General features: G+C 43.6%; 1 protein-coding gene across 9 annotated transcripts; it reads right to left on the bottom strand.

Moving 5' to 3' along the window:
- Positions 1-47310: 47310 nt before the first annotated feature.
- Positions 47311-134464, bottom strand: BIN1 (bridging integrator 1). Of its 9 annotated transcripts, XM_062498718.1 has the most exons (18): positions 134381-134464; positions 95498-95578; positions 89704-89758; positions 89139-89233; positions 87249-87344; positions 82584-82691; positions 80871-80963; positions 75680-75765; positions 74254-74329; positions 72579-72661; positions 65058-65208; positions 60887-61015; positions 57952-58059; positions 56337-56360; positions 52256-52348; positions 51362-51472; positions 50458-50559; positions 47311-47418 (listed from the first exon to the last, which is right to left on the bottom strand). In XM_062498718.1, exons 1-18 carry the CDS (start codon positions 134462-134464, stop codon positions 47311-47313), a joined length of 1683 nt encoding a protein of 560 aa, XP_062354702.1. The 9 variants fall into 9 exon arrangements, with proteins under 9 accessions (XP_062354702.1, XP_062354703.1, XP_062354704.1 ...); XM_062498719.1 differs by lacking the exons at positions 56337-56360; positions 57952-58059; XM_062498720.1 differs by lacking the exons at positions 56337-56360; positions 57952-58059; positions 80871-80963 and adding an exon at positions 69869-69913.
- Positions 134465-144179: the final 9715 nt, after the last annotated feature.

Below are 144179 nucleotides of genomic sequence, written 5' to 3'. Positions count from 1 at the left end.
ACTTTTTTTAGCAAGCAGAATATCCATGTGAGGACTGGGAACAGGCTTCCTGAGAGGGGTCCAGGAGGTAGGTAGGTCTCTGCTAATCATTGGACTAAAACCAAATACCTACACAATATTCTTTTTGCTCCAGTCTTTTCATGCATAGAGGTGCTGTGAGCCTGCACAAACCCATATCTGCCAGATATGAGGACTGGTTCAGACCCTACATTAAAATAATATGTTGAGAGAAGTCCTTCTACAACTCCTCCACTTCATACTTACAATTTCCTCTCGTTATGTGCTTATTCTCATTCTGCTTCTCATTTAAAGTCTTTGGAGGGCTGAACTCTACTGCTCACTTCTGCTGGTGCAGCACTGAAGGGATCAGCAGGATTTTAGCCATCTTTCTCCAAAATCTGGCAATCAACCTAAGTGCCCAATAGTACTCCCAGCTGGTCCACAGAATACAAGCAGTACCAGGTCCAACTGCACATCATCCCCTGTTATCCATCAGCAAGCCAGACCTGTCCCAGATAACCCTACATCTCTTGATTCACATTTCTTCCTCCTGATGACTCATTGCACCACCAGATTTTTGCATCCATCATGACTCAGATGTTTGAGTAGCTCCAAATTGGGAAGAAGGGAAGGATTCTTTCCAATGAATTTGACCTTCACTTAATAGTTACTCATAAGTATATATATGAATAAAAATTTTCACCTGAATTATCTGCATTTTTGCAAAAGAGAGATTCCCAGGCTTGTCTATGTGGTCATTAACTGATGCTTTCCCATCTGTGCTTTGCAGGGAATATGCAGGTTTGTTGATAATATTAGCTGCAGTAGTGAAGGGAGAAATCTCTGACTGTTGTGCATTAGCTCAGCTTTTCTCTGTTCTGGCAAGTTTGACTTATCATTAAACATCCCAGAAATGCCAGCTCTAAAAATCATTTCTACTTTGATGCTATTTTCCACCTCTGAGAAATTGCTGCTCTCTTTTGGGGATTTGATTTTTATTAGAAACTTTTTTAAAGGCCAAAAAGCTAGAAATGCATCAACAAAATTGAATGACTCTATCTCCAACTCAAGAAGAGAGCCAAAACCCTTCCACATTTCGTCCATTTTTTTTAATGCACATTTTACAATCCATCTTGCTCTCTCCCTTCTTTATTACACAAATGTATGAAAGGAAAATAGATTTTTTTTTCTAGTCAAAGTTATTATTCATTATATGAGAACTTAGGAACAGTCAGTCTAGGTTTAAAAAGGTGTCCAGCCCAGTATCTTTCCACAGCACAGGAGGTCCAGTGAACTTATACAAAACTTTCCCCCAGGCACTACTTTCCTCCATGAGTCATTAGCAGTCATTAGCATTTTCTTTGTGTTCAGTAACACTTGCATGTAATAACTAATTACATGTAGTTCATGAAGCTCAAATTCAGTGTTACTTTATGATAACCAGTTGATGCTAATCTATACAGGTGTTGAAAGAGCCAAGTGCCCTCTTCCCTGTTCCCATTTAACTTAATGCCAATCCATATGCACTTATACAGAGATCCTGAGTAGATAACATTTCTCACCATTTCCAACCTCCCCAGAGAAGTGTGTTCACTGCAAATGTTCCCAGCCTTGTGTAACACTGAGTTGTTCTTGTCCAGTCACGTCTCCAGAGTGAGCTGCTCACTATCAGCTGTGTACATCTGTAGGCCAGAATCACTCTCATGAATAAATAAGAAGGCATGATCAGTTATCAAGAGCATCAACATGATGGAGAAGAAAGCTCACTAGGGGAGGGAAAAAAAGCTTTTATTACTTTTAGATGCCCTTTGGTCTTACTAGAGTGGAAATAGTGGGACTAGAACAGGAAGGGAGATGAAGAAGGGCTGGCAGTGGTGGATTTTATACATGTATATATACATTGTCAAGTTTCTGTTCCCACTGGGAAATCCTGTGTGACCTTTAAGCCCTGCTCACAGAGTGCTGCGGCAGTGTAGCAGCACCAGTTCCAGGAGGAGCTGTTAGCACAGGAAGGCCCTCCCAGCTTGGTTTGTTGAGCACCTGGCGTACCACCAAGCCTGGGTTTGGGTCCCAGGACTGCAGCCAGTTTACCTCCTAATAGCCAGTCCATTACAGAGCTGCTTCTGTCCCTCCTGCCTAAGCAGTGACTGATTCCACTGCACTCAGCTGGACTCCAGACAGAGAACCTGCTAAATAAGAAGCTGCAAAGGATGTAGAGCCTGGCCTTGCATGTATTTGTTATTCCTACACATAGGCTAGAACAAGCCTTTAAATTTTCCTTTTGATTCAGGTATTTCAATGCAAGGACTCCAGGCTTGATTGTTCTCTGTAAGCCTTTCCTATAGACCTAAATACAGAATTAAACTATACAGCAATTTTGGTGTGGAAACTCTGCAGAGCGCTACCCTGGATCATTGCTAAGAGTGCTGTATGGTCCTTGAATTCATGAGGAAGAGAGAGGACCTCACTTCTCCCAAGAGTCTATTTTTGCCATTTGGATCAGGTCCAAAGAAAAAGATGGCAATTTTCTTTCAGGGAAATTCCTGCAGGTTTGATTCTGCAGAAAACACTGAGATGAAAGGTAGTTAAATGAGTTGTTTGTTTGGCTTTGTCTTTGGCTGAATTTTCTGATGTCTGATAGACTGTGAGTTCTGAAGCCTTTTCCCAGTTCTGGACAATAATAGAAGTGCACACTTAGGTGGGCTCTACTGTCTAGCAAAAGCTGTGATCATGCACTAACAGAAAAATTCTCCTTTATCTCTTTCCTGCATCTTCTTTTTACAAAATACATAGAAACTGGCTATATTTGAAATTTCTACCCTCTGCCAAATTTGGTGGCAATTCAACCCTCTAAAAAATTAATGTAGGTAGAAGATGAACACACATGCCTAAGTAGACACAGGAAGCATGGTCACACATAAGTCAAGGACAGCACAATAAAGAATTAGTTGATCCAAGATTTTCCTTTAATGCTGATCAATGCCAACAATTTGAGGAAACATATTAGGACATGATAAGCATTCAATGATATTTCAAGTATTTTTCCAGCCTCCAGGAAATCCAAGGGGATACCCATCAAAGGATTTTTTTTTCCCAATGGATTTGTCCACTTATGTTTTATGTGCATGGTAACTTCTAGCACCTACAGGAACTGCAGCAAGGAACTCCACTGCCTAAGGATACATTTTGTGAAGATGACTTCATTTTGTTCTCACTAAGACTACACCATGACAATTTCATGCCCCCATATTGAAAAAGGCATGGCGTTGTATTTCATTAGCTTAGGAAAAAAAAAAATCTAACAAATAGCCCCAGTCTGTACAAGAAAATATCTGGCTCACAGGCTGCTCCAGAAACCAACATCAGAATCTCACTAATTACATTAGATGTTCAAACACACAAAATTCTGAAGGCTACTAATACTTGGTTAACCCATCCCTTGTGGTTTTTCTGGAAAAAAACCTGAAATCTAGAAAATAAAAACTATAGGAATAAAAGTTCTCAGTCCGAACTCTCTTGCTACAAACTACCCATCATGCTGTGAAACATCAAAGATATTTGATTTTGGCTTTGGAGACTTTTGTAAGCTCTTTTCCTATATAAGTAGCTGGGCCATCTTCTCTATGTACGATATATTTAATATCATCCAATGACTACTGCAATCAATGAAAGCCCTTCAGTTCAGCTCAAAATAGTTAATCAGGCTCCAAAAGCTGATCTCTGTTAATCTGCTTTAAAAAGATAAAAAAATCAAGGTCTGTTTTCTCTTCTGAGGCCTTTCAATATCTTGAAAAGCTACCCAATCAGATCCTCAGACCACATTAGTTACTAATCTGCTCTGCAAACCTAAAATAGAGAAAAAAATAAGATTATCAATGTCTCAAAGAATGATGAATGTTATTTTTACTGATTCTCTGTGTAGGAAAACTTAGGGGTGCAAATACTGAATATAGGTCAATAAATCATCCTAGTAAGAGTGACCTAATTAACACTCAAGCACTGATTTGAATGCATGAAGCTCTTTATCTTCACTCGAGGTTCACTCTCATAGAAAAGAAAGAAAATTAACACTAAAGAAACTCATGGAAAACTTTGTGGAAGCAAAGTTTCTGGACAGTATTAAAGGCAAAAATTGCTTCTGGTTCCCAGTCTCAGATTCCTCCAGAACAAGAGGAGATGATAGGAAACACTTTCAATTAGTCTGGTGCAGAACCACAGATGATGACTCCGTTTGTAAAAGCATTCATTGCCTGTTTGAAAGGACCCCCAGAGCTCAAAGTATATAAAATCAGAGTCTGTTGCAGTACCCAAATAGCATCAGACACAAGTGAAGATAATCCAAGCACAGACACTCAGTTTTTTGGAAAGAACTGAATAATTCAGAATTAACTAAGTGCAATATAGTTTAGACACAGTTAATCTGGAAACTAGGAATTATTTCTAGTAAATGAAGGAAATGATTTCTAGATAGATGAACAAGACAAATAGACGTTTCTGGGTTTGAAGCTGAATTTTGGTGTATGACAGGGATTACACAGTGCAAAAACTTCAGTTTCTGCAGCGCACCAGAGGTTTTCTGTGGCCTACAGTCCTGCCTTCACAACGTACAGCTGTGTGTAAGCTCATGTACTCCTATTCAGTCTATGGGAAAGGTGCATGAAATGGGGAAATTGAATCCATTTATCTCATTAACTGAAAAAAAGCCCGAAGTGGAATCCTGTTCCATACAGCTCACTTGACTTAATTAACTAAAGTCTAAATCAGTGCTTGTTTGCAAATACTGTCATTCTAAATCGGGAGCCAGAACCAGCAATTGTTCCTTTTCTATTAGAGTAATTGAGGAGGGTGCCATTTGATTAGCCCATGGTATTATTGATTAATTTATCATTTCTTTGTTTGGTATAGATTTTGATTGATTTTCTGTGCTCTTTGCAAATGAGTAGGTTGTCATGAATACAAAAGCACTACATACACAAGCACCACCACAGCTCACCCAACTGCTGTTTTCCTGGTGCTCTAGTCACTGAAAATGCCTTTTTTTGCTGTCCACCAGTTCTCACTCACAACAGCTGCTGCATGAACTAATGACTGCAGCTGGGTTACACCTTCCAAAAAAGTATAGTGTCCTCACCACAGACACAACAGGACAGAAGAACAGGTAGTCACAGCGCCCCTTTAGCATGAAATTAAGGTCTATTCAGACATAAATTTCATTGTAGTATGACACCAGATTGCTACAGACCCATGACATTTTTAGAAATTGCTGCTTATAAGCAATAGTTAATATTTTAGTAAGAAAACGGAGATATTGAGGTATTATAGGGCAAGACCATAGCCATGTGGTCACACCAGCTTGTCCTGTTTGATTTTGGAATAGTAGAAACTCACACTGGCTCTGCAAAGGGAGCCTTGCCTCATGAGTGGATTGCCTGAGATTGTGTTACAGCCCCTCCATGCATTACTGTCCTTCCTCCCATCACCATCCATGGTCACGGACCCATTTGTAAGCTCCTTCCATGGGCACAGCTAAATGTGTTAATAACCAACCAGCAGGATGGCTTGGAACTGTACTGAGCTGGGGACCCACAGCCCTGGGCTGCAGATCAGCTGGGCAGTGACAACTTGTTGAGCAAGGTCTGGCAATGCTTTCACCTGCACCTGATCTTCTTGGGTTGACACCAAGCACACCTTCTTCATGCACTGCCACTTTCTTAGAAAGAAAGTGGGAGAAAACAAACATCTTTCCAGAAAACCAGTATCAGAAATCTCAGCATCTGTGAATGCTGGTAATTTCTAATATGAAAAGGAAAACAAGTGAAAAGGAAAGTGCTCCAGACCATCAGTTCACCACAGAGTCTGGGTTTGTTTGTTTTCTAGGAAGACAGTGATGAATTGCAGCTTAATGAGGGGCACGTAGACTTTAGGACCTGAAACCTGCACCCCTGAAAGCTTACAGTTTTCAGTGAATGGAATAGGTCCAAATTTGAAGCAGTATAAAAACACTATCCAAACATCCATGTTCTGTATTCTGCTTGGGTACTGAGGTTTGTAGGCAGAGCTGCTCACTTTTCCACTTTGTTTTTTAGATTTCTGGCAAATTGTTTCATGTCTTTGTGCCTTTTTCACATAAAATGGATTGTCTTATTGGCTCACTCTAGCTGGGACTTGGGAGGAAGAAGCATCCATATGTTCAGTGACTGGGCTTGAATGAGGGAAAGAGTGAGGAGAGAGTAAAACAGAGTAATAACAATCATACTGCATGACATTAGTCAGAGCTTAATTAACTCTTGTTATTTTGGTTAGGTTTGATTCTCCCAGTTCCTTGTAGAAAGTCCCTGTCCCAAACTGATCAGGACCATATTAATGGTCTTTATTTTTTAAAAAAATATATTTTTAAAAGTAATTATCTGATAAAACAAAAAGCTTGCAAGCAGCTTTTTAGTCTTTTCATATTCACAGATTTCTTAGACTAGCAGACAAGATGTTGTTATTAATCTAATACTAAAGAAAACCCCAAAGAACCTCTTCTTATACATGCCCATTTAGAACTTAGACCAAGTAGTTCCCATAAAGCACTAGTTCATTATATTTTTAGATATATATTAGGTTTCTTGATGCACTCATTAAAAATTAATCTACATCAACAGCATATAATTTTAGTATAATTAAGGTCACAATGTTTTTTAAAATGTTTTCCCAAACTTTTTATAGCTACTTGATCTATTCCTATCTTACAAAATCTTGACTGTCTAAACAACTACGCCCCAACTATCTCAGCAAGATTTTCTCATCCTACTGCCATCCTCTAGACATATTCCATTTGAGCAAATTAACAGAGTATGTAAGCCCAAGGCCTTGGACAAAAGATATAATTTGCATTTTGGGGGAAAAGCACTTGGCTTAAAGTAGCTGATTCCTATTTCTGTAATGCCAAACAACAAAATTCCTGAACATGTAGAACCTTTAGAAGGTGAGATTCCTCCTCTTTACTGTTATCAAAAGATGCTACTCCAAAATCATAGCCAGCAGTATCAGATGGACACACAAACAGAAAATAGAGGACTTGTTAAATTTGAATATGGAATACGTGAGCTATTGAAAGAAATTTGGTCTTATTGATAAAAGTCCAGCAGCTAAGGGACATGGGTTCAGTTTGTGACTCTTCCTCCTGTGTCCTTAGGAAGTCAGTTAATCATGTGGTGCATACATTCATCATCAGCAAAAACAGGTATTGCACTCTCACCTCCTGGAAGACATTGTCTTGAAGATAAATACCTTAATGCAGTTCAGACACTGCATGGACCCATTGTCCACCTCCTTTGTGTTTAGCTTTCTAAACCAGCAAGTGTTGTTTAATTGCTGTTCTGTCCACAACACTGCAAGAAATCAAAGCCCAACTGAGAATAGCTACTCCTTTGTTATCTCCTGCTACACTATTGGAAAAATTAGAGGGGCTGTACTAAAAAAAAAATGAAACAGACTGCTGACAAGAAACAATTTTGAAATACTAAGACCAATTAGGAAACAAGAACAAAAAAAAATAAAATTCAGGGATAAGGGTAAAACTGGAGAAATAACCACTGTGCTTTTAACTATGTGGCAGAAGCAGTGTTCATTAGAGCAGTACCTTTAGAAAATGGGAATTCTGACTTTGTATATATGTGCCTACATATAAGTATTCGTGTATTTATTCACATTTGTACATTAGTATCTCTTCAACTGACAGTCAGGAGTTCTTTATCTGTGTCTGAAACAATCTTCACTGAAACAGAATATACTGTAAGATAATTTCTTACTAGCAATGGTTTGAAAATATGGAACAACAGACAGCTTGAATAGGACCCAATTAATCTGTAATGAAAAGCAGAACAAAGACAATATTTCCAGGGTATAGAGAGAGAAGGTATAAATGTGGTGCAGATCAAGTGTCTGAACCTTTTTCCTTTTACCCCCATAAAAGTTCCATATTAAATAGAAAGGGTTACACTGAATTTTAACAGCGGGGCATAGCCCTGTTCTATTGTTACTTCACTCAAACCTAATAGTAAGCAAACCACAGAGAAACACAAAGGCACAGCTCAGGGTTTCATGCCTGATTAAAAGACATTGGAGTGTGATAGAAAGCACAAAATGTACTGGGTAGTTGGGTATCCAGGTACCATCTTTTAACATTTGTCGCCTGACAGATTTCTGATGAACCCAGGACAATCCTTAGGAGCCAGGTGAGTAACCCTTCTAGCCCTTTTCAATAAAAGACTACACAGCAATGAATGTAAGGTACTGGAGAAACAGAGCAAGTGGGATACTCTCCTTTTCACCACATGAAATAAACTATAATGACAACAATCCTGAAACATCAATTTGTGCTGCCTTGCATTATAGAAACTTCATCAAAAACTAATTAAGAGCCAAATACCGTGCTATCTACTTCAAGATATATTTCTAAAACCATTTCATGCCCCTCTTATGCTAATTCTGTGATGTCATGAAAATAAAGCACTCATCACTACTCCCAGACACACAAAGACACAGGTAGGTAGGTAGGTAGGTAGGTAGGTAGAACCTAAGCAGCCCTTTTTGCCTGACTATTAAAATAACACTTTGCTTCCAGGTTTAGATCTGATTCACCACAGAAAACGTCCGAAGGTCAACAAACACAATTATATTCAAAGCACAGACAAGCAGATCTTCACTTCAGGCCACATCTGCAAACAGCAGCCAGTTGGCAGAGAGGAGCTCAGCAGGTTAGCCTTGTCCTCTCTGCCCACTTGCCAGAACAAATGGTGCTATTTCAGTCTGCTGTGGCTGCAGGCAAACGATTAACACTCAGGCTGATGAATTGAGAGCAGGACTAAATGGAGCAACCCAATTTTTCCGTGGGGTTCTCTAATCACAATTCACCACCTAGTAGGAAGAAGTGTAATCTTAGACTTTTGCAGCCTTTCTGCTGGGTAACATGATTATATTGTAAAGCCATAATACAGTATAATGCTATATACCTTTATGGAGCCTGAGATGGCTGCAGCACTTTAGCAGCATTGTAATACAAAACCCAACCCACATTACACATAGAATATATTTAGCCCCTGTTGCAGAGAAGTTGAGAAGATAAGACTAAGCTGATCAATAAAGAGTCTACAAAACCTCACTGCAATGAAGCAATATATGAAAGATGAACTCAGGATGTGACAGAATCTAAAAGTGCAGGAGAGAAATCCTAAAATTAAAGAGAAATAAGGAGTCATCATCTGTGAGGTGAAAAAAAAACTATATAAGCAACTTAAGGTTGATCAGGACATGGCCAAAGTGAAAAAGGATTTCCAACAGACTGAACTGAAGCTAGAAAAGGGAAGTTGTGGGGATGAGAGCAGAAGGAAGGTATTCAAAGGGAAAGGGACAAGAATGATTGAAGTGTGGAGACGGTAGAGAAAGCCTGAGAAAGCCAATATGGGGCAAGAGAAGAAGAAGGATGGAGAAATCTAATCTAAAGAGAGAGAGGGGAAGTGAATTCCAGTAGAAAGATAGAGAAGAGCTGAAAGAAACAAAGAAATGGGCACAAAGAAAAGAAATTAATTACATCCCAGGAGATGTAATCCTTTAGGAAAGCCAAGGGAGCGTGCTGAAGCATTCACACTTTAGTTCATTTTTGGTTCTGCCTTTCAGCAAGAGGTTCTGCCTTTGCTTCATCCATAGCCATAGAGAAGAAGTTGAAACAGGCATAAGGATGTTAGACATTTTCCCAGCTTACATTTTCTGGGACAGAACTGGGACAGGAACTTTGCTCCTTGGGAGGAGCCTCTGACTGTCCAAGTCCTCTGACTCCGAGGTACCTCCTCCTTCCAAGAAGTCCAAACCCACAGCCCTGGCAGTTCCCTATGATGGATTGCACAGAGCTGGGTAAACCCACAACTCCTCAAATCTGCCTGGTTTGCTTCTGTGTGATTATATCACTCTGCCTGGCTCAGAGCAGCTGTCAGGAACAAGCCTGGTGAATATGTTCACACTGCTCACTTTTCACCTCACCCCAAACCAAGCTCCTCACACCCATACATCAACACCTGCTGGCCTGGAAAGAGGGCAGAGATTCTTCTGTCTTGCTGTTTGGCTGTTAATAGCAAACAGCACTGGATGGGAAGCCTGCAGACTCCCTGGTGTTCAAAGGAAAGAATTCTCTCTGGCCTGTCTGACCACCTTTCTGCAGGTTGGTTTTCAGGTGACTTTTTGGCTGCCCTGCTGCACAGCGCTCACAGAATGGATAAGCCTGTTCTTGCACATAGGCCTTTCATCTCTGTCTAGGCAAGCTGGAAATTAAAGACTGAGCTACAGCATTCAATAAGGGTTTCTAAAGCAATTGGCTCCCCATTCCCCATGGATAGACTGAGGTTATACACAGAAATAGTAATTGCCAAAAGTTTGTTATGATCAAGCCAAGGGACTACTGATACATAATCTCCAGCCTCTGCAGTATGTGCAGAATATGTCTAGAGGCAAACTGCTACCAAATTTAAACTAAGGTCCCCAGACCACACAGCTAAAAGCCTTGTGTGGTTTTATCATTTATATTTCATACAGAAGCTCCTGGGGGAACAGATCTGGTTTAATCCCTCCCACCAGCAGCACTCTCCTTGGAAGTACCTCTCTGTTTCACAGCTAAGAGAGGACAAACAGACAGGCAGATGTCTGGGTGGCTAAATGAACAAAGAAAACAAACAAACAAACCAAAACACCAGCAATTAAACCAATCAAATACCACAAACAAACAAAAAACCTGCACAGAACTCTTTAGAATTAACTCTTACTATCATTATAGTCCTGATTCCACTGGTCTTTACTGCAAGACTTTATCACAAGCCATTTTATAAAGAGGGGATTGGAGTAAGAGGATTATTTTTGCTTTAATTTCCTTACCCAGGTGGTCAGCTCTTTGAGGTAAATGTTGAAGGGAAGGAATGTATATACTCCGAAGGGAATCTTCCACCTTGAGAACTAATCAAACCTCTGTAGAAGTTCAGAAACTTTCCAAAAGCCTTTTCCAGTTTTTTGATCACTCCAGAGATCTTGTTTGCAGAAATACACTGCAAGTCTGATCTTTAGAGTGGATTGTTATACAAGCTTTTCACTGCCTCTAAACAAAGAAAGATACAATCCTGTAGCAGTCTGCAATGTACTCAGTGTGAAATATCTGAGCATTAGCAGAACTTGCTCTGCAAAGGCAGATCTCTTGGGAGCTCATGGGACCGTCAGTAATCTGGAGCAGCCTGGCAAAACACATATTCGCAATTGCTACTAAGATGGTTTATCACAGTTTTCTACTGAAAGTTTTATAAGCTCAACACAACCATTAGTATGAAAATTGGACTCACTCACATCTGCTCAAAAGCAGGCTGGGGCCAAGTTGAAAAGGCATCCTGTGCATTACATATCTGTTTAGAAACCAAGACTTATTGGTAAAGTCAATTTTGCAATACAAAAGAAATAAAGAGAAAAATTCCCTCCTCAAAGTCCCTACGGAGCCTCTGCCAGCTACACACACAGTAACCCCTTCAAAGAACAAAACAGTTCATACCTTCTCGTAAGTCAGTGCTCAAGAAATGTAGGCTTTAGGTCATATTTGTTTTTCTCTCCCACATCTTTTTTTACAGTTAACATATTAAAATCAGAACTGGAAATGCAACAAACATTTCTTCTCGAAGAGAGCAGAGATTTGAGAATATTGTCAAAGTCAGTTCGTAAATTCAAACAAGTCCCTTAAATTTTACTAGGATTATTTGTGTGCATCTATATCATCACACTTGAGACACACCCTCCCACTTGATTGTAACACTTTTAACATGATTTGTCATGTGTCCTGGCAGCAAAAAATTCTTAGTTGTGGTAATTTAAACACACTTTCATCTGCTCTTATTCCTGTAACAACTTTACTCCTTACTTCCTGCTAAACAGACAGCATAGCACAGAGATGTTATTCTTACACCAGGGCATGTGAGTTTCCAATGCCTCTGAAGTGGCCATGGCCATGGGATTTGGGAAAGGACTGAGAGAAAGAGGGCAGAGACTTATTCTTCTCTTTTAAAAGTGCAGTCTCAAGGCCTGGCACACAGCATGCTCAGATCCTCTGAGATGGGATGCAGTGCTACCAGGGCTTTAGAGGAAGGGGAGGGTTTTGAAATATATGGGAAAGAAGCCCCCCTGCATTACCAGCGTCAAGTAGAGCACTGTTCTCAGCAGGCAGGTAATGAGATCACACCACATTGAAAGTCAATGAAGACTTTGAAGTTCTGACTTTACAAAAACAAACTGATTCTTACATCTTCTGCCTTTCACAGGCTAGCAGTTCTGGCAGACACCTGAAAAGAAATGGTAACTACACGTAGAGTAAATATAAACAATTACTGTGTTTTACCCCTGTGTTATCCCAGTGGTACTTGGCATTTTAAGAGTTTAAAGTTTAATTACATTTTTGCTTTTGGTACATTGGATAGCCATTCACCTATGAAGAAAAGCATCTGAGAGGGTTTCAAGCTCATTTAAAACACTCAAAAGCAAAAACTGCTGAAGCGTGTGAGGCTGGCTCTGTGTTTTGATGTGCTATAGAATAATGTATGGAATTATTTATACATTCCCTAAGTGGTGCATTTTCATTGTGCTTTCAACTAACTTGCAAACTCCACTTGTCCCATCTGAGGAAAGCTCTCTCTCCATACTTGTTAATGCTTCAAGTAATACACTGAATTTTTCCTTGCCCCATAACACTATTGTGTGAAAGGAGATATTTGAAAATCTGCTCAGATTGCAGTGTTACAAGAATGGGGGAAAGAGATGATGGAGAACATTTCAGTCACTTCATTGCTCACAATTTGTTTTTTTATTAATTCAGATTACCCGCTCCCAGCTTCCTCTGATCACCTTTGTTTCTGATGCCTTTCCTGACATGACCTCACAAGACAGGGCCTGGGGACCCTTCATCTTGAACATCTTTTAATGCATTCATCAGCAAGGAACCCCTGCTATGACATTACGCTCCAAAGGTCATATCCACAAGGTCATAAGGTGCTCCCCACAAAAAACCTGTCAGGGCACACTGTTTTGAGGGACAGAAATGGCCACGTAGAAGGCAGCTTTTGATCTTCATCAGGTGGGCAAGGAGCTGGGGGAATGGCCATCACCAGAATCACTGCAGAGGTTTCCTACTTGCCTGGTTACATCCCGAGTTCCACCACCCTCATGTGTTTATCTCCTCCATCTCTCTCATGCTGTCCTGAGCATCAGCCTGATGCCAGGGGCATGGAGCCCCTGCTGTGCTCAGCTCCACCAGCCTGCACTCTGGACTGGGGGAATTGATTTTGCTAACACAGTCTGAAAACACAGCTTCTTCTGCTGTGGTAAATCAACACAGCGCCGCAGGATCGGAACAATAAAACACGTAGCAAGCTGGGGGTCTATTTCCTCTGCCTGAAGGGTGCTCCATCATGCCAAGCTATGATTACTACAGCCCCACACCAGCAATTTCCTCCATTTCTCAGGTCCAGTCTCAGTAGTTTGGTATAGGAGTGCATAGTTGTTTGTTTTAATCTAATCACTACTTATTTTCAGTTATCCAGGAAAATGAGAAAATCTTTCACAATACACAGAGCCTTATGTTTTTTTACCTCTGGCTCTGAGAGAGTTGGTTGCAGAAAGACAGGACCTGACCACACAGGCTCTGATTTGGGGAGAAGATGGAAAATGTGTTAGTGGGCAACAAAAACATAGAAAACAGTACAAAGAAGCACAGGGAAAGATATGATCATAAAGAAACTGCTAAATAGATGCTCTAAAATTTATTATACATGCATACGTACATATATATATGAATTTATATGCGTAGTCACTGCGTAGTTATGTATAAAAATATACATGTATGTGCAGAAAATGCCTCCCTCACCACATGTGGGCTTCACTAGATAACCCATTATTTTCATTCTAATCTGTGAGGGAAGTACATAGCCTGGTCTGATTTTCCAAAGAAGGGGGAGCATTTGATGATGCTGACTCATAGACTGCATCCTGCCACTTTCAGTGAGGCTTTTTTCCTCATTCAAAGTGGTCCAAAGGATTCACACATGCACACATACACATATGCTTCTGTCTTTGCTCAGATGCTTGAATGGTTTTTCTGGCCAGCAGTTACCCTCTCAGTCACAGGGAAAGCTTGTCTTTCACCAGCAAGCTTTGTGAGAAGCCTCTGGACTTCCTCACTGTTGTTTCAGGTTTTGTTACTTATTCTTATTTAGCAGCAGAAAATTGTTAAAGAGAAGAAGTCCAGCTCCCCACAGTGCCTTTCACAACCATTTCAAATGTACCTTACTGAGCTGAAACAGCTGTTTTTCTCTTAGAAAAATAAGAGAGAGAGAAAGACAGGGTCTTTTTGCTCCCTTTTTTTCCACCCTACAGACTCTCTTCTAAAAGGCACATGTGTTTCCACTTCTGACCAAGGTTTCACAGCAGGAAGACAACAACTGTCCTACCACCAGCAGCCTCCAAGCCTCACTCTGCAGCCTTTACTTTCCACGTGGAATGGCTACAGAGTTTAGGGTATTACCTCTGTTTCCCTCTGCAGTATCTGGGGACAAATCCCAGGGTGGCATCACACCATGTTGCTCCTTGTCACTGAACAGAGGTTACAGTGACATTTTCATTTCAAGATTTCCAAGTCCAGTGCACCATGCATCAGGACCAGTTGTTGCTGACTCTTTGAAAACCTCTCTGGGAAATCATGGTGCCTGGGCTCTTAATCCATACATCCTAAACCACACCACGACTCCACGTGCTCCTTCAGAACTGCTCCAGAGAAACACCCAGGGTTAGGGGATCACAGTGACCACCTGCACTCCTAAGGTAGACAGTCCGAACCAGGTCCTGGGTCACTAGGTATCAACACAAAGTTTCTCACAGGTTTGCAGAAGGAATCATGTTGTCTGCAGGACGGAGTTTTGTGTGCAGGCCAGCTGGACAGGGCTGGGTTAGACTGGCAGTGTTCAGGCTGCTGATCCTGAAAACATTTACAGAACCAGGAACCTATCAGCTCACACTGGGCTACCAGGTCGATGAGCAGGCTATCTCCCTGCTATCCAGCTTTCTTTTCTGAGGACTCACTTATCACTAGTGTGGGATGTCCCCAGCTCACACCCGGGAGAAGAAACTCAATAATTATGGTTTAGTCAATTAACCTTTTAGACTCCAGCTGTAGTGGGGCTACTGATGACATCAAGAAAAGGGATAAGGGGTGCTGTGGGACCAAAGCTTGCTTCACCAAGGGCCAGATGAGCAGAATTTTAAGGCATTGGAAAATTATATCAAATATTATTTATAATCATAGCTGTTACAGAGCAGATCCAATGGAAAAAAAAACCAAAAAAACAACTCCTTTGACAAAAATAAAGGCTGCTAGAAAATAACCTTTCTGAGGCACTAGCATTCCCATGTAAGAGTCTGAAATCAAATCCATACTGCAATGAAATGGTTTTCTGCAAAACCATGCTGCCGTCCATTGGCTAGGTCATGCACATGAGCTGAACTGTGACTCTGGGATCTGAAGGCATCAGTCACTTCTGTCAGAGCAGTGTTAGTAGCTGTGAAGCAGGAACCAGTATCTGATCTCTGCAAAGGGACATAGACAAGTTCAGTCAATATATTATCTGCTGTGCCTACACTGACAGCTGGATTGGATCCAAGGCCCCTGGCCACCCTCTGATTCACTGGAGCCTTTTAGTAAATGCATTTCTGCTTTAGCTCAGTGGTGAGCCACAATTAGCATGGGCTGCTGAGGTCCCCATAGAAGGGTTGTGGTAGGTCAGAGCAGCTGTAGCCATGGGGAGAAAAAGGCAAGTTTCTGTCAGTATCCAGTGTGTCCAGTCAGGGATTGTGGCAGCTCTTTAGGAACATTTTCCTAAATAAACTAGGTAAACCTAGGTAAAGGGTCATTAAGACTCTTTTCTCTTGGCCATTAGTGGATACTCTCTCATCTTCTCAGAGAAACTCCTATACTGCATTGCCATAGCACCAACATCGACTTCAGCCACGTCATTCCTGCTGAGACCTGTCTTGGCTCATCACATCAAAGTCAATGTGGCTGTCCTGCAGGCTCTCACATCCCAGTTTGGAAAAAGACAGCACAGAGCCAGGGCAGCAATAAAACAGATATGTCTTAGAAAATTCTTCCCAAGCTTAAGTAAAATACAGCGAGCTGTGAACCCACCCAGGGGACACTCAGACTGAATCACACTCAAAGCTCAGGCTCAAAATCAGGCTGGAGCAGAGCATCATGTTGATGATCAGTACATTATTACACAGCAGCTGGGCTAAAATAATTGTACTCCTCCTTCGCCTTGGTAACATCCCACATAATACAGCATGGCTTATCCCCAGGAAAAAGAAAGGTTACATCATGCTGCTCCAGTCTCAGATTAAAACCGTGTGAACAGAGGGGCAGTCAGCAGTGCCCAACTGCCTCCCAATGACAGACAGAGCCACTTTAATTTGGAAAATTGTCTAAGCCCCATATTTCATGGTATTTCTTTTAATATGCTGCTGGAGGCTGTTTGTCATGTTAGGCTGTGTAGCTTAGGGCTGTTTTGTGGTTTCTTACAGAGCACAGTTTGTTAAGGTTCCTGGGTGGTGGGGAAGACCACAAACATTACCCTTCATGACAGGGATACATGCACCACCCCTTTCAGCCCATCTCACCAGCCTCTCCAATTGTACAGGAGTGATCCCTGTGCTGTTTTATACATTTTAAAGTCCATTAAGGCTGACACTTATGCAAATGTAAGTGTCTCATCCTTATTAAATGGATGCTTAACTCTGAGCTCCTATAAGAATACATATGTGCTATAGCCATCCAGAAGCCTCTCACACCTTCTGCCTACTGAGACAAATGGGTCATTTCAAGCAGCTACCCATCTTCTTCCCTGGGAGACCATGAGCTCTTGGCACAAGGGACTGAGGAAAGCCAGAGCCATACTGACACCGACTGACTTGTTCTGTGCTCGCACCAAGGGAGGTCAGACAGACATTTCAGTCTTCGCTAGCACAAAGCCCTGCATCTGAAGAGGAAAAATCAAGCACGAGGAAGGGAAGAAGAAGCCTGAAAAATTAACATAGGGCCACCTTCCCACCCTTGTCTTTTCATATGAGGAAAGGATATTCTATCAGGACTGTAAATGGAGCCCCAAGTTGTGAGAGATGCTGAGATGTGTAGTTTTCCTTCACACGCTCTACCTCTCACAGTTGCTACTAAATGATAGCCATGGAAAGCTGAGCTGTCATCCCTTTCCTGGAGTGATTTCCACTTACTTTACCTACATGTGGCACATAGGGACATGGTTGGCAGTGTTAGGCTAATGACTGGACTTCCAACCTAAACTGTTCTATAGCTGTATTTGGTCACATTGCACTGTTTGTTAAGTGATCTCAAAACCTTTTTAAAAGGTGGCTCCTGGCACTGATATCCTTGCAGAGAGGGCAAATTGAAGTATATTGCAGTAAGGGACCTTGCCTGTGGTCCCAGGGATTAGGAGTAATTGGAGATGCTTTTGGAGCCTCAGATTAATTCAGGTTGCATAATCCAGGCTAGTACTAGGTAGCTTCTGGCACTGTCAGCCCTTCTTCCTCCAAGGAAATAATTATTTGATCATGAGATTTCTCACACACATATATCTGGCATGTACACATGGAATTAGATATAACTGCCTCAATTCTAAGCCGCAAGAACTCATTAAAAATCATTCAAATTAGTGGCAATGAGCCAAAAAACAAACCCAGCACCTGCAAGCCAGAGAAGAATCAGCAGTTACAATTCTTTACATATGTCACCCTACCTTGGAAATTTTGCTGGAGCTTTAATGTGCACGCTGTGAATTGAAAGTGAGAATTTCTCTGCTTAGGTGGATCTTTCCAGCTAAGGAGTTGAGAAGGTTAGGGAAGCCAGTGCACAATTACATACAGCTAGTCCAGAACTACCTGCTAGCACAGGTTTGGAAATCTTTCCCACATCACAGCCAGGGAAAGTGAAGCACAGAAGGAAAGGCACAGGGGCACTAGAATTGGTCTCTTTGAGCCCCACCTCTCAGAAGAACATGCACACAACAGGTTTTCACCTGATCAGGGTTGAAGAGGCAGAGTCTGCAGTTCCACTAGCCCATGCTGCTTCATCAAGGAGCTGGGAGACAGGAGTATCCTAAAAAGTTGTGTGCCAAGAGCAGCAATGTGCTGGTGGTGAGAATAACCTGACAAGCTGCTGAGGTCCAGCTGCAGCTGCCATCCTCTGCCCAAGACCTCCATTAATCAATTATAGCCCTCTGGGTAGGGAAGGGAGCTGGAAAGCACAAGAGTTTTCAGGTTATTTTAAACAGTCCAAAACATCACAGCCTCTCCCACCTCTGCCTCTGCACTAGAGGAGATAGAGCTGAGTCCCCTCCACAAAACCATTTCCCTTCCAAGGGTGCTCCACAGCTCCAGTTGTGGGGACTTGACCTAGTCTCACGCACAGGAATATACAAATTACAATGACAGTACCATTTCTTTGTGTCACACATGATCTGGGCTGATGGACCTTCTAGGGCAGGAGGTAAGAAAGAAAAGAAAATATAGAAGTTTCTGAAATTCATGTGAACTGTTTCCCATGCTTTTGTGATGCAGCAGCATTTCAGAGACAGAACGCACATGGCGTTTGCTCCCTCTCCTATCTGCAGTGTTGATATTTGCTTTAATGATTTTTTTTTTCCATTTCTTCTCAAGGTGTTCAGTGGGAATTGTCAGCATCTCATTTTCCCTACCAAGAGTGAATGAACCACAAGTACATTTTGTATTCAGCTTAACAGACTGATTGACTTTAGACTAAGTTTCACTATTTCCCATCTGACTTTCATTACCTAGAAGAAGATGGTAAGTCAACCTGAACTGAAAGTAATTAAGGGAGTTTTGGAAGGGGAGGGTAAAAAATAAAAGAAGAAAAAGAATCTTTCTCTCTTCAAACACATAATCGTACAAAAAAAGAAACACAAAATGCAAATTACTTATAGATGTGCCAATCTGGCTCATTTATTGTCACTTTGAAGATAGTAACTACAAAGGGCTAATATTTGTAATCTACTGGTACAGTAGTACTGCTAAAGTGTGCAAAAACACCTCCTAGGTTTGTCTAAAAATGTCTGAAGGAAGCTTAGAAGACATTTCTCATTCAGACATTCCCCAAAATACCAAATCAGACAGGATATGGGATAGACTCACGTGAGTTAACATTCCAGCTCTTGGATTTCACACAAAGTCAAGGACAACCCCTTTGTGTCATGCAGAATGACTGCCTGCAAGCTCAAGGGTATATGGTTTTAAGAGCTCTGTTCAAGGCCAAAATATTTCAAATGTATCTTGTCCAAACTTGGATCTGCACATGAAAAGTAGGATTTCTTGTGTAGCTATGGCCAGTATTAGGAGCTTTCAGCATTGAAAGATAAAAAAAGGTAAAATCCCAGAGAGGTATAAAGGACATCACAGAATCATGTTGGAAATTATCTAAATGTATTCCAATCTGCTTTGGAAAAAACCCAAACAGACTCATAGGGACAACCTGAATGTTGAGAATGACACTGTAGCTCTAACTACACTGTAGCTCTATTTCATCCAATAAAATTTCTCTTTTCAAGTAGTGCCATTAAGACTCTGGTATTTGATGGCTAACCAGAAATTATTTGGGATCAGGATCAGGGAGAGGGCAGACAGCAGGGCATGGTACACTTTGCCTCTAACCCAATATACATTACACTCCTTCAAAAAATCACTTAATGGCGATTTCAGCCTACATCTCATGCTGCTTAAACCACAGGAAGAGATAGCAGGTTCCATGTACAGCCCATCAGGTACATTAACAGTGAGAGGAAGCAGAAAAGACAAGTAGCAATGACAGCAAATCCCCAGGAACGAGGCAAGGACCAGCAGTGCAGCAGAAGGGACACATGGCACCAGCTCGCTCAAATCCTTACCCCTAACAGCTGATAAACACCTGCCATTGAATCACCTCTTGGTCACTCATCTAAATAATGCTTCCCACAGAGCAGGAGACTTCAGTGAAACAAGAACCCATCTCTGGCATGGAAGACTTTCTTCATCTCAGCAGCACAACAAATGAATTAAAGATAAAAATTGGGCCGGGGCTTTAATTCGTTTCAGGTCAAAAGCCCAAAGCACAGAGGTTTTCCTTTCCCCAAAACTTGTACAGTGAACAACATGAACAACAGCTGTGGCTGCTGTGAGATGTCCATGAAAGCAATAGATTTCTGGCCACTGTGTTTTACTCATGGTGCATGGACTGGAACCACATTGAATGTGTGTCCATAGCCTTTGGGGATTTTTGGATGAATGACCATGAAAAAATTATTTTCTCTCATTTCCAAATAACTGTGCACTGCAGGGGACTTATCCTCTAAACAAGAGATTTGTCCTCTGAATAAGCTCCTCTGTCACTTTAAGAATAGTGAAACCTCTTAAAACAAAGAAGAATGCAGGTTTGAGTAGTGTTTTTAAGCATCCAGCATCATGAAAGGGGATAATTTATGCACCAAATAAGGCACTGTCACTTTGTTCTGTGATGGTGAACAGTGTGAAATTCATCACTGATGCTACTTCCAGCAGGAACTGTAGGGAACATGGATGCGAGTAGAGTGCCCTGGGTAGCTGGAATCTGCAACTAGCATCCTCTACCAGTTTTCTGTCAGGCTGTGAGACTCCAGCATGTCCCTTGGACATTTACAAGCAAGAATCTCCACAGATGAGAAACAAGCAGGGGATACAGGTGTCGAGCTGTCTGTTCACCTGGCTTGTTTTTAGGCTCTGAGTCTGTGTTTGCTGCTGCTACCACATGCCTTCCTGTCAGGTGAAAAACAGTCTGAACCCCTCCCATGCTGGACCTTTGATCAGGGCTTAAGAAGGAAAAGTATCCAATGTCTTGCTTCATCAGGAATGTGTTTTCTTCTGAGTTTTAGCAGAAGGGCAAGATCTGGTTTATCAAAGCTGCTGCAATATCCTCATATTATTCTCATAGCATATGTGGCCTCCAGTGATATCAAAACCATTTATTAAAATTTAGTCTCTCACAATTACATGGGGGGCCCTTAGTCTTCCACTTTGAGAGAGCAAATATTAACAGTCTGTCCTAAACCCTACCCACACATACAAACATCTCTATTTCTCTACCATCCATCATTAAAAGTCCTTCTGTCTTCAGGCTCTTTCTAGGGCACAGCTTAAGTTCCAGCTCACATGACAGACAGCTTTTGGACAGCATGCTACAACACTGTGTGTCCTGTGTGCATTGACAGTGGCCAGACAACCCTTTCCCACTACCTGCTAATTTTTAGTGATGCCAGGTCCAGCTGAGCCAAATAGGCATCAGCTGTTCATAGCAGTAATTCTGGAAGCAGTGGTGGCATGGGTTGAAATTTTTAGCAAAGACTGTCCTTTCCTTCTACCTCTAGAGATGTCCTGTGACCTAAAGGGAAAAAAAAGCTTAATTCCTTTTTCATTAATTGTTTTTTAATTCACTCGTTCTCTGATCCTGTTCCAGCACCTTTGCACAGACAGTGCTGTCTGCGCAGCAAAGGTAAGATCAGGAGCAGCAAGAGGAAGGAAAGGTTTGAATTCCTGACTCAGTGTCATCATGGATGCTTGACTTGGGAAATCAAACCTAAATGTTCCCACCTGTTTCTGAGATTTTAGCATCCCTTTTCACTCTAATTGTTTCACTGATTGCTATAATTAAATCAAAGTACAACAATTGTCCCCAGTATTTATTTACCTGGAAGTTGCCTGCTTGTGCTTTAGGCCCAAAGAAAGGCTGTTGTGCCCACCAGTTCCTTCACTTTTAATTTTTTTTCTAGATACAGCTCTTGATCTAATAAGAAAATATATTATCTCTGTCTGCCGATTTTATCTCAAATATTTATGGTGATTATGTTACTAGGGGCTGTAGAGTTACCTAGCTGTCAATATATGCTCACTAATTTATATGTTCATAATTTTTTTGTTGTTGCTGTTTACCTGCAAGGCTGATTTTTCCTTCTTTTAAGATCTATTTAGCAATAGATCTTTTATGACAATGTTTCCAAGCACCAGAAACAAGAAAGAAGGCTCACACCATAAAAGCCTTAAGTTTTGGCTGCCTTCACGATGTAAGGCCAGAAGATGGGGGGAGACGTTTCTTTTGCTTTTTCTGGTACAGTAATTTTTGTGGGTCTGTGTCCCACTTTCCCTTGCATCCCTGTGGTGTTTACTGGCTGCTGCAACCACCCACATTTCTCACTGGGCACTCTCCTATGGAGAAATGTGATTTCTTTGGGATTTCAACTTACAACACTTACCAGAGGCTGGGTTAAACTTAATTAAATCTAGAGAATCCATGTTTGGTGCAGAAGCAGAGATCCCTCCTACTCACATTCCCTCTAAATTGTGTAAGTGTAAACACATAACAGCTGCAGAACCATGTTTATACAGCTGGTCCTGGACACCAGTTGGTGGCTCCTACCTTCAGAGAGCTGACCCCAAGTCCAGTGGTGGGGAGAAACCCACTGCAGATCAGATCCTGCACCTCTGAGCAGGACAGACACAGCTGGCAACCACAGTGGCCTCCTCACAGAGAGTTACCGTCATAAAGGACAGCTTCAAAGTTACATTCCAGACTAAATAATTAAAAATAAAAAAAAAATCAGGCTGAAAGCGCAGCTGGGGTTAAAGGCAAAGACATGGTACAAATTCTATGAGGACCTGGTAAGGACAAACACAAAGCCTTTGGGATAATAATGGAGGATCTCCTATCAGGTCTACCAGGAATCACCTATTTGACGTTATGTAAATACTATAGAGTAAAATCCTGAAAGATTAGGTTTATCAAGGTGCAGTCAAAAGGCCTTTCCCTCTTTTTACTCTTTAGTGCTTTCTCTGTCACACAGGCAACTCATGCAATCATAGACCCTGTACAGGCTTGAGCAGAACTTCTAGCAGATTAGGAAATGTGTAAGAGAGAGGGATATCACCCTTTAAGGTTGCCTGAATTGTGCTCGTGAAGGGAGACAGCTCTTGGCTGCTGGCAGCTTTATCCTTCATTCAGCTCCTTCATGCTCCTGGGGTGCTGGTCACCCTTTTCCCACTCATTCTGCTTCACAGTCTGTTGGCCAGTTTGGTCATTTGGGGGATGTTTCAGCACCCTTTCAGGTTTTTCCATCTGAGGTAAAGAGAGAGAGACTTCTAGGGGAAAAAAAACCAGCTCAACAAAAACACTGTCCTCTTTATTTTCGTAAACATAAAAGCTCCCCGAATCTTTGATTTGAATTTGCTTTTAGAGGATACTTGCATGTCTGCAGAGCTCTGCTGAAACACTAGAGCTGAGCAGAATGGACTCATGTGCTGGGCAATTACCCAACTGCTAATTCCCACAAACAGAGCAGCCTCTGATCTGGAATGTGCTGGAAGGACAGGAGCTGCCAACCACTTTGGGCACATTGGGAGCTTTGTTCCTTTAACTTCAGAGGAGTCATTTCATCTGGGCACCCCAGCAGCGAGCGAGTGGGGGAGCCCTGTCAAATGCAAAATAGAAATGAGCAATGCCTATAAAAGAGAGATATCATGAGAACCTGCCACTTGGGAATAATGAAAGGCTCAGGCAGGTTGCGCTGATTGTGCAACCTACCCGGGGCCTGTCAGCTGTGATAACAATGGCAGCCATCAATTCCTGCAAAAATGGCAACAGCGTGAATTGGAAATTGTGAAGAACCATTTAGGGTCGAAATGAGATTTTCTTCAGAATGTATTTGTCGGTGTGTTCCCGTTCAATTGAAAAGCTCTGGACAGATCAGAAGAAACGTGAAGTAGCCAGGGGTGGGAGCATTATTATTATTATTATTACTATTATTATTATTATTATTATTCCTCCTCATCCTTACAAAGCAGTTTTAAATGCCAAGAGCTTTCACAAAACAACAGTGGTTTCAAAGCTGCCAAAGGACAATTTGAAAGTGAAAGGTATTCTCTTCAAATTACCTCGGAAAATGATACATGTTATGAAAGGGGTTTACTTTTGGGAGTGTTAAAGAGATACCAAAAAATCCAATTTTATTGTCAGATTATGGAGGCAGGCAGTAGGAGACTGTGTAAAATTGCCAGAGCTCCTCTTTAGATTCCACAGATGTCTATTTGCCTTTCATGGACACCTACAATGAGGTATCAGACAGGACTGAAAAGGACAAAAGAGTTATAGTTGTTTGGAAAATCTGTTTTGCTAGAATATTAACAGAAAGAGTCAAGGCTTACACAATTGCTACCTATTAATAGTGAGGAAAGCACAGCTTGAGACAATGCTGGTCAAACTCCCTAGAGAGACAGGAGCTACAAGAAATTTTTGTATTGGTTAAAGGAAGGTTGAGCCTGAAGAAGAAAATAAATCTGTGACCCTCTTTGTCAGCTTTAGTATTTGGAATGTAGGATTTTAATAGGGTTTTCTCCCCACACCCTTTGGTGCATGGAAAGGGTTTTTTTTTCCTTTTCATTTTTCTAAACAGCATGACATCTATTATTCCCCAAGGGAAAGAGCAAATCAAGTCAGCCTCCAAAATGTACGTTTTCTAACTGTAAGAATGGATGGATGGAAAATAACAGCACAGGCCTTTGAAACAGGAAAATTGAGTCTGAAATCTGAATAGGATGAACATAATCACTGTGTTCAGTTCAGAGGAGAAGGTGAACCTCAGGATTGAATTTTGCCCCAAGATGAGCAGGGAAATGTAAACCTGAGGATGGGTTCAGTCCTGCTATACAATAGACTCCTTTTGCTTATAAGTCCTAGTTCTATTTTCCCTCTTTCTTGTTCTTGAATTGTTTTTTATTCTTTAGAGAAAGATGAATCAGTGAAAAAAGCTGCTTTTTGAAGGGCCTAGCACACTTAGTTTCCAGAAAGTAGATATTTCTATCTCTGAAATCACTGAAGATTTCTTTTCTCTTGTGGTCCTGGCTGACCAGTGACAGTTTTGTCCCTGTGGGCAGAGATGACGCTCATCGATCGAAACCCAAACACAACAGTAATGGATGATGCCCTCCCACAGTTTCTAGGAGACAAATTCTAACTCAACTAAGTCAGAGCAAACTAAGTCAAATCCAGCTCCCACTGGAGCAGGTGCTCCACATTGTGCTTTGAGCCCCTCAACAAGCATCTAGCAGTCAGGCAAAGAGGTGACACTGAGAGAATTGGGAAACCTTTTCCATCTCTGTGTTTCTTGAAAATAGAAGGTGACAAGTTGCTTCCTCTTCCCAGAGAGTCCCTTCTCAGCTGGAACAAAATCTGGTAGACTCTTCCCAGAGGACTGTCCCCCTAGCTCCTCCAGCTGTGACCTTTTGCCTGTGCTCAGTCACAAGCCCTTTCTAAAGCCGGAGTCTGTGACTGCACAGAGTTTAAGATGCACAGATATTTGCTTTGCATAACAGGCAAGGAGCCACAGCCTGGCTTAGTGCTCGCTATGAGACCAGTGGAAGCAGGGGCTGAAAGCATACTTACCTCTAATTTCTCCTCCATCTGTGACCCTTAAAGGCACACCTGCAATACAGGAGCAGAGCTGGATTTGTGATTTCTTAGAGCTCCAACACTCGCCTTTGAAGGAGAAAGATTACAGTGTCAGCCTGTGTGAAACACACTGTGTTCATACAATCCAGTATATTGCAAAGAATCGTCAGGAATAGAAACAAGCTTCCAGCAGCAACTCACTGCATTTATTTCTAATTTGTCCTTTCCTTGCCAACTAAGCTTCTACAAATTCAAGAGAATTCACTGGAGAATTTCTTTATGAATCAGAAAGGCCAAAAGAGAAAAAAGTGGAAAAATTGTTTCATATTTTTCCATTGTTGCTTGCTTTGCTATTGAGGCTTCAAAGCAGGCATCCAAGCAGGTGGCAGACCTGTGTTTTCTGAGACTGAAGTGTGCATGAGTGTGCACACACACTCACAAAATATCAGTCTCTCTGACAGCTGCAATGGGCTCTTTCCTCCTGTGTTTTCCAGAGAAGGCTGAAAACATATTCTTCAGCCCATGCTGAAGTGAACTGGTATGCAACTGAGATAACAGAGTCAGATTAAGGGGGCTTGAAAGCTTTTTGGGGGAATTTGCTACCTTAGAAAGACTTGTTAAGTTTACACAACCAAACACACCAAAATCAGGAGCTAAGTCCTTATGGAAAACAAGCCCTAATTAGTTTGTAAATAACATCTGTGCATATATGCATGCACACGGACATCCTTCCACCACCAGAAGCTCTGATTGTACCTGCCCTTTGAAAGCCAAAGTTTGATGCTTCATAACTGTTTCATGAAGTTTCTAAGGAGAAATACAGCTTGCTTTGGGAAAATGACATTCATGATTCATGTTGTTGGCCAAATTATTGTAGCTTTAGGGTCCTGGGGTATAGAGGAGCCATTTCCTTGGGTGGAATATTAAAAAGCAAGGCAGTTGACCATTCGTGGCAAGCTTGGTTTGCCAGGGACCTTACCCAGAGAGGGCCTGAGGGCTGGTGTTCCTCTGGCTGGCTCTCATCTCCCTGACTACATTCTGCTCCCCTCTGGCAGCTGCAATTGGAGCAATTTTTTCCCTTCCTGTTTATCCTCAGACACTGGGTTTTCAGTCTTACCATGTGTAGGCAACAGATGCTTTGCTTTACAGTGAATAACATGTTTTGCAGGTAGAGAAGACAGCCTGGAAGAAAGAGCAGCTGCTTTTCCAACCAGAGTCTTTGGGGAGCATTTCTTTGGAGCTGGGTACCCCCCTCACAGGAAATCCCAAAGACACTCCAAGAGGAGAGCTGGATCTTGGTGGCATTCACAAGTGAGTGGCACTGGGCTGCCAGTGCAGCAGTTGTGGCAGGAGCCAGGGTCCCCTGCTCATGCCTCTCTGGTGGTACTTGCACACAGCAGTTCCCTTCCAAGACAAGCCTGGGTGTCCTGTGCCATGTTCTGGTTGTCCCCTTCAGACCACGGAGTGATGCAAACTCTTCTTCCTTCCCCTGTCAGGGGATTTCTATTCATTTTCATCAATATCATAACCCATCTTTCAGTGATTCATTCCTGCTGGAACCAAAAGGTTTAACCCTTCCTCCTGCCCTTGCTTCCCCATCTGTCACCTGGGCTGGCACAGTGATAAGGAGTGCATTAGAGCCTGGGAGATGCTCACAAGCTAGCTGCATGCAGGAGAAGGCTGGCACATCTTATTTTGGCCAGCCGGGAAAGGAAAGCCTTAAAAACAGCTTGGGGCTTAGCATGTGCTTCCAGAACAGCAAGAGCATATGCTACACTATTCACCCATCTTTGATATTCCACTTCAATTATCATCACAAAGAAGTAATCGATTAAAAATTAATATCCCAGCTTTGAGATAGCAGTATTATTTCCTAATAAGTTTCTTGTCAGCCACTGCAAGGCAGTAAATCTGACATGGCATGGTCATAAGAGGAAACATAATATTTCACCCTCTTTTTAAATATCTACTCAAAATTCATCCCTGTGCCTGTAGAAGTTTCCAGGTATAGGGAACATTGTCCTTCTTTCTTAAGCAACATAAGGAGCAGTAGTTAAGGAGCTGTAGTTAACAACAGTTAATTGTAGTATTTGTCTTGATGAAACATTTGCAGTGTTTGGCAACATCATCATCATTACAGACCTCTTTTCCCCCTAAGGTGTTTAAGCAGCACCCTCTACTCACTGTCCAGCAATTATTTTTGTGTCAGCTCCAGGCAGTCTTAGAAGGCTAAAGAGTAAGAAAGGCCTCTTACCTGGAGTTACCAGTAGTAGGGCCTCCATTCAACCACTTTTCTTTAAAATTTCCCATCCAGAACATTCACAACCCATAATACAGAATTTCATCCCCTTATTTATCCTCTCTAAGGTCTTACCCTTCCCACAACAAATAGATGCTGGGAGCTGATATATTCCTGCCCCAAATCCACATTCTAAGAACTAGAGCAGGATATTATCTCTTATTAACCCAATATCCCCCAAATCTAGCCTCTGCAGTGCTCAGACTGAGTCATGTGCCCCACTGACTCAATGCTCAGTATTCTCAGGCCATTTGCTAAATACAAGCAGACTCTGTTCAAAGCAGGGTATTTCTAGGCAGAAAGGGGATTTAACAATCAAAGGAGGAAACAGCAGCAATCAAAAGAAAAAATATTGACTTGTCCATTGTGGTCTGAAAAGTCTAATAATAACCAATAAAGTTCCTCTACTCCCCAGCTTTAAAAAATGTCTGCTTTTCAGATTAACTCGTTGCTACTCAGACTCCCTGCCTTCATTCCTTTAATGTTTAACACAATATATTAAAGCAGAAAACAATGCCCTTAGCTCCATTTCAGGAAGCACTACGAAGTAAAGTATATCATAATCTCCTCTTTATCTTTTCTCCAAGGGAATCTTTGCTCTCCTTCCCTCATAAACCTTCCTGGTAAACTGGTACTGCTGATTATCTCCTGCTCTCTGTTGGACCGGCTCAGCCATTTGCTTCCATTTAATCTATTTTTTCCTTTGACCATTTTGCTCTGAGGTTGAGCCCCCAAAGTCCCAAAAAAACAATAAAAAAAACACCAGAGCACTTGGGGTTTGAGCTGGGCACACTGTGTGAAGTTTCTGAAGACAAACGCTGGAGATCTTCACTCACCTCCTAATTCTAGACAGAGAATGAGGTAGGAGAGGAGGAAGCACACATGGAAACAGACCTGTCCCTTGCACAAGTGTGTGCATACATCTGGTGAAATCCTTCATCCAGCAGCGTGGGTTCCTGCAGGTGCTCCTGGCCCCAGCTGGTGTCTGACAGCTCCATAAGAAACTGGATTCTGTTTGACACTGCAAAGTGGCAAAGCTGAAAGCAAAGATGGCCAAGGGCAGAGTGGGGATCCAGCCTCCCAAGCGACAGGCAGGCTGCAGCACAGCAGCACACAGAGCCCAGACCCCCTGTCTCTCAGCCCTCTGCCTAAACCACAGGGCTATTAAGCTAATAGGCATTAGTGTATGATTTTTCCCACAGGAGCATTTATTTCCTTGTGTGGTTAACTGCTTTGTCTTATGTTTCTCGCTGTCACTGCTGTGTTGGCATTCTGCAAACCTCCTTATTTGCTGTTCTTTTGTCCTTCTCTCTTGGGTTTCTGTCTGCACTTGGGCTGAGGTAGACTGAGGCGTATTTCATCTCACCTGCTAAAGTAATGATGTTTGCCATGAGAGAAAGAGTTTGATCTGTAAGAAGGAGGGGGAGGATTTAGAAGGAGAAGAAAAGGTGAAAGGAGCAGGAAGGAAAAGTAACTCAGGCAGAGAGAAGAGATTGAATATGTTGATTTGACATCTGATGCTTTGGAGAAATTCTTGGGTTTATCTACTAAGCAAGAGTCTTTGTGCTCCCTTTCTAGAAGCAGCAGCAGGGACACAGCAGCAGAGACCTGTGCTGCAGGCAGTCAACAGAATATCTCATCTCCAAAAAAAGCAACTGCTGTCCCTGTTCTTAGGGATAAAGTGCCCTGCCTGGATTTTGTGGGGTTTGCAAATCCTGGCAAACTTATTTGGCTCCATTTTACAGATTGCTACATATCTTTTTTTCCTTTCTTCTTTTTTTTTTTTTTGTGCTTTGCCTTTTCCTAGTTCCAGCCAAAGTGTCTCTATAGCCTCAGTAAAATACCCCTGCTGTTTATGCTTAGGGGAAGTGAACACAGGAGCAGAAAGCAAATCTTTCTGATGGAGCTGTTTCCCCTTAGGCAACTTGGGATTTGATTCCACACAGCCATAGAGATTTAGAAACCTGGAGATCTGGAAATAAGTGGAGATGTCATCCACCACCGTGCCCTGCTCTGCCCAAGCACTGCTGACACTGAGCCATGTGTGAGCTGATCATGCTGATCAAGCAGAGTTACTTCTTCACTGTACAAGGAGCAGATCCAAAGCACACCAAGGGAAAAGGAGCTGGTGAGGGAAGCCTCCAGCTGGATGAGGAGAAGAAATCATGATTCAAAATCCAGCTAGCTGCCCTGGGCAATACCAAAGCTCAGGGGAAGCCCTGGTGCTGTCTAGAACAAGTGGAGATGCTTTGCCTCCCAAATCACCAAAGCTTCAAGGACATTTCAGGCCTTAAATCTGCCAATTCCCCAGGATGGGATGTTACCTCTGAGGCTGGGATAACCCTGAGTGATGTATTACAGAGAAGAATCGTGGAGATATACACACATACTCACCTGTATGCTGTGCCACCCAGCAGGATGCCTGTGGCAGGACGCCTCCCTGCCGGGGTTCCTGAAATTCTCCCCTGCAAAGTTGACAGAAAGACACTGTGAATAGCAGTGGGTAGATTTACAATTCATGTGTAGACACATAAATGTATTTCTACATCTCTTTATACATCATGAGGGTTGCCTTATTTCTGTCTGGGAGACCCTGGACAGATCTACGTGCTTTTAAGCACATGGGCCACAGTTTTCACATAAAAAGCACAGAGCATCCATGCAGCAGATATGGTGTCAGGGAAAAGGTAACAGTACAGCTTAGGTACCTCATGTCAGACTACACTGGAAATCCAGGAAAAACAAGGAAAATTCTTAACATAAAACTGAACAATGATTTTTGTGAATAAAATGCCAGGAGAAAATATAATGTTCCATTGCCTTTATATTTATTTATACAACTGTGACCAATTAGGTAGGTACATAGGTTATATGACATAAATAGATTTGACAGATAACGAATTGCACAGGAAAACAAATGAAGCATATTTATTAGGCAGATTTGACATACATATATCAGCTGCTTGAAGTTTCTCAAACCCATGAAATTCTGTCAGTCATCCCCAGGAGATAAGTCAGTGCTGAGAGCACAAATGAAACAGCAACCAGCACACCACAAGTCTGTGTCTGTTCCAGATTCATGTACCACTGCTCCCTCTCAGCCAGATGATGTCGGGATGAAGAGCTGTCACTCAAAGGTGACACTTTCCTCTGGGACCAGACAGTGCTAAGGATCGATGGCATGGGGTGGTACAGAGCTCCTTCCCATGTTTCCTACACAGGTTACACACTTGGCCTTTCTACCACTCACAGCAGAAATGTGTGTTTGGTGCACATGGTCACTCGAAATGCAAAAAGAAAAAAAAAAAAAAAAATATATATACACATTAGAAATTACCTTCCCTTCCTACCCAATAGTTATTTAATATTGCCAGATGTGAGCCCAAACTCAATCTTGCCATAAAGCCACTTGAATTCTAACACAGTGTGACTGGAGAAAGAGAGATGTTACCAAAGAGGGACTTTTCCAGAGTGTCCTTAATTAAACCCAGCATGGCAAGACATAGATTTCTGCAGTTTGCATCTGTGGACTATTTTGTACAAAACCCCCAATTCTCCCTCTGGGGATACAACTCTCTGTGTGTCAGCAAGATGGAATGAGCACAGGGAACAGTGAAAATCACAAGGCAACACTGCCACCCTGAGCTGTTCCTGCAGAGATGCACAACAGCAAGGCAGCAAGAGGTTCAGCTGCATAAGGCAACAGGACCTTTGTGTTGCCTGGTTTAGGCAGGAGCTCCCATAGTCATGGAGAAAGCTCTCACACTGCTTTTGACTTCAGCCAGACTAGTTACCAAAGTGGAATATCTCATTCCTAAAGCCCAAGTAATATGTTAACCAGGCATGGCACTCGTGCTTGTGCTGTCTAGATAAGAGTCTGTCAGGTGTGAGCTGTGACACCAATCCATCAGTCCAGATTCCCTATGACCCAACCATTGCTGAGCCTCCCAGCCTTCCTCACTGGGAGAAATTCTGCAGTTAAAAGAAAAAATGCAACATGAAATGTTTAAAGGACAGAAGGACATAGACTTTGCTTGGCATCATGATATAAAGTGCCATACCTGGACATTTATCTGCAAACTGTGGCAGTGTTTCAACCCTGACTGCAGAATCTCCTCTCCCTCCCCTCAGTGTACCAATCCTCTTCTGCCAAGGCCACCCTTCAAGCATCCTTCCTTGCTCACAACCTGCTTCCTGAAACTTCCCAATGGCTGAGGGGTTGTGCTGCTCCCAGGGGACCTGGCCATCTCACAGGGACTCTTGATTCCTCATAGGAGCCGAGCCACCTTGAAGGAAGAAATGTGCCCTTACACAAGCATGTCAGCAACACACAGCAATCTCTGAAGAGTTCATGGACATACCCTGCCTGCAATGCTCTGTGCAACACTCAGCACACTGACTCCTCAATATCAGGCTGAATTTAGGAGCAAAAAAGTATGCTATTCTTTATAATGCACAGGTCAGTGCTATAAATCTGGCTTTTATAAGTGCCTGGTGTGATCAGTGCTTTCACAACCTTTCAGTGTGGGTATAACCAGTCCTGTGGCTTTCACTCACTGCAGGGTGCTGCAAATGGAGTACTTTGGTCCAGCAGCCCAGGCACTTGTACATCACCAAAATTTGCTTTGTCACAGAGTCCATTAAGGGGAAATGATGCTGTACTGCAAAGCAACTCTTCTGTACCCCTGTAAAATCGTATAAATCTACCAGTCTCTCTGCTGGGAGTGACTGCAAACAGGCTGAGGGAGTTCTGCAGAGAGCCAGGGCTATTAAGTGCTATTCACTGGACTTTAAAGAACACAGGGAGTCGCTGGTTCTTTTAAAGTCCATGTTAATAACCATAACACATACACCCCAGCTCCTCTTTAGAGAAGTTGGTCTTGTCTTATATTATCTGCTGGAAGATCTGTCCAGCTGCCATTATGCTCTGCCCTTCTCTGTCTGATGGCTGGATCATACTCCTGTGATCCATCCTTAGACAGCAGAACTTTTTTCCCCTGAAGAGTGGGTGATGCAACTTGCTCCCAGTAGTAAGAAAGCTGAAAAGAAAGAGCAACTTTGGCAGCTGTTGGGCCTTATCCTAATTACAAAACTCTTTTCCCCAGCTGAGATGGGGCCTGTTAGCTTTTTTCCATCCCATCCCACAGACCAGTGACACCTGCAAGACAATTTCCCAGCCACAGCATAAGACATGAAGCAAGGAACGTGCCTCTTGCTGGGGCTCCACTGTCTCCATCCCAGTCTGAGTTTTTCCCCCTAAACTCAGAGCCAGGCTGCAACACTGCAGGACTGAGGTCTTCGCGAGCTGTCTCTGCTGAAGAAGAGCAATGATTTCTTCAGCAGAAACAGCTGCATGTGGCAGGATCATAGCAAAAGCCCCAAATGCCACAGCAGCAAGTCCTACAAGAGCTGTTAAGGAATGGTTTGCAAGCAACGACTCACCCCTGTCAAAGCCAGCTCCTGAGCCAGCCAGGACCCTGCTTGTAGCAGGAAAGCAAGATCTGAATATCATAAGGAAGAACTAAGTCTGAAAGAAGCCACAAGAGGGGGGCATAACAGCTGGCGGCCTGCTGCCATGTAGTCTTGAATTTGAAGATGTAAAGTCATGTAGTGCTGTGCCTACTAACACTGAAAGATATTTTGTCCCTTCTGCAATGGCTGTTGTAAGAGAGAAATGCTCCTCCCAAGCTGTCCCAAAAGGAAAACCAGCTCCTAGGGGACATACCATGCTAGCCTGCCATGATACTGGACTCTTGTGGCAGGTTTCCTGCTGAGAAAACATAAATAAGATTACTTTTGGAGATGAGAAGGAGCCCATCTCATTCCACAGGAAGCCCAATGTGTTAGTGATTTCTGATAGAAACTAGTCACAGTGGCCATCAAAACCTGCTCAGGGACTAAACAGGACTTGGGGTATAAAACCCAGCTATATAAACTATAAACCAGTCCCAGCTGCTGTGCACATAAGAGTCTGGAACTCCATGACCTCCTGTGGTTATGCAGCAAGTATGGGGCAGGGTAAGGACCAAAGCCAGCCCTCATGAAGCCCATTGCAGCTGAGCTTCCTTTCCTGACCCACCTACCCTTATTTAGACATGATCTTCAATGCTCCAGAGGCAATCCTTTATCAATGGCAAGGACATCAAATTATACATTTATCTTGTTTACTCAGCCTTGGCATTAGGTGTTTCTGTAGCTGCCAGCTCTCCATGACACATGACCAACATTTCTTCTTGAAAATGGGATTTCTCAGAAGGGTCTTGGCACCTCTGTCAGCAAAACACCCATTATTTCAATAGGATGTAGTCATAGAGGCTTCAGTCAGTCCCCACAAGTATTTATCTGAATACTCCAACACCTAAACACCGTAGAAAATCCAGCCCAAACATCACACTGGAGCCTCCCAGTAGGATGTCTGAGTAGTTGCATAATTGACATGAAAACCCAGCAGCCTTCATACAATTTCCCAGCTGACAGCTGCTTCCACTACAGCAGTACCTACATTTGTGTGAGTATCAAAGGGGGACAGCTTTTGTACATAATCACATTTGGCCAGAAGATAACTAAGCAGCTATCAAAGCTGAGACACGTAACAACATAGATAACAGAAGATGGTTTCAAAAGTACAACACAAATTACCCTTTCCCCCCTCATTTTCTTTGCTTATTTTTCCTTTTTTTTCCACTCAAGCAACTGCTTAGTGACTACCTCACACATGAAGACAGGTGAAGCAGAGGTGCTTTAGGAGTGCTCTTGCTGTGAGACATTCCATGTGTCACAAAGGCTTGACCTGTCCTGCAGAGAAGGGCTGCTGAAACATTGTTCTGTTTGCTACTGTTGTGCCAATGTGTACCTTCACCTGCAGGTGTGGAAAGCCCAGTTTTGTTTTCTGCAGCTCAAGATCTTTCTGCTCAGCAAGTGTGATGGTTGGCACCATCCCCTAGCACAAAACCAACCCCTCAGTTTTAAAAAACAAGCAGGGTCCTGTCTTTCCTGGAAGGCTGACATGATTTGCTGAAGCATCCCTATCCCTAAGATGTGAAAACTGCTTGGATGAACATTGCTGTGCACAGACAGTGGAGATGCAGGAATTCCATCAGTGCTGTGCACACATGGTCTGTTGCACACACACACACACACATACACAAAGACTGTACCTCAGTTGCTACAGACTCCCCAGAGAGTGGTGCAGCCACAACAGCAAACACCTCAGGAGGTTAGGTCTTCTTCAAGCTACATTTAATCCCTTCAGTGACAGCATCACTTATAAGCCTACACATTAATAAATACGGGCTATTGGAAGAACCATTCATTTGCCAATGCAAGTGTTTCAACAGAACATAAATGAGCCCTTGCAGGAGTTAAAGAGCACCAGAACAGCAGAAAGTTCAAATGGAAACGAAAAAAAGTCATTACAGATTAAACTGGCTGTGTAAAACCCCCAAAGCTTAGAATTAAAAGCTTTTATAAAGCTTTGCATGGACTCACTGACTCATCAAAATTTAAAGGCAGAATTATTCCTAAGGAGATGCTAACAGACCTTTAACTCAATGATGGAGAAAGAAGTGCAGCAGGAAAGGATTTTTAAAAATAAAATTAAAAAATCCTTTAAAGCCCTGATAGACTTGAGCTGGTCAAGCTACTGATAGCAGCACTGCTGAGTGGCTATAAATCCCATCTTCACTGTGGGGCATGAGACAAATGCACAACTGGAAACTGCATGGGAAGTTGCTGCAAAAGGGTTGAGCACATTGGATCCCTCATGCTGCCTTCTTCCAAGCAGCTCACCTCTCCAGGGCTTGCAGCCACAATGCCTGAGGTAGAGGTCCTGGAAGGTCTTTAATCCAAAAGTACTCATGCTATATCCTGTGCCATATCCACAGCTGCATGCAGGAGTCACAGCAACAGGACTGCTGCTGGCTGTGACCCTGAACATTGGTTTTCATCCATTTCCCCTGTCCTTTCATGCTCTTTAGCCTAATAACTATCAGGAGTGTTGCATTTCAGGCCCGGGTATGTTATTTATTGAAGAATCAGAAACCGTTATTTATTGAAGAATCAGAAACAGAACTCAGAGGGAAAAAGAGGTACAACTCAACTTTAACACCTGAGAAACCTCCATAGGAAATTTTCTTTTGGGCACCTCAATACCTGTTGAAATCTTGGGATTTAGCTCTTTCTTTTTCTGGATATGTTAATAAGATCACAGCGGTTGCACTTTTTTCCCCCTTGAGTTTCTTAACACACACAAAAATCTACAGGATTCCCTCCTGCTGCTGGTGATAAAAATGGTACAAGCCAAGGGCTCTGCTTGGGAGTGCTCCACACATAAGCTGAACAAAGCTAGCTGGTCAACAACTGCACCACCTTACACCAAAAAAAAAAAAGAAAAAAGCTTAACTAACAAAATTGTAAAATTTGTAGAATATTTGAAGTAGAAATACTATGTTTGATTGTTTTGATTTTCTACTTTTCCCTTCCACAATAGCATTGTGTAATTAAAAACAGGAAATAGATGTTTATAATAAAAGTGGAAAAGTTGGAACAGGAAAATACAGAAAAATTGGAGTTCTGTGTTTGGCAGACTGGTATTGTACATCAGCTCACTGAAACTGAGTTTTAACTTTTAATCTCAATTTGCTTTTAAGGCAAATTTGGAAGTCTCAAGCTTGCCCAGAAATAGAAAATCAAACTTTTTTTTAATTCAATCTACATTTATTCCTGCACCATCTTCACCACCTTTCATCACAGAGAATTATTGTATCAGAACAACCCTATTCCCAGCTTTTACCCAAATTTCCAGCATTAATAGGCAGTTCTTGAGAAAGCTGCAATTTCTATAAAGGGACTTAGAAAATACACACAGAGCTCTCTGAGTCTGCTGCTATGGCACCTTCATGTGGGCAAGTCCTTTAAATTGTACTTAGCACTGTTGCAGATCCCACAAGGAGCTCACATAAGATAATACTGCTTACCAAGAGTATGAGTATCAAAATGAATCACAATCAAGCAAGAGGCCACAAGAATGACACCTGGAAGGAAGAAGTCAAAAACATAGTCTAATTTCAGGCAGAGAAGACTTTCCTGGCTGTCTCACACACTCATCAGGAAGCCATTTGTTTATTCACTATTATTATTTATGATAAATGAAGTGTGCTGTAAACCGAAGGCCGGAAGAAGCTGTGCAGCTGGAATAAGATGCTCCTCAGATGGCTGCTCTGGGGAGACTGAAATGTTTTTGCAGAGCTAATTGCCTCATAAATTGGTTTTATTCTCCTGGCTAAGGCTAATGTCTTCTTTTAAAGTTAATAAAAAGAACTCAATTTGCTGATTGTTCTGGACTGGTACTAGCAAAAAGAGCTGCTCAGGGACTCTGGAAGGGCCCAGACAATTCCTCAAAGCCATTGCAGCTTGGATGCTAAGTAGTGACAAGCAAGGTGTTCCCCATCTGCTATTTAATCTGCTTTCCAGTGATGCTGTCACATTTCGTGCCTTGGGTATTCCCAAAAAAACTCTGAGGGGGAGAGCTTATAATTGACAGCCTCCTGTAGCAGACTCCAGGGCTTGGGGATTGAGAGAATAGAGCACATGTTTATGCCAAAGGAGCGTGTTATCAGCAGGTATGATGTGAGCCCAGGTGCCAGCAGTGCTCCAACACAGCAGCCTCAGGCATCCTCGTGCAGCATCACAGCCTCCACACATCCCATGGGTCAGGGCCACCAGCCCATGAACACACCACTTACAACAGCACCCCTCTGCAGATCAAAGCCTGAGCAACTCTGCAAAGGTTTGTCAAATGGGATTACATCTAGAACAGGTGCACCCTGGCAAGCCCCACTCACAGGCAGGTCCTCTGTCCTGCCCCACCACCCCAGAACCCGGGGCATGTGGAAGAGCACCAGCGTGTACATTCTCACACATAGGTAAGAAACTACCTATTCCCAGCTGCTGGTCCTTACTTACCCCAGCATCCAGAGCGAAGCGTGAGCCCCTCACAGCACGAAGTCCCTGCCTTTCCAGTCGGGAAGCAAAGGAAATCCCCATGCATTGCCATGCCACACACGGTGCCTGGATGCTGCGTGCGCTCATTGCAGACACACCAGCTGCAGCCACCACACCTGCAGGATCTCTTCAATAATCTGAGATAACTGAGAAGGTCACAAATGTACAGCTTCTTATGCAGACACAGATTTCTGAGGAGTTAAGCATGGACTGACTCTGGGAAGAAAATTCAGCAGATATCTAAGGAGGCTGCTTAAAACTTGGTGCCACTCAGCTCCTCACGCATTGAAAGCATCAAATCCTCTGCTAGTGCTGAGCACAGGGAATTCATCTCTGATACTGAGCTTAATTTAATAGAAATATGAAGTAAGAAAGAACAGCTAATTAGATAGAAATGCAGAGTTAGAGGATATGAATGTTGATTAACCTAATAATAGACAATAATGCTGTTAAAGGGAGTTAAATGGATTGTTTAATGGATGGAATGATCTATAGTATATAATATATAAAGTACTTAACAGTAAACATTTAATTACCTCTTCAGTTGCATTTTTCTTTACTGTGTAGAGAAAAAGCGCTTCATAAAAGAGTTAGTGGATGGGAGTAATTTACAGTCCTGCAAAAACATCTGTATCGTACAGGAAAAAGCAACAATTTGTCAGAGCCACAGCAGAAAGTCTGAGACACAGTGAGCAATGCTGGGAGCTGCCAGATAGGGCAGAGCAAGGCAAATTAAATACCTGTCCTCCTGGTCTGGTACATCACTGCCTCTGTGGGGCAAGAGGCACAGCCTTCCCTGATGTGCCTCCCAGAGAAAGGAGGGCTTAGGAAGCAGAAGATGGATATGACACTTCATGAGAGGAAGTGAAACTTGCTGAGGATTTAGGAAGGTCACTTGTCACAGAGGAGCAGAGGCAGCTTCTGTTGTGTGTTATGGGGAAGTTCTAAGAGGGCTGGAAGCATCTCTGGTTAATGTGATCATCAAGTGCAATTCCATGGCCCAGTTCCCAGCACAGATGCTCTCAGTTAGAGCTTTGCTCAGATTTCCCCAGGGGAGCCAGCCAGAAATCTGGCACAGAGAAGGCATTTTACAGCCCCTCGGGATGTTTCCGACTGAGACAGGGAGCTCATGGATGTCGCGAGTGCCTCCGTGTGGCCAGCTCACTCCTAAAGCAGCACCTCCCTCAACAGCAAATACAGCACTCTGTGCAAAACCGACAGTCAGGTCTCTCCTGGACGCCTCTAACAGAGATGTACAGAGGCAATCCTGGACATTAGAGAGGGGAAGTCACTCCAGGAGGCTCTCAAGGGTCTCTGAATTGGAGATAGGAGAAATTACAGTCTGCAGCACAGGGGTCTCTGAACATACCTCACTCCTGCTGTAATAGCCATCATTGTGCCCGTCACAGAATGTGCCCTAAAGGGGCACATGATCATGTCCCTTTGGGACACAGAACAAGGCTTGCACTCCTTACTGACACAGCAGCACTCTCAGCCCCATCACATTCATTTCACACCTTGGGCTGCGTCACATTGCTCAAACGATGAAGATGTGTGCAATTTATTTTTTATACCTTGCACTCCTGCTAGAGCTTTTCTTTCTCCTATCTTATTGCTAAGCAGCTGAGATAAAGGTGATCACTTGCACTTGATGGAGATCAGCCCTCTCACTGGCAGGGTCACTAGTGGAGCGGATTGCTTCCTCATCACTTGGATTTCAAAAAGCAGCCTTGCTTTCATGTCCTCGTTACTGCGTGGCTCTGTCATCTCCAGTGCCTGATGCAGCACAGGTGGTACCTGAATTTCTGTATGTTAATTCATGAGGAAGTGCTGAAACAAGCAGAGTACCTGTGAAGAAGTCAGCCTCAGTAAGAGGGAGCACAAGCAAGATGTGAGATAACACCAGTGCTAGGAAAAGGAAAGCTGATATTAGATTGGGGCTGTGCCAGAGTTGCCTACCTGATTTTGATAACTAAAGTTGCCTTACAGATCTATTCCCCCAGCATTCTAAAAAAACAGACTCACCCAAAACCTCTCAGCAGAACATCTCACAGAGTCTGCCCATGGCTCCTGGCAGGGGGCTATGCCTCATCCAGTGAAAAGTGATGCCTATTCCATTACCTGCACCACAGGGCCAAGGAGAGAAGCCTGGCCATTAACTGCCTGTGACGAGCTAATTAATCACGGGCACTTGCTGAATTCCTGCTCCCACACTGTTATTAATGGCTCTGTGGATTGGGCCATGCAGCAGAGGTTACTCCACCTGCTGAAGCAGCAATTCTGCTCTACGAAAGGCACCAGCTTCACCCAGCCAACAAACAGGAAAAATTGCTGAGTGCTGCCCCAAGCTCCCATCTTATCCTCAGCACTGCAGACTGACTCCTAGCTCCACACTGGGGCTCAAGCTTCCAGTCACAGGATCTTCCCAGGTGGCATGGGCTCCTACTGAAAGACAGCCCTGGTACCAACTTGTCCCTTCAGGTGGGAATGTCAGGGGGTGACTGACACCACAGAATGCCCTGGCCTTCACCTTGCCCACTCCCAGGCACTCCAGCCTCACCTGGAGCCACATGTGTCTCCTCCATCTTGGAGGCTTCCTTCTCCAGGTGTGTTCCCAGAGGGAAGGCCAGTCTTCCCTCAGTGTGATGAGGTCCACTGAGGTTGGACCAGGGCCCCTTGCACCTGGTCCTGCTCCAGATGTGGCGCCAGGGCTTATGTGGCCACAGCCTGCACATGGCCAATGACACCAACTGCTGCTTGTTTGGAGCAACAGAACATCACTGGGAATGAATTATGCAGCTGAACAGAGACTCTGACAATGAATTATTGAGTGCTTCACTCATCCATCCTCTCCCCTCCCATTTCCTTTGTATTTTTAGGTGATGGGAATGAAACGGTGTGAGGCAGGACAAGCAGAAGGCATGCACAGGGTGCCTCTGGGTCTTGCTCCTGCCCTGTGAGCTTCCATCTGCTCCAGAACTGGCCCAGCTCAGCCTCACAGAAGCCACCACACCAAGGCAGAGCCTGAGTCACCAACTGCAGTGATAGTTCCTGGGGCACAGCCTGCCTCCTGCTCTCCCTCTGCCACAACATGTGACTTAGGTCCATCCCAATGCCATAGAGGTGAGAGGCTAAAAGGCACTAAACCCTCCAGGCTTTCTGGAAGCCAAGCAATGGTGCAAGCACAGCCTAGCCAGCTCCAAGCTGGCTCTGGGACTTGTGGAGCTGCATCCTAAAGCAGTGGACTCTGGCAGTCCATCCATCAAAGTGCTAACTGGCACCAATTTGCATCAGACCCTGGTCGGGCCAGCGCTCATTATTCACACACTGAGTCCCACATGCAGCTGTGCCAAGCCTGTCTGGAATCAGGCATCCGAGGGAGTGGCCCCAAAAACAGCCAGCTATGAACTGTTAATCCCTCTAATCCTGTCCCTCGACCCCTGCGGCTACAGGCACAAACACCCCCTTTCTACCTAGAGAGGAAAAGCCAAATTTAAAGAGTAGAACCCAAAGGCAGTCTGGGAAATGAGCTCACACAGGTGTGGCAGCAGGCCAGGAGCTGAGAAAAGTTTGGTCAGGTGGTGCAGAGTGTCCTTGTGGTGTCATAATCATATCAACAGACTTGCTTTAGAGGATGAAGGTCACATCACTTTGGGGTCAATAGCTAATAAAAAGGAAAGATCTCAAATCCTTCTTTACACTATATTCATTTGGCATCACAACCAACTGGAACAGAGATGGCTGCTGAAAGAGCTTACTCTGCTGTTTTAAGGACCAGCATCAGGCTCTCCATCCCATGTGTTTATAAGAACTCCCAATGTTAAAGGTGCCTGGACACCAAACATCTATGAAGCCACTCACCTCTGTGGGGAGAAGAATGTCCTGAACTGTTTCAGCTTCTTAATACAAAGGTAGGAAAAAATACAGAGAGAAACTGACACAGGATTTAGGATGACACATATTATATTTCTGAACATCACCAAGAAACAAGATGGGACAAATTCATCTAGTACTTGTGGAACTGGGCATCACAGCTCTAAATACAATGGGAATTGTTCAGCTTCATTTAAACAAAACAAAAATTAATTAAAAAAACCACTCAACCCCCAAACACATTTCAGGTCGTTGTGATTAAACTCAGAGACTGAATTAACAGAAGGAAAAGAGATTGCTAATATACTGCCAAAGTCATTCCCACTTAATTCACCTAAAAAGAAGCAATAAGCCCAGGACTGCATCTGGCAAGTTTCAAGTAGGGACCTTCTACATGAAATGCAGACTAGGGTCACTATTAGCAGAATAAGCTGCAAAAGCAGGTGAAGGAATTATAGCCATAGGACACATCAAAGTATAAGCTTATACAGACCAGTCTTCACAGCTGTAGTTTCTCCATTTAGTTTCATAAGCAAAATTTCCAAAAGACTCTTCTAATTCTCAGCCCCCATGTGTCAACTAGACCCAATGCTTTGTGAGGGCTGGTGACACAATCCAGCTCTGGGCACCACCCAGGGCTCCTTTCCATCAGGAGTTATGCGAAAAGGTGTGAACCAGAGCATGCAAGCCAAGAGGTGTCTGCACCAGTACCAGGTGTGACAGTACCTGTGTGGCAAGGAGTAGTTTCCCTTTGGTGGCCCAGAGAAGAAATGCCATTGCTTGTTTTCCTAGTATCAGCACTATCAAGCTGCTTTGTGTAGGATTTGCTGATGGACATGTTTGTGCATCTTCTGGCTTTGCTGGTGGGACGTGCCTGATGCTGCCAACATCCTCAAAGAGCATGGGAGAGGCTGGGAAGTGAGAGGAGCTGGAGAATGGGGCCAATGCTGAAAGACACACAGGCTACTGAAATCAGAGGTGACTGTTTTACATGCACACAGGCCTTGTCTGTGGGAGATCCATGGGTCTTCCTAGATAGGGCTGAGAGACACCTCTGCATCCTTCAGAAAAGGACACTCACTGTTTTGTGACACTGACTGCACAGCATCCAAAGTATCTGTGGCAGAGCATTGCACCTGTCAGGCACAGAGCAGGAAACAGGAGGCTCTGAACTCAAGTGTCACTGGCAGGCAAGAAACACCTGTCATCAGATTGAATATACACATCTTGGCCATTCATATCTTCTTCTTAGCCCTATAGTTTCTCCCTGGAACTAAGAGGCGAGGGAGTCAGTACATCAACCTAAAATGAAAAAGATAATGGATAATCCCTCCATTCTTCGCCATCTTGTTAGCCTTGGGCCTTTTCCCTCAAGGAGGCTACTGCAAAACCTAATTGAGCTGACATCCCAGTTCCAGGTAGAACAGAGAGCCCTCGCTCCTGCACCAGGTCCCCTCTGACTCAGGGATGTCTGCCTTGGCAAGTTTTTAGGACAGTGGGACAGGAAAGAGTTCTGTAACAATGAACAAGGCTTCAAGGATTGTGGCACAATTCACACAAAGCAGTACCAGCTTTGAGGAGCTGGAAATGAACGTGCACAACCCCATTTACTGTGTCACCTCAACAGCCAAGCAAAACAAAGGTGATAAAAGCAGACAGCTGAGGAATGCCCATGGAAAACAGCAGAGTATGTGGAAGTCTCACCTGGAACACCACACTCTTCTTCACCCTGGGACCTTTCCTTAACTCTATCAAATAGGTATTTTACTGACACAGCTAAGATAGTAAAAAGGGGAAAAGCAATGCCTTATTTCTTTCTTATCAGTTGGGTAAATATTAATTCCCACTTCATACTAGGATTAGGCTCAAACTGGAGTAGTTTCAGAAATCCGTAACCAAACTGAAGCCAACAGAGCAAGAATGTCTTCCTAAGCCCAGCTACAAAACCAGTCAATGGCATGGGATGAGAGATGCTTTTATTTTTCACCCAGTAGAACAATCAAGTGGAAGATTATTAAATGGGGAAAACAGCAGCTTTGATGGGCCAGATACTAAGTAATCCCTGAAATGTGTCCAGTGTTATCTGTCAGTGGAGCAGAACTGGGTTTCTTTGGGTTCTCTTCAGTGGTTAATGTATTTGCAAAAAAATACCTTTTAGAGTTAACTGAAACCAGTCATCAGATTAAGAAAAAAGGCAAAGGCAAAAAGACTATTAACATTAAAACATTTTCTTTCAGCATTTTCAAAACAGAAGGTTTCACATTTTTGCTTCAAAGCAACTTGTTACAGCCCAAGACATAACGTTTGTTAAAAAGTTAAAATGCAACCCTAGAAGTTAATGTTCCATTTTGGTATGAAAGGATTTGTTTGTTTCGATTTTTCACTTCTTCATTCCACTGAGAAAATGGAAAACAAAAGTCGTCTCAGGTCACCCTTACGTTTTTTCTCAAATTTTTCAGTTCAGCCTGCAAACTGAAAAACAAGGTGGGCACAGCCTACTTGGGAGTTTACTGTCCCTCTTTCTATTTGAATCAGATCTAAACCAAAGAAAAGAGAAAGTTCATTTCACCAGGTAATACCAAGAAGAACCAAGGTATTTAGGAGATGTAAAAACACTGAAAATGGGAGGAGCCATGGCTGTTTACAAGGGGCTGAAGGACCCAGGAGACAGATCTCCTGGCTCTAAAGAACACTGCCATCTATAAGTTTCCTGCTACGCCATCCTACTTTCACATAAGGCAATTTATAAACTGTGGGTCTGATCCCGCATTTTCAGAACCTGACTGAGATGTGCTGACACCACTTATCTGTGTGAGCAATGCAAGATCCAGGTAACTCACCCTGACCTGCTCTAAGCAACGGGGCCTGGGGCTTTTGGGGTTGGGGGAAGCAAATGGAGAGAGACACAACACTCTCCCCACCAGCAACACTGGAGCATCACTCACGTGACCTGAAAACAACATCCCTTTTTTGCAGAGTGCTACCACCTCTGCAGGGACAATACAGTACTGGATAGTTGCTCTGCAAGCTCAATAAAATTAAAAGGCCTTACAAGGATCTCTGTTGGGACAGTCATCTGGTTCAAGCACAGAAGAGGACAACAACAGCAAAAAATAACCCACAATAAATTAGGTATCAGCACAGCTTTCTAAATGGTCTAGAACAGTTACTACAAGACAAAAATCACAGCTCTGGCAACTTAGAATCTTGTCCTTTTTTAAAAAAACCAAAGCTATTATCCACAGGTTTTGCATAAAAATAAACATTTTAAGCTGACAGCATTATGTTAATTGGATCAACCCGCTTTTTAATATATATATATATTTCTATGTATATTTAAATGTATATTTTTATATGAATAATCTTTAAAGGAGTAATGGGAGTCACAAATGCATAAAAATAGATATTTTGAAAAACAAAAAAGAGTAATAATAAAGACAACCCTGATGAAAAAGGGAAAAAAAAAAGTCAAACAGGGCAGTATTCTAAAGCAACAGCTCACCATACTCTAATTTGTGGAGTCCAGTCCTTCTGTATTGTGAGCAGTTACTCCTAAATACTATTGGGGTTTCTAACAGTGATGCTAATTAAATTCCTGCACATTTTTTTCTTTTAAAAAGGAGAAGGGATTTGGGTATATAGGACAGATTTAATGCCTGTTACATTGCTGTAAATAACTAGCATGGATCATCTCCCAAGCTGAAAGCAGGAGGAACTCCAACAATGCTCACATCTATAAGAATGGATTTTCTAATCAAAACCAGATCTGACCCTCCAAACTGTTTTTTTTTTAATCAAAAAAAAAAAAAAAACCCACCATTTTTGCCCTACAGTGTTTTTCTGTTGTTTTACAAACAATCCAAACAGATTAGAAAAAGTGAGATTTTCAGTACTCGGTCAGCATTTTGTGCAGCTCTGACAAAAGCCAACTCCTACTAGTTTGGAAGATTATTTCAGAGTGATGCTGAGCACAGATTAACCTCACTGTTAAAAATCCCTTCAGGGCAAAACGATCATGGGGGAGGAGGGGAAGCTGTAAAAAATTTAAATAGCTTGACTTGCTTGCCAGCTACATCAGTATTCAAGTAAAGTTTATAAAGTACCTTTGTGGGACTTCAGAGTCTTGGAGAGTCAGACAGGCTTATATTAACAAGTGTAATATGCACTTAGGAACAGCCTTGTCATCTGCTTGTCTAAACTAAAAAAAAAAAAAAAAAAAAAATCCAAAACAAACAGAAGCAAAGGAAAGGTAAAGGAAAGGACTCAGCATCAGTATTAGACTGCAGTGTCTTCATGACACCGACACTTTGATAATCTTGACTTCCTTTGTAATGCATTACAACAGCATGAAGTCACACAGCCATTTTAAACAAGCATTTCAAGAGTCCACTTTTCATAGAGGTTAACTTCATCATCAGCATAGCACTGGAGAAAGCTGATCTAACAATATTTCACCTACAGAACTCTTCAAAGGAAAGTAAGAAATACAATTCCACAAAAAACAATGCCAATGAAAAGCACAGAAAGTAGGGTTTTTTTATCAGTGTTTTCTCTTTGATATGCTTACAGAAAAAAAATTTCTTCCCTTATCTCTGTTTTTAAAAGCAAATTTTCTAACCAGTAGATTTTAGAGCTATTTTCCATCTACATGAATCTAAGCTTTTCTGAAACCACCAATAGGTTTGGGGTTTTTTTGGGGGGGTAGGGGATGGGGATGTGTGTGGTAGAGGATATCCGCTCCTAAATTTCAGAGACATCCAAATGGAATCTATTTGTTTTGTCTTGTTTCTCCTCTTGAATTTGTCCATTCCCCTTAGGATTTCATAGGCCAACACTAATGTGAGAATTTAGGTGTCTGCATTTGAAAGAACTTTGGACTGAGCACAGTTTCACACATTTCACCTTCTTCATGCCCTTTTCATGTAGTTTCTTTCTTCTTCACATGTATAAAATCACAGTTTATGTAACACTGTTTTAAAGGAAGAAAATAAAATACACACACACAAACATTGTAGTGGTGAACACTATACACTAAATCTTTTTTTCAACAGCATAACAGAAAGTTTGGCCTATTGTAGGTTGAAGATGTAGGGAAGGCTGAACTTTTGTGGTTGCCATGCAAGCCACCTTCAAGACAAAACAGATTAACCTGCCCAAGAGCAAATACAGCTTCTACTCTCAAGCTGTTCAACAAATACTGCCTTTCCAGGAATCAGACTGACATCTGACAATTCAGTCAATACAGTACTTGGGGAACTTCACTGAGATGCTTCTGCATCAGTCCTTTGAATCCAAATGCTGTTTAAACCATAAGGGAAGAGGGTATCTGAATTGCCTTATTATTATTATTATTATGTATATATTTCAATAACACTTTGAATTTCAATCAACTTCTGAAACCTTGCCCTTTGAGAAGAACACACCCTTTAAGTAGACTTTTTTTCAGGCTTCTATTCCTTCAAAATTCTCTTTTCTTTTTCTTTCGATGTTCTTTTTCAATTATCTACCAGAAAACTTGCTTTCTTCCAGCAGAAATGCAGCTGGTGGGCTTGGACTTTCACTGCACCCGTTCTGTGAAATTCTCAGGGAAAACCCCTCGGCACTGGTCAAGTTCCTTATGCTGGATCCAGTCAGACTCCTTCACACCCATCAGCCATCCTTCGTCCTGGGGGAGAAGACAGAGATCAGAGGCTAAGGGACAGATGTGAGCAGGGATTCTCCTTAAAGAATGCAGGCCAAGGAGGAGTCAAGGCATTACCAAAGCCATGCTCTTATTTGGCTTGGAGACAATCCAGGAGGAGTAGAGGGGAGAAGGAAAAAAAATGCTTTTGTTTGCTTTTAGAAAAGGCTAACATCCCACCAGAGTTCATAGCAAAGCTCCCATCTGATCCAGACTGTACAGACATAGTAAAAAATAAGCAAGTGTAACAGAAAAATGTCATAAATTACCTCACCAAAGCAGGAAAAATGCTGCCAAAAGAGACTCTAGAGCTACAGGATGGGAATCACCTGTCTCACCCTTCACAATGCAAACATGAGAGGTCTAGCATTCTCCATAGCCATAAAAGAGACAGGCACCTCCAGCATGTAATTCACCCCATTCATCTCAGACACAAGTCTTTGGAAATGATGAATCTGCCCCAGGAGGTGTTCATCCCTACTCCAGACAGAGCCCCCAGATGACTGGAATTTTAGAGGTGGTACAAGCAAAATTAGTCTTATTTGCTACACTGAAATCCTGATCTATGGGAATTCGGAGCTGAGGAACTCAACCCATCTTCCCAAAACACAGCAGTTTGTTTGGTTTGATGCAAGGTGAGGCTGGCAAAACTCCCAAATTTTGGCTACATGTGATTTGGGTCTCTCAAAAAGGTCTTCCCTAGCCTCCAAACTATTAACATAGCCTCCATCTATTAACACAGATGAATTTTCACTCAGGCAAAAGGAACCCCACTTGGTAGAACCTGCTCATGAGCAGAACCAGACTTCCCACCCTCTGCCTGCAGGCTGTCTGGCATTGAGATTTCTGCTCCATCCTAGGCACATGAGGGAGATACTCAAGATATTCAAGGTGGAAGGGCTGCACTGAACTTGCAGCTCAGGCATACAACCACTCCATTCTCTGCATGCCCTGGAGCTGCCACCATGGAAGTTCCCTTCAGCATGCACATACCCCACTCATTTGCAGTGGGGCAGCCTATGGGTTTAGAGTGCAGCATGAGGCATGAGAGCTGCACAGCTCCCAGAGCCTGCAGGCTCACTTAGCCCTGACTGCTGCCTCAGATTGGAACATTCAGGAGACATGATGGGAATGGGATGAGATGGGAGATGAGATGGGAGCCCAACTGCAGCAGCCAGCTGCAGGGGCTGTGGAAGGACTGACATGCCATAAATCAGGAAGACAAACAATGAGGCAGAAGACACTGGGCCCAAGTGTCTAGAAGGCAGCTTCCAGTTCACAACATGTCAGACACAAAAGCTCATCCATTTGCACATAGTGCTGTGCCATACAGCATGCATGCATCACTCCCACCACATCCTGCTCTAAAGGGTCTCCTTGGCTGCAGGGATTAGACATGAGGACTCAGATGGGGCCTTGACAATTTCAAACCATATCACTTGAAGTGCCAGCTTAGAAGTGTTGCTGCCCTCAACCCTTTCTTCTATCAAGAGAGATGAACCCAGGCCTGGACGTGCCCACAAACTGACACCTAGCTGCAAGGTAGGGACATGAGTCAGTCTAGTATCCTAAGCTCCCTCCACTCACGTGCACTGTTCATGCACATGTTAACAGCCAGCAATTCCTGGCTGGGTATGGTTGAGGTTAGGGAAATGAGCTGTAGCACAGGATACACTGGAGAAGGGTTAGAGGGCTTCAGTGCAGCTACAGTCATGTTAGCAACACTCAGAGCTCACCCTCTGCAGCTTGGAGAGTCTCGAGTTCATGGCTGTTGCACCCAAATCCAGCTAAAGTGCAAACACAGGGCATTGAAAAACTGATCCAAAAACGCCATCTGCTCCACAAACACCATCTCCTACCAAAGAAACTGAGGGAGCTGACACTCATTTCCCATCCAGAAAGCTTTCTGAGAAAGAAATGCTCACAAATCCTTGTGCAGGGCAGTCCCACCCAGCAGGGAGTCCTGGATCCAGAAGGAATCAGTGCCAGTTCCCCAAAAACCTGTTCTTCCCTAGCTGCGTGGGAACTCTTGGCATTTTAGAGCTTCATTTCACAAGCATCATCAAGATCCATGACCTGCCTCCATAATTCACAAAGCAAACAGCTGGCCCACAAAGAGGATCCACATTTTCTGAGTTAGAGAACTATGTTACCTTCTCTTTACCCGCTGTGGAATCCAGATCTTATCTGAAGTTCGCCAAACCCAAAAAAACTGATGACTGCTTAATCGATTTGGTGAATTTTTTTTCTTTTCCAAACAGAAACCTAGAGATGTGAGCACTGATTTTATAAACTCACCATCTCTCTCAGACAAAGTAGCAAAACTAATGCAGATTGCCAGCTGGGTGCCCTCAAACACAGAAAGTGAGGAGGACTTACTCAAGGCTTCTAGAAATAGTTCAAATTAAAGAAAAACATGACCAAGGAAATTCAAGTTAAAGATAGGCAGCAAGAGTTTTCTCTGGAGCTGAGACCTGTTCTAGCCTTTGATTCTGCTGCCATCTCCTGACCAAACACAGTCATTTGGAAACAGCCACTGCTGTGCTGAAGTGCAAGACATCATCCACCACCAACTGCTTTCTCAGAGCTCTAACATTTCTCAAAAGAGAAGAAAACATCATAAGGTGCTAGTCACTTCTTTCAATGCCACCATCTGTGCAGTACTGATCATAGGGAATGTGCATCAAGTTAAGGGGCAGTGAGGAAGCAAAGTATATGATCTGTTGGGCTCCCTGATCAAGAGAGCCACTGTATTGGTTCAAACGTTCTGATAGGGACAAGAACCCATGGCTACTCCACATGCTTTATGCAGCATAGTATCTCCACTTTCCAATAACAGTAGAGTCCCCGCTCTGTTGCAGGAAGCCAATCTCAAGCTCAAGGACAACTGGCTCTCTTGCCAGCTCCCAGCCACAAACTAATGGCTCAGCATCCAGCCAGATAACTGTTAGTGAAGAAAGAAGCAGCTCAGGAAACCCCCTGGCTCCACCTGGCCCAGGCTCACACCTGGCCTCCCCCACTCACCTGCTCCTCAGGGTTTTCAAATGGAATCACAAGCACCACGTCCCCAGCCTTCAGCTGCAGCTCGTCAGTGTCAGTGGCCGTGTAATCATGCATGGCCTGGACCTGTAGGGACAGGAGAGCAGCACTTTGAGCACTACAGCCTAGAATGCCACCTGAAACCAGACTTAATGTTATGAGCCTCCTGTAATTCTTCAGGGCTTTGCCATTCTTCCGCTTTCAGCAGAACTCAGAGAAAAAAATCGGAATGACTACAGCAGAGAAGTGTTCCAATAGTAAGATGCTGTAAATTCTCATTTTAAGGGCATGATATATCTGTGCTTTCTTGCCACCACACTTCCTTAAGCACATTAAATTTGTGGCTCATCCTCACCCAACGTCACTCCTTCCTCCACACCTTTGCTGCAAGTGATCTTTTGCACATTCAGAATAAGCACCCAAATTCCCTGTCTAGTCCTATACCTTTCTCTGTTAATCCTGGCTTTCTAACTTCCCCAAACACAGAATCCTTCATTCCTGATGGTGTTCCCAACTTGTCTCAATTTGCCACTTGTGCCAAAGTTTAACTTTTCCTGTGAGGAGCACAAGATTTTATCCACTATCCAGAGCCTGTGACTGACATCACCACACCACCAAGACAGAAACCACTGCAGCAGAGAGAACAGGTTTTGCTGCACAGTACAGCAAAGACACAACACCTTTAGGTGCTGATGCTCTTACATAATCCTTTGAAACATCTGGAACTGCATGAAGTTGCACTGATGGAAAGTTTTTCTCTCCTTCAACTTCCATTCTGTCTTTCAATGTGGCCTAGCCCACGGCCATGCAGAGTGAAAAGCAGTTAATGCCTTACAGGGCAGAAAAAAACCCTCAGCAGGAACTCAATGCTACACAACCACACACTCACCTTGAACAGAAATCCTGGGGGCATGTCAGCTCTCTCAGATGAAGCACCTCCTTCCACAGTGCCATTGACAGCTGCAGGGAAAGTTTCCACAACAACAGCAGGCAGAGAGCTCTGGTAGGCAGTGGCAGCCAAGGAAGCGGAAAAAAAGCCATTGAGAAAAGAGAATCCAAAACTGAAGCTCCAAGTCCACCCTGGAGGATCCAGACCCTCCAACCATCCCATGGCTTCAGTGGGCTTTCCCAGCACACCAACCAGCAACAAAAACACTCCAAGGGACAGCAGAGGCAGCAGCAAGTAGGCAGAATTACTGACTGCTGTCTCTCTCTGCCTAGGGCTGCAGAAAGGCAGGGATGAGTTATAGGTCTCCCAAGACCATAATTCCCAGCATTTCCCAGTTAACTGTGGTCACAATTCAATCTCAGAGTCCTCCTGGAAGAGACAACAAAAATGTGACCACCTCTAGGAACCAAGCTGCCATGAGATGGGACCTACCTCTGTCCCCTAAAGGGCAGCAGTGTCACCAAAAAGAGAGGAAGCCTGGATATTCAGGAAACACAGCCAGAACCCAGAGGACAGAGCAGGTAAAATAAATGGCATGCAAGGGGGAATCCAGCTGACAACACAACTTAGGACAGCATAGGCTGTGAGCTGACTTCAGAACATGGGTGAAAGGACAATTCTTTAACTGAATTGTCCAGCAGAACTTTCTCCCTAAGCAATATAAAGACAAAATACAACAAAGTCTGGTCCCTGAATAAGAACATTGTAACTCCTTTGGTGGCAGGGACATGTTTTTCCAAGCAGCTGCACAGCTCTTTTCCCTGTCCAGCCTCCCACATGTGCTGTATAACAAAGGGATGGAGAAAAGGGATTGCTGTCCCTTGAGGTGTTTACCGATCCTGAGTCAGCTTCAGTTTTAGATGCTTCAGCTCCAGCTGCTGCTTCTGATCCAGCTGCTTCAGCTCCTGCACGAGCTGCTTCTGCAGGCTGCAATACAAAAGTCATCCCAGTGGGAAGTTACTGTCATTCCAGCTGCACGTGTGTGCAGCAAGTGCAGCCCAGCCTGGCCAAGTGCTCTGTGCCACTGCCTGAGCCTCTGCTGACTAACAGGTGAGACACTGTAGGGTCTGGCTACATTTCTGACTCCCCCTTTCTCTGCAACTCATGGAAATCCCAACAAAGCCAGAATCCCTCAACTCCAGCCATGCAGCAGGCAGCAATTCAAAGGCAACCAATGAAGTGCCAAAACTTTGTGTGCCTCTTTCTCTTCACGATCCAAACTGCAGACCTACTTTACACACACACAGTATTTATTACTAGATCTAGACTACCCACTTGTAAGAGAATACAAGCTCTCTCGCACGCCAAAGAATAAGGATCTCATCATAGTCTACTTCCAAGGATCAACAACCACAGAATATTTAAGTACTTGCCTATTCCCAGAAACAAAAAAAGCATGGTTAATAATGTACCCAGATATGGACTTTAGTCCAGACCCAGCATCAACAGGACGTCAGCAGTGGATCAAACAGGACACTGCGCTAACTTTCACTCCCTTTGATTTCAGACAGACCCAGAGTTGTGAATTTGGATTCTGTTGTGAATGTTCTATTACTAAAAAGCTCATATGAACATTCCAGATGGGGTGTGTAACACATTTGTATTGATGCAAAGTTTCTACTGAACAAAAGCTGCCACCACCAAGGAGATTCAGTATCACCCACAAATCACTGCCTGGTAAAGGCTGTTCTAAAAAGCCTGGGGACAGGGGTTTCTGTGCACAACAAAAGACCAACCAAACACCTAAGACAGACTTCCAGTTGTTCAAGTTTTTATTCTCCTCTGTCTGGAGTCAGGTTCACTCTTTTTAACACAAAATAAAGATATTAATTTGCCCCTCTCAGAAATTGCAATGATGCAGGAAGTATGTTGGATCTGTTGCACCAAGGCTGCAAATCAGCCCCTCGGGAGACTGGCCAGGCAGCATCTGGGAAGACTACCAAAATTTGCCACTTTTAATACATGGAAATACCCAGCTTTAGCATGCCTCATATATTTGATAAACTGATAAACACATATTGTCCTGCTTCAGCTGGGATAGTTGGTTTTCTTCCTAATAGCTAGTACAGGGCTGTGTTTTGGATTTAGGATGAGAATAATGTTGCCAACACTGATGATGTAGTTGTTGTTGAGCAGTGCTTACACCAAGTTAAGGACTTTTCAGCTTCTCATGCTACCCTGCCAGCAAGGAGGCTGAGGGGTACAAGGAGCTGGGAGGGGACAAGAGCCAGGACAGCTGACCCCAACTGACCACAGGGATATCCCAAATGTCATCGTGCTCAGTGTATAAACTAAGGGAAAATCTGATCAGGCACCACTGCTTAGGAATGAGCTGGGCATCAGTCAGCTGTCAGCTGGTGTTGAGCAATTGTTTTTCATTTGCCTCACTTGAGTTTCTTGGGTTTCATTTATCTCTGTTATTTTCCTTTTCATTACAATTATTATTTTTTTTTAATTAAGTTGGTCTCATCTCAATCCACAAGTCTTCTTACTTTTACCCTTCCAACTTTCCCCTCCATCCCACCAATGGGAGGGAAAAGAGCGAGTGGTTGTGTGGTACTCAGATGCCAGTTGGAGTTAAACAAAGACACATGTACCCCTGAATACAACCACATTCAAAAAAAAGCCACTGTCCAGATTTCTTAATGTTGCAGCTCTCATAGTCCCAGCCTTACTTTTGTAAGGCCCGAGGTAAAGCAATTACCATGGTAAACCTTAAATGTATCCCCATCTGACTATTAGCCATGCATTAGCATAATGCTCCAAGCAGCATTCTAATTACAAAGCAGCAATAACAAAGAAATAAATCCTTGATTTAATAAAAATCCATTACTTTACCTTCAGCTGTTCCAGTGGTGTCATCTAACACATGCTTTCCTCCCCTATCACATCCTTCCTCATGTCTCCCCAACCCATGTCCACAAGCCTATACTGCCAGAAGATACTAAGAAGAGCAGAGCTGTTCCCATCCTACAGGATTCCCTCAGCAGCTTAGTAGAGCCAAGGTAAATATATGCATATGAAATGCTACAAAGGATTCTCCTCTTTAACTGGATTCACTCACAGGTTTTCATTTGGGTTCAGTGAAACTGGAACTGGGAGAGATGTCAGGCCAGTTCTATCTGACCAAGCATGGGTTTTATATGGACAAGTGAAAAGGAGCTCTATGTGAGGGTTTGGGTTTATTTAAGCAGCTAATTTTCAAAAATAGTATTTAGTAATCAGAGAAACTGAAGCATAATTAATCTCCTGCATTCCAAAAAGGGCATTTTTATGTCAGCTACTAATTTTTCTGTTTTATGTACCTTTCAGGCATCCTGAGCCCTATAAAAGCATTTACAGTCATGGAAAGATAGTACAGGGAGGAGAAGAATTGCTCACTGCTGTTACCAAGTTTGAAAGCTTTGCTTATTCTCACAGCAACATCATGCACATCAAATGCACATTTCCCAGTCTGCAGAACTAAGCCAGCTCTGCTGCACTCAAGTTTCTATGTAGTTGTTGTAGTTGTAACCTCATGGCCTATGGACTAAGGAACCACAAAAAAGTCTCTTCTCATCAACAGCTAAAAACATTCATAACAAAAGCACTGGCAAAGACCTGAAGAGGAGGATACCCCAGCTTTAGGAAACTCTTCTCTTTGTGTATGGTATGCCAAGGTGAGAATTGGTACAGTGAGAGCACCCTGACTAGTAGCATTTCCTGGTTAAACAAATTCTCCCTTGGGTAAAATCAGTTGGCAGGATGAGAGAAGTGGTCCAAAAAACTTTTCACAGCCAAGACTGTAAGCATAGCTCAATCAGATACCTCACCCCTGCCCATTCACCTGAAACAGGGATTTTTCCTAGCTAAACCAGTCTCTTCTTCCCTACAAAGACAGACTGACAATGCAGATACAGGGGGATGACAGATGTTAGACACTGATGGCTGATAAAAGACATAGGGGAAACCTTCTTCCTTGACATCACCCAAGCTCATGTGAAGGACAGCAGGGGCCACAGTGAGTCCTTAGGCCAGGGCTAAGTCATGTCCTACCAAATATTCAGTCTAAGGGGTGATCTGGCCCTTGGGAATGGAAAGGTTGGCAGGACTCAATTTCTCCACACGAGCTTACAGTGAATACAACCAGCTCCAGCAGCAGGCATTTGCTGTCCACACTGCTGGCTGTCAGTCCAGAGGGACTCAAAAGTAGTTGTGTTTGAAATATCTCTCACAGGGCTAATCTGCAGCAACCTGAGACCTGTCCAGGCCAGGTATATAGAGAGGGCATAAACGAGGGTCAGGTCTTTGTTCAGATGCAGGACATGTGCAGGGTCTCCTTGTCAGCAAGCTCCAAAGCTGAGGCTGAGGCAGATGCCAGGCAAGTCCTGGGCCTGCAGTTAACTTCCATTGTAGACACAAGGTGAGCTAATTCACATCAGCCTTTCTGACAACGACAGATGAACAGCGAACACCACACACAGTTCCAGATGTGTGTATATCTAATGCTACAGGCAGTAATGATGAGGGGCAGCTGAGATATTTATGCATTGCACACGAGAGCAACAGGATGTAGAGAGTTTAGGAAATACTGTGCTGTGGAGAGCGAGGATGATGCCACAGTGGTATTAAGTATGAGGTGAAAGCCACAGCATTATGCCACGGGAAAGATGAGTGGGTTAGCAGGGAAAGGCAATGGACTTGTGCACTAGTAGAATTGTAAGTCTTAGAGTGCCAGACTGACTTGTAAACATGTGGTTGGCCCTGGGGCTTCATAGAAGATGCATAAGTGGGTCCAGCAGCACATAAAGCAACTTTGGTCTGGGGTGTGCAGGAAGGAAAAACAGTGAAGGAAAGGAGACAGGTATGTGAACAGAGATGGCACTGGCATGTGAACAGCACATGATGAGAGACAAAAGCAGTATGAATTTCTTACCTCCCATAAATCCCAAGGCAAAGACTAAGCATGTCAAAGAGCAACAAAAATAAAACATGTTTATACATGATTATTTCAGTGAGTACAAACATTACAGACATTGATCAGACTGAAGCAGACACACACATTCAACAGCACTTATCTCTACATGTTTTGAAAATATCTGTATGTACATGAATTTACACATCCCTGGGAATAGAAGATCTTTAAGATCTTTCCAAACCCTTAGCGTTCTATGATTCTGTGGTGTCTTTGGATCAGTAGTAAAATACCTTAACCACTCTGCCACACTGCCCACCCTACAGGAAATAAACATGACTGTTTAGATAACAAGGTGGTTTTCACTTAAGTTTTATACTTTGGTTACCGGCAGAAATTATTGATTTTTGACTCTCTTTTATGACTTCTGAAGCTAATAATAACTAGGTTAAAACATTAAATATGATATTGCTGAGCATTTTTGAAAAACCCACTTAGTGTAATATTTGTTGCTTCCTGGAAGGTTAATAATTCCATTTTAAGTCAAACTTACACTTGTATCCTATGTCAGTATAACCAATTATCTGAGTTCTAACTAGTGACTTAAGAAAAATAAAAAATTTAATAAGCTTATCCTGATATGCAACTTGTCTTAAAAGGCAAGTAGACACTAATTGCCCATGTACCCACATAAAGTTCCAAAAAAGGACAGCTTTGCCATATTGGTGTGTATCTAATTATGACAGTAACTAGTATCTTGCAGATACAGTATTTTATTTTAGGAGACTCAAATGCCTAATGTTTGATCTCTCTGACAAAAGAAGTCATTCCTACAAAAATCTGTGCCATACAGACCTACTTAACATGATGATACTGGAGATGCACTATAAATAATCCAGTTATGCTTATTACAAATTTTAGTGGCATCCACAGGCAAAAAAAAAAAAAAACAGCTTATACATATAAAATGGGAAGTCTCAGTGAGGACAACAACCATATTCAAAGCCTCCAGTCATTTAGACATAAAATGAGGCACAGTCCACCTGCCTCTGACAGAGGACAGGATCAGGTACAGGCCAGAAGAGAATTAGGCATCTTTCTTTTTGATAACCACACTGTGATGGGCAGGAAGCTGCTTCTCAGCTGTGGATGCAGGCTGTGTCATACACAGAAAAAGAAGGGCTTCACATCACTTGAATATCCATTTACAGCCTTATTCACCTTAAGTAACTGCAGATTATCAAAGTGTCTCTTAATTACAAATCCATTTGAGAGCAATTTGTAGGAGGAGCACAGAGCTCAGGCAGAAATCCCATCCACAGAGTAACAACTTAAATGCATTCAGCATACAGAGGATGGTGCTCTAGGGAGGGACATACATTAAGTGGATCACCAGAGCAAAACCCAAGCATCCACAAGCACCAAGTGCCTGACTGTGACCAGGTCAGCAGCCACCTGATTCTTCAAGGACTTGCACATCCAGTAGAGAAGACCAAGGTCCCCATCCTGGGCACCCACACCCAAGACCCAGCCACCCACAGCTCAGGTCCATGTTATCATTCAGATGGACTCAAGTCACACCACAGGCGGCAACAAGTCAGTTACGAAGGGAGAAGGAACGGGGATATGAACCAACCTGGGAGGCGGGTGTGGGGGTCTTCCCCACAGTGGCATCTGGTTTAATGGGATCAAAATCCAGATCCAACAGGCTGGCTCCTTCCTGGAAGGGCCCAGGGGCATCAAACTTGGCAGCAGTGAGGGAGAAAAGCAGTATGAGCATTAGACACACGCGCATGTGCATGGTGGAGGGGAGCGTGTGTGATATCCCGGAGCTGAGGCTGCAAGCGCAGAAGAAATGGTGGCAGTGCAAACACTGGATGTGATTCCTGACTGCCTGCTGCCCACAGCCACAGGCAGCTCACATGGGGACCCTGTAAACCAAACCTGAGCCTTTCCCACAGCACTCATTCACCTTCCCACCCGGCCAAATGAGCTGACATGGTGTGAGCTCCTCATCTGTTGTGGTCAAAAGGATCACTGCCACTGACGAGTCAGAAGGGCTGCTCTTCTATGTGTACCTGCTCCCCAAAACTCATCCAGATGTCTTTATACTGACAGACCAACTTCCTCAGCTACATATAAAAGAGCTGTAATCCATACAACCTATCTTAGGAACACAAATCCAGGCAGAAAACAACTCAAATTGCTGGAAGAGAAGTCTGAGAGACCTCAGAGCTAACTCCCAAAGCTTCTAATTTCCTCCTGCCTCCTGAGTCAGAAACACAAAATATGACAGCTCACCCTAGCTAAAAGTGACCTCCCCACCCTCCCCAGTTAAAAAATGCTGTTTCCAATAGTTTTCATTTCTGGGCATCCCATAAACTTACACACATAAGTCTTCTAAAAAGCATAAATTTGAGAAGCTTTGCTACTTTCTTCAAAGTCATTAGAATAACTCCCTTTGAGTGATTAATGCTCCACCTAAATTTGCTGATTGCCACTGTAAGAAGTCACTACAAAGGACACAGACTATTAGCATTTAAAACTGGACTATCACTTTGGTGGCTTAGATTTAAGCTAACCACATCATACAGCTTTCTACTCAGCTTCAGAGGAAGCTGCTGTCTCTGGGAAGTAAGGAAGATTTGCCCCTAATTCCTATGACCTCCCAGCTCACTGGCCCTACCACTTCAGCTACCTTTTCAGTAACACAAAATTTGGCAGGTTGGTCTCCACAGTTATATCAAAATCCCACAATGGAAAGGCTTCTGGAAACTAGCAAGAGACACCATTCAAGGTAAGTCCTCTGAATACCACTGACATCACCAACATTTTCACCTCTTCTAATTTTCTCTCACCACTATTTTCTTATCGATTTTTCTCTGCCTTATGAACATGTCTATTTTGAGATCCACAAGGATGAGGACAAGGAACCACACAATAATGAGCCTGACCAGCGTGCAAAAACCAACTGGCATTCTAGTAATTCTAGTATGCTCTTCCAGCACATCCAGGCCACCCACCAGAGAGGTTACAACCCCAATCTTTAGTTTCATTTAGTAGTGAGACAACAAAGGCTGCAGCCATGGAATAGTCTTACCTGTCATTCAAGACTTGAATGCAAGGGCTAGTACCCCTTGCCTTTACCCAAATCTCCCACAAGACAGCTCACTGGAACTAAGATATCTGTCAGGAACAGCCCTGAGCAGCACACTGGATGCCAGGGGCTTTTGGGCCCTTCAGTGAAGATTGTTCTAGAAACCACAGTCCTCCCTCAGAACTCCCATCTGGTCAAAAGTCACAGCAGATCCCATTCTGGCTCAGAGCACTGATCAGGTGCAAAAGAATATGTCTAAGGGCTGGCATTCACATGGAAACACATGATACAGACCATGGGGCAGACAGAGCTGTCCATTACAATACAGGAGAAGGAAGCACAGATGATGACAGAGAGCTGCTCAGCTGCCTGCAGTCCCCGCCTTCCAACACTGACGTCAAATCATCTCTCCACTCTGAAAGTTTTATCTACTGCAATGCCAAATCTAACATGGACTTCCTTCCCTCCCCACTTCATCTCTGCCCCTCAGCAGCTGGATGGAAGGTGGCAAACCAGAGGCAATGGAGCAGCATGACGCAAGAAGAAATTAGGGAATGAGTCACAGATGAGCACTGATAGAGATATGATTTGTGCTTTAACAAGCATTTAGGGGAAATATATATACACGTTATATATGTGTATATGTATAATTAAATAAAGTAGCTGCAGGTATCTCATGATACAGCCAGAAATCTGGTCAGGCTCCTATATACATAAGGACTTCCATTCTCCTAGATCCAACAGAGAACTTCCCACCTGGACAGCCTCTCTGGCAGTGACATAAATCAAAGGGAAAGTCAAGAAGAAAATCTGTAATTTGGAAATGTTTTCCCTTTTTTCAGGGCTTCAGAAGGTGCCATTTCTGACAATACTGACAGACTGTGTCAGCAGTCTTAACTGCAGGCACAGTCCTACCCATCTAACTGCATCAGCTACTCTTTGCAAAGAGAATTTTGACAATTCCTTTTGACCTTTCCTGTGCAGACCTAGGCTTTAAACCACAAAGCCCATGGGTGAAAGCACAGAGAGCACAAAACTGTCTTCTCTCAGACCTGGCAGAGATGCCAAGATCAGCAGTTAGGGATGTACATGAGCAGAAAAAAAACATGTTTCATCCACACTAAGAACCAGTGGGCTTGGAGAGAGCATACCACACCACAGGATATGAAGAGTCATAATCCACAGGCACTGCTGCTGAACACATGCAGCGATTATTTTCTGGTATCTTGACCAGGTGCATTTCTCCTGTTTCTTCTACAAATAAAAGCTCTCAAAGGGCAACCTGTTACTGCCTTTTAGTACTCTCCCCTCTAAATCAGCTGTTAAGTAACCCTTTGCCTTCTGAGGTCCAATGCTGAGCTTGCTTTCATCTTTCACCTGACCAGGTTTCATGGCTTGACACCTCCAAAGAGAAGAAAGGTCTGAAGGAAGAGTTCAGAGGCAGAGAAAAGTTAGGCAGGGCATAGCAGCTAACCTGCGAAGGGGTTGTCACACTTATCTCGGGGACAAAATTGTCATCAAACAGACTGATGATGTTCTCCTGCTTGATCTCCTTGGAGGGGGTGACTTTTGGAGGCGGAGGCACCGGAGGCCCTTTCCTCAACTGCATGCAAGTGAGCACATGGCCACAGCGCACACGGCGACACCCAAAAAAACCAAAGACAGGAACCAGGTTAGTCACAAAAACTGAAGGTGAGGGAAATCACAACCACTGGCACAGAGCAGGGTCCAATCAACTCCATCTGAAGAGAGAAGGGAAGGCATGAAGGGCTGGACTGAAACAAAACAAAATAAATAACCACACGCCTCCAGAGAAGGTTTGGCATCATTAGTTACACTTCAGCCGTGGGCAAGTTTCCCTCTGCAGAGGAGAAGCGTAACAAAATTAATATGCATTGACAGGACATGCATACATAATTAAAGCATGTGCAACCTTCAAAAGAACCACTGGGAAGGGAGCAGATCAATTACTGAGAACATGATCCAACACAACAGAGCAGCACTGCCTCCCTCTGCTGTACTTACCGTACCTAAGGGAATGAGAACAGACTCCATTTGTCCTACAATGGGCAGGTGGCCATGAGGACAGACTGACCTGCCTGGTGCACTGGTTTTCAGTGTGCTGTAAGAAAGGTCTGAAGGAGCTCTTGATGGCATCTCAGCTTCAGGCAAGAACAACTCAAACTCCTGAGAAGCCATGACTGCTGTGAGCCCAACCCTGCTCTCAGTTTCACCAGTGAGCATTGACAGTAATGAAGTTGTGTTTCCCAAGTGGAGATCCCAATGAATACATAAAACCACCTCACTCTGTAACTCTAACCCATTCTAATACCCCTCATCATGCTAAAGATTCAGCCTGATGCTACATCCACAACCCCATGGAAGCTCTGGTAGACCCTGCCTAGATCAACCCATCCACATTCTTTCCGTATTCTGCTGTGCACAAGGTTTAATGATCATTCCTAGATCAAATCAGACTTTGAGGAGCTGCTGCTGTGTTGGAATAAATCAACCATACAAGTTCCCATCACCACAGCAATGCTCAGCACTGACAATGCCTTCCATTTACAATGAAGTTTTCCAGCCACTTGATCTTCTTACTGCACCCAAGGCAGCAAGACTCAGAGACCTGACAATGTGCACCCAGCGTATCAGTGTCAAGCCCAGATCTGAAACACAGAAATCCATTACTACTAGGCCTGTGCTTACACTCCCCCAGCACATAAGTGAGTTCTACAAAGCCTTTATTCAGATTTCTAAGGACATGCCCGGTTTTCTACTGGATTAACCTGCTTTAGAGAGAGTGACTGTGTATGAAAACACTTTTTTCCCCCCTGAACAGCTAGCTAGGGGAAATAATGGAAGCAAGTGTTCACTTCCAACTTTTAACTGTTTGCAGAAGGTGGTGTGTCCATGTTGCCTCAGAACAATCCCTTCCTGAAAACCCCCTGCCTCCCATTTGTCAGATGGGACCAGAAATTTCAGGGAAATGCTGCTCTCAGAACAAAACCACCCTCTGCAGAAATGGAAGGCTCCAGTTACTAACACTCAAGTCAAAAATATCACAACTCTTCTACTATTCACTCCTCTAATATAAATAGTCAGTCTCCCTCATTCCACTGCAATAGTGTCTTGGAAATTGCCTATCCATGCTTTATCCAGCGTGACTTCCAAGAGCACTCTAAAGCCACATTTCAAAGATGATTGTATACAGATGTTGGGTTATACCCATAAATTCATCATGCACTAGCAACTTTGTTGCCTAGAATAAAATGAATCCTCTAAAATTAATCTCTTGACTTGGATCTCACAGAGCTTTATCTGCCCAAATTCAGCACAGTTGCACTGATTTCAAAAAAGTCTCATTACAGAGTTTCAGTGGTGTAACTGAGAGCAGAAGTCTGACCTTCTAAGTTTCACAGATCCCCTGAAGTCTTGTGTCATCATCAAATTATTCTGCAAGGAGCTGAGAGCATTCATTTCTTCCAAAAGACAGAAATAATCTGTTTTTAAAAATTAAACTACAGTAAAAAGAGTTTGGGATTGTTTGGGGCTGTATAGGGAACAGTTCAAAACTTAGACAGCATTTATTTCACCACTCCTCGTCCTGTCTTCCTCTCCACAGCCTTGGCTTACATTCTCCATTGGTATTTCAGACTCAAAGAGGCCAGAGAATTGCTCTTGCTTGTTGCTTTAGGCTCCAGCCTTCCAAAGAGGGTGAGGCCTCTCAGCCTACCTAAGAGGACCACTGAACAAATCACTTGCACATAGGACAAAAGTAATGACACCTGTGAAGATTTCAGTGTTAAAAGTCGAGCACTATTGAGAGAGCAGACCCTTGCAGACCCTTCCCAGCTGCCTGGCAAGCTGACACACACTTGGTTTCTAGATTTTATCCATAGAGCCACCAGGCTCGGCTCTGAGTGTGAAACTCCTGCCTTTGTCTTCCCTGCCTGTGAAGCCAGCTCCATCTCTTAGCAGCAGTGAATAGGGAGTGGAGCTCTTGCTCTTCAGCGCAGTGATTGATGCCTGGGGAGATGAATTAAACACAAATTGGGGAAGAGCTGCCAGGCGGTGGCAGCATTCGCTGCAAGTGTCATTCCAGCCTTGCCTGTGGCCCATCCAAGCCAGGGCTGTGCTGGAATATCCTGCTTGCTCCTCAAGAGGTGCCTCTGGCCCCATTCCTGCGGGCAGCCAGGCAGCAAGTGAAGGAGAAACATGGCAAAAACAAGGATTATGTGTGCTATTTAAATGAAAGGAAAGAAACCAAACTCAGCAAGACGAGTCCACAGGCAGGGTGAGTGAAGTCTGTTGTGAACAGCTTAATAAATTTCTATGATTTCTTGCTCCAAATTTTATAGTCAAATTCTGGAAATCTCTGGGGGGAAAAATAAAAACAAAAAACAAAGAAGCCTGCAACAGAAGGGCAACTCTGGATATCCTATATTTTCTCCCTCAACACACAGCCTTCTCAAAAGGTCCTAACAATGTTGGTGGTGATGCCATGGTTAGGCTCTGCACTGCTGAGATGTTCAGAGACCCTGCAGAAGTCCTGGAAAGACACTGCCAGGCATCCACACATCTCACAGGGCTGGAAAAGAAATCTTTTCACACGACCCTCTCCTGTTTCAATAATCCTAAAAATCAAATATGCAGTAAAGAGAAAAATACCACGAGAGGCTATCCAGAAACAGCAGAAAAACTATGCTACAGCCTTGGATTTGGAATCACACTGCTATGCATGGGAACAGCAAGGAAGCTCTGGGTTGCACTCATCTCTTTTGAGAGCAGTGGGTTTTCTTACCAGTTTGGCCAGAATCTCTTAGCTTTAATTCTTCCTGGGAGACTACTCCCAGTGTCCCACTTACTGAGAGACAAGGCTCGGAAACCAACATAAATCTGGCCTAGTTACTACTTTTCCCTACTAAGCTTTTCCCCCCACTCAGCAACAGAGGGACAAGAAGATGAAGTAGATGTTTTATCTTCCCAGAGTAAAACATATATGATATGCTGAGTAGCTGCATCTACTGTTTTGAACATGCTGCTGGATATTTCCTACATAAGGAAAGGCCTAATGAAGGCCATATGGAAGGTATCAGACTCCATACAACGGATTTTCTTCCTGGAACCCAACTAATTTCTTTCTACCATAAAAATATAATCCCCTTTTTTTTAGCATAATATTGTATATTGATAGTAAAGTGAAACATCATCCAAAGTACAGATGCTCTCCACAGAATATTAAGCTTTTTTTTTAACCTTTCTCAGCTACTGAAGTTCTTGGAGAAGAAACTGGACCACTGAATTCCACAGGTTAATTCAAATGTAAAAAACAAATTTCCTCACCTAGCTACAACTCCATCCTCCCTGGATTTTCCTGGCCATCCTATCAGACAGCAAAATGTATTACTGGCCTTCCCCCTGTGAAGTCATTCAAAAACGCTCGGTTCTTACAGTATGAACATGGCAAATAAGCAACTTGCATTCTTAGAACTTTCTCAGGAACCAGTGGAAGAGAACAACGATCATGTCATATTCTGTGTGCCCAGTAGCAGGATGAGGTCTACAAAACAACTGATGGATGTCTTTGACTCACAGAGCTTGTGCCATCAGCAGAGATATGGTCAATGTCATGGGGACACTACCTGAGACGGTGACTTTGGGATGCTTGCCCCAGGTGCTTCCAAAGTGGATGGTTCCAGCTCATGGTTGACAGTCTTGGTCTCAGGGCTGGTGATGGGAGATCCATCTGGTGGAGGCGAGGGGCTTTTATTTGCTTTCGCTGGGGTGCTGTCACTGAAGGAAGTGGAGAGAGAAAGGGGGAGAGAGGGGGAGAGAGAGGAGAAGAAAAAGAGAGTGAAGTCTGAGCCAGGCCTAGGAGTTGTGCTAACCAGCATAGATCGGTGGTCTCCATTATCTCTTTGCTTCACTGCCTAGATATGCAATGAAGACATTTGGAGCTTCTGAGAAGCATCTTTGCTGAGTCACTTGCAGTCCAACACACTGCAGCAGCATTACTTTGCAGCAGGCTCCTCACTAAATGCCTACAGAATTGATATACTTGCCTCAAACACAGAAAAACAAAAGTAAAACAACCAGGCATCCTTAATTTTGCTAGATTTTAATATAAGTGCCTGATGTTAAATTATAATCTTTAATACTGGGGAAGCAAATGGGGAAAGGAGTTCAATGCTGCTAATTTAGTTTTAAATTCCACAGATTCAATTTTTTCTGTGTGGTGTTCCATGGACATCTGCATGGGTTATGACTAATAGATTCACAACACCTGAACTAAGGCTGTAATCACAGAATATCTTATTCCTTGATGTGGTATGAGCTGAGTAAGCTAGTAGAGAGGCAGAGTAGCAGAGGCTCCACAGATCATTCCAGACAGCAAAGAAACTGTGAGATTCTGGCTACTAACAGAGACTTTTCTATTACGAAAGGTCTCCCTAGTTGGTCATTATGCCAAGACTGTTTCTGACACACAGTCAAGAGGGATTCTTCAGGGAATTAAGATGCAAGAAGCATATGCCAATGGCATTTGTTGGTTCACAGCTTGGACAGATTTGGGCAGATTTTTCACAGGAATGGCAAGAGGCACATGCCTTTCCCTCCAGGCGTGCCCTGGCTTGGTGTCAAGTCTGCTTCAAAATACAGAATCATGAGAGATTTAGTAAAAAGTTGGCTACCAGAGAATTTCAATAGGGAAAATTCACCACTGGGGGTATTTTAGCAGAAGTGGTTACAGTTTGGCAAAACCATACACAGATGAAAATATAATATCACAGCATATTGCAAAAGGGCTGTGCAACCTCATCTACAGGGAGTGATATTTGACTCCACTTATAAAGTCACACTTTCTGTGAAATTCAAGGCCTTGAGAGAAGCTGAGAAAACAGATCCTTTCCTACAAGTTGAGACACTAAATCCTGGCATAGAGCCAGCACTAAAGCAAGGCAGATCTGATTCTGCAGAGAGATCAAGTAATTTATTACTTTGCTCTGACCCAAGAGAGCCCAGAGCCTCAGACACGTACATCCACTCACACTTGGATGCCTGAGTTGTGGTGATCACTGGCCAACGTGCATGATGGCCTCATTCCTAAACATTTGTTTATAAGTGGGGAATAGCAAGAGGAAGATAGCAAGGCATTTCAACAAACCTCCTCTTAACAAGCAAGCATCTCACCCTGCTCAGCATTCCAGCTTTCAAGCTCCCCATCCCATTCCCTCTTCATTCACTTTGCCCTCACCCTTTCCCCCAACTTTCTCCCCCCATATCCACACCCCACACACACATTTCCCCACAAAGCACTTTTTCTCAGGTCCACATGCAGGTTGGATATTTCTGATGACATTGATGCCAACAGCACACCCACATGATGCAACAAACCCAATGACATTCTCTGCCAGTAGCTCTCAACCAGGAGCACACACACCACAGGAGAATGAGGGACATGAAAAAGGATAAGGGAGGAGGAGAGACTAAAGAACATGTATGCCAACCCCTGCAGCTCTTCAGTCTGACTGAACAGTGTCCTTCCTCAGAGTTCCCAGAAAACACTTCAATGCATAGGTTCTGTAAAGAATTCTGCAACATTTACAAAGCTGTGCTACAGATTAAATGCAGTAATGGTTGGAGAGTGAAGGTAAAGTCCTGGTCCAAACAGGAGTCACCAGGAAATGTCAAAAAACATCCTCTAGAGCTAGACTTTGGAGGAAAAAAAAAAAAAAGTACGTGTTACCTCCCCTTGAAAGCTTGAGTTGAAAGCTCTTTGGAGAAGGTGGGGGACACAATGATCTGCATGTGTGCCAGGACTTCCCAAATGCCCAGATTACACTGGGAATACTGGGACTACTGGATTTCAGATGGCCTACCAAGACAAGGGTAGAGTTTCCTTCTAGGGACTTGAAAAGGCCACTTCTCCCAGTGAGAAAGGAGTTCAGGCTTATTTTCTAAAGACTATGGAACAGTTTTGAAGTGACTTATTTCCAGTGCCTGGCAGTGACTTAATTTGGAGATATATTGGTAAAAGACTCCCATGTGAGTCAGCCGCTGTAGGATGAGGAAAAGAATTGGGCTGTGAGGGCCCCACACTAAACCCTTCATTAAGTCACTACTATTTACAGCTTGTTTGATGTGTTGACCCATCCCCCTAGGAAAATGCCAGTGCTAATTTTGGCTGAGCCTTTTTCAGCCCCCTGAGCGGCACCTTCATTCCTGCACTTGTTGCTTTGTAACTTTACTGAATTTAGCCAGTGTATCCAGCGTCAAGTGAGATGGTCACCACCATCCTCTGTCCTTCTCATGTCCCCGGGGAGCACACACTGCCCACACAGAGCAAAGTCTTGTCTCCAGGCTGCTCCAGGAAACACAGGAAAAATCAAGAGTGCGGGGACTCTACCTATGACCAAACACGAGCACCGCAGTAAAAAGCAAGCCAAAACAACAAGGTCACTGCTCTTTTTCCTTCCCATGAGCAAATGGGAAGTGATGCCAATTCCAGGAATATCAGGTAAGGAAGGGAAAAGGGTGTCAGCTTTCTTCTGCAGAGAACAGGAAAGAGATCTAGATCTAATGCAGCTGAAAGGAAAGCCAAAATGCCCCATACTCTTTTAGTGCTGCTGAACTCCCAGACACTCCATGGTGCTGCTTCATTTGTTCTGGAATGGCAGAGTAACATCTGCAGACATGTTTCCCTTGCACTTGTAACAATCCTACATCAGAGGATAAAACCTACTTTCCAGTATGGTAAAAACAGATCAGTCATGTCCTGCCAAGTTCTCAAGTTAAAAAAAGAAAATAAAAAAAAAGGTAGGCATCTCAATTAAGGCTCACACTGGGCACTTTAGCTACAGGTAATTAATTTTTTACTACCAGAGCATGCTGGAGAATTATTGAGAAATAAAAAAAAAAAATTAAAGAGCAGGTGGGAAAAAGAAGGAAAAAAGAACCTACATATTCAAACATATGGTGTGGTACAAATGTACATTCTTGCTGCAGATCAAAGACTGTCCGAGTTCCAGATCCTCCTTCTCTGCACTAGGGATGGCACATTTCTCTGTGACCCCAGCAGCTGCTCTGACAGCAGAAACCCCCAGCAGAGCCCAGGTCAGGCACCTTAACTGCTGGGGCAGTTGGACTTTACCAAGGTAGAGCAGGAGCCCATTGTGAATAGAGCTCATCAAGGGGAGATTTACTAGCTGTCCTTCTGTTGTATAATCCATCCACTCTCAGGAAATATTAGACCTCCTGCCTGGTTCAGATACACCACCACTCCAACCAAGACCAGAGACAGACATCCAGAGAAATACTCCAGGGAATCCTCCTTTCCCTACAGCAGAATAGTAACAATACAATATATTGCTTTACTACTTGCATTTGATGCATTTGAAGATACAAATATCTAAGTTTGCCCATCAGCTTCCTTGTGAAATTACTACTCTTCACTCTCCAACCTCCCACTTTACAAAGTATGCATAGCAGAACAAAGAGAAGGGCTGCATGACTTGCCCTAGTCAGTAGGAAACCAGATCAGGAAAAACAAGGATCCAAATCCACCAGCACTTCTTTAATTGCTGGCAGGACACAATCTTAATGCTTCTATATTTTTTTTCCTTCCTGTAAGGATCCCATGGAGGGAGTACCAACACAAAAAGAAAAACAAAAATTAGAGGAATTTTTCATGTCATTACGCAGCAGTTCCCACTTTCCTCCAAAGCACATTCTTATCAGAGTCCTTGACCTATGGTAACTCCAGGCATTGTAGCAATCCAGTAAATCAATGCCATCACTGTTTTGAAGGCAAGATGCAGACATTAGTCTTCATACAAGACAAGAGGCTTCCTTTTCCTCCAGCCCTGCACAAAATTTTAAATGGATGGAGGAAGATCGTGAGGAACCTCAAGAACAGTGCAAGTAATGAGCAAAGCTGGAAGTATCCTTCTCCCACCTCATCATTCTCCCAGTTGCAACAGATAGATTGGACAGGACTTCTGAGTGGGAAAGGCCTGCCTACTGATCCTTCCTGGCAAGGCAGAGGGATGAGAATGCAGCATTTCAGACCTGCTCCAAAGGACAAACCCACTAGGTAAAACTAGAAGCTGTTAAACAACAAAATTTATTCTATTTCCCATGGAAAACCCAGCACTGCATTTTCCACCACACAAAAACAACTGGACAGAAAATGCCTGAGCTTTCACACTGCCTTCTTAGATAGGGAAAGAAGCAAGGATTCAAACCAGGCACACAAGCAGTTAATGGGATTATCCAGACACAGAGAGATCTCAGCAGGACCCAGCAGGCCATGAACACATCCACATCATATCATGCAAAGGACCCCTCTCCCACCACAGGGTTAACACGTGCCAGGCTGTTAGAGTCCAGCAACAGCCTCTCCAGTTTTAGGAACTAAATCAAACACGTATCGAAATGCTGCTCTCCATACCGGTACCTGCTCATTTTTTTCCTCAGCCTGGCGAACAGTTTAGTTTTCTTTCTGTTGAGGATGGCACGCAAATCATTTCAGTTACAGGATGGCACAGACGAACCAGGGAGGAAAAGTTAAGCTTCCAAGCACCCATTTAGTTGGTGCCACAAAACTCACCGTAATGAAGATGACAGGATCTCCTCTCTCACACACACACACACATCAACACACACATACATACTTCCCTTCATTACTAGAAAGCTATGACAAGGTTTGGAGAAAGTAGAAGTTTCTTTATGCCTGTAAAATATATATGACTAGAAATTCGCCTGCACTTTGGAATATGGAGCCAGGGTGCAAATGGAGAAGACAAAGAAAACTGCAGAGACCACCAGAGTACTGCAAATGTCCTTTCACAGCTCTTCACTCTCCCCTGTGAATATCACCGCAAAAGAAACAAGCTTCCCATTCTTATTTTCTTATGCAGTCTTATACATGGAACCTAACCAGCAGCTTTCCTACCATGTCTTTTTCCAGTTTACCCAATCATACTAGGATAATCCCACAGATCTCCTCAGTCTCCTAGGCATCTGAGCCCTGAACATTGAAACTCTTTCAGCAGCAAATCCCAGACATACATCTGAGGTTCCCAGAAATACCCCAGCTGTTCTGTGCTACTGTGCTACACTGCCAACACCAGATACATCAGCCACAGCATTCTGTAGGGCCTCACATGAATGCCATAATGATGTGCACAGATAACTGCCTCTCTTCTCACACCTCCTCATTCATTTCCTGCCATTGTATCAATCCCCAATCCCCTTCCCAGTAGAAAAGGGTTAAGGAAGCATCTGCTCCTACTGCAGACCACAACAAGCCATCAGATGAGTGAAGGCTACTTCCTCCTGCACATTTTCACCCCACCCCTGCCTCACAATGGAGGGCCAGATGTGCAGCAGACACAGAAGTGCCTCACAGCATTCCTGGTCACTGCAAAACTACCCAGGCAAATCTTTGTTACACCCTCCTACAACACCCTGCTCCACTGTGCTCAGGAGGAAGAGTCTCTCTGGGACAGTTCTGGCATCTCAGCTGAGATGCAGTGACTAGGTGACAAAGCAGCAGCACTCAGATTGCTGCCCACACAGAGATCCCCGTGCATGCATTCAGCTTTGGTTTTAGGGACATGTGGTCTCCTAGCCAGCCAAAGGGCACAGAACTGCAGCTGAGACACCTGTTATAGCCCCAGGGGAAGCTAGGAGTTTGGGGTGGGGGCAAAAATTGTGTAGAGATGGGGCAGGAATTGTAAAAATGGGTAATTTCTTCATGGAAAGCTCTTTAAGGCTAGAAACTTTCTGCCACAGCAGCAATTAACATCTCTGGGACAGGTTGTCACTACTGCCTACAACCAGTTCCTTGGGGAATAGAGAAAGGAGGAAAAAGGACCTGGGAAAAGTAATAGCTACAACCCTCATCTGTCCTGTTACCTCATCCTCCTCCAAGGATCCTGGAGGATAGGATGCTGCTAACAGAGACAACACAGCCCATGGCAGCAAAAGTATGGACACCACAGCCTCCTCACAAGGATTCAGTCTGGCTGGGTTGTGATGATCAATAGACACCACATGCTAACTTGGGAAGATGTTATTTTCACAAGTAGCTCTCCAGCTAGCCTGCTGTCAGCAATCCAGAATTCACGAGCCAAATCAACTCAGACTTCCTCTTTCTTTAGAGTTGGCAAACACCACACTGGAAGAATTGCTGGGAGAAGACATGCAAGTCAACTATGCATGACTGCAACAGGTTAAACTAGGAGGAGACACAGGGGAGCACAGAGGTCTCAACAGCTGATCTACCCCTTCTAAACCAATGCACTCAGACCACAGCTTGCCCTTACTTCATGCTGACTTCACCACCTCCCTCCACCAACACACCAGCTGAGGACCTGGGCTGTGCTCCTGCTCACCCAGCACATGGGATTAGCAGCAGCTGGAAACCAGAGCCCAACACCATTTCATCACTCGTGCACTTGGATGGGAGCCAGTCAGCCTAATCCAGAGCCCAACCTCTCCCTCCCTTCTCAGTGCTAAGGAATGTGCAGACTTGCACTTAAACATACAGGACAGGACCCAGCAGAGGAAAGAAAACTGAAGGCCCAGAGGACACTCACGCCTTGCACACACTTGGATTGAAAGTACTCTGAGTTCAGGAGGCCTCATATTACTGCAACTACTTCCACAGAAAGGAGAAACACACTTTAGATGGGTACACAGGATGGGCATAAGGCTTTGGAAAAACAGTGATACCAAGTCTGGAGGGCGAAAGAAGGGGCTGGGGAAATGGGCTCTTGGTGCTCAAGCTGACAAGCTGCAGGTACATGGTGGGAGCTTTTGAGGGAAAGAACAGGACAGGTGCTGGGCAACCGGACCCAGAAAGAAGGGCAGCTCAGTAGCTGGAACTAGAATTTAAAAGCAGAGCTGAGAGTCAGTTGCCTAAATATCAGCACCTAGTGAAAGTTTAGGCCCCCAGATGCTATCCTAGAAAGGTAAGACGTATTGCATTGCATCACCCAGTGCAATCCTGGGCATAGCCCTAGGAAGTCTCAGGAGGGCACTGCCAGGTGGGCAAATCACTTACAACTGACAACTTGGAGGTTTCAATACCCTTGGGTAGGTAGAGATATCCCTGTCCCACCTTCCCTGCTGAAGGAAAGACACCATCCACAGTTACTGACCTGGGCTGTGCTTTAACAGGGAAGGCATTGCCTGAGTACTGCTTGTCTAGACCCAGCAGGACATCATGAAGGTTTTGGTTCAACTGCAAAACACAAAAACAAAAGACAGAAAAATAATGAGAAAAGAGCTCGGATGCCAGAAGAGAGCCTGGGCTGGCCCGCACAGTCTGACCAAACACAGGCTTGTGGCAGGACATGCACAGCTCCTCAGCTATCCCAAGAGAGGACAACCCTAAATCAGTTTCCACTTCTCTGTGGGGTATGCAGTGCTACAGCACTTGAGCCATCCAAGAGCTGCTGGCATCTCTGGGAATGCTCTGTCTTCCTTACAGATCATCCTCTTTCCTTCCCTATCACCTGTGTGCTGCCAGATATCACTGCAGAAACAAGCTGATTGTTTACCTAAGATCTGTGTGCTACAGCTGGAGCTTCACTCTGGATTTATAGCCAAAAGCTGTTTCTCAGGCCTGCTTACCAAAGCTTGGGATATGGCCATTTCAATTGTGGAGCCAAAGGCAGCTGGCCTTCAGGTGAACAACCCTTAACTTCACCTGGGCCTGGGACATCTAGGCTTGGGCAGAAACTGGATGTCTTTGGAGAAATGCAATATAAGGGGTTAAACTCTCCCTGGCACCCAAGGCTACAACAGTCACTCCAGACACTTCTATTCTGAAACAGCCAATCCATTAACAAGACAAGACACCTGATTTATCACTGGTAAGAGGAGGGATCCCATGAAATCAAGGTTGGAGGCATTGTGCAGGCAACACCAGCAATTAACTGGATGGTGCAGCAGTAAAAATAAACAGATGGCTCTTATGGAACAAAGCAAAAGCCCTGCCTCATACAAAATTCCTCAAGAAAGAAAAAAATCCTCACAAGAAAAATCATACAAGAAGATAATTCCTGTCTCACAAGCATCTTTCCCATGGTTTGTTGAATGGAAGTTAACAGCAACAAACTAGTAATTACAACAATCCTCCCTATTCTTAACACTTAGTTCATCCCTCAGTGGAGAAGAGCAGGCTATTAACTGGAAAAGAACCCATAAAATGTCAGCAGGGCTCAAAATGGATGTGTTACAGCAAGGCAGAGGGCCCCTGACTGCTGGGAATTGAAGGACTATAATGTTTCCTGTTGCTTAGTGGCAGTTTTGTTGTCAGGATGACATTAGGGAGCAGAGGGAATATGAGGGTTTTCCAGCTGGGCTTGAGACTAGTGCAACATTTACATTTTCACGCAGCATACAGAACTAAGGAGTTCAGGATTTCTCTAGCTCATAACTAAAAAAACAAGAACATATTTGTAAACGACAGTGACAATGGAGGACTTTCCCACAGACTGGTCCTGAGGTCTCCTCTGGGTGCTGCCACACAGCACCAGGACCTGGTTTGCCAACACTGCTTTCTGTTGTGACTCTGTGGTCTCTTCCCTGTACTCCATCCCTTTACATTACTATGTCAGACTGTCTTTGACCCACGTGGCTCACAAAAATACTAAGGGTTTGTATTATGCTCCACCACAGGGCCATTTTCTCCAGCTGTTTTTAGCTTGAGGTTTTGAGCAGGTTTTGTTTGTTTTTTCTGTTTTTGTTTGCTTGCTGGATCTTGGGTTTTGTCCTTCTTTTATTAACAGTGAAGAGACAGTAAGTAGGATAAGCTGTTAGTTGTCTTACCTTGCTCATTTCTTTATGGAAGTTCTCTTCTAGGCCAGCTATACTCTGGAATGTGTTGACATAGAAACCAACACGACTGCCAAATGAAAAACAAGACCGAAGAACTTAATGGACTCAATGCTCTCTCAAAACCTTTCAATCCTGCCCCTTCTGCTACCTCCCACCCACCACTCCCATGCAAACACAACTCTGTCAGGCATGGCGCATGTGAGAAGAGAGGGCGGCAAGGAAATGGAATGATGGAGCAAAGGCCAGGCACAGGACAAACATGTCCAGGGGGAAGAGGAGACCGAGTAGGACAGGATCTGAATTTATGCTGGCTAAAGGAAGAGGGAGGTATAGGGTGGGGAGAAAAAAAAAAGAAAGAAAAAGTATGAAAGAATGTTTAAAAAGAAAAAAAGCACCAGCAGTAGGAAGATGGAAAGAAAAAAGTATAGAGGCTGTGATGCAGACAGTGCTGGGAGAGCTGGGGGAATTAGCAGGGGCACAGATATTAATTCATCCAGAAGTCCCTTAGCACCAGGGAATCAAAAAAGCATGAACAGTTTGCTTCAGGGGCAGGAAGAGTAAGAAAGCAAAGGATAGCACAGAGAGCAACAGGGAAGCAGAAGGATCAGCTGGCTAGCAGGAGCCTGTGAAAAACCTGTGGCACCTTAAAATCCCAGCAGCTGCCTGTCAGCAGCCTGCAGCTGCCAACAGAGAGTGCTCTACCAGAGGCCAGCAAAACAAGCAACAGCAGGAGGGAGAGGCTGTCCAAGGCACAGTGTCATGGCTCTGCACAGGGATGCCTGTGTCCCTCCCACCTCCTTCCTGAATGCTGCTGTGAGCAAGGAGTCCTGACTCAGGCTGGGTGGAAAGGAGAGTGAAGGCAGACATCAGCCCTTTGCTTTCCCACCCTGCTGCTTGCTCACTTGCTCAGTCCTCACAGACCAGCACTGTCAACCTGGACATGACCACCGCATCTAAACATAAGAAACTGGGACACTGCTAGGAAGATTTTGCCAGTGTTCCACTGTGTCGTCCCCACAAATCAGCTTCTGCTGCCCTACAGTTCATCCCCCAAGCTAAATGTTGGACTTTGTTTCACCTTTCTTTTCATCACCACAACCACTGGTATGGCAAACCCATGGTCTTTCAAATCTTTCAAGAAAGTTGAGCAGAATTGGTAAACCAAAGGGATTAAGCAGACAAAGCAGAGAAATACCGTTGCTCTTTGTGGTAAAATCATGTTTTTCAGGAAAATCATGAAGTAAAGCACAAGGATGCAAGGATTCCCAGGAAAGATGGAGAGGATTCAGAAAAAAAAAAAAAAAAAAGAAAAGAAAAAAAAAAGTGCAGACACCCTGTCCAAGCTAAGAACTGTGATCTGAGAGCTTGGATATTCATTTCCTTCCAACCAGCCCTTGGGAAAACGTTCAGCACTCACCTATTCCATAGTGAAGGCAGTTCCTCCTGCAGATCAACATTCATCTCTTCAAACACCTTCTGAGCTTTAACTAACTCTTCTTCAGCCTTAGTAACAGAGAAGGGAGATTGTCAGCTCCAGCACAGTCAAATACCCTGCAGGGCTGGAACAAGTGTGACTCTTTTGACTTCTTTGGATGACCCGGCAAAATTATGGCATGAGGTAACCAGCATCCCAAATGAGTCTCCCAGGAACTAGGGCTGCACCATAGGTGACCCTTCAGGTAGAAAGTGTTCTCTTGACGGATTTCCCCATGTATACACTCAGCAAGTGATTCAAACAACCACTAATGCATTTCAAGTCCTTTAAATTCCCTTGATTTTGAAAACTGAATGGAGTTGGCCAGGCAGTTCAGCCTCCAGCTGGGATACAGATGAAGGAAACAGGGGCCTCTGTCTCTTGCCAGATCTCAGAAAGAGTTGAAATCTATCTCAAATGGCATTAGAGAAGAATCCTCCCTCGTGGGGACTCTCTGCTGAGGTAAGGTCATGCCAAAGCCCCGTCTCTTATGAGGAACAGAGGAGGTCTGCACCCTTGGCAGATACAGCTCTCCCAACAAAGCTGACTGGAGAAGCAAGGAAGGGCATGCAAAGCATGAGCTGTGCCAGCGGGAGGCCAGGCTGCAGGGCTTCAGCAGCACGTCTGGGTTTCAGTGGTCTCACACAAGCACAGTCCCTGGCTGGTTGTTGGCCCCAACACCAAAGTGGATCTCCTTCTCCCACATGAGAGCTTAAATTTGATCCGTTCATTGGACCTAGACACTGACAGATCCCAACACTGATGGACGAATTCTGTCAGGTTTCAGTGACAAAAAGGATGTTCCTGGTTTCTGTTCCTGACAGCGGACACCAGCAACAAGCACATGCCCTTTCCTACACCTGTCCTAGGTGACCTCTTTCTCTTTTCAGTGCCCTGGCCTAAAGTTTTCTAATTGATTTTTTCTACCCTTTAATCTATAGCAGCACAGCATTCCTCAATGCAGTGGGATGTAGAATACAAAAATCCCTTCATGAGCAACTTGTGCTGACCTTACAAGTGCCTATATATGTGACAGCAGCAGGAATTTCACACCACCACAGGCCTCTGCAAAGAGCCCACAAGCTATGGAAGCTGTATCTCCCTACCAGCCAGATTCCCATACCTCCTATGAAATCAAATTTTATCTTCTTTGTGTCAGCTTAAATGAAAAAAACCCAGCTTACTGCTCCTTAGTGACAGTTACATACAACCACAGGAATGATGGGAGAAAGGGCTTTAAAATGCTTTGCAGTTCAGAATCCTGTTCCTCACAGGAATCACTCTCCATTATATAGAGTAGATCCTTTCATTCTCCATCTCTCTCCTGACTCAAAAGCAAACCACAGGAGCTCATACTTTACAGCTAGCTTCACCTGTCAAAGGATTGCTCATTGCTGCCAGAGGCAAGGCTAAGGCTTGGTACTCAAGACCAGAGGAAAAAGTTTCCCCCACAAGAAGACACATCTGGGAGGTATTCAGAAATTAAGAAGACCTGGTGAGGAACAGGCAAGGGGAGAAGGGGTCATGATGCTTCCACCCAGAAACCCCTGTTTCGCTGCTACACTCACTGAAAAACTCAACATTTCAAAAGGGTTTGCACAAAACAAACAAAAAGTCTGTTAAACAGAGACACAGCTTATACCAAATGAGAGACAATGATCACAAGGATTCACTCTGCCTTAAAACACCTTTACGAATGAATGTTTCTAATGCAACCATTTTAAAGGAAGTGAAAAAAAAACCAAAACCCCAGCAAGTCCACCCTTTGGTTTTATCTTATTCTAACTTCCAAACTATACTGGAACCAGAATTAACCCAGGAGATGTGAAAGCCAGGAGATGAGACATCATTGAATGCTGTTAGTTTTTCAGATGTGGTGAATATCATTAACATTCTCTCCCTCTCTCCTTTACCTGTTTATAAGGTCAAAGAACCTAGAAAGCAATGCGTGACAGTGTGACATCCCAAGGCAAAGGCAAAATCAAAACAGGCAACATTCACTCTAGAGTAGTTGTAGGAGTCAGGGATCCATCGAGGGCCTGTGGCTCAGCTAGTGCTCTCATCCCCATTGAATTAATTCTTCAGTTCTTAGTCAGACAAGGAATCCTCTCACCAGTGGGATTTATTTTGCTTGGAAGCCAGAATCCTGGCACTTGCTAGCCCTGACTGCTTCCAGCCAGAGCCAAAGCCTGGCCACAAGCCCTTCTAGAGAAAAAGCCAGCTCAGGGACTGAGGTGGGGAAAGGCAGAGACAGGTTCCAGGGCAGAGCCCACTGCCACATCTGTGCACTTTCTGTTTCAGCTGCCATCCTTGCCACCCTGAGGGGAAACCAAGGCAGAAGGACTTAATGCCGACATCCATGAAATGTGATCTCAGAAAATCTTTCCTCTCCTCTCCCTGCCTGAAATGGGGAAGATTTGAGCAAGAGATGGACAACAAATGCTTTCCTGACCTTCCACCTAGCCAAAGCTCAGAGTGCCAAGCACAAGCAGTTCAATTCTGGCAGGGGGCAATTTTTCCACACTGTTTCTTCTACTACCACACATCTCAGCCCTCCTGAGTGTCTGGTTATGTCTAGCCTGGTGCTTTCAGGCCATCTGGTGAGCATTTCACTTCAAAGACTATGTTGTGAACTGTGGTAATTAGGCACTGCTCAGTTTGGATAGTTTGGATTTCAAATAGTTTGGATATCCAAGAGGCAGGGATAAGGAAGACAGCAGGAAGAATCCCTCCAGACCCAAGCCCCACCAGTCCCAACCAGACCTGCCTCTCAGGACTCAACTTGCTGACTTTCTCCTACAGACAGAGATATTGTTCTGTTATCACTACAGCACCAAGGATGTTGCTCTTTAGTCTACATTAAACATGTCAGCAGAGCTTAGTCAAAAGGCAAGAATTTGCAGTTCTAAGCCATTTTCCTCTTTGTTTCAAAAAGCAGTCACTGACATTTCTAACTGGGAGTATGCAATAGCAACTCCCACAGCAGACTTCACAGAAAATCCCCACTGTGTTGTTTTAGTTATTATCTACTAAAGTAAAGGCCTAAAGAGCCAGCAGTTCGTGCATTGAAGGGAGGGAAACACCATATTTCACTGACCCCATTTTTGCATGGATGTTGCAAAATTATCAGGCAAGAAGAGACAGCAACACTGCTGCTGGTAAAAGGAGACTTCTTTTAGGCTTAACATTCTGAAGCTTCTCAAATCAAGGGTCATCAGCCCTCCCAGTTTTATCGAGAGGTTAATGAGATTTAAGTCTGTCATTAACACCTTCAGTCCTGAAATCACTCAAATGTAAAAACTGAAGCCTTTTTTTGCCTACCTAATTTTTGTGGAGGCAAGTTGGAAAACCTACAGGTTCAGAATAAAACTAATGTTCTTTATTGGAGGGGGGGGTGTTAGTTTCTAACCAGAAGTATAATAAAAATAAAGAAAAAAAGCAAAACAAAAAAAATCCCAAATACTTAACACAAATAGGAACAAAAAATCAGGGTAGGCAATAGCATTACTTAGCTGAGGAATAAAAGGGACTGTTTTGAAAATATCTGTAGTCACCGAAAATATTAATGCCATGTATTAGGAGATTAACACCCCCACACAAGAGTGGGAGGGAAGATTGCACAGTCCCTTGCACATGCTCTAGGGCAGTCACCCAGTACAGCGAAATTATGGAGTGACCCTTGGTAGTCTGTCTAAGATCCGTGGGCAATGGATGAGGGGGCACCCACAGCTACTGCTTCTCTAGGCAGTCTGTGCATGCTGCTATTACAGCAGTCACCACAGCCAAGTCTGAGAAGAGAAAGAAAGCCCAAGAGCTGACAAAATTATATATTTATTTGTGACTTGAGAAACTTCCCATACTTGTTTTCTAGTCCTCCAGAAATACCACCAGTCAAACAGACCAGTCAAGAACCACAGCTGTGCAGGTAGTCCCCAGCTGGGCCAGCAGAAGCACAGGAATAGCCCCCAGCAGCCTGCCAGGTGTCCTTCTCCCTTCCATCTGGAATGAATATGTATTTTCTCCCTTTGCTCCACATCTTCAGCCAGTCTGCTAACAGCTCTTCTTGCCCCAGGCTTTACTGATGTGGTAATAGAGTCTTTTCCCTGATCCAAAGGCATAAAGTGACTGTGAAAAACCCAGGGGTTTCATAGGGTGACAGGCATTTCTAAACTGCAATTCATTCCATGGACAAGGAATTCGAAGACATAGGAGCATTTCAATGAGAACAGATGAGCTCACCTGGAATTTGTGAGCAGGTAATTGGTGCTCCCTCAGTCTGGGTAAGGATTTATTATCCCTTGCTCATTGAAATAATTTCCTTCTCACTGACTGTCTTCTGACAACTCCCTCTTATCCCTTAAGGTGTTCCAATGGAAACACTGATCGAGATTTCATTAGAAAGTCACACTGCTATGCAAGTAGAACTGAAATTTTTATTCCCTGCAGTTCCTCTGACCTGCTGATGTCCCCCCAGATGCTATAACCTAAGTTTACCAGATGACACCACCTTGACCTCAGCCTGGAGCTGTTCAAACACGTCACACAGAGTACAAATTATCTAATCCGGGCCCATCTCTTCTCCTGTGCAGATCAAACCTGTATCTAAAAAAGCCCGACAGCCAGGACAGCGCTCATCTGGGAAACGTGCACTTTACCACAGGAGAATGTTACAAGCTAACTCAGCAGCCACAGAAATCGCAATGCTTTGTGGCTTGACTCAATAACATAAATCTATAGACAAATTTTTCAGCATTTCCCTTCTTATTTTTTTTCAAAACAGCAACAATAAAAATTGACTGCTTCTCTTAGAGCAAAATGGAAGCAGTAATTGGAGGAACTGTGTACTACACCACCCTCTGCCTCAGAGTCATTCCACAGCCCTTCTTAATTCACATTTCATTTCAGGGGGAGAAAACAACAGTCCAATATTAACACACCTGACTAGAAATCAATCGGGCAGGCACAGATTCATTCACTGTCAGCAACTTCCATGTGCCCACTGTGGCTAAGCAGTGTCAAGGACACACTTATCAGAGAGGACTAGAGTGAACGTTGCCTTGAGATTACTTGCACAGTACAATCTAGAGCCCAAAATAGCGCATGCAGGGTTAGAGCCAGGTAGATCAGCAGTCACCTGATTTCGGAGCAGATTAGTTTGTGCAACGAGGTGAGCTTGTAGCTTCCCTTGACACCACTGAGGCGCAGCTTTCTCAAGCAGCGAAACAGGCTGGGGGAGGGAGCATGTTTGAGTGGAAAAAAGAAGAAAAAAAAATAAACAGAGAACAAGAGAGACACAAACATATATCTTTCAGGATAAAAAAATTAAAATCACAACAGAGAGTGTATTTAGAGGCTGGGCCAAACCAGTATCACCAAGGCAAGAGAAAAAAACAAACATCCCAGGACTGATCAGTTATGAATCCTTTGAAGCATGCCAAGTTTAGCAGTAATTAATGTTTCCATGTGGGCTGGATACTGCAGACCAGCCAGGCAGCTGTAAGAGCAACAGATACAGTTGTTAGTGACCTAGCACACAGACAACTCTACTCCGAGGCATGGCTGTGAAGTTGGAGCTCCTTAAAGAGAGGTCAGGATTAATTAACCATCATAATTATTTGCATGCAACAGCTGAAAGTCCACAGTGATTCATTTTAATAGCAAGATGTAAGTTTAGCAATAAGTGGCAGGGGTCCTGGGTGGGAAAAGAACATCCACATATTAGAGAAGAATAAACGAGACCATGTCTTGCCAAAATTCTACTGCTGTTTCTGTTACTATATCATGCAAATTTAATCAAGTCAGCTCCCACTTGTATCCTGTGTCAGAAACATGATTTCTCTTTCCTAGAGATCTGTCATCACATTCCAAAGTAACTTACACTGGAACAACTCTACTTCAAAGGTCACAGGAGCCAAACTCCAGGCCCAGAAACAGAGGTGAGCCACCTCCAGCAGCTGAGTGCCCACAGCCCTGCAGAGCTGCGTGAATGCTAATGCCAGATCACATGCTGGGCAGTGAAAACTGCCCACTTGGGAAGGCCATACATACAGAACTGCCTGGGACTTGCACTATTACCTTTCTTCAGCTACATTGAAAAAAAGGTAAACTTTATTTCTAATTAAAATAAATCTCATTAAAAATAAAATCCTTCACTTGAATACTGGACGAGCCCTGGATCAAGCTATTCACAGGCAGGAAAGAAACCTGAACAAGAGAAAAACTCTTATTTTTCTGCTTTCAGCCATATTTATTATCCAGTAACTGCAACCAACAGACAATAGAACACATTCATCAAGTGTGGATAGAGTGCATTTCCACTGATGTACTTGTCACTCACACTCCTAAGGGTCTCTCTCCTAGGATATCAGAAGACTTCACAAACACAACCAATGTCAAGTAACACTCAAACATTCTTACCACTGCTCTAGGATGGGGACACAGAGTCCCAAGAGGCAGAAAAACTGTAACATTTTTCTGGAGCATTGCAAGATTTTGCTTCCTCAAGGGGCACACAGGCTTTTCTGCCAGAGGTTACTGGTCCTGTGCATATAACAAAACCCATGCCCATGCATCTGGCCACCAAGACATGCAGACTGACAATGGTGGATGTGAACCAACCCAACAGAGGCCATCCTGCCTTCTAGGAAAACTAAACAAATGAGAAGGAAATACCTAGCAAAACCTCACCAGGTCACAACACCTCAATGATCTTAAAGGTCCTTTCCAATATGAATGAATTCTATGAAAACACAATGAAGAGGTACAGGTGAACTTAAAAGCTGCTCAGTGGGCGAATGCAGACCTCCCAAAAAGAAAGGGAGGCTGCATATCCTCCTGATTGCTTTACCTTTGCAATTTTGGTTTCATCCTTCTTCTTTGCAGTTTGCAGGGCTTCAAAGTGGTGTCTGGCACTGTCGTAATCCACAAGCTTCCTTCCTCGTTTTGCGATACGAGACTAGAAAGACAGATAAAAGAGTCACACCAATCTTTCCCAGCAGCCAAAACTGCAAAACCCCCCAGGAAAAAAAACCCTCCTTTTCACCCAGCTGGCAGAACACCCCACACTCTGCCCGCTCAAGGGCTCTCCCTGGATCTTTCACACAGAGAGGAGGCCCTGGCAGCCACCTGTGGCAAGCGCCATTTCAGAGGGGGCACCTCAGGAGGAGAGAGGATCCATCAAGGGAAGGTGAAAGGATCCAGCCAACAGGCCCCACCTTGGGATGACATGCATGTTTTCAGAACTTTAGGTCCACTGCTTCCTAAGCCCCACAATGTGCCTGCATCCTACGCGTAATGCTTCATTATTTTCAGGGCTTCCTAAGGGCTGCAGCCAATCTCTAACTAACCTGCTCACTGGTTTGTGTGGAAGCCTGAGATATTAAGTTCAACAAAAGAAGGAATTTCTGCTGCCAGCACAGCAGAAGCACTCATCCACATGCTCAGGACATGCCATGGACTCTGTAACAGAAGCTGCAGACAGTAGTGACTGCAGCCACAAGCAAAGTCTGCTGTCACCAGCCTTTAAGAAAGGGAAGTGTAAGGAAAAACCTGCAGCATTGGGTCACCAACACACAAAACTGTAGCCAAAATAAACACAAGGAGGGAGCTGACTGTGTACCTTAGACTTACATTCAGGAATAGAGTCCTGACAAATCCGTGGCTGAGAGTCCAGGACAGACAAGCCTGTGGCCTGATCCTGTGTTACCCTTCTTGAACTGAGGAGCTTCAGGCTCTCTCTCCCAACAGAGCTGCACTTTATTGAGGCTCTGGCTCACTCAGCTTCCCTGTTTTAGGAACTATCCATCCCCTCAGCCCTATGCCTCCCACACTGTCTGCAAGCACCCCAGACTATGTGGGTTGGAGCACACATCTTCCCACCTTGACCATAATAACATTTCCCCCCCAGAAGTGTTATCAGAGAGCCTGGGCCAGCATCAGTAATCAGCAGTCCTGACACAGCCTGGATAAGAGAGTGAAAAGGCATGGCAAGAAGCCAGGAGGATTTCTAATTAACCACAAAACCCAGGGACATAGAAAGTGTAGAATGAGGAATTAGCACTGGGATTTACTCACAAAAGCAGAATCCCCTTCTCTCCTGCACTTGGCAGGGAGCTGTGGTTTCCTCTCCCCAGGCTCCTGCAGATATGCTGCAAAACCACACTCAGGGCTGATCTCAACACCAGACCAGCTGGGAGCAGCTCACACATCTCCCACATGCTCCTCTGCACTTCCAGCAAACGCTGCTGCAGCTCCGGGTGAGTCACAGCAGATCTGGAGGATCTCTCAGCCACATGCACACCCAAAATCTCCTCTAAAAACTCAGCTCACTCCAAGAGAGGAGTCACGAAGAAGCTGAGCCACCCCACAGCCGAGGGCACTAGAAGACATGTTCCAAACATCACCCTGCCAGCCAGGAGACAAGGCATTGCAAGGGGCTTCCAGCTGCACAGCAATCTGAGATGCAAGTTAATGCATCCTGAAGTAACCCCTGATCACAGGGCTGCCTGTGATGGCACTAGCAGCATTTAGCCCAGTCCTGGAAGGCTGCAGGGCTCCCTCGTATGACTCCAGGACAGCCACAGGTACCCACCACTACCCAGATGTAACAGCTGAACTCCATCAGACTTCACTACTTTGCAACAATTCCATCTTAATTTGACCCTCCCTCAAAAAAAAAAACAAAAAAAACCAAACCCACACCAAAGCCAAGCCATCACCAAAAACTTGTCCCCCACACCCTACAGCTAGTCGAGCACCAGTTTTAGTGCAAGACAGAAAACCCCCACAGCAATTCAAAGGTTGGGCTGTAGTTTATCTTCTCTGGCCTCACTGCAGAGACCCGCACTCTTATTTCATATTGTGCAAAACCAACCAAAACTCACTCAAAAATATTAATTATGCAAGACTTCTACTCCAAGAAGTACAGATGCTGACCTGCAAATAAAGTTTAAAGTACGTTTTGCATTCCCATTAGTCAAGTTAGAGAAGATGGAGAGAGAGGCCTTCTTCAGGGGTGAACATCCAACACTGGATAAATTATTTTCTTTAACACACAAAAATTCCTTACCAAAGGCATGCTCTGTTTTCACATTCCTGCTGTGGATCCCTTTTCAAGTCCAAAAAAATCCAAGGGAATTTTTACAGCCACTCAAGCAGAGATGGATTCAGAACATATTAGAATGCAAGAAAAAAACAATGCATGCATGATCCAACTCATCCCACATTTAAATTACTGGGCCATTAATAAAAACAGGCCTTTTTACAACTAAATTAAAATCTTCTTCTCTCCATAAATCAACTTATTTTACCAGAGTAATGCCAGAATTCCAGGAAAAGCACAACATTTCAGAAAGCTATTATCACAACAACAAAAAACAGCTCAGATATTCTGTAAATCACATTTTGCCTGCCAATCTCAAGAACTCTAATTCCTTATGTGAGGCTTAACTATACTTCTGTACAGGCATAGCAATGCTCAACCACTGCATTTCTAAGAGTTTCTACCACTTGACAAAAATATACTTGATTTGAGCATTTTTCACTGCTCTGGGTAAGGAGGATGATCCAGCTGAATTACCCATAAAAACATACTGACCTTTTTGGGTTCATACCACTGAAAATCTCTTTTAAAGGAACAGTGAACTATAGTTCACTATAGTGAACTATATTTTAACTAGAACAACTCTAGTGAAACACATCCACATCTTACTGTAAGAACCAACATAAAGCCACTCATCTTAGGAAGAGAAGCAGAGTAGCACTCTCTAAAACATTACTTGAACTGGGCATGAAATTGCTTTTATGCAATAATATAAAATTCACCTTTTCTAGAGTGTCAACTGACAACTGAGAAAGAACATTAGTAATAAACACTTTGGTGATCCATTGAGAAGTCAGCTGCCTCTAGAAATATTTTAATATTTATTCATCTTTGCCTACCTATCTATTCCCATATTTTTCAGACCTATGGGTGAAATTCAGGCTGCTGAGGCCAACTGTGGTGATGTCAACAGACTGAAACCATCAGTGTCAGAAAATGGTGTAGGCAAGAATCTTAGTTTGCAGACATAATTACAACTTCAGTACAAAGGTCATAACTTTTCCTTCTAATATGAGCAAACATGATTGTTTAATTCAGAGAGAAAAAGCTAGCATTTTCAGGCATGTGTGAAAGTTTTCACTGCACACCTTTTAATTCATGCACAAAGGCTTTGTGAATAGTAATGCCAACAGGAACCCATTATTCTTTCTCAGCATGATAATTCTTACTGTATTTAAAGACACTCAGTACTAACACCTTGAGTTTTGGTGGAATTCGGGTGCTCCCATTCTTGCACTACTTTTAAAATCCCGCTTTAAAATCTCAGCAGGATTCCAGCAGAATTTAAAAATTCTGAAGATACTCAACATGGGAAAAGTGACACTCTGAGGTGCCCCAGTGCACAGCCAGAGAGGCTGGTAAAATGTGATTTGGGCCAAAGCAGTGCCAAAGTCTGAGTCCACAGCAAGCCCAAAGTAAGCCATCCTGCTGAGGAAGCACCACAGGTTGCTCTTCTGACTGAGGCACATGGCATCACACCCCAGAGAGATCAGACCTATAGCCTTTAGTGGCTAGAAAGCCACAGCCCCTCCCCACTTCAGACTTCCAGGGGCAGAAGAAGCTGGAAAAATGAAGCAAAAACAGGGAATCCCAGGAGACAAGGACACTGCTGTTCAGGGCTCATTTTACGAGCCTGTGACCTGCCCCCATTTGATACAGCACAATCCTCCTGAAGCAATAAATATTGACAAACGTTTTAAGAGACATGTAGTGGGGAAAGGGTTGTTTTCACTGGGAAGTAGCCAAGCTGATACTTCCCATATGGTGATATCATTACTAGTGCTTCCATATGGTGAAGACATTTCCTGCACAACCTCAAAATGAATAGAGAGGAGATAACTGTGGGGGAAGGGAAGGTCACAGGACATCATTTAAACCCAGGTCCCTGGATACAATCTCTCCCAAAAAGACACCTATCCAGCCTTCTCCCTTTCCTGAAAAAAGCTCGTTACACACACAGCAGGACTTCAAGGACTCACAGAAATCTGCATTCCACACCAGCCTCTACTCATGAGGTACATTTGTCACTAACTGCTTCCTCAATATTTTCTGCTTACAAGGAACTTAAAAGACAAAAGGACCAAAAAGAGAGATTGAAACCTTCTGAGCTATTGCTGACACTGCCCCCCTGCACTCTGATGCAATAGGGAATTTCATGGATCCTCCTGTTTCGCACTTATATTTTCTCTTCAGCATCTTTCCACTGGATTCTTCACTTTTGTTTTAAGCCCAGAAGTAGAACAAAACATTTCCAATTAACCCAGAGCTGCAGAGATCTTGGTTGCTTTCAAAGAAGACCTTGGAGCAGCACAGCACACATTCTCCTAATGAAGATGGGGATGTAAGAAAAGGACCTGCAGAGCTTGTATCTGCTGTGACTCTCTATATCAAGGAGTTTGAAGAGAATCTTACTTTAATATCCGGAAATTGGCCAAGGTATGTATCCATGGTCAGAAGTGCTTGATCCACCAACTTCTGATGGAAATCTGTCCACAGGAGATCATTGTTCTGAAAAACAAAAGTAATTAGTTAACCATTAAGAACATAGGGCTCCACATTTCTGGTTTTCTCTGTGAGTGCTACAGCCAACAATCTTGGGGCCTCAGAGCTCTTAAGAAACAGTAATTTCTATGGAAAACTAATGATAACAGATGTCTTGGCAGAAATGAGAAAGCCTGATGCTGCTAACTCAGGTGACCTCTCCAAAGACAAAATGCCTTTGAAGCCCTATCTTACCCCTGCAATGCTAAACTCAAGTCTGTACAATGGAAGATGACCGTCAGGCTGGTTTTGCCTCCTTCTCCCAGCAGCTACAAAAAAAGGGTTACTTGACACCACAAGGCAGCGTTCTCTGCTTTTCATTACAATATGGCTTTCTGGACAATCATGAACAACAGAAAGCTAGTCTTCAGCACTCAGACCACCTGCCTCCACAGCCCAATGGAGGCTACAGCCAAGGCTTGCACTCTGAGCTGTGCCCACTTTATCCTTGACCTTAGCTCAGGCACAGTAATTTCCCTGGATTAGCTGAAAATTTCCCCTCTCTCCTGATTTTCCACTTCAGCAAAGGGGTTTGTCTAAAATATTCAGGAAAAATTCCCCATTTATGTTTTTTATTTGGCAGGAGTAACTCTTCTCTCTCTCCTACCTTTTCATAAGCAAAATATAAACAAGGAATTAAAGGGGGAGGTGGAAAGATGGAAATATTCCTGCAGACCCAAAGGGTAGCTCAGTTAGTTCTTAAGATTCATGTCCCCTTTGACCTCTCTGGCTCAAATTTTCTGAAGGGTCAATCTCTCAGGAGGCACCACACTGGCTCAGGAAGAAATAAGGCCAACAGAGACTGTGAAGCCAAACCAACTGAAATACAACTCCACTATCTACTGCAACAGCACTTCCTAATGCAAAGTTTCCATGGTAATGAAAAAAATTAACCTGGAATTGCTCAAGTTTTGTTTGAATTATCTGCTTTGAAGTAATTATTTCCTGGGCAAGATACAGATGTTATTTCAGGTGAGATTTCTGCAGGGGAAAGAAGGGGAAGGAAAGAATCTTCCTCCTGCTCTCCTGTCTATTCCTTCACCACTTTTCCAATGCCACAACAGCTGCAGTTAAGCCCAGTCCTGCAGCCTCATGGCAAATGAATCCACAGAGCTGAACTGCCACAGCTGCTGCTCAGCAGAACAGCTGAGAGAGAGCAGAGGGTGCTGCCTGCAGCTGGAGCCACCACAGGCACATGCCAAGGGGGATCCACACTGCCAAATGACAGACTGTGCCCTAAACTCAAGGGGCAAGTTGGACAGGCATCACCTCACCAAGGGAGGGGAATAACAGCAGTTTGGGGTGACACATGGCTCAGCCAAACAAGGGAGCAACTGAAACAAGGCAGCTGGTGGTACTGCCATGAGGGGTTGTTGCAGCTACACAATTGGCTGTTCTGACTGCTTTAGCCATAGTTTTATCTGCCCCTTTCTCTTACACAGAATATAAGCAGTACACCCAGTTGACCCTACTGAGTTTCTTTTGGAATCCTCTGTCCCCGTGTAGCCACTCTGGGGAAAACAAACATCTTCTGGGCATAAGTGTATGGTTCTGTGTAATGTACAAGCATGTGACAAGAATCTCTACAAAAATACAGGCCACATCCTTTCAGCCTTCCTTTCTTCACAGTGCCGAGTTTGTCTCCAATTCTTCTGCAAAGACATATGCCTGAAGAAATGTGAAGCACAGACATAGCTTCCAAAGCTCATCTCTGCTGACAGAGCAAGTCTGGATATCCCCACATCCTGGACGAAGTCTTACCTCTGCTATTTTATTTGTGTCATCTCTCCCAGGCCAATCTGGCTCATAAACTTCCTGCAAACACTCTGTCAGCTTCTTGGAGGCCTCGTGCATAGCTAGGAAAGAAGAGGGAACTGTTCAGACAAAGAAGAAAATAATGCGTTCCTCATAGTTTAACCCTTATCCTGTAAGGCACAGGAGCATTACAACAGATGCTGAGCTCTTCCTTACTAAATTGTCTGACCTTTGATGACACAGAGATGGAAGGTTAGCAGAAGGAGAAAAGAACCAAGGGTGCAGTAGCATCATGCCCTTTGTGTTCATCCTCCCCTAGAAGAACACGTGAAGGTCGATCTGCTAAGACAGCACCATGTGTTTGGCATCAAAGCACAACCCCATTCCATCCCAGATGGTCCCAAAGGATTCTGAAGATTCTGCCCCCTCCCCACCCCCCACCCCCGACAAAGCTGACCTGTCCTGCCTGCAACTAATTCCTGGGGAAACAGCAGGAAGGGAAAGGCTTCAGAAACCTCACTGTGTAGGGAGGCATTAGAGGGGAACAAACCTCTGCTTATGCACACCTTACCTTTGACAGAAGCCAAGTAAGTTCGGAGGTCCTTCTGCAGCCTCGTGCCTTCAGACTGTGAACATAAGGAGATCATCAGTTATTCTCTCAGCTAAACAGAGTATAAGGAGCACTCAAGCATTTCTAATTAAAGAAAACTAGTCTTGCAGACAGGCTACACACCAGTCCTATGATCACGTGAAACCTCAAGTTATCACATTTTTTGCATTTTTTTTTTTTTTGCTCTGTGTTCTAGGAACTTCTTGGACTTTTGCAGCAAATGTAATCATATCTCCTTTCATCTTTTACTCTCTTTGGGCCAATTCCCAATGCTTCCCCAGACTAGGAGACTTTGTAAATGGGCCAGGTCTTTCTGATCCTTCATTTCCTTTGCTGATGGCAGTAGGAAAAGAACAAATGTGAACTCATCCAGAACTTTCAAGGCATGGAAAACAATTTGGGCCATGCTGTTGGAAGCAGATGGATTTCTCACAAAGCTATGCTATCACTGCCACTTCAACAGCTGGGCAGATTTAGCCTCTGCTTAGAGAGCACAGCTGCACTGGGAGCACAAAGGATCTCAGCATGAGCTCAGTTGAGACAAGAGGTGCCTGAGCGGTGGGGAGAGCTGATGGGAAACATCTGCTTTTGAAGTCAGTAGCTCTGAGGCAGCTGTTGAAAATGTCCTGTGAGCTCCCTGTCCCTGGAGTTGCCTTCAGCTGTCAAAACTGATTATGCTGGGGTGCCCCCGTAATGGGGCACAAACTGGGAAGTAAGAAGAATGACATAAGGCTGTGAGGTGCAGTGGTCTCTTTTCTGCATTCTTGTTTTGCACAGGATATGCAAAGTCCCATAGCGGATACATTATCATTCTGCAGCTGTATCATTTTTAAGAATAACTAAATTTGAATTCCCAACTTGGAGGTTATCAAAAACTATCAGGAGGGAAGGTCCTCTGCAGAACTTCACCTTTGGGTGCTGCGATGTCTGCAGCAGTAACATTCAAAACTGTAGCATCTAAACCCAGAAGCCACCTGTAAAATTGTGTCCATGCTTGCCCTAATCCTGCCACAACAGCAAATGACATAAGCCAAACTCAGAACTCCTCAAGTCTCAGTATCCAATTCCAAAGCCATGGAGACAGAAGTATCCTCTGAGCAGAAAACCAGCACCCCAATTAAATGTCTAATCAATATTTTTAGATAGGTCACCTGACAAACCTACAAGTCAGGGCTAAAGACTGGAGCATGCAATTGCAGCAATGCAGAACCAGCCTTCTTTTTCTCCAAGCATCCTCACCAGCATCTGGTGCTGTATCCTGCAGCTGGAGTGGTCTCACTCACCTCTTGCTGATGCTTAAACTCAACAGTTAGAGCTGATCTCTGTCATTATGGAGTTACCTAAATCTCTTGAAAGTACTGAGCCTGACAGAGAGAGTGAACAGACTTTACAGCCTGTGAGATCTGCAAGCAGATTCTCAACGACAGAACCATGTTCAGAATTTTTCCCTGAATCCTGTTTTCCCAGCTCCCCTGGGAATCTGTGGTTCCTACCCAGTTCCCTCTCTGGAATTTCTGTTGATTTGTTCTTGTTCCACCAGTAAAGCAGCTCCCTTGCCACAAAGGCTTTTTAAAAATTATTTTAAACATTAATGCTTTCCCATAAAACTTTGGGGTAACCATAAGACCACTGCTTTCTCTCCATGCATGCAGCACCTGCTTTCTTTGAGTAGCCTACAGTGAGCTGGCAAGCACTGCAAAATACTGCATAAATCATAGAATCATTAAGGCTGGAAAAGACCTCCAGAATCACCAAGTCCAAACTTTGAATACCACCATGCCCACTAAACCAGTGCCACATCTATGTGTTTTCCAAAACACTTCCAGGGATGGCTACTCTGTTCCATGCTCTCTTCAAAATACCTCTCAAAATGCAGTTAGACACTGTCAAATACTATACAAAACAGAAACTTTAAACACTCTTGAGTGCATATTTAAAAGATGTTTCTTGAATGGAACAGTCCAAAAAGTAAGGAAAATAGTCAAACTGTAATCAGAGAAACAAATCCACTTCTCAGTTATCGAAGAGTTGAAGGGTCTGCAGAGGGAATTTACTGAGTTATGGCTCAGTATGAAGATGTTTAAACACACAAGTGTCATCTTGTTTGAGCATATATTGCCACACTTGCAATCACAGTGTTGTTCAAGCCCATGAGCCTGTAACACAGCCAGGTACAACATGAAGGACAGTGTATAGAAGGATATTAAAAAATAAAAGTGCTATGCTTGGAAGGCTGGAAGACCTTTCTCTCTTCCCAAGGACCTAATGAACCCCCTATTACTTACAGCTCTGTAAAAGAAAAACACAAAAGTAGTTTGATATCTTTCTGTGCTTTCTTATCTTGAAACCAAGCCCTAGCTAAGTATGTGATTTTCTGTAGAGCTGCTTCCTGGTAGTAGACAGGTTTCCCGAAACCATTTTTCCCCCATCTTAAAAAGCAATTCTTTCATCCTAATATAGACTGCAACCCCTTTACATAACCTCTCTGGTTTTGCAGTTCTAGTGGAAAGGATTTTATTATTAGCAGGGATGTTCGCCATCTGAGGGGGCAGGAGGCAATGTCCTGTTCCAGATTAGATTAATATAGGGCTGGAAGAGCAGACTGTGTAATTACAGGGAGGGGAAGCATTGAAACAACAGCTCCAGGTAAGCCCCCACTCAGCTAAACTTTAGAACTGTAAGACACGCAGCATGAACATCTGGTGAGAAGCTCCACCCTGGGGTACCACAGGGAGGCTGTTAAGCTTGTTTTGCCACATAGGGCTGGAATGAAAACTGCTGGGTGTGAAGGGCTCTTGTCTGGGAAGAAACCCTCTCTCTGAGCTAGTGACTGTAATGGGAACCTACTCTGCAAGAGGGAAAATGCAGTCCCCAGTGCCTGCCTTGCAGCAGGGGCTCTGCAGGCAGAGGTGGATGCAGCCTGTGCCAGCAGCAGCTTCCCTCTCATGTGCTTGGTGTGAAAGGCTGTAAAGCAGCCCAGAACTTCCACACAAGTGGCAGCTCATGAAGGGTATCAAAACCCAGCTACTCTGCCAGGCAGAAACACACACGGTGCCAGGTGTAAGAGCTGCCACCAGCCTCACACTGTCCCTCCAGTGAGTACTTCAGCACAGGGCAAGAGAAACCAAAGCCTGGCACACCTCAGGCAGGGGCTGAGCTGCATCTTTACAGCAGGACTCTTGCTCCCAGGTCAGCAAGGACAGTATGTGGGGCAGATCCTTGTGTCAGTGACTGAACACAAGTGACACTGGGAAAGAAAAGGGGGAGGGAGCCTTTGGGTATGCCTTTTGGGTAGGTTAATAGCCAAAGAATCTCCATGAGTAATGAGGGGCAGTTCTCCTGGTAGTCAAACCTTCCAAAGACAAAGGCAAACCCTGCACCTGCATAGCTATGTCCAGCTCTTTTATCACAAAGTAAACCCCTCTGAGCTAGAACGTTCCATTCAGGACCTCGGAGTAGTGCTCTTATATGAACCTGACGGACAGACAGCTAGGAAGTGCAATGCCCTCCCTTATGTCCACTCAGCCCCTATTTGAGAGAACCACAAATAGCTTGGTTGAAAATGATTAAGTGATTTTTAGACCTGTGCTCCATTCCTCAACAGACCACACACAGAAGCATGTCAAAGTGGTGCAACCCAGTCATTAGAGCCAGAGGAGCCTCTAATCAGCCAGTGAACAAGGTCACTGCCTGCTCACACCCTAGCCAGCTCCACAAGAGAGCAGACCTGTTCTGTCACCAGCCTGCAGCAAAAGGTCAGTTTTCCTTCAGACTTCCATTCTCCACTGAAGCAGACTTTGTAATGAATGGTCATGGAAATCTCAAAGATAACTATGCTACACACACCTCATACATATAAAAATATAAACAAGTGTGTATATATGTAAATATAGCTGATTTTTTATTCCCCTAGTCCTCAGTTCGGGATATCCTAAGAATACAGCTAACTCACACTCATGGTTTGCACTGTAAAACATGCATTGTCTGCATTTATTTTAGTAATAGGGAAACTGAGGGCCAAAGTAAAACCAGCAGAACCCAAGCAGCAAATGCAGAGCAGCCTCCAGCTTCTTTGATTAATTATTTAGGGAATTTAGTTCATGGTCTGCTCCGCAAAACAGGAAAAGAAAATCAGAAGTAAGGGATACAAGATGCAGTGCTTCTTTAACAGGCTCCTCACTGCCGCACTGGAACTCATGGCTTTGGAAATTGAGAAAGCCATCCCCAAGAGTCACATCTAGAAATTTGGATTTGAGATTTTTTGTATTTCTCCTTTAAAAAGGTTATTTCTTAACTGCTTAAAAATTATACCAAAAAAGTCTCATCTGGTAATGTCATGTTGTCAGAAAGCAGCTAAATTGCTTTCTGCTGTGTACAAGAGAATATCATTGCTGCACATGGTACAGACATGCTGCATGAAATTCTGGAGCAACAGCTACTATTGCTGCCAAGAGAACGAGCATTAATGTCCAGGAATCTGCAATCAGCTCTGCTTACACGTAAGCCAAAGCCAGACTGAAGGATTTTCATTACATTCAGCTGTGGCAAATCCCTACTCAGCTGGTTTTGTGACACACAACCACATCTGCTGAGTCTCAACAGACATGATGCAGCTGCCACCAACAGCCCTAGAAAAAGGTCCTAAATGTGTCAGGCCACAAAAGGGTAACAGATTTCTTCAGCACCACCTGAGCTATGCTGTGGCACACATTTCCTGACACAAAACAGAAGCAATGCTTCCCCTAACAACAAGCACTGGCAAAACCCACAAGGTAACTGGTGTTTTTCCTTCTGGGAGACTGAAGGCTCTAGATAAAAAATAAAACACACCCAGTTGAAGATCTAAACCTACTGCTGTGGAAGTAGGAGGGTGGGGGAAAATTGCTACCCTATTAAAATATTTCTGTGCACTAAAATACTGGGGATGAGGCAGACATGCAGAAGAATGAGGACTCAGGCCTGACACAGTGATTGTGCATGTATGAGGAGGAAGTGATTTAGCTCTCAGCCATGGAATGATGTTCCCTTTTCACCATTTGCTTTCTTAGTCTCTTCTGCCGTTCACTGTGCTTAGGAAACTGAAACTGCTTTGTTCCAGTTTATTTTTTTATTTCTAATCTCTTTCCCACCCTATCCATCTTTCAAGGACATAATGTTGCTCTTATATCTCCATTTCCAGCAGAGCAGCAAAAATTACATTACAAAGCAGCTGCTAACTGAAGAAAGTGTTCTAGTTGAGCTGCTTCTGTTTCTCATATTGGATCTAGAACAAGTATTACTTTTACCAATCTCTTCCCTCTCATGACCAGTGACAGGACAGAGGAGACAGGATAAAGCAGGGGAGATTTGGGTTGGGTATCAAGTAAAGTATTCACCCAGAGGGTGGGTGGCTGAGCACTGCAACAGGTTCCCTAGGGAAATGGTCACAGCACCAAGCCTGGCAGAGTTCAGGAAGCATTGGGACAATGCTCTCAGGCACATGTTGCGACTCTTGGGGTGTCCTGCAAAGGGTCAGGACCTGGATTTATGATCCTGATGGGCCCCTTCCAACTCAGCATCCTCTACAATTCTCTCACGGTTTCCATGAAAGGGATCCTGGAAGTCACAATGTCATTTATTGTAAGTGAAAAGTTATGAGTTATGGGTCACTTCAATAGGCCTATGTCATTTAACGGCCTTTAATTACATACTGCAGCAAACGACTGGAAGCTAATACTGAAACCCAGGGTGCATTACATATCACAAATTATCTTACCAGCTGCTTGTTGAAGTTCTGCACACACTGTTCAAACTGCTCATCTTTTGTTTCATCGGCTTTACCAAGCTTCTGAAGGACCTGCAGAGTGAGAGAAGAAAGGAGACTTCAAACAAAGATACAGCAACACAGAGACAAAGAAACAGCTGCATGTTTTTGGTCCTCAGGCTGAGAAAAGTTTAAGTCACCTTCTTGCGCTCAAAATTTTCAGAATATTTTTCCACACAGTCATAGTTTGAAAACAGATTTACAGATGAGTCAGGAAGAACTCGGACCTCTTACACTCTGCTGTACTGAAGAGCATGACTGAGGCTTGTCTTTCACTGATCTAATGCTTTTTGCAGACAAGGCAATAGCAATCCAGTTATCTCTGGAACCAGCAAGACACAAACCACATCCCTAATACGCCTTGTGTTGTGCAGTTACACTTATCCTGATTTAATTCTGGTCTCTAGTCCAGACAGGGTGAGGTTCTGCTCCCAGAAGAGCTGGATGCTCCTCAAACACAGAGAGCTGTGCAGAGATCTCAGGGAGGGAGGGTGGCTGGAGCAATTAAAGTCCCACCTTCTTTCCACCTTTTCTCACATGCTTGGCAAGAGCTGGCTGCTGAGAGCCACTGGGGACCTCACACCACTAATCTGTGTGACATTCGGTCCCAGTGTCACTTTTGAGAGTGTAAGCAGCCACCTCCCTGCACAGCACAGCTCCCCACAGCCTGTAAAAAAATCCTTATCAGACTACTTCTCTTATCACCCTTCTCTCTTAGCTCCCTATCTCCATGCAGTTAAGTGGATTGCTCCCGGCTTAGAACAAAACAGCATTTCATGTTCTGGGCTGGCAGGCACATTCATCACAAGAAGTCCGGGCAAACCTGTGGGGGAGGGCAGCAGCTATTTGCCATGCCCCGAGCAACTCCAGCTGCAGGGAGGCTGGGATATACCCTGTAGCTGGTTAAGTCCGATTACATCATCTCTCTGAATCAAAACTGAAACCTAGCCATGCCAAAAAAAGGCAAAAAAAAAGCCTTGTCTCACAGGGACAGTGAAACCAGAGAAAAGCCCACCCAGCCTGCAGCCACAGGAGGTTTTGGGGAGCCAGAGGTGAGGCAGACAGGGAGCTGAGAGAGCACCTCAACAAGCAAGGCAGCCCTGTCTGGAAAGGGCATGACTGCCCAAGAGGCAGAAAGGCTCTGGAAAGCTGGAGTGTCCCTTGCTCTGCTGAGCACAGCCCTTCACCCACAGACCCCAGCTATCATGTTCAGCCCCTTTTGGGGAGAAGGATTAAGGTGAAAACAGCAGGTCCCCGTTACTGACATCAGGTCTTCAAGTACAGCATCAGCAGCTGTTCCCAGACTCTGAGGAACTGCCAGAGAGCCATGACAGTCACCCAAACCAGTCTCCTCCAGCTGCCTTTGCTACCCACGGATCTTCTCAGAGAACATACAAGGCAGGGATCAATATTTTCAATTGGAGTGACCTACAACGATAATTTAGTCCAACTGACCATACACCTACTGGCCCACTCTCGGGGTTTTTTTATGCTGTTGAGAAGGACACCTGTAATGCCTATTTAGCTAATCTCAGTTCCTCTCTCCCCCACACATGAACAAACCAGATGCTCCCATCTCATCCCTGACTATTGTAACTAACTGTACTGCAAGATGTGATAAATCAGTGCAGTCATTCAGCATCCAGTTCCTAAACTTATTTCATCTGGGATTAAATGTCTAGGAAGGAATCACTGTTTTTTACTCTCCCTCTGTTCAACAGTTTCTCTTCACCTCCAGAAATAGCTGAGGTATTCCAGTGTCAGCAAAAGGAGGGAAAAGAGGACACAGACTAGGAGTGCCCTCTTTGTCACCAAGAGCTGAATCAAGAACTGCCACAATTTTAAGTACAACCTTCTACAGCTCAAATACCAGCAACAAACACTGCAGCTACAAATGCCTAATGTGCTTGGTAAATCTGTCTACACAGTGGGACATAGAGAGCATGAATATTCCCTTCTTCCTCACAAACCCTTGGCACATAAGAGCTTGTTGGAAAGAGAAGAGGAAACGTTGTTTGTGCTGGCAGAGTCCCGTACAGCAGACACTGGTGCCTCCTGTGCCCATCTAGTCTAGCAAAGAGGAGCACATCCCACAACAACACTGCTGCTGAGGTTACACATTCCTCTGCCATGCCAGCGGGAGAGGAGGATTCAGAATGGCCTCATCTTTCCCATCAATTGCTATGGGTAACCTGCTCCAGACATTGCTCAGCTGCACTCCCCTAGGCTGTCAGATCTATGGAATAGGGATTTCCCAACTGCTTGGTGAATTTTATGGTGTTCAAAGAGCAGGCACACCAACAGCACCTATCACTGATAACAGTAAAGTGTGCAAGCTGTAAATTCCACATAATTATATTCTCAATGTGCAGATCAATAGAATTATTGTGGATACAAAGGAGATTTTTACAGGGCAATGCATCTGCCTGACTAGTTAAAAGATGTGATGCTTTCAGGCCTGGAGGGGAGGGAAGGAGTATTTAACAGGGAGTAATCTGGAGTATGCCACCAGGATCAAAGGTTTAGAACAACCTCAGTGCTTCTTGTTGTAAAACACTGAGCAGCACTCACAGACTATTCATTCTGGACCCCATGCCTGCTTCCATCATATCCAAGGAGTTAATTTCCAGTTCTACTGCCCCTTGGGGAACATGCACACTTAGTCTGGGATCATCTGGCCAGCTGGGAAAATCTGGTTCCACTGTGCTGAGGTGCTCTGCACAATTCCTGCAAAACACTGGGCACTGCGAAGGGCTCCAACTCCCAGCCTATTTCTAAGGAAAAAGTTCCTGCTAGAACAGGAAAGCTCAGGTGAGGAGCAGCTCTGAGGAGGAAGGAAGTAAGAAGAAACCCTGCTTGATTCCACAGTGACAAGGGGTGGGTAAAACAGATGACTTGGGGATGCCTGCAGAGAAATAAAGCAAGGAAAACAAAACCAGGTACAAGAGAAAGGCTGTAAGAAATGAGTCCCTGGCTACACAAAAACCCTGCTCTTGCTTCCTACTCTACTTCCCATGTGGTAGATGAAGGCTTGTGCTCCATGTCTGCTGGCCCTATAGGCAAGCCCCAGGCATACAGCGGTCCCTTTATTTACCTGCTATGATGCTTCAGAGAGACAAGAACCCTGGGCTGCACCAGGACAGTGGTTATCTCTTCATAATGCTCTCCCTCATAACCAGATTTGCCCCGCAGGAACAGTCCAGGGGTCAAACCGCAAATCATCTGAGCATCACAGGATGGTGCCACAATGCTGGCCCTCAAGCTGACTCCCAGCTCTCCCATCAGAGAGCAGTGCTGGCAAGTCGTACTAACAAATCCCTCTGGACTCCCTGAACCAGGCAGGGATGGAGCAGCTGGCCTGGGTGTGCTGCTGACTGCAGACATGCTGTGCTCACTGCTAATAACCCATGAGCTCACAGGACAACTCCCTGCCCAGGCTGGTACGTGCCGTCATAGGTCAGGCTATTCCGGGTGAGCCACGGCTGCGCCCTCCCTTCCCCTGTGACAGGTTTTAATCCTCCAGCTCACTGCAAAGCCAGATAAAGTTCGGATGGAAACTTCAGGCTCTTTGATAGTTATTAATGGAGCAGATTTACCAGGGTAGAAGACAGCACTCCACCGCAGCTCCCAAATCTCAAGGCAGATCAGAGATGGTGTGATGTGTCAGCTGCTGCCTGGTGGCAAACCACACCACAAGCGGGCATGGATGTGGCATTTAAAAGATTAAGCAGCAGCCATGGCTAGGCTCCTTGATCTGCCCTTGACCTCAGGAGTGCTGGATAAGGATAAGTCCTGCATAAGGATAGGGACCATTTCAAGATGGTGCAAGCTAGGGTGAAAGGGGGGAATACTTTGTATTAATCCTACAAAACACCTTGTGAAACGGATTTCAGAGGAGGCTTTACTGTGGCTGTGGGTTTCAATCTTGATTTACTACAGCAGTAGTAAATTGATTTACTATGATTTATTGATTTACAATGACAGGATGGGGCTGTCAGACCAGCCAGTATTTTTGGCCACAGACACCAGATACCTTTTCCAGTGTTTCTCAGAAACGAAGTCTCCTTTAATAACTATAACTAGACCTGCAAATGCTCTGCATACACTAAGACCAACAGGCACAGACCAGCTACTGTAGCATCTCCAAAGAGAGCCAAATTCCACCCATGGAGCCTCAGTTTTTCCTGCATTTGAATAAAAGCAATAAACAAAACAAGGAGACTCAGAGTTCTACTGAAGTTTTAAAAGCACTTGAAGAACCTAGAAGGCAAGGTGCTATTAACAAATCAGTAAATAACCAAATTCCTCTCATATCACAGATGTGTTTGTAATCTGCTGTTGTGGGCAGAACCATCTGCAGTAAACTTGGAATTGCTACACTTCGACAAGTGAGGTAACACAGAAGAAGTGAAAGGGAAATATGAAAATCCTCATACCAGAGATGTGGCATTTGCTAGCAATGGCCAGAGAAATAAAGGCATGAAATAGCCTTTAAAGACAGCAGCTGTTCCTAGCAAATCTGAAAATTCGCTTTGGGCTGTCCAAGTTGCAGATTCTCCTCAAAGACCATTAGATTCACACAACAACTGATCATTACCTAAATAACACAACTTTGTACAACTCAAAAGGAAGCATCTTATCTGGCTGCAGTTTACCCTTTTCTCCCAGATTTGCACAGGTGGAAACACTCCTGAAGGGCAAGCCCCCACGCTGATTAGCATAGGGTCTCCAGTGCTCTGCTTCAAGCACTGGGTAGGAAGGGAATGGAGATCGGGACATCAGCTCTGTGACCACCAAATTCTGATATAGAGTAGCAATCCCCAGTGAGGACAAACACTTGCTGGCAGTGCAACAGCTGTCAGCATCAAGAAGCAGTATCAGACCTACTAAACTGCAGTTCTGCTTTGCTCAAAAAAGCAACTGCAACCATATTTATGCTTTCTAATAAAGAAATATATGCCAGCTACTTAATGCAGCCACAGTTCTCAGTCAGCAGCTTCCCTCGCTCCCTTTTGAAATATCAGTGGCACAACACAACAAAAGCCCTGAAACCCCGAATACTCTCAACAAACCCCATGTAGACTCATTATGTGAACCAATAACCTAGTAGAAGTCTACTTTTTATAGCACATTGGTCACCCATGCCAAAGACCAGCTTAGGAATGCAAGTGATGAACAGGAAGGCAATAAAATAAATGTATTTGTTTTGTGGATCTCAAACAAAGCTAAATCTGCCTCTGCAACACATGAATTTAGAGTGGTACAGCCCTGATGAAGGGGAAGTCATTAAGCCCACAGCTAGGGAACTTCAGCCCTACAAGTGCACATCTTACTCCCCACAGTATCAGAGGGGGGCTGCACTTGCATCTTACTGACATGAGCCCACTACTCCAAAATCACTCCATCTCCTGACCTCTCCACCCCTTTCCAACAACACCTCCGACTGTTGCTGTGTCTGCCAACTCCAGTGCATAACCTCCAAGTACCAAATGGGCACTGAGCCAGTAACTACTGTGACTAATTTTGAATTGCAATAAATTGGCATGTGTCAGTGGGTCAACTAGCAACAGAACAAACAGGCCTTTGATCTCAGGCTGCTGCCTGTTATTCCATGGAAGACATTCTACTCGGAAGAGGAGGAGAAGAAAATAGTGTCCAGCTCAGATGGAAAGCACAAAGCCATGTAACTTAATAAGGTACAAACAAAGGAAGTTTCATAAGCTTTTTTAAGCCTTATATCTTCTGTGCCCAGATGCAATGTGACTTGTTCAATGAAGCAGATTTGTGCTCATGGAATACTATGGTTATTGCATTCAGATTTGGGGAGAAAAGCATGAGCAGCAGTGGGAATTTACTCCCCCTTCCAGCCCTCCCCAGGAGAAGGGCATGTCCTCTTGCCCTCCATGCCTGACTCCAGGCTGGTTTTGGGGACAGCCTGGCTTTCCTCATGCAAGCCTGACACAATTAAGCCTTTCTTGCAAACAACTGGGCAAAGGAAGATGGGGGTGGAGAGGAAGAAACTCCAAACATATTAACACTTCATTTTAAATTGAGGAAATTATTCCCATAGCTAAGCAATCACCAAGACCCTTGGATCACCGGAAGATGGGAAAGGGCAATGTCAAACTTGGCACAGACAGAGCAGTTCTTGTTTGCTTCTTATTTGCTAACAAGGTTCAATAGATCCCACAAAGACATTGCCTCTGCTACAGAACTAAGTGCTGGGAAATGAGGGTCCAATACTGCATTTTGTTAGAGACTTCCTGAATGACCTGGAAAAGCCATGTCTAATGTCACATCCATCCAGCTGTACAGAGGAGTGTTTGGTCAGCATGTCACAGTCACCAAATTCATCCCTGGCATTTCCAGCTGGCAATTGGGAAAGAGAGGAACAGAGAGATGAGATGACCAGTTTTCAATGCTCAGCTCAAGGCACATTGAGTATGATTTTCACAGGTGACCCTATAGTTAAACTACATGAGAATTTGCATGCTTAGAGCCATATTCTAAAACACAAACAACTAAAAAGACAATTTTCTGTACACACACCTAAAAATACGTTAACAGTGGGGAATTTAAACCATTAGGATAGACTGCATGAAAGCCCTTTCCTAATGAAAGACTTTTAAGACAAGCATCTCAAGTGTGATTTAAGCTAGATTGATCCCACTCTACAAAGGCATCAGACTTTATAAGGTCGTTCCAGAGCCATTCTTTCCCAAATCCAGAAGATGAGAGCTTCAATGAAAGTCAATCACTTTGTCTCCAAACAAATATCCTACTCAAAAAGACCTCATTCCTCTCTCCATACAACACAAAGTGTAAGATAAATCCAAGTGTGACTAGATATTAACAGCTGCATGTGTCATGCATGTGTCAAAGAACCATCCTTCGCTAAATAGCACTACATTAAAAAACTTCTGTAGCAGCCAGTCATGCTGCATTGCCTTGAAGGCTCTCAAGTATTTGCCTCTGGCAGCTGTTAACAGCAGCCTTACCACGACCTGCACCTTCAGGACACACCTTTCAAGTTTAACATGACTCATTGTGGTCATATTGTGATGCCTTTCATGCTTCATCCCTCTCTTTCACTTTGCAGTCAATATAGAAAAAAATAAAGTTCCAGTTTTCTCACTCAGAATTCCTGGAAGACCTGCTTCCCCGTAACAGACCCAAGAGAGAGTTCATGGTATTAAGCTTCACCAGGTTGAAGTCAGCATCTTAAAATACACAGGACATTGAGTGTCCTAAGACCATAGGTGACCACAATGAAAAGAATCAGGTCTAACCCCAGTTTTTGGACACCCCTCCCACAACTACCTCCATGTGTTTAGTGGATCTCAGGCTGTCCCAGCACCTGGAGCTCAAGACACTGTCCTCTGTGCTGTCATTGGAGAACTCCTGTCCTGCCTGGCTGGTCAAAATTGCTATACCCATAGGTAGGACCCTGTGCCCAAGACAAAAAGCCCTCTTGGACATGGGGCCAGAAGCTCAGTCAATCTTCTGCACTAGGAAAAAGGCCAGGATGATTTTAATCTCCCTGGTCACCTCTGCTTCTCTTTCTGCTGCTCTCACAATCTGCAATATCACCTGCTGATGCCACTCTCTGTCTCAGCAAGATAAGTGTCCCTGAGGACCCACATTAAAAGCATCTTTGTTTTTGGAATAGAACCTAGGACAGCTTCTTCCCAGGCCATTCCCACCCTACTGACAATATCCAATTCTTCCCAAAGAAGGTACCAAACACTGCCTTCATCTTCCAGGCTGTGACTAAATCACTTACCTAAAATGGGCTTTGACATTTCCCTGCCTTAATGCCAATTCCACTCTGGGAAGCCCTCACTATCTGCTAACACTGTCTCTAACTGTAGTATATTGTCATCAAGCAATACTGTAAAAAGATGTTCATAGTAATTTACATTATTGCAAGGCTCATGGGCTACTTCCCACGGAACTGGGATACATTATCTAAATGAGATGGGTTTATTCTTGGCTTCCCAGAACACAGCAGTGGCACTGGTTGTGCAGGTCAGAATTCTGAACCAAAAGGCACAGTAAGTACTGTGCAGCTAATCTGTGCTGCTTCTAGACTCATACAGACTCATTAAGGAAAAAGAAAATCATGACATTCAAGTGTACACAAAGCCCAGGGGCTGAATCAATTTTTTGTGGCATCAGCTTTGGCAAAAAGCCTATAAATAACAAGCTCTTTGAAGAAATGGGCAAGGTCTATATGTACTCCCTTGCTTTTACTTCAGAAAAGCGCTTTCAATGGGAAAAAAACTGTTCATATTACTCTTGAATGGCTCCAGTTGAGTTCTAAAGAAAAAAACAGTAAAACAAACAAACAAACCCAAAAAATGTACAAACTTAAAACCAAAACCTCAAATTCAAGAGTTCCACAATATCACTGGAATATATTTAAAAGCTACACCCCAACCTCATTGTTCCATCTAAAATATTACTCAAAGTAATTAAAAAAAAAAAGTCACAAATAGAATTGCTCCCTCAACAATAGTATGTCCAGTATTTGTTATTAGCTGTCCTAGGAAAAACTTAGAACATGCTTGCAAGGATTTTTAAAACTGACAGTGTAGGAGCCTTCTTTTATTCAAGACCCTAAAGTAACACTGTCTCAGTGTCAATAGTGAAAAGACATTTCTGAACAAATCAGCAGATTTTTAAGTCTTATGACCACCCCCCAGATTTTCTTTCATCTAAGAACAGGCTGCCAAGCACAAGCTCTCTCCTTCCAACAAGAATTCCTGTGAACATATCTGCATCAGGCAGATTTGCTCTGTTAGATACCAGCAAGACGGACCCTGAACATGGAGATGTTTAGAAGGAAGATACCATGAAGAGACTAAGTCAAAACCAATTGGTTGGCAGCAAAGGCTTTCACCTCTGCAAAGGTCAGATCCAGAATGCTTCACTGTTTTCTCCCAAAAGCACAAAACAAGGTGAAGGACACTCACCACATCGGTATCAGTTGCAACACAAATGACATTTCTTGATTGCACCATTTGGGGAGAAGAGGGCCCTCCCACATTTCACTGGCTACATCAGGTACAGATTTCCCAGCAGTGTGAAAGGAGATGCTGTCCCCATGCTGCCAGTCACATATGTTCCCACAGCAGGCAATGGCATGAGGAGTTCAGCTGCCCCCTTTTCCTGAAGGATCACAACTATTTCCTCAACACAGAGCTGTGCAGACTTCTCAAGTGTCTTTTTCATTCGTGGAAGAAGATGCCAAGAGCTGCTGAGAGAGCCCAGCTCAGCTGACATTAGCACAGGGCAGCAAGGGTGCTGTGCTGAGGCTCTGTCACACCCGCACCAGGACAGCAGGGACTGCTGAGGCTCTGCATCTTCTCAATTTGGCAGATGAAGCCACAGTGGGAGAGGCACCTCAGGGTGTTTTTACTTTTTTTGTTCTGCTGTTTTTTAAAGAGAGAGGGTTCCTTCATGTGCTAAAGCAGCAGCAATTGTTTGCTAAATCCTTAAACATGTTACATGGCAAAGAGTGCAGTGCTCTAAGTTACCAACTCAGTCACTTCTGTCCCTCACAGTTTCCAGTTCTCAGATATCCAGATCTGGTTCAAGCTCAGCAGCTTTTATTTTTGACGGCAGTCTCAGAGCTCAGTTACCAGCCTTGGACAAGATGGCTCTGCTCAGCTTCATGATGGAAGGGTGTCGACAGATACTGAATATATTACAAACAAGTGGACAGAAGCTGTCACTCCCTAAGGAGAAGAAAAAGGCACACTGAGGAAATTTGGTCACTATAAATCAGTTGGAAGGGGGTCTGTTAAAAGATCCACAGATTGTTTTTATTCCTGCTGTGCACCATACATTCATCAACATTAAAACAGGTCCATGAAACAACACAGGAACTACAACTTAAAACTGCTGCAAAGTATTTCAAGGAGAGCATTACACAGCTAGAAATGGATCAAAACATCTCTATTTGAAGAAGTGTGGTGGAATGAAAAAGTATTTCCTCTTCTTTTGTCATCCAAGAAAGGCATTACCCATCATAGATATCTTTATAGATAGATATCTGTATCTATAGATATAGATATCTTTGTACTCATATCTTTATAGATGTCACATGGAATGCCAAGGAATCCTGGTGCTGTCCCATACATAGTTACTGAAATAATAAGATTAATCAATCAGCATATAACTCGGTACCCTTCATTCACAGGAGAGCTGATAGTCCAACTCTTCTCTCTCATCCTGGTACTCCACACCCCAGAAAATCCCAAATCCAGGCAACCAGGATTGCTGATTACAGCATCAGTGCAGCTGCAAAAGCTTGGTCTGCTTAGTATCATCATTCATTGTATGCAACAAGGCAAAAGGCCTTTCTTCTTCCAGATTTGTTTACAGTGAGATCCCAACCCTAGAGTTTTACTCTTCATAAATCCCGCAGTACTAATGCACTATCACACTAACAAGAATGAAATTGGACCATGTGTCCAGCTTAGCAAAGGGCAGAAGGATTGCCAACCACACGTAACTGAAAATCCTCAAGTCTCCTACAGACAAAAGATGGAGCTCACTCCACAAATATCAAGTGACAATGGATAATACTGCTAGGTTTTGCAAACTTGAAGAGCAAGGACTGAAAGAAGTGGAAACAGAGGGGAAAAGGAATTATAAGAAACTCTTTCCAGCAAATTTCTCCCACCTGTCATAAGCATCCAATTGTTTCTGACCAGGAACACAGAAGCAAGGTAAGGTGGATACAAAGACATGAACTGCTAACATGACAGGGCAGTTCTGAGGGGGTTGATGCAGCCCAGTCCCCCCACCCTCATTGTACATTTGCACCTTCATTTTAGATGAAAAAGGAGCCAAACCCAGGACCTTTATTGTCTTATAAAGAATGGACAAAACCTTTTCCCTAAATGCTGGTCTTGTTCTCCATCCATGTGGTTTATGCAATGCAGCTTCTCTGGACACCACTTGAAGCCACACCTTTCTGCCCAGGTATAACTGTTAGCAGTGTCTGAAGTGACAGGTCAGCTCTCCAGAAACACAAGGCCAGGAAGTTGTTCATGATATTCACAAAAGGCTGAGGAGTTCCACCAACTTTTATAATAATAATTTTTCACCACAATGTCAGGGGAACATCGGCGCAAATCCTTCATGCATCTAGTGGAGGACATGGAGCCTATTCAAAGAGACAGATTTTCTGTTTAGGTTAAACATCTGCTGCCAGACCAGGCCTTGGGGAAGACGGCATCAGAAGAAAGCCATGTTCCTGAAAGAATGGAAGTTTACCAAAGGTCTGTAATGGCAACAAAACCATTCCTCTTTGAGTCATTCATCTAACACAGTCCTCTAAGCAATAGTGACCAAAAGGTGCTCTCACTCAAGCACCACTTAACAGTGTGAAGTTATGCGTAAGCTCAGGACATTTCTGGCTCAGCCATCACTGGACAAGGATCTACTCCTCTCTCACTGTGCTTCAGCACCATTTGCTTGAAGATTCAAACAGAACAGGCTTTCCCTGGTAGTCCTCATTACATCAGGGCCAGCTCTGTTCTTTTGGTCTAGCCTGCTGTGGGAGGCAGGAGAATTTTTGTCTTGCAACAAGGTTAATTAACAGGAGACTCTTCTGAAAGAGTAACAGGGGTGCTAGGCAAGAAATGAAATCTCAGCAGTCAGCTAAGACCACATGCTATTTCCAGATGGCTTACGGACATACACCCACAAAACACGTCATTAGCTGTGCAAAGGTGGGGCTAAGGCTACCAGCTAACTCTAAGTTCAGCTTGCCCAGAAAACCCAAAACCACCCAGACATACTGACAGCCCCACAGTTACGAATATTTACCACACATTTAATGACAGCAAACCCAAACCGCCAAAATAGGTAATAACCTTTCAACACTCCAGTATCTTAAGTGAGAATCTACGGCAACTAGTCCATGAAAATCCATGAAGGTTTAACACCTCCCTCTTTCACATTCAGCCACGGTTTGAAATTCCTGTTACATTTTCATTTGCAGAAGGCCTCCCCTGTTTTTGTATCTTATTAAGCGCACACATGCAGACAAACACAAAATCACCATCTAAACTTAGACGGGAGAAGTTAACTCTGCTGTAAATGTCACCGGGTTTAAGCCATGGCTGGGAGGAGAACAACTTTGTGTTACTGTCAATCAAAAGCCAGGCAGAGACACATTGCTGTATCAAACACTGTTGTCAGCTGTCTCCCCCAAAGCAAACGCAGGGTCTATTCTCAGAATCTGTGAGCCCTTGCTGTGGCCATTAACAACCAGGGGAACTGTCAACATCCAAACAGCTCTCCCAAAGCCCAGCTCCACATGCCACCACTTGATGTTATAACCTCACTTGGAGAGGCCTGAAATTTCAAGTGGATTCACAGAAAACAATAACGTCTTATGTCTGAATCAATGCAGCTGGCCCTGGTTTGCAGAGAAGCACACACGAGTGGACAGAGCCATGGGCTCAGTTCACCTGCATCATCGCTCAGAGGGGCTGGGTGTCACAAAGAACCAGCATTTGCTTTGCACCATCCCAGTCACATCCTACTACAGAGTGACATGGAGGCAGCCTGGCACTTGCAAACTCATCTCTCAAAAAGGGCTCACTGAGAAAGTAAGACTTCTCTGGGAAATTGGTGGATACTCAGTAAGCTGGGAGCAAACCCCCTTGCTTTTATTTAATTCCAGCTTTGTGGCAGTGCTTGTGCACAAAACTGGGCCCACTCATTTTGTTTTGCATCTAGGATATGAAAGGGTATAAAGAAGGAGATGTCTTGTTATACACCGCAGACTTTGGATTTCCAGTACTGACCTTTTAAAGCAGAGTAGACAGTACCTAATAGAAAAGGTACAGTAACCAGAAGGAAGTTATGATGTGTGGCTTTCTGCATGGAGCAAGCTGGGCAGTACCTAAAGGAGGGGAGTTGCATCCCTTACCTTGGTCCCTAGGCATGTGTATCACTGGAACTACAGCCATCAGTGCCTGAGCACTCCCTGCCCACCACATTACTTATCTTTCTGTTTATCCACTGAAAAGCACCTGTATGGCTACAACCATCATCACCATCCCTTCAATCCTCTGCCATAATTAAAATGATACAAATATCAGTCAGAATCATAGTGGTTGCTAAGACATCCACGTGCCCAGTGATACCCCCTGCTACTCTGTCCTGGCCTCCCTCTTGCTTGTGTTCTTCTCTTCACCATCTTCACATTCTTTTTGTATATACGTGGTACAGCTGGTACACCAGTTCTACATGGCACCGACTCCTGAAAGAGTCAAGCACACAGTTCTCACCCTTGCTGCACAGCTGACTTCATCCTCAGCACACTTTCAAAAGGTGTTTAAGGGCCCTCTTGGAAATTCAGGGGTCAGAGTCTGGGTTTCTCTGTTCACTCCCACAAAAGTTGTGCAAGTCCAAGTCCTTTGCAAACCTCTTGAGCTGTTACAATGGAGAGCCATAAAGTTACCGTGCCCAGATAATAAGCAAAAGGGGAAACACAAAGTTACAAGGAGGACAAGCTACCTTGCCAGAAATTATTAACTCCAATTGCATTTTCGTTATCAACCCAGGATCTCAGCTTTTAAAACACAACTCCCTTCCCCATCCCATCACAGTATTCGATAAGCAAAAGCCACACAGTATTTACACAGGTTAATGTTTCTCATTTTAAAAAGTTGGGATTAGCTTCACTTCAACATAAGGAAAATCCCAAAACAGTTCCAACATAATATATAAACTGATATTTTCAGGGTGGTTCTGATTTATTCTTTTGACTTTGTCAATTGTGTTGACACACAGGAAGCTTGAAATGAAGACAAAATAAAGATATTCTAGTCTGGATCTGAGCTCACTCCTGCATGGGGGCAAACCACTGTGCCCTGTGGTCTTGCAGCATAAAGGTCAGCCACAATCACAGGAGCAGTTAACAGAAAGGGGAATATCTGGGCTGTTAAAGCAAAACTTGATTTAGCATACACTTCATTTAAAATGAAGATTCACCTTCTTTTTAATAGTATGACATTACATCTTCATGCTAGAGCAATCACTAGGAGCTTGCAATCAGTGGGCACACAAGTGAAAGCATCCCAGCAATAAGAAAGGAACCTGCACTCCAGATGGAAATCTCATATAACTTGTAGCTTCAGTTGTGATATCCACTGCCCCCTCAGTCAGGAAGTTCAGCACCACCTCTGGATTCACCACAGAGATTTCTCTCCCACCAAAAATCTAAAAAACTTCATGGGTTCCCTGTGGGAATTTTCATCTTAAAAAAAAAAAAAAAGAAAAAAAAAGAAAAAACCCACAACAAAACAACAAACCAAAAACCCCCCACCATTTCACCACTTTTTCAATGTTTTGTGTTTATTAGAGAGTTCACAAAGAAAACACCTGTCACTGAAGACCTGATTTTGTCAAAGTTTTCAGCCACAACATTTGTCATGATAATGAAAATGTCTTCATACCAACCCAGATACAGAAGATGAAAGACCACCTGGCTTGTTCTGTGAGTCATTTGGAGCTAATCTTGTTATACAGGCTAACAATAAAATCATAATGTCTGTCTGGAGCCCGAAGGCCTCACTGACCTTCTGTGGATAAAGCATACTTATTCCATTGCTAGCAGCACTCACAAAAGGAAGGCTGGAACTGCATCTAGTTGCTTTTATCTCCTCTTGCCCAAGAGTTTATTTGTAAAGGGTTACCAGGAGCCAGCAAGTCCAGATACAACTCAAGCTGTTTCTGGATTACAGCAAGCCTCTTTAACCATATCACTCCTGTTTAGTTAGATCTCATGCACATTCACTGCTGCCCACCTTTGGCTATGCCACCACCAATTGCACAGCTTTGTAAAGTCCCCTCTAACATTCAACATGGGCTGCAAGAACATCATCAGGACATCTCTATGCCTAAAGTCACTAAATCTTCTATGCCAAGATTTCTGTATTTCACAAACTTTTTCTGGATTCATTTTGCAGTACCAAGAGCCAGTCCCTTGAATCCTCACCCTAGACACTTTAAGTCACATTCACATCCTCTTACATTACATTTCATAGTCAACATGCTGAATTGACATGCAATAGACACCCTTGCACTACCATGGATGACTAGGAAGGATTCAAGAGTACAATCTACTTAAGAAGTTGGACCAAAGGACCTCCCAACACACCTCTAGTCCTGGACTCACTCTGCAGCAGTACAGACACATGTGTCCCAGCCAGACTCCTTTTCTGTTCAATGCTGGCTGTCCAATGCTGCTGCAAGACTCAATGGCACTGTAAAATAGACACAAAAAGCTGACTGCACACTGGAAGAAGAGCAAACTCGGCACAGTATACTCTCTAACTCACACTTTGATGCATTACAGCCCTGTCCAGTAACCAGTCAGGCTGTGTTCTGAGTTTTATTGTCAGTACAGGTCACCACCACAATGACAAAAGCACCAAGCTGTGACCTTCAGGTAGATTCACCACTGTAGGAGCACTTAAATGCCAGCACTCCATTCAACTCATTCTGCCACACAAAATTTACAGTGAAAGCCAAATAAAAAGAAGGGATCAAACAAGCTTTTGTACTTCTGTCCCTCAGGATACATTTAAATGTTTTGTTACAACAAACCGGGCAAGTTATCTATTCTAAAACCTGCCTCATTTAAACATTAACTGTCTCCAGACAGTCATGTACAACTTTGTGTAATGATCAGTCTCCCAAACAGCTTTTTGAAAAGCTTGTCTCTGGAAAAGAGCCACGTTTGAATCTTTACAGTAAAGTCAACATCTAAAGCATTTTTATTTGAGATAATTACAAGCAAGCAATTTTGCCCTTCTTAATCCCCCAGATGAAATACAACAGAGGCCTTTTCCATTTGTTCAGTTCCTTGCAGTGGATTTTTTCCATCGGTAACGTAAGATTAATTTCTGTTTTGCAATAGATTCCCTTATCCAGGTGGTTCCCGAGCCTGCTTCTGTTCTTGCTGCTGCTGAAGTCAGAGAAGAGCAAGAAACAACAAAAGAAGGGAACTAAGATTTCAGTGACTAACTAGAGTGATTGAAAGTTTTGTTCACCTACTCAGAAAATGGAATTCCCAGAGAAGAAACCTCGCAGAGAAGAGTCTACATCTATGCTCAAGGGGAACAGGAAGGGCAAGAGTTCAATACATGAAATAAGGCAGAAACCACAACAGACGATCTGTTGGCACCGTAGGAAGCATCAGAAAGCAGCCACAGATGACACATGGGAGCTGCCGTAGAGGTTACTACTTTTCTGATTATCCAAGAAAGCAATTGTCAGTCAGGAGGTGAGATGAACAGTGACAGCTAGGCAAACACAGGCATCAGCCAAACAACCTCCACCATGTATTACCAAAAATCATCCTTCTCAGAAAATACAAGGGGATCGATGAGGGAAGCACTCTGTGCAAAGCCATTTCACCACTCCGGGAGCCAGATCTGAGCAGGGCATTTTACTTTGCTCATGTTTGGATGGGAGTGTCCAGCTCTCACCAATATACTGTACTTCTAGTGGTTCAACACAGCATGGGTAGGCATCACCATGGTTTACTTAAAAAGTACCCCAAGAATACAAAGGACACATGAAAGGTACACTTGCCACTCGTCCAACTTCTTCAGAATGGGGAGAAAACCCCACTGAAGTTTTCAGACCATTGCCACAAACACATCTGTTACATCAGCACAGGATTCCAGATACAGGGGGCCATGTTAGGAAAAAAATAAGTATCTGAGCTCACTCTGCAACAGTCATGCTAGACTGTGGGATGATCATTCAACTGTTTTCTTCCCCAGCTGTAAACAGCACAGTGAGTTGAACAGACAGCAAGGCCAGAAGATACTGGGTTGAAATTACAGATCTGGCAATAAACACAAAAGAATGTTGCGTGATTTTCAGCATGTGGTCTGCAGACTTCAAGGCCAATGAAGAACAACTATGGAAAGCGAGCTGTATATCTGGCATTTACAGAGAAGGCCACATCCCTGGAAAAGAAAATTAAGGCCCCATGACCCAAGAAAAGGTCTGAAGCCCTGCTCTACTTTATCTAGAACATGGATGAGACTTTTTTCATGACATACACTCCTCTCCATTCTAGGGTTTTAAGGGAACCTCCTTCAGTACCACTGACACATTCACACACAACTTCACTGGGAATGGGAATATCGTCCTTCACCTTAGACACAACTCACAGTCTTCCAGGTCTCACCCCTCCAACAGGAGCCAGTACCTGGTGTGTTTGACAAAAGAACAAGCACCTCATTAAGACACAGTCTACTCCAATTATAAATAAAGACTTAAACCTGGAGTGAGAGGGGTATGAAACCGAAGAACCACAATGATAAGATTTCTTGCTAAAAAGGTTATAAAGGTTTCTCTGTTTTCTTTAATTCCCCAGCAGAAGTAAGTGGAATTAAATAATACCTCTTTCTTGGTCTTTAAACAAAGAGCCAGGCCAGACAGTACAGATGTCTGAAGTTATTTTATGCAGTAAAGCTCCTACCTCAGCCACATTCACCCACGTTCAGCTACACCAGTGTCATTCATGGCTGTGTCACTGCACCTCAGCCCTCGGTGCTGCAGGCACAGCATGAGCCGTGTGCTGGCTCACATGGGTGTCCTTCCAGCACTGTCACACCAGCCTCCTGGGCAGCTCCTACACACTCATTTTGGCTCAGCATGGCTTTAATAAAAACGAGCCATGACAGCAACCAGCCAGTGTTCCATGGCTGCAGCTATCCACACGGGTAGCTCAGGAAAACAAAAACAAGAGATGTGTGCACACATCTCTGTGCCTTTGTTCCCATGAGGCAAGTGCCACCACCTTAATACTTCTGGTATCACCTGCAAGAATGAAGGTAGGCATTGAGGCTGCTGTCAGCAGCTGCTCCATTCCCCACCACACTGGACAATGCTACAGATACCTGATGGGCATAGGACACTGTTTCAAAGATTAAACATGAGCTTTTGAGTTCTCACTGGCAAGAGAGGTGCTCTGCTGACTCTCTTCCTCATCAGTCATGGGCACAGGACAAAACCCCTCTGCTGGATCCTATCCTGCCACAGGTTTCACTTCCCGCTCCCTAAACAGCTCTGTGTGACCACAGCCAAGCAAGGACAGGAACTGGAGTGCTCCCATGGAGGGGAACAGAAACCTGAGAAGGGAGGAGAACTTCTCTTAACAGGTAGGTGGGTGTTCCCGGGTATTCCGCAGTCCATTCCCCAAGGGCCAACCTGCTCCTCCAACACCCCTCCCCACCAACCAATGCACTTTAGTTTCAGTGATGTGCAGTCTGCAGAGTTACAATGGCATTAAAAGCTAGTACTGAACAAAGTCAGGGTTTAGGAAACACAAAACCCCAAAACAAACACACAGCCGAGATTAGCTGCATAAAGTATCTCTAAGAGTGAAGGCAGAAGAGAACAGGGAACAAGGTCTGTTTGTGGTTGTCGATTCACTGTTTGTCACCTGCACCTGGCCACAAAGGGTCACATTCACCAAATATTTAGCTTATAAAGTATCTCTAAGAGTGAAGGCAGAAGAGAACAGGGAACAAGGTCTGTTTGTGGCTGTCAATTCACTGTTTGTCACCTGCACCTGGCCACAAAGGGTCACATTCACCCAATATTTAGCTTCCTCCTGTGAAAACCTCGACCTCACTCATGCCTTTTCTCCTCTCCCTCTCCCAGAATAGGGCAATAGGAAACACTCTGCTCAGTGTGGTGACTCCAAGTCGAGCCACACAGGCATCCCAGGGGCTCTGAAATCACGCTGGGATCGCTGCGTGATGCCCCAGCAAGAGGCAAGTGCAGAGAAGCACGTCCATGTCCCAGGCTGCAGCTCCCAACAAAAGGAGTCTTTGTCCCCTGGTGGCTTTCGTGGGACTGTGCCAGAATCAACAGGGATCGATTCCAGCAGCACTAGGAAACAGGATGGGGCAGGAAAGAATAGGCTGGGCTGTTCCTACCTTCTGCACACCTCTGACTTGCACTGCTGGGGCTGCATATCAAAGGAAACTGGTTTTTAAGAAGAGTACCATCCTGAAAACCTTCAGGCGCTGGACATTGGATCCATCTTCCATAGACAGCTTAAATATACAAATCATTCAAAAGTACTGCTACCGAATCACTACCAGGCAAGAGACCTGATGGTAGCAGTTTCCAGAGTCAAAGTTCTGCTTTAATTCATCTCCTGCAAAAAAGAATAGGGCCTTCCTTTGAAGTACATTCTCCAGCACAGATGGATACAGCATCCCCTCCACCCTCATTTCCAGAATGGAACTATCCTTCCTGCTCAGGGGATGGAGAGAAAATCTGCTTTGGACTGGAGGAATTCCCAAAGCACAGCAGTCTTTGCAGAGGCCACAGTTTCATAAATACTTAAAAGCTTTCCCATTAAGGCCACTGAAAACGCCTCATTTCCCACTCTCTCTCCTGCCTCTGTATCACTGTCCCTCCTTGTGTTAACCCAAGAATGCAAGGGCTAAACACTGAAACAGGATTAAGACACAAACCTCAATTAAAAATAGCAATACAGGCTGGGCTGAAAGTAACCAGTGGTTTCTGATGTCCCAGCCTGGCTCACAAGGCATGGAACTGATTTTCCAAGCAGCACTGCTGCATTTAACGCCTCTTGTAAATTGTTGGGCCGATGTTTTCACTAAGTCACACCTGTGAGGGTGGATTTTGAGCTAAAGGACTAGAAAGGCTGGCTATTTCAGCAGAATGTCTCCTGTTTCTATCAGTCTGGAAAACGTCAAGCTTTACACTTGGTAAACATGTATAAACTCATATTTCAACACTGAAAAATTCCCACCCATTCCTAAAGAGGGTGTATCACTGCCAAGCCTTTTTCTTTTTCAAGATAAGATGTTGAATTCCGGTCTCAATATTTCAATTTTTTTTAAACTCTTAATTATACAAGAGAGATGCAGATAAGTCAGCCCAAATTTGAGACAAACCAATTCAAATTCAGTGGTTTAGGAACAAGTTTGTTGACTGAAAACTTTGGCTTTGCTTACCAAGAGTAATTTCCTAACCTCAATATTTACAACACCTTCTGTAACACTTGAAGTTCTCACTGAGATTCAAGTGTTTAAAAAAAAAAAAGTACGAAGCTACTGTTCTAGGCCACACAGAGTATGATCCAATATGGAGATAAAACTGTAATGGCAAAGCACCAAACCAACCTTACCACGTATCTTCACAGTTCATGTAACTTCTGGGGTAGGTTTTGCTGTCCACTCAGGACAAACCTTCTAAGAAACTGAGCACTGGGCTTCTCAGACTTCATTACTATCAGATTTTTAAAGAGATACCATCTAAACTATTACAAAATTATTTTTATATCTAAACTGTTTCTAAAATTATGTAGCTTTTTGAGACAGTTTCTTGGGCTGATGAGACCATTCTGCAATTGTGGTGGCTACTCTCAGGTGAACTTCAGAAAGCAGTTAAGAGCTTCAAACAAACATATATCACCCAAATCACTAATTAAGCTTTAGAATGAAAGAAGAGCCAATGCACCTTGTAATATTATTTCTTCAGTAAGAACCAGAGCCCTATTATCAAATGCAGGCTAGGATCAAAGGGGCAGCCTCGTCTGCATTCTGGTCTGATTGCACAGCTGCCACAGGCAAAGGTTAAAAGACAATGGGAAGAGAAAAAAGATAGAACAAGTAAGATCTAGAACAACTATTAAATAGATATTACTGTGGAACACCACAGATTCTGAGAAAGAAGTCTTAACTTGGAAGAGGAAGGGTCACCTGGTCCATGATTACAGGACAGAAAGCTCTGAAGAGTTATTTGATGTGACAGCTTCAGGTTTTCCAAGAGCAGGAAAACACAAAGCAGAGGCACTCTTTCTGATGCCAGCAAGGATCTAGGAGCACAGACAGGCTCCCAGGGCTTTCCTTGGATGTCTCTGGGGAAATCCCTGCTCAGTAGCTGAGGAGGGTATCTGGGCTTTAAGCACTCGGCTGTCTGCCAGGTATGGAGCTGGCTGGGGATCACCACGTGGGATTGGAAGGAAGGTGGGACTGGAAGTAGGAACTTGAACGATGCACAGCTGATGCTATCTTGGCCTCAGGTATTTTGCTAAGCAGATGAAAGGAAAAAATAAATGCAGACTCAGAGCTGATCACCAGTTTCTTGTGAAGGGGAGTATCCAGCTGCAGCTATTTTTTTCTACATGCACCTGCAGGTGCGAGTAAAAGGCTTGGACATCTTCCTCTGAAACAAACACAGAACATTCTTCTGTATTAAAAGGAACAAACACATCACACAACAGCACTGGTACTGCCCCAAAGCAAGCACAAAACACCTTCTTTCTCATCTCTGACTTCAGAGCAGGGACACAAAAAAACCAAAGACAGTCACTAAAAGCAGGCAGTCTGTCTCTGCCAACCTTCACCAGCACAGACAACACAAACCCAGGACATTTCTGCTAGAGAGAGCAGGGCAGTCTCACCCACATCACAGCAGCACTGCCAGCAGCAGAGCAGGCTACGTGCAAAGGCTTGGCACACACACATGTTGAAAGACTTTTTTTCACCCTAACACAGAACCACTTTCTCTTCATTATTTGAAGATGTCAGAATGAGACCTCTAGAGAACAAGTAACTTTGCCATAGCTGTACAAAGAGTATGCAACAGTGGTACAAAACAACCCTAAACTACACGTAGGTCAGTAATAAACAGTAATGTTTATTACAGAAGGAATGGTGAAATTGTCACAGTTCCCTTCTAACCCAGGAAAAGCTGCACTGAAAAAACTGCCTCTGCCACAGATGCACTGTTCAGTTTTGTACAAACTATGATGCCCTTCTGTATCCTTACCTTTCCTTTCTATCACAGGGGAGCAAGTATTTTCACATAGCCTCCGAGGAAGCATGATATAAAAAATCAGGTGCTTAATTTAACAGCTCTGAGCCTTTTCCCTTACCACTGCTGGGGCCATTGTGTATGGTAGCACTACGCTCTTGCAAGGTATGATTTCTGACAGGTACGCAAGTCCAGCTGGCTTCTTCAGCTACTGCTGAAGGAGATAAAAATGTTGATTATGTTCCTGGCCCTCTTCCAGCCTTCCAGGTTTTAAACACTGTGTAATGGTGAGGGCGGGACAAAAACTGTTTACTTCTGCAAACTTGAGTCAGCTTTGCATAGCCTACATCTCACCCACACGGGGTTTTTTCCTTCTAAAAAGCAAGGACATCAAGCAAAAAACAAAAGAAAAAAAGTGAAAACTAGTCTAAGGGGTTCAAAAGAACCAAATGGCTCATTCTCAAAGTGATATTTACTGCTTGGGCAAGACAGGATTGAAGCATCCAGAGGCACAGACATTGGTCTCAAGATATACTAACACAGGTAAAAAAAACACAGATACTCCAACCCCTCTCTCTTTTTCCCTGTATCCACACGGTTCTAGCATTAATTAATTCTGAAGCCCAAAGAAAGGAGTTGCACTGGTGCAACATGCCCCAAGGACAAAGCACAGGGGAACTGAATGACCTCACATCATCTCCTCCTCCTCTTCTCACCCCTGCAAGACCCTCCCAGAGCACTCACAGTTGATTGAACAGAGAATATCCTGACTTGTACCTTTTTTTCTTTACAAAAATGGCAAAATCAATCAAGAAAGACTGACAACTAAAAGGAACACTAGAGAGAATGGCAGCAACAAACAGAAAGCAGATCAATGGGTTTTAGTAAGGAAGCCATAGAGCCAGACAGCAAATGTAGCAGAAAGTACTATGCATGAATTTTCATCTCTCAGCCTGTCACCATGAAAACAGATTCTGTTTTCATACATTTTCATCATGTTTCCAAACACTTGTTAACATCTCTGCCTTATCCTGGCCACAGTTTCAGGATAACACACTATAAATCTGTCTGGGTGGGTACATGCACATGGGGTTAGAGTAGTGGGGCTACAGTGATTTCTGGAGACAACATCCTGTGAGTAAAATTATCATCAGAAGGTTACTATAGTCAGAAAACTAAGGGAGGCAGCAGCAGGAGGAAGAAATTAAAGAAGAGTTTGTTGTGTCAACACACACCCTCTTTTCCATATTTTAATCTCCCATCATCCAGACTCTCCTTACAGGTGAGTGCTTTAAGCATGGCAGGAGTCTGCACATCTTTCAGACCCCAGGTTTCCCCTTTTTGCATCTTCCCCAACAGCTTCACTAGAGAAAACATCTTAGGGATGGGAAGAAGAAACATGGAGGACAGGAAGGACTTGGGACTTATGCACAGCCCAGCACTGATAACCAACCATACAGTAACAAAAGCAAAGGAACAGTGCTCTCTGCTTGGACAGCCTTCCCTCCAACTCCAACCCTACTTTCTTAAAAAAGAAAGGGACATCACTCAAGTCTTTTGATTTTCCATGTGGGAAGGAGCTGATGTTTACATTACAAAGACATGTCTTAGTGCCACAGATCCACTAACAGTTCAAGGAAGAACAGAGGAGGAAACTCTGAAGGCAGCAGGTTCCAAACATGACAAATTCACCTCCAAAAACAAGTACTTGTTTCATCTGATGAGGAAAAAAAACTGCTCTTCTCTCTGTTCTCCATTCCGTGAAACAAGGAATTAGTCATCCCTTAAAAAGGACACCCGGTTCCTCAGCAACAGAAGACTGAAAATGCAGGAGCAGCTCATTTTTTTCCAGCCCCTTCAACCCTTGCCCCTACTTATTCTGGCTAAAAATATCCATCAGGGCTTTAGATACTCTTCCATACCTACAGCACGACTGGCTTTGGGCTCATGCCATCCTGGGCTCGAAGAATGTGCTGCAGGGTTCCTCCCTCAGCCCAGAGCTCAGCTGTCCCCTTCCTTCCCACCGCCCATCCCTGCAGGCTGCCAGGCACACACTGCAGGCTCTCAAGGAGGGTGCTTCATTTCCAAGGCCTGCCACTCCACTGCCCCATCCTGGTTTTCATTCACAGCTCCATTCATGACGGTGAAACCTTAACTCACCCAGGCAACCAAGCTGTGTTGCTGCTCCTTGCTGACTGTGGGGCCCAGGATCAGTGTCTGCAGGGCTGCGAGGACAGGCACAGGACACACTGCACAGGCAGCCCCTGCCAAGGGCACCAGTGGTGCTAAGAACCTGTTCCAGGGCAGGACTCAGCACCCCCAACACCTGCTGCACACGAACAGAGCACACCATCACACTCTAGGGATTTCTCTGGCAAACCCCTGCTTTCCTGACCTTCTAAAGCAGCACTTTTTTAGGTAAGAGCTGGTACTAGTGCCATTTCCCCTAAAGAAAAAAGCCTCATTTCCTCCCCTCGAAGCCCCACTCCAGTCCTCACTCTCTCCTGTTCTTCATTACTCCTGGTGCAGTTGGACCCCATTTTTCTATTCAGCTCCCTAAAACACATTTGCTCTTTTAACATTATCAGATCATCTCCTGTGACAAGAACATTTCCATTCCCTTCCTCAAGCAGCCTGGGCAACTCTCAACACAGTGTGCTGCTCTCAGACATCGAACATCAAAAGGTTTCTGATGGCCAGGTCACTCCCTCACCCCTGTGCCACAGGCAGCTCCTCACCCAGCCTTCCCGCTCATGGATGGCTGCTGCACAGCATCCAGCTGCCTCCCATCTGACATCCCAGTGTCCCTCAGGTAGGACTCTGCTCCGTACACCACAGGAGAGGGCTGGAGATAGGAAACAGAGCTTTTAGAGCAATTCCAATTCAGCTTCCAAGATTTGGCAGGACAGAAGGATCTTTTATTTTTCTCCAATTTTATTCCAGAAGACTTTACTGGGTGCCTCAAACACCACCACAACTCACTGGTGAGAGTTCTAATGACCCAACTTCCCACACAAGCACCTTAATATTTGTATCTTCAAGTTCTTCAGGGCAGAGCAGTTTCCCAGAGCTGCTTCTTTGGTTGACTTTTTCCCAAACACACTGCACTGTTTTGCTAACAAGTCTGCCAGCTCAAATTCACCTCCCGAGCACCTCTCCCTTCCTTCCTTCCTCAAGTATCCATTACCTCCCATTAATCTGCCCTCCTGGATAATCAGAGTAATGCTCTTTAAACACATAACACAGACCAAAGCCACTCTCTATCTGCAAGTTGTGTTAGAGGGCATGGTGACCCTGCAGGTCATGTGATAGGGAATGTTATGCTCCAGGGCCTCCAAATAATCCATTTATGGAGAGTGGTCCCCAGAACAGGACATGAGTACTGCAGAAAAGCACTTCTGCTGAGTCTCCTGGCATACTCAAATACACCTGGCTAGACAGCAACTTACTGCAGTCCTAAATCAAAGTGTTCCCTCCTCCAACCACCCTGGACAACATCTCACCTAATTTAAGAGTGACGTTGGATGACTCATTTCTGTCTGTGTGAAAGAAAATCATCTTGAGAAGAGCTAGCAGCACAATTTTCCCGTCCTTTCCTGGTAAACCGTCCAGGTCATTAGCATCCATACTATAAACCAGTCGTCAAAAACTCAGAGCATTGGAACACCGAGGGAGAAGATACTGGGACTCTTCATCATCACAACAATCTGCTTTTCTGACTCCCAGGTAGCACTGACCTTGGAGCAAGAACTGAAATGGAGCCTTTGGCACCCATTGCAGGAGAAACCAAACTGGTGCACCATGAACCAGCAGAAATGGAAGATTCTGTTAGCACCTGGAAAATACCTTGAAATTAAGGTGGCAAGGAATGAACATCATTCAATCCTGCCTTTAGTCCCAGGAAAAGAGCCAGTTCGATTTCATCAACCGGTGCAGCTGTATCCTCATCCTTCAATCCCCCTTCTGTGCAGTAAGTCACAGTCAGCTCACCACATGCATGAACTGGAAGGGGGGGCAGGTTTTTCACCCATTCCTGCCAGCCTGAGGAGCTCAGACTCAGTGAATTCAACAATCAAGGATAAAGACAAAGTTTTTTCAACAGTAAAATTGATTTCTGCTGCCACATAACATTAAAAACAAACCAAAACTAATTAGGTTAGGGCACTCACATTAAGGATGTGGCTTCTTACATAAAAATCCCTCAAGTGACTTTCAGAACTGACTGAGATGTAGCACTAACCTCTGAAACTGCTCTAACAACAAAAGGCCAGTAGAAATGGGTGCAACAAAAAGCCAGCCTTGGAAATACATGAACAGTGCTTGTTTGACCTAAACTGAAAACTGAGTAGAATGAAAGATCGTTATTAAAAGCCTGTATTCACAGTTGTAAGAGAATATTAATGCATCTTCTATATGTCTAATATCAGCCTTTATAAGGATCACTTTTCTCTAGAAAACAGCTATACTGACAGCTTAAAAAAACACAAGAACATATCACCAGGATGCAAAAGTTATTTTCTTCAAAGCAATCTACAGCATGTTTACAGAAAGACACAAATAAATGCCCAGTTCTCCGGATGTTCTGCAAGCACTCTTTGCACGTGGCCTATCAGTTAAGATGAAAGGTTCTTTTACCTACATAACCACAGGCTCAAACCAAGCACCTCCTCTGCCACAAAGGGCGCTTAGAAACAAGACAAACCTTGAGATGATGAACTGCCTGGGGCCCCCGGTGTGCATCTAGCACTGACACAAATCCTGACATTCTGGGATGTTTTTTTATGAAGATTTTAGCCTCTTCACTATGTTCAACATTTTAGGTTGTTTCTCCCTTCCTCTTCACCCACAGTTTTTGCAGTTTAGCTCCTAGTGTCAGTCAAGTCTAAATTAAGTGATGCTACAGCAGGAGTGGTGCTGTGACAGACAGCACAGCAAAGCAATTCCCTTCCTCCCTGGCAGGATGCTTGGTCTCTGCAGTCACACTGTGCTGCACTCACACACTTGCAATGCAGTCCACTGTCTGCCTAGCCCGAGGCCATCCAAGCACCTTCAAAAGCAGGTTCCTTTTAAGGGCTCCTCCTACATTAGTTGATTTATCTTTTTACCCTACTCCTCTCTCTCTCTCTCATTTCTTTAGGTCATTTTGCATTATCCCTGCCCTGTAGGTACAGCCCAAGCACTGTGCTTGTACTGCAGCATGAAATCAAGGGTTGGGTCTCAGTTATAGCCAACATTATATAACAAACAAACAATAATTACTTCTTGCTTTAGTCTTTCTTAAATATATCTCTGTTCCCACCGCCCCACTCATCCCCAAATATTCAACTGATATGTCATCTTCCCCCCAGGTCAAACTCACTGTGTTATTTAGTGGACTTCTTTTCTCCCTTCTATAAATGCACAAGCTTGCTTTGCTAAAAAAAGCTTATTAGGAAAAAATACTGGGTTTTATTTATGTTTCCCTTTCTTTATAGATTTTAGCAGTTAAAAAGAAAGCATAGGTATTTCCCTCTTCTACCCTTTACTCTTCACACCCCCCACCATTTATCTTTAAGGACTTGAAAATGTCCTGCTTTTTCACCACCCAAGCTTTTGAGAATAAAAACAAATCCTGGAAAATGTGATTTAAGCTTCATTTCCAATTTTTTTCCTCATCTATTTTATAGCCTTCAGTCGGGGGTTTCAGAGAGTCAAAATATAAGCTAAAGAGGACATAAAATTGCAAAGTTGGGTACTAGCTACAGGTCTAGTTGAGCTGAGCTGGGAGAGAGGCCAATGTGCCAGCTCAGGCACCATATCACTGCCCTGTGGATCACTGGTCTTTTCCCTGTTCCCATATTTCTTGCTGCCCTCTAGTCCCCCACCCAAGAACCTACCATCCAATCTACCTAGGAGAGGAGAGACTTGAAAAAAGACAGGTAAAACAGCACAACCAGAGGGTTGATAGTGGAGCAGCAGAATAGAGGAGGAAAAGGTGCAGCTAGAGATGAAAACCTCAGTGGTAGAGGTGGCTTAAGAGTGATGTGAAACAGCTGCCCCAGCAGGAGTAGCTGGGTCAGCTTAAACTTCAGTCTGTAAAGACAAGACTTTATCTAAGGCAGGTGGATGGAGACACAAAGAAAATGCTCCAGCAGCTGCTGCACAGAGCAGAAGACAGGGCAGCAAGATAACCATTCAGAAGTGCTCTCCCACCAGAACAAACCCAATGCCAGAAGAAGGCATCTGCCTCAAGAAGTGTGGGAGATTAAGAATCTTATGAGCTTAAGCCACAGTTTTCAGACTTTGAATGCTTTAATCTTGACACCTTAAGCAGATGGCCCAATTCCTAAGGTGCTGAAAACACAGCTTCACCAGGAGACACAGGTTCTGTCAGGGTCAGCCTCAGTCTGTCAAGTCTGGTGTGCACAAACTGCACATAGTTACCACTCTACCATCGCTCTGCCACAGAACTGCCCCAGAGACAGACCACTGACCTCTCAGCTGTGCTGGTGACACCCAGCCATCTTAACCAGATGCAGCTGTACGTGTGACTCACAACTTTGGGGGCAATTTTTTTCTACTTGGTCTGCCCTTATTCAACAGAAGCATCTAAAATCACTGCATCTCCACATTCACGCAATTCAACAAAGCAGAAACTGGAAAGAATATGTTATCTATCAATACCCTGAAAATAAAGGAGGAGGAAATTTCAGTCTCCAGAAAGTAGGTAAATTTCCACCCTCCCTTCTGTCTGCCCCAGACACCAAAGGCAAAAAAACATGGCACAACTGTGGAGCTAGACAGTCACTACATCTTAGCTGTGTAGTTAATAAAGCCAAATGGCATCATTTAATTTAGTTGGCATCAATGTGACATTCCAGGCAACAGGACTTCAACAACATCAATGTCTATTACTTGGGTAGGCATTTAACATAGCTTAATTAAACCCTATCTATAGCCAACAGTAACACTAGCAAGAGGAATAGATAGTATAAATAGTGCTGTTTGCACAAATTCCCCTTCTCAATTCCTCTGCCTCCTCCTCTGCAACACTCATTTTAAATGCTGATACTTTAGCAAGAAGTATTTTTATTTTTACATGGGCCCTGATGCAAAACGAAGCAACCAAATCAGGAAAAAGCATAAAAGGCATTTGAGGCCATGACTGAGCTGGAGAGAGAGCTAATGGAGCAGGTGCATGCTAGGAGGGAGAGGGGCTGAAGAGCTCTTACAAGGCAAAACGATGCTAGAAGAGGACTCCAGAAGGGACAGGCTGGATGCAGAGCCCTTAAGAGGCCAGTAAAGCTCCTTGACAGGTTCACAGCCACCTTGCTGAAAAAAGATGAGATCTTCTCAAATGTAGGACAGATTTGGCACATGTGGTATGCGCAGTGGGACAAAGAAAGACACGGGCATTTGGATCAGCCATTCCAATTCCCTGAGCTGGAAGGCAATAGCTGCAAGGGATCAGCCTTGGAGGTTTAGGTACCTTGCCCACCAGGGCCAGGCTGTGTTACAGAACGTGGTTTGTCCCATCAAAGTGTGAACATATGGATCAACATGTGATCAGCTCTTGGTTCTTCCCTAGCAGCTTTTGAACAGCTCCTCACCTTTTCACCCAGGAGGACTGACTGCTTTTCCTTCAGCAGAGCTGAAGGGCGAGGAACAGCAAATTAGAGACCCAGGACTGACAGGGCAAGTCTTCCGGCTGGGAAGGAGTGTTAAGTCCATCAGCTTCTTTGCCAGTGCACTTGTTAAGGATCTGGGCAACACTGGTTTCAGAGAGGAAAATCATCACAAAGTGCTCACCAAAGAGCCTCCTCAAAAATTAAGGCCTCAACTGGAGACTTGAGACTGCCAGCTCAGAAGACATCCCAGCTAAAACACCTCAGCTCTAAGTCACCTTCATCCAGCATGACAAAGCAGCTCTTTTAACCTACTACATCCACAGCCTTCTGGTAAGGGCATCCAGCCCTGATAATGCACACTTCCTCCCTGAATTATTTATGGCCACCAAAGGTCATGGAAAAAGGAGAGCAAAAGCCTCCAGTTTGGCAAAAAGTTCTAGTCTGGCAGCTGACTCTGATATCCATTGACAGAGAAGTCCCAGACCATGAGCAATTGGGTGCAGCACACCACTCCAGAGCTCTGTGATTGATGCACCATGTCACCCTGCTGACCTTCTGACTCCCACCACAGTCAGGTCTCCAAACCCCACCCTCCCAGCCCTGAACGTAAACTGTTCTTCCTCTCCAAAGAAAGACCATCTCTTTTTCCCCTTTCTTCAGCTTTTTCACCAAAAAAATTTACTGTTCAAAAACAGTCCTGCAAGTTTGCCTACAAAAGGACCCAAATCAAACTTCTGCAAAAATATCTGAAAACTCTTCTAAGTATTTTGGAATACACATTTACTGAAACATACCAGAATTATCTTTACTAACTGAGACTGTCTGATATTTATATTGGAATTGTTTCAGAATAGGGAACGGCCTTTTTTGGCAATACACAATGCAATCACACTGCAGATACTAACAAAGAACTATACTGACTGCATGCATGATGTAGGAAACATTACCAGAGTGAGGACATCCTTGTAATAGCTCAAGTTTATTAACACACAGTTAAGCTTGGCCTTTCACAATGGCTGTCCAGTTTAAACAGACAAAAAAATAAAAATCCCAAGTATTCTTCTACTGCAGAGGTCAGTTCAATACACTGAAGAATAACCATTTCACTCCTCTGCTGAGGAAGCAGTGAAGAAGTGTTTCAGTACAGAACCCAAGTGTATTTGTCCATCTGAATGTTTTTTACACTCTCTTTGAGCACTGTTCCTCTTATAGAAGCTGCCATCTCTCTCAATAGAATTTTTCCAAAAACATATTTTCAAGCAACCTTTGACATACGCTGTCCCTCAGTACAACTCAAACCCCTTTTGTGCCTCATGTGTCAAACTCAACACTTGAACCAAGGGGTCATGTGCATCCATAGTGGGGAAAGAGAATAGCTCCCCAAGACAGCACTTTACTGTCTGAAAATTTAAAATTAATGAGCTGAACATTCAAATTCCAGGAAAGGAATTTCCTGCATTTTTTAAAACATACTCTTTTCCCCCCTCTCAAGGTTTTGACCATTTTTTCACCACAATAACTGCAGAAGCAGGAATGGAAATAAGGTTGGTCCTTCCACACTCAAGACTTGCGGAGCTGGCAGGATCAAGACTTAAGAAGTTACAACAACTTACAGGAATGGTTAACTTCACCTACAAGGGTACTGGAGAGCTACAAGACCAGCATGTCTCTTAAATAAAAAAGATGCAGAGATCTACATTTTCTTCAAATGTCAGTCTTTATACATCCTCAGTATAAGTTTACATCTGTTGCTGGCACCATTCCAAGTAAATCCAATGGGAAGAATTGCTATTTCACTCTGCAAATACCATCCAACTCAGTTCTGAGCTGGTTAAGACACACATTATTGCTTCTGGCCTGATAAAATGTGCAATCAAGCCAAGTAGTAAAAAGGAAAGAAAAACAAAACAAAACAAAAAAGAAAACCAAAAGCGTAAACAGTTTTAGTTGTGTTTTAAAACACTGTAGTTCCTGTACCATTGAAGTTCCCTTTCCACCCCTGCTGGCAAACAAGCATTCAGCTCCATCTAAGACAGTTCCAAAGCAGAGTATTAGAAATTGCCCAGTGAAAAATGCTTGTACTTAAGCTGTATCAACCTCTAATCTCCCTCCCGAAGAGCTAATTTTGAAAACAACTGAGAAACCAATGTGTCTCTTAAACCAAGTTTAACAAAAAGTTGTAAACGTATTTAAAATTTAAAAAAAACACACACAAAAAAAAAAAGATCCGTGCAGAATTACCAAAAAAATAAAGAATTTCAGAACAGGTTACCAGCTTTCTGAAACTGCCTGTCAAATCCTTGCAGAGAGGGCAGCACTTCTGCATATCAAGAGATTAAATACAGGTTTTTCCAGAGGGATTAGTTGCTGTTAAGCACTGCTTTCTCAGTACTGGTGAAGTTTGCACTCTCCATCCTGCCTGGCAACCTATATTAAGAACACCCTGCCCCCAGACTTCTCCTTTCTTACAAAGAATGGGACATAGAGAAAGGCAACACTGTCTGGCTTTCATGAGTCTCCTAACAGCATTTCTGTGGAAACACCAACTTTCAGAAACCTCAACTTCCCAAACACAGGTCTTAGTAAAATTCACTCTAACCCAGCCTAAACAGCAGAGAGTTCTATGTTGCACATGTGTACTAGCAGAGATCCAAGTGAACACAGTACTTATCTCTCATTTCATAAAGCTGCTTCATAGTGATTCTGTGAGATCTCTGTCTAGGTCTGTGAATGCCCCAAGCTCTGGGTTCCAAGTTTTCCACAAAATCCAACTCCCTGCTCTGGCAAACACTTCCTGAATGCAAGCTCCCTACATAATAAAGGAGAAACCCAGGAAAAAAGAATGAGAGAAAAAGCAAGAAAAATTAAATTAAACAACTGTACAACTTCAGCAGGTTGAACCCTTCTGTTCTTTCACAGCACAAATCTACAGAGAACTACAAATCTAAGGAGAGGTATTTTCTGAGTAGTAGATAAGAAACAAAACTAAGTAAGCAATTTAGCATGATGAAAACATAACAAATATATATATATATATACACACACACACACACTCATCAATCTTATTTTCTGCTAATAAATACATTTCAATTTTTTTCTCCAAGAATGTGGCACAGGACCTACCCTGCAGTACTTGCCAGCTTTATGAAGATCAAACAGCTTCAGAGGCTAGGAAAGTGCCCTGGGAAACCTGAACTGTCTGAGGTCCACCAGCTACTTGGATGCACCTCTGCTGAAAAGACACCTGACAAGATTTATTCATCCTTGTGCCACTGCCAGTAGTTCAGGCAAATCTGCAGAGGTTCCTCTCTCCTGTTCTGACAGTATTAAGTACTCAACTAATACCAAATTTAAATTTGATTTTGCCTAGCGAGACAATGAAAATTACTTTCTTCTCTCTCCCAATCCTTTCCTGTGAGAGATGTCCCCTTTTAGCTCAGCAGCAGGAATGCCAAAATGGTACAGGTTTGCTGGCACTCAGGCATTCAACACTGCAGTTGCTGAAGAAACCCAAATATACACTCCCTCAAGAGAAGGCTAAAACAGGCTGAAGTCAGAATGGACCTAGGTGTACTATTCTTGTTGCACCAGCAGTGCTCCAAGAAGGCTTTATTCATATTTTAATATTTGCTCCCATCTCATTGCTCTGGGGTAGAGAATGCACAGTCTCCTGGTCAACCTTAATACAGAATAAGAAGCTGCTGGGGTGCAAACCCTGAACAGGCCAGCCCACTTCGGGGGCTGAGCTGTGGCCAGTTCAGGGTGACAGACCTGCCTGTTCTGCTTGGCAAATTGAGTCTGGCTTTGTGATCATGTCAGGTTGCCAGCACAGAACTTCTGGGAAGACAGGCTGATCCCTGTGTACAGGTAGACAGCCAGGACTGTAAGATGATCCTTACGAAGTTGCAGAACTCACACAACAGGCAGCTCAGGTGTCTGGCCACCATCACAACAGCAGGGAGAAAAATAGCCACTCTAATACCCATTAACCTAAGGGACACTCTTGTCATTCCAAATGTTTATAAAACCAGAGTTTTATTATATGTTTGATCCCAAGCAATAGGGTCTTGTGTCTCTGTCTAAAGAAACAGAGAAGAGATGAACAAAGGAAAACTTGTGTTATTCCCAAAGACCCTAGTCCAGTCAGATGCTGAACATCTCAGGCTGTACCCAGCTTTCCCCAATGACTTGGCTAGAGCCATGTCATTTGCCAGCCACTTGCAAAAAGCAATCATGATGTTGGAAAGAAAAACATCTGTGCCTGGAAATACATACCTTGCCTAACAGCATGCAGGATGGAGGGAGAGACCATACAAGCTTTGATGTCACCCCCTGAGAGATGAGGTCTGTGACATTCTGTATGGCCTAAAGCTTCCTTAAAAGTCCACAGTGAAAAGAGATCTTCCAGATCCTGCTTTATAAACCTGATCTCACAAGAACTGCACTGAAGAGGACTGTTTGCAAGACTTGAACTTACAGGGAAGATAAAGTGACAAGGAATAGGGCTGGGCCTTTTCCAATCAGAAAATTCATCCATCCATGTGATTCTGCTTCATATAAGAAATCTGTTGCCAATAGCCAGACAGAAGGGCACCTTCAGCATGGCACTGTAAGTGCCCTGCCAATCAAACCATTCCATGGGCAAGGAGACATGTGGAGCCTGGTTTCCTATTTCACCTCCTCCCTGTACCATGCAGATTATCTGATACCAGTAATACAAACTGAGCTCATACAGGAATCATCTGAACCTTAGAGGCATTAATTCAGATCTTCCTCCTGTAGCCAGTGCCTGTTTTTCAGCAACCTTTGGGCACAAAGCACCTTTGAGACTCTATCCATCCCCTAAGCCCTGCACTCTTGAGAAAGAAAGCCAACAAACAAAGTAAAAAGCCCTGTATTTGTCATCTGGGGAGTCCCCCAGGAAAGAAAAAAACAAAATCAATTTTCCTGCCAGATCAGTAGGTGAACAATACCTGTAGCTCTTCAGACTACTTGTTCTTCACTGGCACAACATGGCAGACTGCCACCAAACCACCCCACCCTAATGCGAAGGAAAGAAAAAAAAACATAGAAGCTTTGAAGAGCCAGAAGGATCCTGAAGGAAAAACAGTAAGGAGCTTCTCTCAAGTAGGTAGATGCACTACTACTCAGTAAGAGAGCTTTCTGCATCTACCGTTTTTACAGAAAGGCTCCTTCCCTGTCTGCAGAGTTTCTGCAGAGCAGGGAGCCTCTGAGAGGTGAATCCTGTTCTCAGCTGTATTTAAATTTGCTTTGAGGTTCTTGGGTACTGCTCATTGATATGGACTCTCATCTGCTTCAACTGGGCTGGAATTTCAGTCCAGGTTTTTCCTCCACCGACTGGAGCTTGACTCAGAAGGAGGAAAAACGTCTTACCAGGGCAAACTCAAAATGCAAACCATGCCTTCTGCAAACCCTGTTCCACCCAAACCACTACCTGTGAGACCAAGACTACAGCCCAGCCTCCTCGGACTGTGCAGCCACAGAAGAGCAGAACTTTGCTCTGACAGACGATTTAACCAGAAAAATTTCAAACAGATGTGGGTAAACATCAGTGGAATTAACAAAGCCAAGAACAGAAAGCAGAAGTGACATTTCATGGCAACATGGCAAGTCAGAGTCTATGACTATAAGTGGCAGTCTATGACCTAAATGTGAGTCCCTAACACAAGGGGGGCTTGGATGTCCAAACTAAACTTTGCTAGGTCCTGCATGGAAAAAAAGCTTTCCTCTTTGGTTGGGGATGAAGAGGGAAAAAAGGGGATGCCTTGGTTCATTGGTACATCAGAAGAAACCCATTACAAAATACAAGTCTGTTCATGTCACAAAACACAGACTCTTCATTTTGCCCAGCTTTGTAACAAAAAGAGTGATCATCACTACTATAGGATAAGAACTTCCCACACTCAGAGTAAAAATAAGTTCATTCAGTTCTACTCCTCTCCACACAAAAAAGCTCCCAAATAAAAAAAAAAATTAAAAAACTCTTTCTGATGTCAACTTCACAGTTCATCTCCTCACACAAAGCTATTAATCTGTATGCAACTTAAATCAACATATGGTGCTTGTACAGCCAATAACATCTTTCCACCTACAGAACCTCTGCCTTAAAATGCTGAAGGAAAGCAATGATCCTGTGACAAGGACCTTCACTGCCAGCCAAGTTAATAAACCCCAACTCATTTGCTCCCCAAGCTCAGCTCCCTACTGGAACCTCACAGAGAAGTTACCCCCCCCACCAGGACTGCATCAAGTCACCAAGATGCTGCTTGAATTTGTTCAAAGCAGAAACCTGCATGTGCAGACACATCCAGAAACAGGACATTATTAGCAGAAAATGGGAATTGTAGAAAGTGGGGAGATTTTTAAAAATAAGATAAAAATTGGTCACAAAGCAGAAACACAGACTTTAACCAAGATGATGGATAACAGACATAAAGAATAAAAAAACCTCATAGCCTCACTGGAGAAGTTTAAAAGAGCTGCAAGCATTAGGCTCCCTCTAAGACATCATGACATTGGGGGCATTACATTTTTACTCATATTTAAGAAGTATAGAATTATGAAAAATCCAGAGCTCAACTTCTCAGCCTGGAAATCTTCAGCTAAATTCAGGATGAACACATCACGATTTCCAGCCTAAATATCCTAATTTATCCTAGTTAGTTGAAAAAGGTGATATGAGTTAGAAACAGTTGCATGAGTTCCTTCTGCAAGGTGTGTTCCTCTGGATAGCAGCATCAACTTATTTGATACCTTTCACTCGACAATTGGCAAATTACTGTCAAGCATTTTATTTGAGGCTACCTCTGAGTAGAGATGGAGGTTAAAAGGGCATCCATCCCATTTGTAAAAAGCACAGTCGACTATTCCATCATATATTTCCTGTGAAATTGCTCAAGTGTCTTCCAAAAATAGCCAACAGTTTTGCCGAAAGGCTCAAAACAAATAGCACTTCTGAAGGGAATATCTTACATAGTTTACATAATAGGCATCTCAGAAGGGAAAAAAAGGATGTGTACAGTGTTTCAGTGTGAATTCTGCACTGAACAGAAAGACATCATTCTTTGCTTAACACAAGGCTGAAATTCACCATGAAGAAAATTGCTGATGTCAAAGCCTCAGGGCTCAAGTTAAGAGGGAGATATTCGGAAGGGAAGAACTTTTTAATCCTTGATTCAAACAAAATACAATATAGAAGAGAAACAGTCAGCTTGTTTAAGACTCAAAAAGAAAAACTTCAACCCTAGCCAAAATATATTCACAAAAATCTAACACATGTTAAAGTTGTTACCAGATACACCTCCGCTTACTTTTTTATTTTTTTTAATTATTTAACACCTGGCCCTTATCTCATGACATACGGTTTACCCTTCCTGCTAAATACAGTATCTCACTTTATAACTAAATACCACAAGTGTAGTGTCATGACCACTGGTGCTTCCACATCACTTCATATTCAGCTAGAGACCTCCTCACAACTTGAAAGTTACTATTGATGCATATTCCTCAGTGACAGTCCATCCCTTATGGCTAAAATACTGAATGCTTCACAGAAGGGGAATTGTTATGGACAATCCTGTAGCAGTATGAAAAGGCAAGTCAGCTGATGAAGCAAGCAATGCCTTTTTTTTTTTTGAGAGCCCAGATATTAAAGTTGTACTGTTTGCACCAGGATAACAACAGCTGAAGGGTCTAGAATTTGTGTTAGCAAGTGCTTTGGGGCTGTTTTCCTTTTCTCCTTAGAGGAAAACAAGCCGTGCTTTCCTATTCCCAAAGAGACAAACAACTGCTTTTAGACTGTGCAAATCACCTTCAATATACAACTAACTCCCGGTAATTATTGTCATTCCCACATCCCCAAACCCCACCAGGGCGTGAGCAAGGAAGTGAGCTAGATCAACAGCTGACAGAAGTTTGTGGAAATTCCTCCCTAGGAAAAGAACCTGTGTACGTTCGATAAGACACAGGGCAGGGCTTGGCAGGACACACTTGGTTCCAAGCTGCACCACTAAATACAATAACTTCATCAGCAGGCCCAGGAGATCAGCCTCTACCACCTACCCTAACATTAATTACAAATATGTGTGCCATCTGGTGGCTAACACAGAATGCAGTTAGCATCTGTGAGGAGTTCAAGGTGGACCAGATTCCCTGTCCTGTCCCACCCGGAACAACAGCAGGGCAAAGTAAACCACAGATATGGCCATGCTCACTCTTGTGTACAGAGTGAAGCCAGGACCTTGCTGCTGCTGCAGCTCCATACTGGATCTGGTAGTCACTGGGTTTCTTTCCAAGCAGTCAGACAAGTTCAAGGGATGCTCCTAGCCTCAGTAAGTGAGCTAAAAGTAGTGGATGCTGCATGGGCAACATTAAATCCAAGTGGTTTGGGCTGCCATTCTGACCCAGAAGCGTTTTTGCTACAAGGCTCAGGCCAGCACTGCATTTAATCCCAGCCCTCCTAGATTAAATCTAGCTGCTAAAGATAACTCCCAGGGAACACGAGCAGCAGTGGGCAGATCTGCTCGCCCGCCCTCCCTCAAAGATGCACCAGTCCTTATTCAGTCAATGTCATCTCACAGCAAAGCACCGAAAACCAAGACGAGCGTGCCTGCAGTAAAAGCAGCTGATCAATGTCCCTGCGTAAAACGCCCGATAATCCCTACACAGAGCAGGCATCTGCCGTCAGACGCAGCATGCCGGGGAGATGAACAGGGAAAGTATCCATTGCATATTCCTGGCAGGCACCTTCTGCTGGCACAGGGGTGGGCGGAGAGGAGCGAAAGGGCTCCCGGGATTCAAGAATCCCCGTCTCTCTCAGCGGATCGGCACAATCTTTAAAGGCCGGATGGCTTTGGCTGCACCACCGTTCCAAAATGAGGAGCTCAAGGTCAGAACAGCGATGTCACGCGATGCTGTTGGAATATAAGGGCCAAGTGCCCATCTCCTTTCCCTCACCATCTCTGAGGTTACGCATTTAGCGCCATGGCAAAACACAGAACGGCTCCCAAAAACGCCGCGTAAAGCACATTTAAACCCAAATGCCCCAAGGGGCAGGTCTCCTGCTGCTCAAACAATAAGCATCTGCGGACCCAGCACAAGCGTGCGGTTCGTGCCCCGTCCTCCCCGCCGCTCCCGGCCGCTCCCGATGCCATGTTTCCGCAGGCGGACGGCGAAGCCTCCCCGCTCCAACAGGGATACTCGGCATTCCCAGCGTGCAAAAGGGCCCTGGCTCCGCAGGCAGGGAAGGCAGCTGCCACCCCCCGCAAGCGCCCAGTGCATCCCTGCTCCGGGCAGGGCTGTCATCCCCGGTACCCGCGTCCCAGCCCCGCATCCCGGGGATGCCCCCCTTCTCCCCTACCTTCTCCTGCGCCCGGGTCAGCTTCTTCTGCACGTTGCTGGCGATTTTCCCAGCCGTGACCCCCTTGCTGCCCAGCTCGGCCATCTTGCCTCCTGTTTTTAACGGGCTGCGAGCGAGGGACCGGCAGGAAGGGGGGGAAAACCCGGCGGGCAGGCGATGGCCCCGACCGTCACCGCCGCCGCCCGCCCGCCGGCCGCCTTTTAAAGGGACACGGCTGCCTTAAAGGGACAGCCATGGGCGCCGCTTCTGGACCGGTTCCCACCTCCCTCCTCCGGGTCCCCGCCGCCGCCTGTCCCAGATGAAGCCAACAGTGAGTTTGCTGTCGTCTTTCATCCCGCGGCAAAACGGCGCTCTTGTTTTAAGAAATCTGTACCGCTAATTCTTATCTCCGATTGTCCAAATCCATAAGGCAAGGGTGCTTCTCAAATCACTCCTCGATCTTCACAAGCGCAAAGGGGGAATTGAATTCCTTAAGGAAGGGTACCTGGAAGTGAATCAAACCCCTGATTTGAAAAGGCGACATGGAATTTCAGAAGATTCCATCCTTTAATCATAGAATTGTTAAGGTTGGAAAAGACCTCTAAGGTAGTTGAGTCCAACCATCACCCCAGCATCGTTGTGTTCACCACTAAACCATATCCCCAAGTGCCACATTGCCCCACCCTTTGAACACTTTCAGGAGTGGTGATTTCACCATTTCCCTAGGAAGCATATTCCAATGCCTCACCGCTTTTCATTGAAGAAATTTTTCCCAATATCTAATCTAAACCTCCCACTGCACATCCTGAAGCCAGTTTTTCTAGTTCTGTCATTTGTTATCTGGGAGAATAGAATGACGACCCCCCCCCCACCTTGCTACAATCTCCTTTCAGGTGAGTACAGGGAGTGATGAAGTCCCCCCTGAGCCTCCTTTTCTGCAGTATGAATCCTCCCAGCTCCCTCAGCTTCTCATGGGACTCGTGCTCCACACCTTTCACCAGCCTTGTTACCCCTCTGTGGACACATTCCAGCACCTCAGTGTCATTAATGAACTGAGCAACCAAGAAACTGAACACAGGAATTGGAGTGTGGCCTCACCAGTGCCAGGTACGGGGAGATGATCACTGCCCTAGTCCTGGTGGCCACGCTGATTCCGTTTCTGATGCCATTAGCCACGATGCCACTGTCCTTCCTGGCCACCTGGCTTTGGTTTTGCTTTGATAGATCTACTGGGCAAACACCTTTTGTGAAACTTTGTTCCTTTACATGTTAGGACAAAGTTCTGCTTCCTGGAGTACAGGAAGCCACCTCAGCACTGTTGTTCACATCCTAATACTCAGCCCCCAAGCTTCCGTCAGTACCATGCACCAGGGCTTGGGAGAGTGGTGGGGAAGCTTCCTGCCTTCCTATCCTGCTTCTGCACCCTCATCCCAGTTCTTTGTGGGAGTTTGGGACTACGTGCACCCAGTACCCAGTTTAGTACTAACTAACCCAGTGCTCTGCAGAAAATTGAGATATATAACAAACCAGTATTACTTTGATTAAGATGGAAACACCTATTTTAGCTAAACGATGGTACCAAAACCTCCCTGTGTCCCTGGACCATTTTGCAGTCATTGCTTTTCCAGATAAAGACTGTCATCTCCAGTTTCACACACACAGGGAATAGAGTAGCATGCACTACTGCAATGTAAAGCAACAGATAAATGTTGAAGGTGATAATATAAGAGAGCTAGGCCAGTCATATGTCATTTATTGTTTCCCACTTCTGATTCAGTACTATTTCTGTTCATTCAGAATAGAAAATAAAAATAAAAACAATTGTCTTGCCAGAGCCCTTAGAAACTGTGGGCAGAAAACCTGTCAGCAGCTCTTTGTAAGGATTCATGAGACAGTGCCTCTGCATTTCTTGCCTGTTTCGACAATGGCCTTTTTTATTGACAAAGCCTTCATTCAGAATCCATTTTAAATCCATGGTATACTTCAATTATATTAGCAGATATAACATTCCCATTTTATAAAATACTAGGGCATGTGTTTCAATTGTGTATGAGAAAAGTGCAATGATACATGAGATATTCATTGTGTGAGTACTCATGATGCCATCTGTATTGCAAATTGTAAATTTATTCTGTTCCTTCCTGGCTTTATATTTAGTACTCATTTATCTGTACAATTAGTATTTAATGCTAATTTAGTATTCATTTTCTGTAGTATTTGTCCCAAATGCATATGATTTTTTTCCGTAATTTCAGCCTTATTAGTTATTTTCACAGTAACTTTCTTCTTGGGTATCATCTATAATTTTTCTCTCACCCCAAACTCTCTTATCTGAGCTTTTAAAAGACCAGATGTTTCAGGGTCAGAACACATTCCTTTCCACCCTACCTCATATATTTGCTTCTCCTGGTTAGGTCTTTCTTCAGTAGAACTGGTCTTGAGGGGATTTTTGTCTGATTACTTCCTTTCAAGTGAAAAGCAAAGGATTGCAGCACACCAGCTGAGAAGAGAGTCCACAGCAAACATCAGACAATCGTGAAACAAAAGCAGCCAGACACAGGTGTTCACCACAATGGAGAATGATGACAAACTGGGTACACTTCAAAAGCTGGGATTAACAGCAAGTATCCACCTCTCAGCATGAGTAATTTCCCAGTTATTTCTGTGCTTGATTGGATCAGCACCAAAGCTGCAAAGCTCCAGGTATGTTGCAAAAGGTATTCCCCTGGTATGACCCACGTATTATGAGTGGCCATGGAACTGAATGACCGCGTCAGCCATTTCAGCCAGGTAATGCATGCAGGAGGTTGTTGCTTTGTCAACAAAAGAGGCTTCAGTCTCTTAACTATCCACCATTGTTCTAATCTCAAGCTTACTGTGTTTTACAAGGCTACGAATGTAAATAATTTCAATTGGACTGCAGTGCAGTTATGTAGTAATAAACATACAGGCTAGCAACTTAGTGTTTTCATATTTGTTTATGCTTTGTGGCATCGTGAGACACAGATGTCAAGCCTTTTGGAAGCCATTAGTGATAGATTCTGCACAACTGGAGTTAAAAGAAATCAAGCTTAACGCTTATGAGTGTCTCCTGCAACGAGATTAAGTTCAAAATGTGCATATTTGTCTAATCCATTCTAACACTGGACCCCAGAACACTTCATTTCACCCAACTGTAACCAGCTAAACATATTTAATTTAAGCTGATTCACCTTGGCTCCTTTTATAGTCAAAAGAGAGAAAGCCTTACCTCCAAAGCTGCTAAAAGGTAAACCAAAAACATCTCCCTTCCCCCTTAGCTACAGAGATTAGCTGAATAGTTTAAATAGCTGAAGTTAAGAAAGCCAGCTGGGTTATGAAACCCACCTGTAGTCCATCTCCCTGGTGACAGGATGACTCATTCCCACCGTTCAGAGGGAAGAAGCAAATCTGTCAAACACTCTAGCACAAACAGGCGTATTTAACATGGCCATACCCACCACTGCTTTTTTATGGCTTTCTTAATTGATTAATACTCTAGTCAATAATAACTATGTTAGGCCTCAGCCCCCTAAGTGCCTTTCAGTTCTCAGTTGTCTCATTAGAGGGAGATGAACTGTTCACCTGTTTACAATTAAACATATGCTTAAGTGCTCACTGGCTTGGAGTCTACTATTTTGTAGCTTAGGTACAAATTATTCCCTTCATTGCACAAATTGTTGTTCCAGTTCTTTTTTTCGTTATTAGTATTCCTGTTTTGACAGTTTTGTCCATCTGGGTGCAGGATGTTTTCTTCATAATTAGTAATTTAAATTGGTATAAAAATTTATTTTTCAAAGAGTGATTTCAGCAGTGTATCCATTAACTTATTTTTTATTTTCTCTGACTTTTAACTGTAGTTTGTGTGTTTAAAATTAAAAGCTGTGATAATCAAAAACTTCCCTACTACTGATGGCAAAATCTTTCATAATCCAATTAGTTTAAATAAAACAATTCTAAAATTACAACAGTAGTGGTTTCTACCATTCATGTAACTAGAATTCTGTTCCAGTTACAAAGATTAAAACCCAGTTAAATCGATTTTTGTTTCTTTTCAGCAAGGAGTTCTGATTTTAAGTGTATAATTACAGTTTTTAGAAAGTATTTTGTATAGTTCAGTTAATTAAATGTTTATGGAAAATATAAATATATCATTCTTGAATTCTTTAAATTCCTATATTTATATTAAATAGTATTTGCAGTAAACTTTTTGAACAACTCTAAAGCCCTTTACCCCCAGTACTCATATAATGCAAAATGGGCCTATTTCAATCACAATTTCTTATAGCATTCAAAGCTGAAGTTCAGATATTAAACAACTTGGTTGTTTGGATCTGTAGTTTTGTTCTAAGTCTGTAACAGTACAGGTCAGTTGGCCTCACTCCCTGCCAGCACCACTCTCTTGCTTCAGTGGTGTCGGCTGAAGGACTAACTTAAGTCAGTAAATCCAACATCTTGAAAACAACAAATCGCACTAAATATATTAGGTAGCAAAATCTAGTCAAGTTCTAATTCCAACCTTGCCCACCTTTTTCTTTCCATTGCAGATCATGCATTCTTCTGGGACAACATTCCAAAAGAGCTTGCAAAGGTGACTTCTGTCTTTTCTTTGAACCTGATAACATTGTCACGGATAATTTGGTTATCAGTTTCACCATTATCTAGTTTGCCTTAGAATTCCTTTCTGATTGACTGTATTCTCCTGCAAACTCTCCTGCTGTTCTCCCACAGAAAGGTGCAGGGAAGAATCAGGAAGTTTCTGCCATAAAAATAATACACAAGAACTTGCTGATTATGTGTTCTGTCCTTTAAAACAAGAGCAACATAAAAGAACTTTGACTTTAAAAGTATCTGAAGGCGTTCTCTCCCTCACCTCTCAAACACTCAATTCCTGTTGAATCTCTCCATTATCTTTTACAAGAAACAAAAGATGATATCCAAGTTACTCTTCTCATGCTCTAAACACAAAAAAACCTACCAAAAAAACTAATACTCTAGCACTGGGAGGGCTCCAAATCTGAGATCTTTGCCTGTCCAGTCCAGACTCACCTGTTCAGAAACAAGGAGTGGCAGGCAATAAAATGGCATTAAAACTTTGTCTCATGTCTCACTGAAGACTGTCCCACAATTGCAAGCTTGTTTGAATTCTAGGGAATTATGTGGTGTTCATAATGTGTCTTACTGGGACCTCCAAACTTTGGCAGATTTTTCACAACTTCAAAATCCAGATCGTATTTCTTTTCCATCCACGTTCCTGTTTGGGCGCTTGATACACCTGCATGTAACTATTTTTCTCTGCCTGTATGGATTTAGCCATCAAAAAGTGATCTTTGACCCTGAATTTGTGAGAGAACAGCTACCCTTCTCTATTATATGAAGTGAGTAAAGAATGGCAATAGTCTGTGAGCTTAGCACAAATATATTTCCAAGAAGCTTATCAAAATTTGTGTACCCTATTGTGCAGGAAAAGAAGGGATTTGGCAAATATTAAATAATTTTGGTTTTACTTTTTCATTATCATCCATCAGCCAGGAACAAGCAAGTGAATCATGTGCTTCCTTTGGAAAATATTCTGTGAATTCTGAAACCCTTCAACTATTTATTTAAATATCTAAAAAATCAGAAAAAAATCATATACTCAAATGGACAGGCCAGTTTATCCCCATCTATAGCTACAGTAGAACATATGGCTGGACTGGTGGAATCACACCAGGGATATCATATCATGTCACCAGGATACCATGTCAACAGCACAAACTGTCAGTGAAACACAGGAGGTATTTGATATTTTCTATCCAACATGCATCTACAAGGTTCCACACTTGGGATAGCCTTGCCAGATGGATTATGTAATGGTAACAGTTGTCCCAGTTGCAATGTCTTCCTCCTTGCTTCCCTTTACCAAGAGCCTCATTTAATTTCCTTGGCAACGAAATAGAGTGACTTATTCGCTGCACATTACTTATAAGAGCCATCTCTCCTTCAATTACTGCAAGCTTACTATCAATTCAGACCTTTTCAGTTTGCAAAATTATCCAACTCTTTACTTTTGAGGTTTGGGGTTTGATTTTTCAGAAAATAAATATGGTAACTTTCCAGTCTGGGCAAATTCTGGTTTTCTGCATATATCTAATAAAACATTTGATACAATTTATTCATACAATCTATTCTATTTAGTAATTACTGACATTTATAATAATGTTTTCCTAGTCCTGGATCAGGACTGAACTGAAGAAAATACAACACAGAAAACTGCAAAAAAATTATTCTTACCTGTAACAACTCAGCCATTTCCAGAGCTCTATCAACTCTGTAAAAATGCTTTCATAAAGATTCAGCAAAAAAGTGAAGGCCTCAAATAGTTAGAATTAGTTAGACTTTATATATTTCTCTTCCCAAATTATGTGACATTTTAATGTATCATTCAATGCTTCAATGACATCTTCAAGTCTCCCTACCAAATTAAGCAGAGAACATTCACGGTCCTAAAGCAAGCATCCTCTAAAATACAATGAGTCAAAGCCATGCATATACAGATATCAGGATCATTAGCATGGTAGAAGAATAAACATAAATTTCAAGCTGAATTTCTGCTTTGTTTCCAAACTATATTTTGAAACAAGGCAACACTACTGGATAAATGAAACAACTGCAGTAAATTGTGAAAATTTTTCTTAACATATCACTGCACAAGTGATGGAAATACATGTTATTTCTACTACTGTACTCTGAAAGCCACAGCACAAGTCTGGAAATGTTGCAGCATCTGAGCATCTTTACTAGGAATTTTTCAATGCAGGGTGTTCCCTTAAAACCCCAACTATTGGAATCACATTAATAGGTGTCCAGACAGGGAAAAAAAAGTAAAAATCTGAATCACAAAATCTGAAAACCAAAGAAGGGCAGGGGGAATTAAGCCATTAATCCATAACTTCAACATTTTCATTTACTTTAAGGAATTCACAGCCTTGAGTGACAAGCTAAGGAAAGACAAAACGTGATACTTCTCTCTTGGATATGGAGGTGAAGATAAATTTATTATGTACATTGCAGAAATGTGCTGCTTGTAAAACAAGCTTCCAGAAACTGGTAGCAAATAGAAACCCAAAAGGCAACTATTAACAGAGAACAGTATTTTTGGTCTACATAACAGCAACAAAACAAAGCAAACTGGCTGGATAAAAATAATCTTGTGCAGCATTATCCTCTGGCTGTATGTGTGCTGTCAGATCTTCTGAGATCCTAGATTTAAAACAACCAACCAAACAAGAAAAACATCCCTTCCTAGAAGGCCAACATGATCCAGATTTGCAATGACTTGCATAGTAAATATTTATAAAGGCAAGCAACCCTACATTCTCTAGGCAGAGCAACAAAGAGGTACAACCCACTTGTAAAGCCTACTGACACTATACCAACTTATAGCCTTATAAGGGTGTGGTAATCCTAGAAACCACACAATTCTTTCCTGCTGAAATGACACCTTTCCATTCTATTTAGAAAGCTTTTCTTTATGGAGGAGAACAAGAAGGTTTGACCTTGCCATTAATGAAATACTTCCTGGAGATATTTAATTAATAATCTTATCCTATCCTGTCCTATCCTATCATTATCACAGCAAATAAATCTTCATTTTCTTATATAAATATCAGAATATAAACATGCAAATACACACAATTCATACTTTATACCATATAGGATGGAACAGTGCCCTAGTCGTGTTGATAAAGTTGATCAGTTATGCTCTTTTCATAAAAAATATTTTACAGGGTCCTGTTTGTATATATGTAATATTAGAGACAGTTCTTTAGATACCAGTCCCACATTATCTTGCAGTTAGAGGCTGCTATTCATCCCATGGGAATGTCCATCTGATCACAAAGACATTATTGACTCACTGCTGTCTTTGAGGCATTTCTGTTGGCCCCTTGGTTACAACCAGTAGTCAATAAAAACACCAATCACAATCACAATCACAAAAACCAACCAAAGAAAGTATCTTCTAACTAGCAGTTCTTAACCTTTTATGAGTTCCCATCCCTTTAAAAAATACTTCAAAAAACATTAAAGCATGACAAGCCTTCCTTGTTTTAGTCCTTCTTTACAGATCCTGGAGAAATAAATAATGGATTCTCATTGCTCCCTGGTGCTAACACTAAACGTCCCTCTTTCCAATCAAATTGTTCAACATTAAACTTCCAAACTTTAGATGCCAAGTACATGATGATAACCAAAAAAGAGAATGCTTCCTTTTGTTGCCTAAAGACATCGAAAAATAATGAACTCTCTTCTCCTCTCTTTTCTTATCATTATGCAATTACGTAACAATTATAGAAGTAAAGTAAAGGCTGAGGAAGATTTTATCATCTGGAAAGCAGCCAATTCAGGGGAAAGACCTGAGGACTCTGACCTAACCCAGCATCTGGGAAATGTAAGGTTATTCCTCGTTCACTATATGTTTTCCTGTAATTTAATTAATTTTAATTTTACATGAATTGCACAACTGATATTTCAACACTTCTCATGGCAGAAACTCATTAGTAGCCCACTATTTTCTGTTCTAGTAGAAAAAGGACAATGTGCTATTTGTAATTATTTTCTAGCTAAATAACAGCATACATTTTGTTTGGTCTTGCCTATAGTATTGTGTGGTGAAATGTCAACATCAAAAATAATAATGAAAGTACTTAATACCAAATTATACATCAACACAATTTCAGTAATTACAAGTAGTACTCTTGCATTCCATTGTGACCCAGAACCCTGACAGATCAAAACATTTATCTCTACCTCTGCATTTGCCAATGAAACTTTGACAGTCAAGATGACCCAGTCCCAGAAGATGCAGAAAGAGGAATTCAACACAATGAAACTGTTCATTGTGGGCCTAAAATGTACAGTCTTGAAAACGTGCAAGCATTAGAGACATCTGCTTTGATAGAGCAGCGTGGTTGTATCAGATCTTTCCTGCCTCAGTTGAATCTGACATAGCCAGTGGATGGAAAAGTGTAGCCATTCCCTGCAGAGGTGATGATTTATCTCTGCATCACAGGACTAGTTAGAAAGCTTTGCCAGTGGAGGTTTATGTATCAGAAATCTGCAAAGCTAGGATGTTTTGAAACCATTTTTAAAATACAGTGTAGGATAGAGAAGAGACAAATGGCTGCCCACACTTTCTGAAGCTGGTATCTATTTATATTGTAAAACTAAGCTGATCAGCAACCAGTGAATGATTTCTTGGATTAATTTGGTGCCCTCATTCTTTGTGAAATGAAATGCATGTTATTTCATACAACTTCATCAGAAAATAACGGGTGTTTGATAGAGTTGTCATGATTACTATGCCTTTACTATTTATGAATTTGTGACAGTAAAAGAAGCATCTATAAATGTGATAGTGAAATACTGACTGCCTTTTCAGTAATGTTCTTAGACAAAGATTTTTAGCCAAGTCCTTCCAGATATGTGTAACTGATTCTCTGCATACTTTTCTGATTCTTTAATTAACTAGATTTAGTGCTTCTTTTTTGCATCTGGGTTGAGACTGTCTCTGCATTATTTGGTAATCTTCAAGCAAATTCAAATGTTCACCCCTGTCTGCATAAAGAAGACAAAGAGCTTCACAAGTTGAGCTGCTGAAAGTAAGAAAGTCTTTCTTATCCCATACTTAGCTGTGGCAGCAAGCATTCTCTTGCAGTCTGTTTATCCCTTAGACACTTCTTTCCAAAATCCCTGACTCCAGCCTTCCTTTTGTTTGAGCAAAGTGGGGTGCTTCCGTGAGAGTACACTTCAATGTAATTGT

The sequence above is a fragment of the Cinclus cinclus genome, chromosome 9, assembly GCF_963662255.1.
Source record: "Cinclus cinclus chromosome 9, bCinCin1.1, whole genome shotgun sequence".
In the NCBI taxonomy this organism is placed as follows: domain Eukaryota; kingdom Metazoa; phylum Chordata; class Aves; order Passeriformes; family Cinclidae; genus Cinclus; species Cinclus cinclus.
Note: the sequence above shows the minus strand (reverse complement) of the source record. Positions and strands in the feature narration are given on the sequence as shown.

What these genes read in the sequence shown, in the direction of transcription:
- BIN1 (XM_062498718.1), bottom strand. Translation starts at nt 134,464, where the DNA reads ATGGCCGAGCTGGGCAGCAAGGGGGTCACGGCTGGGAAAATCGCCAGC. An exon ending in ACACAAATAAAATAGCAGAG is followed by an intron (nt 87,345 to 89,138) that starts GTAAGACTTCGT and finishes TTTGTTTTTCAG; the next exon opens with AACAATGATCTCCTGTGGAC. An exon ending in CTGCCTTCACTATGGAATAG is followed by an intron (nt 74,330 to 75,679) that starts GTGAGTGCTGAA and finishes TTCATTTGGCAG; the next exon opens with TCGTGTTGGTTTCTATGTCA.